Source organism: Plutella xylostella, chromosome 2 (assembly GCF_932276165.1).
Source record: "Plutella xylostella chromosome 2, ilPluXylo3.1, whole genome shotgun sequence".
Lineage (NCBI taxonomy): Eukaryota > Metazoa > Arthropoda > Insecta > Lepidoptera > Plutellidae > Plutella > Plutella xylostella.
Window position 1 is genome coordinate 506,045 of NC_063982.1, and position 124,708 is coordinate 630,752.

The window sequence follows — 124,708 nt, forward strand, 5'->3', positions numbered from 1 at the left end:
TAAAATATAAAAACTTTCAAGGTAAGATTATTCTAATTGGACAGTAAATCAAGACAAGCGCTTCCGTTATTCATATTCTGCAAAAAAATACCTTTTCAACGACGTATCACTCATTTCTATTGGTGCTGGTCCCAGCTTCCATATATTGGTGCCCATCATCATTTGTAATTTAGCAAGCTTGTTCTAGCGAATTTCTATTTTTTTTACAATATCTAAATGAGCATATTAGAGACATTTTAGTCTTTACATTTTCAGTTATACTAGTAGAATCATTAAAGAAAATAATAATATGCCTGGAAGAGATCGCTTTTAGCACGCAGGCTGCTTGTTTCTACCATGATAAAATATTTAATTTTCCCATCTGATTTGAGAGTGTGAATATCAGTACGCTGGCGTAGGACTTAATCTCATGTTAGGTAGATTTACTCCAGTGAGAAAATGGAATTTAGTGTGCTTACATCACAAAGTATATTTTATTTTATAGTGCTAAATATTATACATAATGATTGTACGAATATTATCAAAATCCACCATTAAAAAAGTTTAATGATTCTTCTATTACTAACACTCCTAGCTGCTTGCACTCAATTTTAATACGATTAATATCTTGGACCCAATTAATATTTAAGAAATAAAAATCATAAATAAAATTACACAACCAAATTTTACATGCATAAAAACCGAAAAAAAATAATTATAATGGGGCAGGCATTTTACTTTGGAAACCTTCATGATTATGTTTTTTGTTATTTTAATGGTTTTAATTATCCCTCTAAATTTAAGTATTTCAAGATGACACTTTATTTTTTTAAATTGGAGTGAAATACTATAAATTTATACGCAAGAATTTACGCTAAAAGGAGTGCTGTGTTAATGGTTACAATTTAGTTATTTTTTATGAGTTAGTTTCGCAACAACAAAGAAATATGCAATTTTTACTTAGGCGCGTGACAAATAGCAAGCAAACTGCCAGAGTCTCTGTACCATCAAGTTATGTTAATCAAATTTTAGCCCCGACGAAAAAGAGGGATGTTATGAGTTTAACGTTTCAGTTTATCTGTGTGTGTGGACTCCCTGGGCCTAAAAAGGTCATTCACCATAGAATGAATAGTGCTTTTACAAAAAGTAATAATAGTAATTAATATATCTGACATCATACGTGTCATACATAGTCCAAACACAACCAATAAAAAGTTTCAAAGTATAAAAATTATAGTAAATTTAAGTTATTTCAAAATGTAAATAAAACATAATGTATTATAAATGACTTCATTATATAAATTTGTTAACCTATTCTTTCTACATGTCTATGTATCTACATTTTGTTCGAGCCTTTAAAATATAATTGAGTGATTTAATAAACTATTAATAAAATTCATTAACGTATAATATTTTTCAAATTTCTATGAAAATTATATAAAAGTATAATAAAATAAATGTATTTTTGCTATTGCGTAATCGCTGGGCCAAATCGTCAGGCACTTTTTTATATAAAAATATTATCGTTATAAAAAACAGCTTTAAAAGCTTTTAACGCCAAAAAGAAAATACTTTTTTATTCAAAGCTTTTACCCAGGACTCTCGGGACGACATCTGGAAGTAACGTAAAGCAAAATAAACAACACAATAAAAAAAATGCAAAAAATATGTTCTTTTATAAAAAAGCGTTAGTGTAAAAAGCTTATTAGTTGTTTTTTTAACGGCAAGCACACAAGCAAGCTGATATTTTTATCGCTTTTAGATAATTCACAATTAATTAAATTAAGCTTATTTCGCGGAAATTTATTTCATTTCTCAAGGTAATAAAAGTGAATTTAATTTAAAGCGATAAAAAAACCCAAAAAAAAAACGAAAACACTAATGTGATTAAATGCACATGTTTCTAAGCCTTAACATAACAATTTAATAATAAATCTGTACATTACAAGGCATGTTAAATCAAACTAAATTTCAAATAAAAATATTATAACAATTTTTAAAACAAATACTTAAAATTTCGGAGCATGAAATAGAGATATGTTTACGTATTAAGACTTAAATATAAATATTATTTGAAACAAAACACGTCCAACAATTCATTTTATACCTAACTACTGCTAATATCTTATTATTACCGCTTTGCACTATATTAAGGCAATAATTATATTATAATTATTTAGTTACAATTACAAGCCAACGTTTACTGGTAACTATTGTATGAAGGTACAAACCAGGACAAATAAACCTGCCCCCCTACTCTTGAAAGGCAATGTATTGCGTCTGTCTTCCGTTCTCAACATTAAAAAAATCATAACTTCTCTTCAAAATCGATTTTACAAAAAGTAAAAATACGTAAATGTTCATCAAGATACGGCCTTTTCTTAGAACCTAGCAGTAAGAACCAAATACCTACAATGTACAATTTATTTTAGATTTAGTAAAAGTAATTTTTGACCTTTTTGCAAGTTAACTTCTAAATTGTAGGCATTATATTATTGATTCTAGGTTCTCCAAACAGGCATTACCCAGCTGATCATATTCGTATTTTTACTTTTTGGAGAAACGCTTCGAGAAGTTATGATTTTTTATATGTTGGGAACGCAAGATAGACGCAATATTTATCTTTTATAATTAATTACTATATTTTTATAATTATCACTCTGAAAGGGGTCAAGATTTTTTGCCCCATGCTGTACTATAATTAATGCATTCAAAATATACGTGTGTCAATACACAAATTTCTATTCATAACGATCTTGAGGTGTTCTGGTGGATTAATTGATATTCTACTAACCTTGCGACTGATATAAAATAACTTATTTGCGGAAAGCAATAGATAAATAGGTACATGCTATTTGCATTAAACTTAGTGTATACGAGATTCATCATTAATAACAGTATTTTTATAACTTGGAACGCATTCGTCAAAAAATTATCCTTCCTTCAGGGATTCTACACCGGAATTTCATTAAAAAATTTAAATTTTCGGACGGGTACATTTTCAAAAGTCAAAACTCAATTGAAATGATAGGCTTAAGATAATAATTATAAATAAATAATAATATCATTTTTAAAAGTGATTAATATCAGTGATGTCATGGCTTGTTTACCTAGTCTAAAGGGCTACTGTTAGCTAGCCTGTTTTTAAGCCCACTGCAATGTACCTATTTTGACATGAGCACCCCAGGGTTAAGTCAAGATTAGTGTAACTTTGGCGTAACCCTGGCTTAGAATAAATATGGGTTTAAGGCGTTTTGTTAGTACAGCTACCATACCACCACCGACACATTAGCAATTAACCATCCATAAACAGCGTCGCTGGCCTGTCAAACATCTGTCAGGAGATTTGCCAGGCGAGCGGCGATGCTTAAGGATTGTTAATTGCGAATGTTCGGTGGTGGTAACCCCACAGTGCGGCGTTATAGGATCGCTAGACTTTTTCCGAATTTAGTTAACTTTTTCGGCTGCACTTTCGGCCGTAGTCTTTCTCGTCTTACCTGGGTCAGACGCATTCTCTCACATCTGAAACAAATACATATTTTTCAGTAAATATATAAGGGTTGAGGCGTAGCACGGAGGTGGGTTGACATAAGCTGATGATGATGATGATGATAAGGGTTTCGTTGCCTTTCTTTTAGAAAATAAAGGAACACAGCGTTATACACCCCGCACTGTTACCTCAATACAAGTTAGCGTATATGCTATTTGTATGAAAACTAACGCCATCTGTTACCAATGTCAAAGCTAATGATGTTGATAATGGCGCCAATATAGCAATTAGCTTTAAAATTGCTCGACAGACAACCGGCGCTTGGTGTCCGGGGTGACGCGGTGTGACGTCACGGAGGCGAGCGGGCGCGGGGAAGAACTCCGCCATCTTATGTTTCCAAAAATCGAACTAAATCACCATCACACGGCTCTATCTAGCATCCATTAAACACATCAGTAATCCTTCAAGGTATCCTAGGTATCTACTACTTACAGCGCCATCTTGTGTCACGAAAACCGAACTAACTCACCACCCAACAGCACACACATGGAACGGTGAGTATCTCGAGAGCGACAAAATGTTCTCTGCATGATTCCCATTGAGGAATTCTTACTATAGTACGAATAGCTCTCTTCTGGCAAACAAAAGCCTTATGCGAATTATAGTCGTAACTATTACCCCATAACTTTACCACACAGCGCCATCTAGTATTCGCCACACTCACCAGTAATATAAACGTTCTATATCTATATTTCTCTCTCACCTGTCCACATGCTGAGTCCGCAGCATGGCGTCGGTGATCCGGCGCATAGCCTCGGGAGTGACGCGGTGTGACGTCACGGCGGCGTGCGCGACGCAGGGGGCGCGGCGCGGGGCGCGGGGGGAGAAGCCCGCCGTCTTATGTTTCCTAAACTAAATCACCATCACACGGCTCTATCTAGCATCTATTAAACACATATCCTCTAAAGTATCCTAAGTATCTATACTACCTACAGCGGCGTCTCAAAAGCTATTCATATTATACTATCGAACTCAACGAACATCAAATAGCGCCATCTCGTGTCACGAAAACCGAACTAACTCACCACCCAACAGCACACACAGCGCCATCTAGTATTCGCCACACTCACCAGTAATATAAACGTCCTCTATCTACAGTCTGTTGCAAAAAGGGCAATGCTATTTCGTGAATTTCCAAAAATCGTAGAACAAAAGGTGTTCAGAATGACCCCCTTTCGGCTTAATATACCCTTTTTGCAACACCCTGTATATTTTTCTTTCTCTCTCACCTGTCCACATGTTGTGTCCGCAGCATGGCCTCGGTGATCCGGCGCATAGCCTCGGGAGTGACGCGGTGTGACGTCACGGCGGCGTGCGCGACGCAGGGGGCGCGGCGCGGGGCGCGGGGGGAGAACCCCGCCGCCCCGGACGGCGCGATGGGGGGGGAGGAGCGGAGCGCGCACATACCTGCGGGGAGATATATATAATATAAATATAATATAAACACTCACACCTTGTACTAATGTACTCCCTTGCGTGGTAGGCAGAGGTGCATTGCTGCACCCACTTTTCGCCAGTGTTATGTTAGTCCCAATGTAATAGGGGGCGGGCCTATTGCCATTTTACGGGCACATCCAAGACCCGAGAACAAATATTATGGCTTTAAACAAATATCTACCTGCGGGGAGAATGGGGGGATAAGTCGTTATTATTATTATTATACCTGCGGGGAGAATGGCAGAAAAGGATCGTATGATAAGTCTTTATTATCATTATTTAATTACTAGCTGAACCCGCAAGATCCGCTTCGCCTTTAAAAAAAATCCGTGGGAATTCCGCGATAAAAAGTAGCCTATCCAGGGTGTCAACTAAAAAAAAAAACTACTACTAACTCCATACCAAATTTCGTTAAAATCAGTTCAGCCGTTTTGACGTGAAGAGACAACAAACATACACGTACAAGTACTCACCACCTTTTTAATATTAGTAGGAAGTAGGATTAAATTATTTCTTGTTATCTGCACAAGTATATTGGTGCAAAGGCGAACTTAATTCTAGTACTTCTCTACCAGTTTACCTTTGATGATGTTGAAAAAGTAAATGGTGGTGCGAGAGGCATTATGCACTTACAAATGTCCTCTACATGGAAGTAGGATTAATTATTGTGTGACCTAGGTTGCCTAGAATTGTATCGAATTTACCGGTTAGCGCCATCTAGCGTCACCAAACTGAACTAACACACCATCACCCAGCGCCATCCAGTATCCACCACACTTACCAGTAATATAAACGTCCTTCAAGTGTCATAGGTGTCTAATCTACTTACAGCGTCCCCAAATAGTATCCTAGGTCTCTAATCTACTTACAGGGTAAAACAAAAGTAACTTTAAAAACCATCAAATAGCGCCATCTAACGTTACTAAACCGAACTAACTCAAACAGCGCCACCTACCACACTCACCGGTGACACAGACGTCCTCCAGATGCTCTTGGGCGTGTGGAGCGCGGCGCGGTACAGCGCGTGCGCGGCGGCGGCGCTCAGCGCGTAGGCCGTGCCGGAGAGGGAGCGCGGGCACACGCGCCCCGAGCACGTGCAGCGGGGGGGGACTGGGCACAGGCTTTGTACAGAGAGGAAGGTGAAAACTTAAAAGCGCTTACTTTTTTTTTACTTTGCTGAACCAGCGCTCTGATAAGCGCGGGAATAATATATGTAGTAAAAGTAAGCGCTCATTAGTTTCTTTCTGTAGTATGCAGGCTACAATTCTAGCCACCTAGTGTCACCAAAACCGAACTAACTTACACATCGCTATCTAGCTGCCATCGCACTCACCAATATAAACGTCCTCCTCTAAAACGTCGTCGTCCTAGTCTAATTCCGTCTCTAATCTACTTAACTATAGCGTCAGAAAAGCTTCAATATTCATATACTATTGCTTTCTAGTACGGATAAAACAGAACTAATAAGTTAATTCTGTTTTATCATTAACAGCGCCATCTAGCGTCACAAAAATTAACTAACTCGCCATTAAACAGCGCCACCTCCCCACTCACCGGTGACATAGACGTCCTCCCTCCTCTCTTGGGCGTGTGGAGCGCGGCGCGGTACAGCGCGTGCGCGGCGGCGGCGCTCAGCGCGTAGGCCGCGCCGGAGAGGGAGCGCGGGCACACGCGCCCCGAGCACGTGCAGCGGGGGGGGACTGGGCACAGGCTTTGTACAGAGAGGAAGGTGCAAACTTAAAAGCGCTTACTAGTGTAAATACACTAGGTTTCCTATGGCTTTATACAGTGAAAAAAAGCAGATTTTTTCATACTTAGCCGAACCAGCGCTTTTAAACGCGGGAAACGTATCTATAGTAAAGTAAGCGCTTATAAGTTACTAGCTTTTTTTCTATAGTATGCAGTATATAACTAATCAGCGACTATCAAATTCCCCGGTAAGCGCCATCTAGTGTCTGAATGAACTAGGTTTCCTATGGCTTTATATAGAAAGGAGAAAGAAGCTTTTTTTATTCTTCGCCAATCCAGCGCTCTTATAAGCGCGGGAATAATATATGTAGTAAAGTAAGCGCTTATCAGTAGGTATCCAGCTTTCTTTCTGTAGTATGTAGCCTATAGCTCAAATCTGCGACTAACTTACAAACTCACCGGGAAGCGCTATGTAGTGTCACTAAAACCGAACTAACGCACACAGCGCCGTCTAGTGTCCGCCACACTCATCAGTAATATACCTAAACGTCCTCCAAATGCCCTAGGTTTCTGATGTACTTACAGCGCCCATAAAACTATCCATATTTTATCAGTATCATATACATATAACGCCTTCTAACACGGATAAAACAGGAGGAAAACAAACGAACATCAAATAGCGCCATCTAGTGTCTAGAACCCGGAACTAACCCAAACAGCGCCATCTATCACACTCACCAGTGATATAAACGTCCTCCAGATGAAAATATAGCTCGACAATGTAGGAAACGACGAACAGCGCCATCTAGCGTCATTAAAAGGAACTAACTCACCATCAAATAGCGCCATCTAGCCACTCACCAGTGATATAGACGTCCTCCAGATGGAAGTATGGCGTGTGGAGCGCGGCGCGGTACAGCGCGTGCGCGGCGGCGGCGCTCAGCGCGTAGGCCGTGCCGGAGAGGTAACGCGGGTACACGCGCCCGGAATACATGTAGCGGGGACTGAACCTGGGGGAAAAGAAAGAAATTCAGTGATAGCATTGACTTATACAGGGTTATTGGTAAGTAGACCTGATCCTTTCAGGAGGGGATAGAGGAAGGCATTTCCATTTCCAGTCGATTGAACCCAATAATGCATTATCCGAAACTTAACCTTGCCAAAAATTGCCAAAATTTTATGCTTAAAACCGTAAATAAAAAAACAAGCCATATTTCAATAATTTTTCTGGTTATTTGCATAAGTAACACTAGTCAAGCAAATCCCTTTATTTTAGGATCACACACACACGTTTTTAATGGAATAGGAAATATAGGAAGTCTTATATGGTGGTCAGGAAACACAACCATACCGCGATGTAGAAATATTACATCAGCGCCATCTAGTGAAAATCACGGTAAACAAATTCTTTAAACATTTCGCCCCCCAAGGACTATTAATGTCCTTAATAAAAAGAAAGATAATCTGGAAAATATCATCATCAATAAAGGGAACAATACAATCTTTTATGGTTAATATTTAGTGTTTACAATTAACTTGATATACAGGGTGTCCCAAAAGTCAACGTCATCCCTTAAAGAGCTGATAGGTCAACTCATGAGAGGCCAGAATATCACAATATGACCTTAGTAAAAACTCGATAATTTTCGAGATATTGACACTTTTATAAATTTGCTGAAAATCGACATCTTGGATCAGTTTTTTGCGTGCCGCCGGTACAAAAATCCATATTGTTAGAATTTGTTTGGTGTTGCATCACCCTGTATAGCCATGCTATTGATCGCAGTCAAAAAAAATATCGAGTAAAGCTGTATGTTTAAAAAAAACACGGTTTTCAAAGTCATAAAAGGTAATCGTATTTTTTTATAAACAACTTTGACTCTACATACTGAAAAAAAAATATACGACGCAAACCTGGCACCTTATTTGAAAAGATTGCTCATTTAATGCAGTTTTCAAAATGGTATGAAACGTTGCTATTGTTTCAATTAAAAAAAAAGTTATTGCTATTTTAGTACAAAACGATCTTGATGTAAAATTGTTTGAAGGAAATTTATCTGACTGAATTTATTAAGGGTAAGTCATGTTGGAATGAGTAAAAGTAAAATAGGTGGTGTGGCCGGCAGTGGGAAAAGAGACAACGTTGTCACAGTTAATAAAAAAACGCATTTTGAGTATCTTTCTCGAAAAAAGTGGACTATAGCAACTCCACATTCCCCATAAATGTAGCGCATGGTAACGTACATTCCTGAGTAGTACAAATGTGTGATATTGTACAAGTAAAACTGCTTACACATGTACATTGTACACCCACAGTATCCAAAAAAGGGACAGATCAGTTTGTCATTAACATTACCTCTAATTACATGTTATTATTTTAAAGTTATTGTTAAACAAAACCAAACTCTCAAAATTATGATTATGACCATTAATGAGTATTATTTTTTGCTGATTATGTACTTAATATAATAATGTGGTGTTATAATTTTGAGAAATAAAAATAAAAGTCAATAAAGGTATTTTTTTTCAAATAAGGTGTAAAAAACGCAAAATATGTTTTATAAGAGTTTGGTAAGTTTTTTCTTAGCTATTTTTGCGTCATCTATGTTGCCACGGCTGACCCCGCAACCTATTTTACTTTTACTCATTCCAACATGACTTACCCTTAATAAATTCAGTCAGATAAATTTCCTTCAAACAATTTTACATCGAGGTCGTTTTGTACTAAAATAGCAATAACTTTTTTTTTAATTGAAACAATAGCAACGTTTCATACCATTTTGAAAACTGCATTAAATGAGCAATCTTTTCAAATAAGGTGCCAGGTTTGCGTGGTATATTTTTTTTACAGTATGTAGAGTCAAAGTTGTTTATAAAAAAATACGATTACCTTTTATGTCTTTGAAAACCGTGTTTTTTTTTAAACATACAGCATTACTCGATATTTTTTTGACTGCGATCAATAGCAGGGCTATACAGGATGATGCAACACCAAACAAATTCTAACAATATGGATTTTTGTACCGGTGGCACGCAAAAAACTGATCCAAGGTGTCGATTTTCAGCAAATTTATAAAAGTGTCAATATCTCGAAAATTATCGAGTTTTTACTAAAGTCATATTGTGATATTCTGGCCTCTTATGAGCTGACCTATCAGCCCTTTAAGGGATGACGTTGACTTTTGGGACACCCTGTAGGTAGTCAGGCATTGAATTTTAGTAAAACAGGTGGTTAACAATTTCAGTTTGTAAAAAATGTGACGTATGTAACGTATGGAGGACAATAATTATCATTAATTTTACAGTTTATACAATAAGACTAAATTTAAGAGGTAAGTAACTAGTTACATTCTATGTTGTTTACATACGTAAATGTATATAAAATCAAATCAAATAACCCAAAGAATTTAGCAATAGCATCAAGTATAATGAGTTCGATTACAATAGTTTCCTTAGTGTCCATAACAATTTTCATTTCGAATTTATCACTTTGTGGTCACCATTGAACACTACTTTAATATTCAATTAACTTTGAAAATTCAACACTTTGAGGAATTTCACTCATCAGTTCATCACTAACTCACTATGAGAACCATTTGTGTAAGGCTTGCCTAAGCCTCCACGTGAGAGACGCTGTATCATTCGTTTTCGCAGCATTACTGAATGTTTCTCAGTGGATGCTCTCATCAACAATTCATCTCTGTTCATTGGTGTCCTCAAAGTAGGTTCTTTTTCAGTAAATTCTTCGCGTTAACAATGTGCAATTTGGTGTAAGGTATGTCTCCGTGTAAGTAAATATCATGTATCTTGTTGTGAAGGTGGATAAATAAGAAGCTCTTCATTAATGCTGTTTGCTTTCACAGGTTTAGCGATTCCACCAACGATATCTTGAAGTTTTGTTTTTATTACTGCATGTTCAGGTAAGTAGTAGGGTTTTCTATCATCTAATCTTTCTTTTTCTGTTTCAGGTACTTTCTCCGTGTGTAACAGATTACTGCTCTTTGTATTTATTCATGAATTTATCTTTAATTTCAGGTATTTTTTCCAGTTGCAGTAATCGTGTTAGATCAGCGTTTCGAGTGTGAGTTTTCTTGTGTTGCTCTTCACACTGAATCTTTTTGTTAGACATCGACTTCTTTTCAGGTAAGTACTCTTTTTTGTCTTGGAACTGATCTACTTTAAACCTTATATGTGCCACAACAATATTGTGTGGTTGTGCGTCAGTTGGCGTAACTCTTCCAGATATGATCCAGCCCAGTCGGGAATTGAGAGCAATCAAGGAGTTGTGTCTTTTTATTCCATCTAGAATTATTTGTGCATGTACTTCTGCACCAAGCAATACGTCTATTGATCCTGGCTTGTAATATTGTGGATCGGCAAGTTTCATACATTCATGAGTAGGCCAGGTATCTTCAGAAAACTCTTGTGATGGTAACAAGGAGGAGGGTTTTTTAAATACGTATGCGTTGGTTGTGTTTTGTTTATCTTCGTTTTCTTGTGTTGAGCAGAGTGTCAATTTCACCATAGACTTTGTGGATACCACTGATGTGTCTGATATACCTGTGATTTTGCCATCTACGTAAGTTCGATCAAGACCGAGGAGTTGTGCAGCTGCTTCAGTGATAAAAGACGCCTGTGATGCTTGATCAATAAGCCCTCTTAGTGTGTGTGTTTTTCCATACTTTGAAGTAACTGAGATCAAGGCAGTCGCTAAAAGAACTTGTTCGCTGTCAGATGTGTTTGTGATGGTCTGAGTCTTCATTGTCACCGCTTCATCTTTCTCAGGCTCTTTTTCAGCTGTTCTGAAGTTATCGTACGTAACGTGTAGTAAGGTATGGTGACGTCGACCACATTTTCTACAGCTTGTGATTGAGCGACAGTCTTTCAGTCTGTGTCCCTTGACTAGGCATTTGAAGCAGATCTCGTTTTCCTTTATGAATTCTTGTCTATGTGGTATATCTAGTGCGGCAAAGTCTTTACAGTGGCAAACATAATGATTCTTGTGACAAAAAGTGCATTCTATTGTGTGTACTTCAGTGACAAATGATTATAACGGATGTAGCCTTTTGTGTTTGTGGTGGTGGTCTTATGTATTCTGGTTTGTATGCAATTTGTGATTTTGACATTATTTCCATTGATCTGAATCTAGTTTCTAAGTACGCAGATAGTTGTGTGAATGTGGCTATATCAGTAGAAGATCCAAGTGACTGTTTTTTTTTTTTTTTTTTTTTAAAGATTTTATTATCACTCCACAGACTTTATGTCCGTGCCTTTTTGAGAGATCAATATATTGTGAGAGTTTGGTTGTTTTTTGTCTTCATCTTTTAACTACTCACTACTCAATGTGGAAGCTTATAATATATATATTTTATCTTTTATATATATATACCTATATATCATTAATAATTTTTTTTTTTTTTTGCACTCCTGGAGGAAAATCTACACAGACACCTGGGAAGGGGACCCAGGTAGTGTCGGCCTTTAACCGACTAAAAACCCCCAGTTGTGCATTTCTTGTTTTTTTTTTTTTTTTTTTTTCTTTGTTTCACACAGTCACACTTACAATTATAATGGCAACAAACATTTGAAGGGTAGGGCCAGTGTCAGCTGTCTTCAGAGAACTTAACAGACGCCTGTCAGTGGCCACACACTCCTTTTGTCATCGCTGTTGTTTTGCCTGGTGTTAATGTGTGACAGTGTTCTTAAAACTATCTTAATTTTATTGGTTAGTTCTTATACAGATAATATTAATTCATGATATACTATACAATACCTACATATCAAAACTATACAATACATGCTATATACTATACATAACAAAACTATAAAATACATGCAATACGGTTTGGCCGTCAATATAAAATTAAAATCAAAATTCTCCTATTCCGCTCCATTTTGCGTTGCCAAAAGCCTTGATTGCTGGGCAACGACCTCTTTGTCCCGATTTTTTATTGCCATCTTTAGGTTGTACTCGAGGATCCGTTTCTTCGGTGCTGTTATTGCCGTTTTAGCGAGGTTGCCGATAGCGTCCTCGGTGTCATCCGCATAGTAGGTGCAGGCGGAGGTGTGCCTCGACAGCGCCACTACTGCGTGAGGTATGCTATCGTGCAACTTTATTTTATCTTTTGTTTTTATGATAATGACGGATTCGTACGTCAATCCCTGTGCTTCGTGTATGGTTAAGACGCGTGATCCCGTTCCTTCTCCAAACCCTTGGCTGGTCAGGGTCTCTTTTTCTTCCTGTGTATGCGTCAGGAATAGAGTGTTGGTTTGGGATTTTGGAATTGCTGCGTCTGTAAACCTTTTCAGCTGCAGGGATTGGATACGCGTTGTGGCTGCGTATATGCCTGAGTATACTTCTCTTAGGGCGTATGCAACATCCATGGGGTTTCTGTATGAGCACAACAGCTCCTGGGTGATGTTTGCTACCAGTGTTGGGCGACTGTACCTTAGTTCGAATAGGTTCTCTCTGTCTATGTACGGTAGCTGGTTGATGTCTCCGATTAGAGCAATATCACTGGCACGGGACAGGCGGGCGGCAATTACGATTGCCCCGAAATGGTTCATCAGGGCCTCGTCAATTATCAGGCGTTGGCATCCGACATGTTCTCTAAAGCCGTTTACTAGGACTGATGCCATCGTACGTACCCTAGTTCTAACCATGTCCCCGATCCTATGCGCTAGCCTGTTTCGTATATCGACGGCCGCCTCAGTTGTCGTGGTGATAATGGTGTCTTTGCTCACATCGAAGTTATTTACCACCCAGGTTGTCTTCCCACATCCAGGTACCCCGTTCACCCAAGCGATGGTGGGCATCGTCCAGCTATTCCAGGTAGCGTTAATGGTTTCCACTTTTGCTAGGATTTTGTCCTCTAGCATAATCCTGGTACACTGAGCTACGACCACCATTTGGTTGTTGTGTGGGAGAGTGAGTTTCGGGATGTTGCGTTCCCAGGGCACGAATCCGCATTCCTCGCTATAAGCCGCCATATACGCTCCAGTCATTTTGCCTCTGAGGACTTGGCAACTACTGTTATCGTATATGCAGGCTTCGGCCTCCTCGAGTAAAACTTTTAGCCGGCTTTCGTTCTCTTGCCTGTAGGTCTGCATGATCGTTTTGCAGGACAAGAGATTTACCTGCTTTGTGGCGGTTGTAATTGCCATAAATTCGATGGCGGCATTCTCTAGATGGTCGTTTGAGGTGGTAGCTGTTTTCAGCTTCGGTGGGACCACCTGGCCCATATCCGCTCGAGTAATTTTCCTCTGGGCAAGCCTTTTTCCAGTTTTAGGTTCTCTGGAGATTTGGCGCCTCTCGGGTGTCCTCTGTGGTTTTCCTATAAGGCTTGAGGCAGCTGCTTTAAAAGCCTGGAGGAACCCTTGGACACGCCCTTGCGATGTTAAATTGTGCATCCTCCTTTCCATGTTCCGTTGTTCTGAAGCGGCGACAGCCCCAGCGGTCATCCTCTCCTGTAGGCGTTCAGATCCGGTGACCAAGTATTCGGCTTGTTGGTGGCAGTTGTCAATGCCCCTCGCAAGTATATGACCTTTGAGAAAGCTTAGATCTTCGCCTCTGTCCTCGTACACCACTATTTCATGATGTTTTGAGGCTTTTAGGCAACCCAGCTGGTCAACAATTTCGCCTTTCCTATACTCGATCACCATTGCGTCTACGCTTATTATCCTGGGGACGTTACTGTCTAGCGCTATCTCTCCAAGCTTACTGAGCCATGAGCATGCCTGAACGAACGGGGTGTCGTCGGCCCACTCGAATAGTGCGATGGTCTTGTTACGCCATCGCACTAGTCTGCAGGGCTGATTTCCCACTAGGGTTACTGGCAATGCGTCGTAGGCTTTACGCTTCATGGTAGCCTTCGATGTGCTCCCATTTAGGAGAGAGGCTAGGCCGGGTGATATGGCCACGCTCTTTCGCGCCCCTGAGATACAGAAGCTGATGCCGAGTCTTTCACTGCTTCCGTCCATGAACAGAGCCACGCTTCGGAGTCTTAGTCTAGCTTCTCCTTTTTCTCCACAATCCAACAGCTGATGTGTTGCTGTTTCTTTAGGAGTTGCTTGTGGTGGTGCTGTGATGGTTGTGACTGAGGCTTGATATACTGGTATTGATTGCGGGTCGGGGCGGGGTATGGTGCTGTTTCTCCTGGCTGCTACTCTGAAGACACGATCTGAATAAGATAGAAAATGAGGTCTATGCTTGGTGTCTGCCAGAATATCTTTTAATTCTGACTCCACCAAATTCCTGTCTATCAATGTCTCCAGATCTTGTCTTGCAGCAAGGAAACGGGGGCAGTCGAGAATTATATGCCAGACCGATTCAATGATGTTGGGGTCGCATTCACATTCTGGGCTTTCTTTGAGTTTAAATCTGTACAAATACTCTCCCATCCCCCCATGTCCAGTCAGCATTTGTACGTGAGCAGGGGTCAGTTTGGCACTTCGCGTAATCCGGTAAGCTTGGTTGACATCCGGTAAGAATTTACGCGTGACTGCTCCTGTACTGGATGTCGCATATCGGTCTTGCCATTTCCGGACCGATTCCTCTCTGATCTTTTTCCTGACATAGGACAGGGGGACTTTGTCATAGTCGTGGGAGGTGCTTTGTAGAGCTGCCGTTTTGGCGAGCTCATCGGCTCTTTCGTTCCCGGCAGTTCCAATGTGTGCCCTCAGCCAGAACATTTTTATCTCCCTGCCCTCGCACACGACCCTCGCAATGTTTTCCTTTATGCTTCTTGCCAGGGGGTGGCTCAGTTTCGGATTTCGGAGCAGATCGAGTGATGATCTCGAGTCGCTCAAGATGTTCACTTTGTTATCCGTACTAGAGCTCACCAGTCTTGTTGCCCTGTGAAGGGCATAAAGTTCCGATTGGAAGACCGTGCACGACGGGTGGAGACCAAAAGTCTCGGACAGTTTTTCTTTTCCATCCTCCCACCAACTTAGGGCGGCGCCGACTTTTCCCTCTATCTTGCTTCCATCCGTGAAGATTTGGGAACCGGTATGCAACGGGTTGGTGTTTTCAAAGAACTCGTAGTTGGTAGAGGTAAGTGTGGACGGATGTGGTAAGTCCAGGTACCCTACTTTCCGTTCGAGCTCTTTGCCTGGCGGGAGGTAGTCGGTTGACAAAAGTTTTTTGGATTTGTACAGATTTGCTGCCTCCTGTATTCTGAGATCGAGAGGCAGCAATCCCGATAGTGCCAGTGCAGATGTGAGCGACACTGTTCGGTAGGCTTTGCATATTTTCTGCGCGAAACCTCTTTGCAGCGAGAACAGTTGTTTTTTGTTCATTTCCAGTTCAACGGCTTCCGACCAGACGCTTGCGGCGTATGTCATGATGGGCTCCACTACTGCGATGTATATTGTCCTCACAATTTCACCGTTAAGTCCCCAGGTTACTTTCGCCGCTCGCGCTAGCTGTTTGTAAATATCCGCTGCCTTTTTACACTGAGCGGTAATATGAGCTTTAAAAGTTAACCTGCGGTCTATGATGAGGCCCAGCAGTTTTATTTCCTCTACGAGATTAATTTTTGTGCCAGCCATGGATAGTTGGGGTAGATCGTACTTCATCTTCTTTGTTAGTAGCATCGCGTTGGTCTTATGCGGTGCGAAGTTGAGTTTGTTCCGAGTTCCCCATTCCACTATTCCATTTAGTACTTTGTTCGCTGACTCCTCTAGGGTGTTTACTGCTTGACCTGTGAAGACAAGGGCCACATCATCTGCGAAAGCTTGGCAATACACTCCCTCAGCCTCTAGTTTGTGTAGCAGTGAGTCGAGTATGATGTTCCAGAACGTCGGTCCTCCTATGGAGCCTTGGACACATCCTTTAGTGGTTCCCTTCTCACATGCTGCACGAGCGTAATTGACCTTGATTTTTCGGTCACTGAGATAAGAGCATACCATCTCGTACAGATTTCGTGGGCACCTTTTCTTTGTCAGTTGATGTTTTAAAGCGGGCCACCATGCGTTGTCGAAAGCACCCTCTATGTCCAGGGAGATGAGAATGACGATGTTTTTACTGTTTATTCCCTCTCTTAGGTGTTCTACGAGGTCATAGAGGGCGTCTTCGGTTCCTCTCTGAGGCATGAAGCCGTACTGTTTTATGTTAAGCGTCGGTAAGATATGCCACTGGAGGCGACTGACCATTAGTTTTTCAACAATTTTTCCGAGAACTGAGAGTAACCCTATTGGTCTGTAGGATTTTGGGTGTGTATAGTCCTCTTTGCCAGCTTTCCGCAAGATAACCACGTGGGCCGTTTTCCATTGGGATGGGAAATGTTTAAACGATAAGCACTTATTGGCTATCGCCATGAACACCTCCCTATCGCACTGAATGGCTGCGCCACAGATATCGGCAGTGAAGCCATCGGATCCGGGGGCTTTTTTTGCGTTCATTGCTTGTAGCACGAGGTCTATTTCTGCGGCAGTAAATGGTGGATCGTCATCTTTAAGATCCTGAGGTATGTTCTTTGTTTTTTCTCTCAGTTCCGCATGGAATAGTTGGTCGGTGCTTACGGAGTCATCTGGGTAGAATGTCTTGGCTAGGAGTTCCGCCGACTCTTGGGGGGATAACGTGTTGCCCGCAGGGTCTCTTAGAAGCATGTCTTCCTGCTTGCCGGAGGTTTTCTTTATGACCCTGTAGATTTTGTCCCACATGCTTTCTTTTTCCTGAGTCGTACAGAACTCCTTCCAACTTTGTGTTTGGGCTTTCTCGGCTTGCTCGGAGTACTCTACTTTGGCTTTTTGATACTCTTCTATGACGTGAGGCATTCTGGAAGCAGCAGCATTCCTTATTCTCCTTTTTTTCCTCAGAACATCTTTTTTTAGATCTTCAAGCGACTTTGACCACCATGGGGGCTTGAGTTCCCCGTTCCATTTTCCTGCGGTTGGGATGGTTTTTTCGCAGGCTGCATGGATGGCTTCAGTATACGCTGAGATCATCTTTTCAAGATCTTCTGGGTTATCACACTCTTTAACAGAGGAAATTGTAATGTTTTTCTCAACTAGGAGCTGTTTCAGTTTTGACGCAAATTTCGACCAGTTCGCCTTTCTGGTGTTATAGATACGCGTTGTGATTGGCTTGAGATGTTCTAGTGCCTTTCCCGTGCGCATTGCGAAAGTGATAGCATTGTGGTCTGAAGTTATGAGATTTGCGTCGACTTTCCACTCCTCGATCTTACCCAGAAGGGACGTACTGCAGGCGGTAACATCTACCCTGCTTTTGCAGATTTTTCCATTTCTGTAGGTTTCGAAGGTTGGTGTGTCTCCTGTGTTGAGAATATGGAGGTCCATTTCTGTTAGGAATGAGCTGTATGCCGCTCCTCTGTCATTTTCCGAGACGCTACCCCACCAGTGACTCCATGCATTAACGTCGCCTGCTACAATAAGGTTCCGCGTGTTCAATTTGCCACAGAATGTCTTTGTCCTCTGAATATACGGATCTATTTCCTGATCCCCCTCAAAGTAGACTGATACCAGGCCCAGTTTTGTCCCCCCCCCGATCACCATGGCTGCTGCCTCGGTTTCCGTGACCAACTGTGGGTCGTGGATTACCTCCAGCTGGTCACCGAAGACGATGATGGCTGCCTTTACTGGTTTTTGTCGGTTAAGGGTACACTGGATAAGGCGTGTTCCTGGTTGTTGACTGTTCCCAAAGCTTGTGTGACTCCATATCGAGCTTTGCAACAACAATGTGTACTATAATGGCATCCCAGCTACAGGTATCAATCTGAAGGTTTTGTAATGAATTTAGGCATTCCTTTGTGGTGTCGAGTAAATCTTTTGTACTTCGAACACATTCATTCGATATCTTCTTCTGATTTAGTAGGCGATTCAGTATTGTGTTTACAATAATTCGTTTGTTATTGTAACGATCTTCTAACGTTTTCCATGCTGCGTCATAGTTTGCATCTGTCAGTGAGAAGTGCTTGAGTAATGGTTGAGCTTCTACTGTTAGGCTAGATTTCAGGTAATGGTGTTTCTCTATCTTTGATAATTCAGTGTCATTGTGTATTAGTGCTATGAATAAATCTCTGTAACTCATCCAATCATTGTAATTTCCAGTAATTTCATTGTAATGTAAGTGGGTATCGGTATAGGAGGTAACTTTGTGCGTTTGATAGAAGTTGTGTAATTTTTTGCAGTGTTTCTGTCAATCAAACAATCTTTGAGTAAAGTTTTAAGTTCTAAGTATGCCTCTTCCGCTGTATCGAAATTCTCGTGTATGTCAAGTCTTATTTCTGCTAGGACCTCATCTGTAGGCGACCGAATGGCGTAGTGGTTAGTGACCCTGACTACTGAGCCGAAGGTCCCGGGTTCGATTCCTGGCTGGGGTAGATATTTGTTTAAAACACAGATATTTGTTCTCGGGTCTTGGATGTGCCCGTAAAATGGCAATAGGCCCGCCCCTTATTACATTGGGACTAACATAACACTCTGGCGAAAAGTGGCTGCAGCAATGCACCTCTACCTACCCCGCAAGGGAGTACATTAGTACAAGGCGTGAGTGTGTGTGTGTGTGTGCGACCTCATCTGTGACTGTTTTATTGATTTCGTTGTATTGTGTGTTAAACAATGTCCAATAGCCTTCTAGTGTTTCCATGCGTGTTTCGATGTAACCCACTGTGTATCTAGTCTGAGGCGTCTTCTTAGTGTTACTTAATAGCTTAGCTATTCTTTCTGATAAGAGACGTTGTGATTGACAGAGTTTCGCCATAGTTGCAATTCAGTCCGAAATCAATAATAAAACTTGAAATTTTCGAAGTTAAAAATTCGTTGAAATTTTGTCAGAGTCCAAAATTGCAGAAATTTTTCTAAGTGGTTGAAAAAAGCACTGGGATCAAAGGTAAACTTCAAAACAAGTGACGATTGCTCTGGTACTCTTTTTACTTACCCAGAGATCACGACTTAACCACTTTTTCACTTTGGCACATTTCACATTTGTCACATTTTATATTGCACTTTTTACATTTATTTCCGAAGGACCAAATAGTCAAGTAAAACTCTTTAAAGTAAAGTTGTGTACATCAGCTTAAAAACATGGTCAACTAATAAGCTTTCAAACAAAGTAATTCAATATCAAATCCATTTGGGTATCACCAAGATATGGCCAAAACAACCAGAGAAATCGGAGAAAACTCAACAGGGGTTACCATACTAAAGTCAACAGGACTGAAAACGATCACACTTTTTACCTTTAAATTGGGCTAATTTTGTTAGTTTTCCTGTTGAATTTTGACCGTCTGGGCTGGTTGTTTTGGCCATATCTTGGTGATACCTTAATCGATTTGATATTGAATTATCTTGTTTGAAAGCTTATTAGTTGACCGTGTTTTTAAGTTGAAGTGCACAAAAAAATTCATATGTAATTCTTTTTTAATTTAATTTATTTGTTTTTGCGTTTTGAATATTTTTTTAAAATGTTTAACTATTATGAGTTTTTTTTTCTAATTTAAGTCGAATAATGCACATTTGATAATTTTAATTAGTTTATTAAGGTGTTAATTATGCAAACCAACAAAAAAGTTATTGAAATAGGGATAGTTTTTTTTATTTTCGTTTTTAAACATGAAATTTTGGCAAAAAAATTAAAAAACCTTAAATATTAAATATCTTAGAAATGGTTAAGTTTCGGATAATGCATTATTGGGTTCAATCGACTGGAAATGCCTTCCTCTATCACCTCCTGAAAGGATCAGGTCTACTTACCAATAACCCTGTATATAACTAGCGGTTCATGCGAGCTTCGCTTCGCCTTAAAAAGTTTTCCCGTTGGAATTCCGCGATAAAAAGTAGCCTATGTGTTAATCGAGGGTTCCAGCTAACTCCATATCAAATTTCATTTCAATCGGTTCAGACGTTTTGACGTGAAGACAAACTCACAAACTTTCGGCTTTATAATATTAGTAATGATAAGAAGTTGGACTAGCGTAAGGACAGAGCCAACCGCTCAAGAAAATGGCACCCTCGCGCTGGCCCCAAAATCGGGTTCCGCTCATCTCGCATAATCTTTATTGACCAAAACTCATTTCGCATAACTCGTATGGTCTAAACTTTTTTTGCCGAACCATCACTTTGCCAAGACTTATGTGGCATAAGGCTCGTTTCGTCTAAAACTCTTTAGGCACAATCTTTAAACACCTAAGTTTCGTTTGCTCAAATTTATGTTCGTCTATACCTATGTATAATCTTGTTTCTCGTAATGTTATCTTAATAAATAATATATTAAGTATGTAGTAAATGTACAAATTGTGGTATTTTTCTCCTACATCCCGAAAATCACGATATTGTATGATCAAAAAATCGAAAGTTAACGACCAATATAATTATTACAAACCCCATGAGATCGAAACCTAAAGATAGGTGCGACGACGAGCAAAGCGAGGAGGAGCGTGTTAGGTGCACATGTTCATCAAAACCAAAGCGGAGCGTTTTCCAAACAGCGGAAACAATACAAGGCACCAGTTTGCGCTATGTAGGGAGACTAGGGAGACGCTCCGTCAAAGTTAAAGCCAAACGAATATTATTACTTTGTATAAACCTAATAAACCTATACCATAGCATTATTAGGCTATTCAAGATTTGGCCATACCATTATTAGGCTAAACAATGTTATGCGAAATAACTTTTTACTAAACGAGATTTATGCCATACGATTTTCGGCGTAACGAGACTTTGACCAAACGTTACTATGCAATACGAGATTAGGCAAATAAATCTTATGCCAAAAAAGGTAGAACCCCCAAAATCTCATATCATCAGCACGACCCATAACGTCCCGTTAAAAAAGAAACCTAACTTCCTTTTGAAAACCTTTTTTCCATAAACGTTACACGCCCTCTTTATGATGATACAAATTTTTAGGACCTATCTCCCAATCCCAATATCCAGTACCTAGAATAAAACTGTAAACTGCAGTTTCTGGCGGAAACGTCTTCAGTTTCCACATTCTAGGTACCGGGTATTGGGAGGTAGGTTCTCAAAATTGGAATTATCATGAAGCGGGTGTGAAACGTGGCAGTTAGGAAAGTTACGATTGAATGAGTGCGTGCGGGACACTAATTTCGCAAGAAATTCTCAACTAAACTTGAAATTTAAAAGGTTGGACCTTAGTTTTTATAGACCTTCATCATCATCATCAGGTCCTGGGATCCCTAATCAGGGACACACACCGTTTATAGACCTAAATCTTAATAAATAATATTAAACTTACCATTTATTACTAGCATCGAGCACCGGCTTCGCTCCACTGATTAGATCACCCATCAGGAGGTACTCCGGCTTCCTCAGCCCATTTTGGACCTTCTTCTCATACTCTTTAGATCTATTCTTGAGCGTCGCCATGAGATTCGGCATATTTATGTACATATCATCATCTGATTTTAATATGTAGCGAACTGGGGAAAGAAAATGGTTACATTAGATTATATGATTCACAAAATTTTACTTTAGAACTTACATATTTTTATAACATGGCAAACGATGTAATGCGACTGAAGTTAAAATCTATTGTTCTTAGGGTAGTGAGACAAATACGTCAAATCGTGAATCACCTTTTTTATTTAACACGTCCCGTAGGACCCACTAAGACGCTAACAGTGGTGACCCCGACATGATTAAATCATACAAATATATGAAAATACTCACGACTATCATTGCAGTGGTGCGTCACCCACTTCAACATCATAATCGACTTCAACGTGAGATTATTATACGAGTCTATAAAGTTCTCTTGAATAATATCACCATATTTAGCCACCTCCTCCTCAATTTTCAATTGTAAATTAGAATTATTACTTTTAGGGTCATTGGGTAATCCTAGTAAAAAAGCCACTTTGAATTCTACATCTAAATGTCCGTCTTTTGAAGACTCGACATTCTCTTCCTTAACCTCACTAACTTTAACTTTGAAATTAGATTTCTTCAGCATACTAATAACTTTATCTAAGTCTGGATTGTCTTCATCACCGTTGGGCGGTATTCGCATAACGTTACTCTCTTCATAATCATAATTATCTATTTCATTATTATCTACTTGTTTCTCTAACTCTTTGTTCATATCAAAGTCTGTTATACCGTTATTATCATCGTCAAACCTCTTTTCTTCAGTCACCTCTTCCGTTTTAACTTGTTCTAGATTCTTCTTCAATGCCTCAGCTATTTTTGGCAGCAACAAACCAAAACCTACATCTCTTTTTGTTCTGTTAAGTTCTTGAGTAGCATTCACACTCAAAACCGTCGGTTCTGGATATAAATCGTATGTGAAGTTGTAGTTTTTATACTTTTCTTTAATTTTCGTGTAAATTTTGGATATTTCTAGATACTTCTGATAGTTGCCCCAGGTTTCTCTGATGGCTATTCTTCTTTCGAAGTTATTTGTGGATGAACAGACTATGATGAGTAAAAAGAGTTTGTTTTTCTTGTTGTGTGATGAGCAAACGCCTGTCGGCTCAAACAGGGTAGTTACGTTGTCGGGTTGTACATATATTTTTGTATCACGGTTTGTGTGGACGGTCCAGCCAGCTACTATATCTGTAATTGGAGATTATTTCACTATTAATAATTAGTCATTAAGGATTGTAGTAATGAGACATTTTCACAGAGCAATTTGACCTCAATCTAGACATAGACTGTGGGGGGTAAGTAATACGAGGTATAAAAACGAATGGTATAACATCCACAAGATATACGCCCATATGATATAAATTTATTAAGTATAACGATCACTGTGCATAACAAACGAAAGGCATAATTACTAAATACATAATTTCGTAAAGAATAACGTTCAAAAAGTATCATTTCAATTGATATAACGATAAAAATGCATAATATTCATAATATATAACGTTTATAACATATATTCTACAACGGATATAATTATCATAATGTATAATGCTCAAAAAGTATAATAGATTGTCGTATAGTTTTTTTAATTATTATTGACGTTATGTGGGGGGAACGCTCCGCTCCGCTTCGCTGCGCTCCGCTTTGGTTTCGACGAACATGTGCACCTAACACGCTCCTCCTCGCTTTGCTCGTCGTCGCACCTATCTTTAGGTTTTGGTACTAGGGGCTTTCACAGCATTATTATTATTGGGGCTAAGAGGAGAGACGCTCCGCTCCGCTTCGCTGCGCTCCGCTTTGGTTTCGACGACCATGTGCACCTAACACGCTCCTCCTCGCTTTGCTCGTCGTCGCACCTATCTTTAGGTTTTGGTACTAGGGGCTTTCACAGCATTATTATTATTGGGGCTAAGAGGAGAGACGCTCCGCTCCGCTTCGCTGCGCTCCGCTTTGGTTTCGACGACCATGTGCACCTAACACGCTCCTCCTCGCTTTGCTCGTCGTCGCACCTATCTTTAGGTTTTGGTGCTAGGGGGTTTGACGGTGTTGGGTTAACACAGATTATGGGTTAATACAGGTTAAACACAGATTATGTTATATGTTAGTATGTTTTATGAACTTTATACTAAATGATAGTATATATTTTAAACGATATACGTAATGTATGTTATACGAATTGATATTAGTCCTCGTAAGTATTATATATTTTGATATTATATCAAATGTACGTTATACCAATTGAATTTTATACCTTATGAAAATATAGATTTTGTTGTTATACGTAACGTTCATTATATGTTGTGAACGTTATTAATGTGAAATTATACATTTCGTTTTTATACGTCGCAATACGCACCCGACTGTGGGTCTCAGACAGCTGATGTAGCTAGTTAAAATTGTGTACCTCTATCCAGACACAAGGCAATCAATTAGTACCCATCGACTTATACTTTGTGGGATTCGAACCCTGAATAGTCTCACACACTCAGATTCATAGCCATCTTGCGGGGCAGTTGCTAAGGGAAAATGACACAGTATTCCAGTATTGAGGGTTGCTTGTAAACAAAGTCTTCTTCTTCTCCCTAGCCTTTTCCTTATCATGGTCGGCTTTGTTCGTCATGTTACGCCATTTTACCATATCCTCTGTCATATCCTCATTCACTCCACACTCTCTCATAATTTCTTTCACGCAATCACCCTTAACCCGGCCTGTCAACTTGATTTATTACATTGGTTTTCGTCTTTAATCCATGGGTTAAAGTTAAAAATGATGTAGGTTCCAGATAGCCTGATTAAGAGTTAAACAAGTATTTTACTACTATTTTATAGGATTCAGCCAACTCACCTTTAGGCATATGGTCGATGACCCGGCTATACATGGGTATGTACATGAGCACACAGAACATGATCATGGCGGCGCAGAACAGCGACATCTTCACGAGCAGACCGGGCGCGGGTCGCCGCCGCTCGCGCTCGCAGTGGGACGGGTAGCGGCGGCACTTCTCGTTACTGCGGGCGAAAAAACATACATACGGATTGAGAACCTCCCCCTTTTTTCAAAGTCGGTAGAAAAATGGGTCTTTAGGGGTCAGGAAAGCTAAAGATCGCATCCAGTGGCGTGCTTTGGGAGAGGCCTACGTCCAGTAGTGGACTGCCATAGGCTGATGATGGATGATGGATGATGGATAGGGGTCAGGAGGTGGTGATATTAAGACATGCAGGCGAAGTGGGGTGTCGTCAGTGTAGCGTTATGGGAAGTTAATAATGAGACAGTATGGGAATAAGGATAAAATTAAGACACAAGAAAATAACTCTAGCACCCTCTTAATTTATAATATAGTGTGTCTTCTTGTATTGAGAATTAAATTTCGTCTTACAATTTTAAGTTTCAGGAGCAGAAAAACCTGTAATATTGTCATCCAGTGTTGATAGTAAATAAGTGTGTATTATATATGGTATCTTTAATAATAATATTTTCAAATGACAAATAACAGAAATATAAATAGTATCTAATGAATTTTACTTACAAATAGTAAACGTACATGCACTGAGTTGCGATAGCCATGGCATGAGAAATACTTCTGAAAGAATTCAACAACTAAGGTAATGGAAAAACTAAACAGAACATTTCATTATTAACCTACTGAGAATATATTAATATTATTATCAGAAGGCTTTTGTGGATATACCGAGGCTATTGTTTCTTTAATTAGCTTCGAAGGCTGATATTTGATTAATTAGCACATAATATATTACTCGTATATTCTGGCATTTCATTGACGTCGACCGAAATCCACATTTCAAAGATTTCATCATTCAATATAATATACACTTACGAGCAATGAAAAAGTTCTAGTGAATTAGCACTCCTATAAACGTTAAGGATAGCTTATGCCCTATGCAACATTGAAGTACATTTAAGGGCCCGTACAGGGTGACGTGCCGCGCCAATTTTGGGTTTTCAATGCTCTTCACACAGCACACGCAGTGACACGCACACATGTAAGTTTGCACAGTGGGTCGATAAACTTTTACTCGCCAACTTTATTGACAATTATGTTCAAGTACATTTTGGGTGATTTTAGGGTAAGTAAATATAATTCTTACTTACACTGGTAGGCACCAGGAAAGAGTAGAAATTAATAGGGGTGCCACTTTACTCTATACTCGGAACCCGATTAGCTTTCTCAAACAAATGTGGTATTTACTTGTAGAAAGGTAACTACAAGTATTAAAGTGTAGATAATAAGTTTCGGGCATTCTCCAGCCAACTGAACCCCGACGACAAAGCAAAGTAAATACATAGTGTCGCAAAAGGGCTATACTAAGCCAAAAGGGGATGACTCAAGGGGTCATTCTGAACAACTTTTGTTCTACGAGATTTGCAAATTCGCGAAAAAAAATATTCGTTTTCCATGGTAAAAAGTCACATGTCCAACAAAGTTAATTTCCAAAACTCGCAGAGCAAAAGTTCAGAATGACCCCCTGTCAGAATGACTCCTTTTTACCGGACTGCCGAAAGAGGAGGGTAATGTTTTCTCCTGTAGCCTAAACGGCTTGATAGATTTTGATGTATGAGGTATTGTTAGAAGCGTATTGATGGCGCGATGGTTATAGGCTATGTGACGTTCCATTAAAATGAACATAGCGCCCTCTAGAGAAAATAACGTGATGATCGAAAAAATAATAATTCAACTTTGCCGTGTAAGGTATCAAATGAAAGGGCTTGATTTTCACATTATAAAAATATGCATATTGAAGGTATTTAAATAACAACACCAAAATTATTGAAATAAAAAATGATCATGAACTACTGACGTAAAATTTCATAAAATAAAAACAACTAAAAAGTTACAAATAAAAAAATATTATAAACAAACGAAAAACCCGACTGTACGCTAAAAACATGAAAACAAGTCCCAATGTTAATGGAAAGTATCGCAGGCGGGGACCAACTTGACCGCCACTCAAGGCCGTTTTCTAAGTAACATTCAGCTAAATGGTGAACCCTCTGCTGGTCCCCGCCTACGATACTTTCCATTAACATTGGGACTTGTTTTCATATTTTTAGCGTGCAGTCGGGTTTTTTGTTTGTTTATAATTTGTTTAGTACTATATACCGCTTTTTCAATTCTGTAAGTACATTTTTTGGTAGCAGCATAATATTTTTACTTAATTTTAGGGTTTCGAACGTCAAAAGAAAAAAAGCAACCGTTATAGGATCTCTTTGTTGTCCGTCTGTCTGACTGACTGTCTGTCACCGCCCTTTTTCTCAGAAACGGGTAAAGATATCAAGCTGATATTTCGCATAGATGGGGAGTAACCCAAAAAAAATATTATGGTACTCCCTGTCCCACACAAGTAAATTGGGGCTTATATTTTTTCCAGTTATTTTGATGTGTATCCTTTTTTTTCTTTGATGTTTTGTATAAGTATGTGTTTGTTTACTTTAAATCTGTATTTTTTTTGTTGTTGCTGTCTATGTGTCGAATAAATGTATCTTTATCTTCAAATCACGCCATCTATCGTTTGTTTTTTTTGTGGCTACTGTCTATAGAAGAAATTCCGTCATTGACAATTTTACGTTACGAATTTATTTTTATTTATTTTATTTTTACATTTTCGTGGAGAACCAACAGCATTTTGTTAAAAAATAATTATTACTTATGAACACATAACAACTTGATGCCATTAACAGAATGAACTTAGTAAACCCAGTAAACCTAACACATCCAGAGGAAAAATAAAATCTCTTTCTCTCTCTCTGAAAAACATACTTAATAGCCCAAACTCGATGCTTTTAGCTATTAACATCTTTGAAATAAAATTGAGCCACCACCGTGTTACTGCCCTCATCAGATCCTCACGAGACCATACCTCAACCAGCACCAAGAGACTGTATTTTTGATCCCTAACCTAATGTTCGTGCGTATTGTCATCACTTAGATCCATTCGCTATATTCCTGCTCCTCATCAGACCTTTACGAGACTGTAATGTCACGAGAATATTGCACACTATCTAATTTAATTTAATGTATTGAATATACTGGAAGAATTATGCTTCCTCAATTTCAAATCAAATTATGTTGGTGTCATAAAAGTTGAAAAAGTGCAATGACAACCAATGTGCAGTGATTTTGTATCTGTACACGATAAGATCGCGAGCTGTCAGTGCTGCCTAAACCGACGTGACCCTTCTTTGGAGGCCAGCGGCCAACTGAGTCAAACGTCACTTGTGTTTATGATTTTATAACACAGAAAACCGCCATAGATATTTGTATGAAGTTTTGAGGGAAAAAATTGCTCAAGTTTGGGATTAATTTACACAAAATTAGTGTGTGTTTATTAAAAAACAAGGTATTTAGCGCCTAGTCCAAGCCTTTAACTTTATAATATGATAAAAATCATATGAAAATTCTCGATGATTACGACACAGTTGTTACAATACAGGAGTGTCATTTACTGGTTTTTCGTCATATTCTGAATTTAATTTACAGTTATCCATAAGCTTTTACTTAAATTCAAATGATTCAGCACCTAGCTAGACTCTTCGACTACCGGTGTGATTTTTTTCAAGGCTGTAGAGCATCGTTTACTACATAATTCTATGACAATGCCAACCCTCGATTGCCTATTGCTGACCCTTAACAGTGCATCAGAATATTACTAACTCTCTCTCTCTCTCTCTCTCTCAGCCCTCCATAGTCCACTGTTGGACATAGGCCTCTCCTAACGATCGCCACCCCAAACGGTCACCCGCCATCTGCATCCAGCGGCTTCCCGCTACCTTCCGCAGATCATCAGACCAACGGGTTGGGGGGCGACCGACACGCCGTTTGCCGACACGGAGTCTCCACTCCAGAACCTTTCTACTCCAGCGGGCTACGTGGCCAGCCCATTGCCAATTCAGCGTGCTAATCCTTTTGGCTATGTCGGTAACTTTAGTTCTATATTCCATCCTAAATAATTATAATGTTGTGCATGCATGTTTTGAGTATCAATGTAGAACAGATGTTTAGTTGTATTTTTCAAATTTTGTAACCATTGTTATCTGTTTTGTGTGCCTCAATAAATAAATAAATATACTAACTAGAACATAAATAATGTGTTCATATAAAATGTTTTAAAAATTAGGTCCATTTGGTGTCGCCCTTTTATGGGTGGAACTTTTTCATTGCTCGCGTGTGTAGTAGTCGACAAACGTGCAAATGGCTTACTTTTTTGGTCACATTTACTTTACTATTTGAGTCTAGTAATAGCTATCAATCAACGCTATAACAGTCACTATGAGTGCGACTCGACATACCAACATTACAAACCATTAATTTTATGGTGGAAAATAGTTCATTTGTTTAACGTTTTCTATCAATTAGATAGGTAGGTATGGTTTAAAACTACACACATGAATATAAAATACTACAGTTATAATAAGCAGTGGTTAGTATACGGACAAAATCAGTTTTGAGCATTATTATGAGTCCGGGGTTCGAACCCTGGCCGAGACAGATATTGATTTAATAAGAAACGGTGTGAAGTAATACTATAACAGCAACTGTAACAAACATACACAGACTTTCCTATTAAGTACATATAGTTACGGCTGCCCTGCAAAATGAACTAATCAACGTTAAAAACCCTAGACATTCATCACTAAAAGTCACATAACTTTTGAACGGCTAAGCCGATTTTGATAAATAGGGCTAAGAACCCTCGGGGTAACATTACCCATGACTCGAAAAAATCGATAATCGGTTCAGCCGTTTGGGAGCTACACGCCACAGACAGATACACATACACAGACACAACGACACGTCAATCTTACAACACTCCTCTCTTTTTCGGGGGTAAATAAATAGACGTATTCACTCACGATAACTACCAAGAAACTAAACAGAATATGGATTCCTATATAATCCGTTATATACTGTTATGAATTCACGAATGTTTTGGTAATACGCCGCGATAAACATAAACCAAGAAGAAAGGTGTGAATTTCCAGCCGTATTGACTTTTTAAACCAATAACCTTGAACATTGGTGCCTGTGACATGACAATTATACAGGGTGAGTCAAACCAATGACCCCGGGTTTATAGCATCCTAACTAATATTATAAACTAGCTGTTCCCGCGCGCTTCGCTTCGCCTTAAAAAGTTTTCCCGTGGGAATTCCGGGATAAAAAGTAGCCTATGTTCTTTCCCAGGGTCTAGACCGTATGTATACCAAATTTCATTCAAATCCGTTCAGTAGTTTTGGCGTGAAAGAGTAACAGACAGACAGACAGACAGACAGACAGACAGACAGACAGACAGACAGACACAGTTACTTTCGCATTTATAATATTAGTTAGGATTAGGATTAGTTAGGATAGTTAGGATGCGAAAGTGACTGTGTTTGTCTGTCTGTCTGTTACTCTTTCACGCCAAAACTACTGAACGGATTTCAATGAAATTTGGTATGTACACATGGTCTAGACTCTGAGAAAGAACATAGGCTACTTTTTATCCCGGTATTCCCACGGGAAAACTTTTTAAGGCCAAGCGAAGCTCGCGGGAACAGATAGTAAGAAATATTGATGAAGTTTTAAAGCTCTGCTACTAGGCTAGGCTAAACACAATTCTATGCCGTTGTATTAAACGTGTCGATCGCAACACAAATATCTTTCTTTTGTCTAGCTAGCGTACCTAACCCTCGTATTTCGCACTCGAGTAAATCAAACATGAGCTTAACTCCTGCTTAGTCATAATTCAGTTTTAATTTTATTTTCATTCTTCCATATACATATAACTAGCTGTTCCCGCGAGACTCGCTTCGCCTTAAAAAGATTTTCCCGTGGGAATTTTGGGATAAAAAGTATGTTCTTTCTCAAGATCTAGGCTATGTGTAATTGTGTATACCAAATTTCAATCAAAGCCGTTTAGTAGTTTTTTTGCGTGAAAGAGTAACAGACAGACAGACACAGTTACTTTCGCATTTATAATATTAGTTAGGATACATAATACTTTCCCTCAGGGGCACATTATTAGCCTGACTCACCCTACTGTAATTATCGTATAATTGCTGTGTACAGTAAACGCCAGAATAAATGTATCAAAAATACTTTCAAATCAACTCTTATGCCCAGGGAATAAGATTTTTTACTGAAAATCTATTATTCTAACGCGTTTCTGTCTCTTAATGTACAACAAATAATGATAGGGTAGGTGTATGTTTAGAAATGATTATGCCATTATCTTTGATCTATTTCAGGGAGCTTAAACGAAAAAATCTTTTTGTATTCAATCGATATTGAACTATAGATCTTCCACTATAATATTGTATTTTTTCGTTCCCTTATGTCTGGTAAGAAAAGTTGGTTTTCCTTTGCCGTCATCAAATATTTTCGAATGTCAAAAAACCAATAATAACATGGACACAGTATAAGTTATTACACAAAGCCCAACATCATCACCTTGTAGTCGTTCACAGCTGGACATAGGCCTCTCTCAAGCGCCACAACGCTCTGTCCTCGACCTTCCTCATCCAGCCACTACCGGCTACCTGTCTAAGGTCGTCGTTTCAACGGGCAGGAGGGCATCCCACGCTACGCTTGCCAGTTCGTGGTCTCCACTCGAGAACCGGTCATATGTAGGTTTTTCGGCATATATGGCCAGCCCACTGCCACTTCAGTGTACAGATATTAAGAGATATGTAAAGAAATAATATTGTCATATAACGCAACAACTCACTTGTAATGCAGGAGCGGTCCGTCGTCGCTGTGCGTGTCGTCCTCATCGTCGTCATCGTCATCATCATCAGCCGTCCCCGAGCGGATGCGCGCACCCTCGTCCCAGCCGCTGTACGTGTAGCCTTGATCCATGTGGCGCTGGGGATAGAGGTCAGAATGGTTTAGTTTTAGAGGGGAATTGTAATTATCATCAGAAGAAAGAAGAAAGAAAGAAAAAGATTTTATTTGGTGCTGCACAAATACTCCGAACGAATACAAAAAACAATACAATTTAGTTTAAATTCCTAAAAAAATAAAAATAATTAAAATATTGGCCAGCCTGTGTAGGCCCCGTAAAAAGGCCCCGAGCTCAGCAATTGCTGCAAGTACATAATGTACCTGCAGCGCTGATTTTCAGCAGGGCCCTTTATGTGACTCAGCCCTTACGTTTGGACCCATTAAGTACCTGTTTCACTAAGTATGGATAATGGATACCTGTGGGATAAAAGACATGCTGTCACTGTCTGTAATTATGTTTAAGACAGTGATGTGCTTTATCCAACAGGTAGCCATCAGACAGATATTGTGAAACAGGCCCTAAGAATACCCACCCTTGATAGATAGGTTACTTGTTACTTCTATTTTTTGAAATAGGAATAGGTGTTCTTAAGATATATTTCTACTAAGCTGATCGGTCAGTCAAAAGGTTTGTACAGTGCTCCAAAATTGATAATGCACATAGAAATATTTGACAGATCGGTTGTTTTCGATTATGTGACACATGATATTGACTCCTATTTCTTTCGAACAAGGTGCAAAATGCAAGTGTTTTTTTAAGGCTCTTACGATCTAATGGTTTGGGTGTGAAGATCTGCATGTGCATTATTAATTTTGGACAAGTGTAGATTATTTTCAATTTTGGTTAGATAATAAGATTGTGTACAGTAAAGATTTTATGTAACAACTTGACCACAAACTCAACTCAAGTATGTGTCGGTATGTAAGTACATCAAGCATAACATAATTATGTATGGTCTTAGGTAATTTGTGAGAGTGTGAAATTGAAGAGATCATGACATCATCAGCCTATAGCAGTCCACGGCTGGACTTAGGCCTCTCCCAAAGCACGCCACTGGATGCAATCTTTAGTTTTCCGCATCCAATCATATCCAGCCACCTTTCGCCACGTAGTCGTCATCGCATCTAGCCGGAGGGAGTCCCACACTATGTTTGCCTAGTCGGGGCCACCACTCCAGAACTCCAAACTAACACATAGCATTCAGTATTGTTTATATATATAATATATAGAAATTCACACAAGTACGTCCACCATTGGCATTGCCAACTCCATTTTTATGAAAATCTATTTGGTCTGATACTACAATAAATTGAAAAGATCATATCTCTTTTTAGTTTGTACCTTAAATTTTCAGTTTATTATAAAACTAGCTATTCCCGCGAGCTTCGCTTCGCCTTAAAAAAAACCGCCGGAATTGCGCGATAAAAGTAGCCTATGTTCTTTCTCAGGGTCTAGCTAGACTATATGTATACCAAATTTCATTAAAATCCATTCAGTAATTTTGGTGTGAAAGAGTGACAGGCAGACACAGTTACTTTCGCATTTATAATATTAGTTAGGATTAAGTCAATATAAAAATCGTATCATTACCTCTCCTTAGGGGAGCAGTTACTGACACACACCACCAAAGAAGTTATAAAACTGATAAAGACTGGAATAAAATCATAACAATGATGGTTTTTTTTGTACTCCATTAACACTAATGCGTGTTTGATGGTAGAACATTCCAAATAACATGCATTTATGACAAAGGAATGTGTTATTACCACTCTTTGATATTGTGTTTACATTAACCCCTTATGAAAAAAAAAATGTTATGTGTTTACTATGAATGTGTCTCTGTCTATGGCCACATATGTAGCTGTATAGTGAAAAAACATACAGTGCCACAAACTTATCTGTTCCGGTGAGAGCTCACAGTAAATGAAATCTAATATTTCTTCATTCTTTAAGATGTTAAGTTTTCCCGTAATGGTAATTTACCCTTGCGGTTTCAATAAATCCATATAATCTATATAATTCATTAGTAAGTAATGAGATATGGATCAATTTAGTTCACTCTCACTAGAACAGATAAGTTTGTCGCACTATATATGTTTAGATTGTATAATTGCCAGATGTCAATTCAGTTAACTATTGGTTATCAATTTACCATTGACAAGTATATTTAGCTTCCCCTCAGCTATATTGATAAAATATTATGAGCCACTGTAGTTTGATGAGTAATAATTGGCTATTTATTGACTCTAATCATGAATTGCTTCCAATCGGTGGTTATAGAGGAACTTTATATTATGAATAGACTAGCTGTTCCTGCGAGCTTTGCTTTGCCTCAAAAAGTTTTCCCAAATAATTCTGGGATAAAAAGTAGCCTATATTCTTTCTCAAGGTCTAGTCCATATGTATATCAAATTTCATTCAAATCCATTCAGTAGTTTTGGCGTGAAAGAGTAACAGACAGGCAGACAGACAGACTTTCGCATTTATAATATTAAGTTAGGATAGTTGAGTGGTTAGTCTAATAGATGTTTCTGTGATGTGATGGAACTATCTGTAACATGCAAATACCCTCGTTACACCTAGCGAGTAGAGTAGCTAGCAAGTGGATGAGTGTTCTGCCGTGGATACTGTCTTGGCCTCTCTACCCGGTAGTTGTAATCAGGCTACATTATAATATCCATTTATATGGTGTTTTATAAATAAATATGACATAAAATATTTTTTTTTAAAATGAAATGTAATAAATCAAAACATAGAAAAAACTTGCCCTTACAGGAAATGCAAGATATGTTTACCACTTTCAGATGAGTAAACAAACAATGTTGTCCTAAACATTCTTTTAACATTAACAGGTCTAGCAAAACATTAGTGTTTACAAATTATATAGGTATTTTTTCAAAGTAAAAAAATGAACAAAAAACACTCACAATAAGGGCCATGTTACAGCAATTGTTGTAAAATTCTCCTCACACTACAATTACTGGCAACTGTTACCGACACTTGATTTCGACATAGGTCCAAACATTTCCACACTAAAATAACTTCTTGTAACAATCCATAACAGTGAAGATCCACTTTTGGTTATGAAATAATCGGGTTTTGTGGCAAAGCGCTTTTCTAATAGCGCAATAGGAAAAACATAATACAATCACGTGAACTTGAAAATGTTATAATGACCAACATAAACACTTTAAGAACGAATGGATGAGATCAATTAGACTTAAAGAAGAAACTGGTTTTGAAGATTTCGTACGTGAATATACACACTTACTGTTGATGTGGACTGGTACAAAAAATACTCGCTTACAATAAAAAACACTTTTGCATTACTTTCTAATTGTTTAAACCATTAAATCACTTAAAATTATAATAGAAGGAATAACATAATAACCGCTCAATAGCGTTTTCCTTGACTTCTTCTCTTTATTTGCGTTTACGAAGTAAGGTGCTGTCAACACTGTGTTTGAGAAGAACTGGTACGTAAAACATTTAAGCACTATGTTATGATATCGGAAAGCACATTATACAAATAAATAATTAATTTGTATAGTTAAATCAATAATAAATCTGGATCATTATGATGATTTTGTTAATTTTTTTAAGTTCGGCTTAAAGTAAAATAATTGTAATGAACCCTACACATACAATCAATAATTATCTGTCAAAATGGCAGATGTCAAATTTGACATTATGAGTATTGCCATACTTACAGTTTTCACCCACATTATGATGTAAATAACTTGAAATAAAATGTATTATTAAACTTTTATGTAATAATACCCATATTTAAGTTAAATAAATGCTTACATACTGAAGAGGTTGGTTGTACAAAGTGAGTAGGTATAATATAGTCTCTAGTCTTTTTTTAGTTTAATTATTGTTAGCTTCTACAAGTTTCTTGTTGGTAACAAACACTTGTGAAAGGATTAGCGGCCTTTATCGACATAACAGCACCTTACTCTTAGTACTCAAAAAATACCTATTTAAAGGTAAGTAGGTTTACCTAATCTAGGTACTATAAATCTAAGCCTTATTCTCATAAAATAAACTATGATTCTTGCGATTTAAACAGATTTATTATTCAAAAATCTTCCACACGCTTTTACAAATCCACCATAGTTCACACTGTCAATCAATGTTGCCACTTTAAAAATGTATTTTGTGATACCATTTCAAGAAAATAACTTACCCCGATACAATACTCATAATAATAACTGTTATAATACCACTATAAGCTTACAGCTCGGCCATCCTTTAAAAGTGTGTGTCCACACACACCCTTAAAATTTAACATTATTGTAAAGGTAAGTAAACATAACACATATTAACATTACTTCATTTTAGTAAATAAAAGTTAGATAAGTAATTAAAAATAAGATTATCTAAATACGATATACATTATTTCTCGTATTCTACTATGTTTTCTTAAATCGTACATATTATACTGCTCTTTTCATCCTTGATGTGATAATTTAGAAAGGGTTTAACAAATATTATTATTAGATTATCTTTAGTTGATGAATAATCACATAAACTTAGAAAACAGAACATAACATTAATCCTTTTAAATAACCTATCAGTAACTTCTATTTATATTCTTGCTTATTGTTATTAAATTAACTTTTAATATGAAACAACTAAATAAACTTCGAAACATAACATAAAAGTAATGTTGAATAAACTATCAGTAATTCAAATTCAATTCATATTCTTGCAATATTCATTACAATCTACTGTCATCTGTGCAGTTCTGACTTATCAGAACCGTTCATAGTCTGCACTGACAGCTCGTAACAAATTTTGCTCACCATCACATCATTCATGGTCTGCTATGATCTGTAATCATCTGTGCGATATCTGACGTCGTCTGATACCCTTCTCTTTCTGCACTGACTACTCATAACCCATGAACATTCATGGTCGGCTATGATCTGTAGTCATCTGTGCGATATCTGACGTTGTCTGATACCCTTCGCTTTCTGCACTGACTACTCATAGCCCATGTGTAATGTCAGTTCGCTATCCCGATGTTCGATCTCCATTTCATTTATCCATTAATAATAATACGTATCAAATCACTATTATAATGATATCATCATATACATACTATGCATTTCATAACTAAACTCATTTTATTATGTCATCTTATTTCAATCGATATTACATTTACGTATATTAAAATTTGATAATCATACTCTGTTTCACTCTCACTATCATCACTAGTTGGTTCATTGAAGCTTAGCCATGGATGTATTTTATCCAGAGCTACAATGTTTTCGTATTTCTTATTCCCTTTTTTTGTCAAAGGTGTATCTTCCACCAAAAACCTATCGTTTGGCAGTAACTTTATAATACGATAAGGTCCATTCAATTTGGGCAATAACTTTTTTTCGATTTCCCTAAATGATCTGTGTCTACTACAGTTCATTCTACTCTAACTAAGTCACCTACTTTGTAGATAGTTGATATTTTCCTGTGCCTGTCGTATGTCTCTTTTGCTGTTTCTTGTTGCTTACATATCCTATCACTCGCGTCTGATCGTAACTTCTGTAGCCTCTCATCATCAAAGCACATCCTCTTATCTCCAGTTTTTTTTAATTAACAAGAATTCCCTATTGGACTTGCGTAAAGTGACTGTGATTCGCAAATTATGTCTGCATCGAGCATTTCCTGTACCATTGATCGCACCAACTCGCGTTTGGGGTAGGACAACCTATACGGTATATGCCTATACGCTTCTCATCCGTAAGTTCGATTTTAATTTCCAAAACATTAGTCAATCCAAGATCTTCTAGACTACTTGAAAAATATAAACTGTTCTATGCTTAACTAACAAATCTTTTAATCTCTCCCTTTCATTTTTACTTATCTGTGTACCCACATTCAAGTCTTGAATAGATCCATTTTCGTCGTAAAAAAAAACAAAAAAACTAAAACACTGTTTAACAAGTGTTTAAGACGATATTTGACAGATTTTGTAGGCGTTTGACAGCTATAAACACCTTTCAAACACAGTCTAAGTTTTTGTGGTAAGGCCCTTAAAATACCCCTTTTCTAATATTATTTCTTTATCTGTAAGATTCATAATTAATAGTCTAGAATAACCGTTGTCAATTTTATACTTTAAACAAGCTCAGACAGCACTACTTAAATTTATCTTATCCTGATTAGAATGCACCAGCAATTATTTATTTATTTTTATTAATATTTATGTATTATTATAGGATATATAGGTATATATTTATTAACTATGTAGGTTTTATGTATTATTTTATGTAGGTATTTACATATCGTTTATACTTTATATTAATGTAGGTGCTTTATAAATATCTCTTATTTTCACACGATACCCTGTTTCATTCTTTCTATTTCCTTTCAATTTGGTTGTCTGGAAAAGATTACTTTTAGTAATAAGGCCGCCGATTGTGCTATTTATTTTCTTTTTATGTTTGTAATACTGTTTCTGTTTGTGTGCAATAAAAAGTATTTTATCTTTATCTTTTATCTTTACTCTCCAGGCATCAAATAATATTCATTTTCAGGTTTACCTCTTACGGAACCACTCACACAGATAACACCTGAATAAGTAGAATCGGAAAAAAAAACAAGAACCAAAGTATTTTTTTTTTGTGCGGGAAGTATAATTCTTTCTGTTGTATTCAGCAGTGTTTTTTTATTTTTGGTAGGTACTTCACGTTCGAAAAATATTGCGTCTGTAGTTTTTGTTATTTTAATTCCTGGTTTTTCTGTAAAACTATGACCGACTAAGATTGAATACTTCATGACATCGTTGTCAACTATGTAGGTACACACTAACCACTTCACTGATTCCTTGAATGTTAATTTGCAACATGCGCAGATCCTATTGGCATTACAAGGTTGTTATCAATACCACGCATTACTGGTAAATCGTTGGACACAAAACTTATACCTAGCTGACGAGCGACACTATATTTTATTAAGGTAGACTGCCAAAGTCAATGTAACTATCAATTGTAACCCCATTCATTGTCACAGAAATAAAATAGGTATTTATTTTCATTTTAAGTTTCAATATCAACCTGCATAACAGACTTTTCAGTACTCTTGTGAACGTTAGTGGTCGAGCCACCCGGAAGTTTCGGACAATTCGTAGTTAAATGCCCTAATCTGTTACATACAGTACACTTCAACAGTCGCTTTGTACATTTAAAACTATAATGCCCTGGCTCATTACAATTATAGCATGTTGGTATGTGTATTGATTGTGTTTTATTTGTTCTAAAATCCCCGGTTTCAGTTTGTTTAGAACCACTGTATTGAGTATCCTGCACATAAGCTTTCTTTTCTTGGCCAAATTTTTGCCTATCATTATCTCGAGGTTGCTGCTTAATGGATTGAAAATATTGCAAAACTTGCTCAGGCTCTTGACATTTAACTGCCTTTGCACCTAATCTTAATGAACGATCTTCGATTCCGTATAGGAGACAGTCGACAGCACGCTTACCTACTATATTGCACCGGTTTAATAAATTTAGCTTTTCATAAAAATACAACTCTAAAGATTCATTATATTTCACTCGTTTGGAGAGCATTTCTGTCAACAACTCTGCATAATCATCACTACTAGGGAAAGAATCGACCAGCTTTAACTTCCACTCCGACCAAGTGAATGACATGGTTGGCAAAGCCTGGTACCACGTCTTGGCTACACCTACCAGTTTGGGTAACGCGTAATGTATGATTTGATCGTCACCCCAGCGATATAGTCTAGCGCATTCATCTACTTTGTTCAGCCACATGTGTATTGTTTGTCCTTTGACCATGGGATCGAACTCCGGGATAACATTACCTAACATAGGGAATTTATTACCTTCATGCCTATTTCCATCTAATGATTTAACTAATTCTTTTAAAAACTGTTGTGTACTTAAATTAGACCCATGGCTGCAGTCGTCACGATGTTGTGGCGAAGTTCTCTGTGGTCCGGGGTTGCTGCGCAGCACGCTGTGGCTACGTCGGGTCCGCTGCTGCCCACCGTAACTGCCTTTGTGTCCACTGTGACTGCACCTGCTCCGCTGTTGCCAGCTACGACTGCGCCGGCTCCCACTGCGACTACGCCTGCTCCGCCGCTGCTCGTTCGTGCTTCGTTCGTGGCTTCGACTCGGCCGGTGTTCATGCATCCTCCTACGACCATGCCTTCTGGTCCTCCTTCGCGAATAGTCCCGTTCATGACTTCGACTACGCCTTTCGCCTCTTGGACGCCTTACAAGCAGCTTCCGACTGTCGCTTGAGCGTAATCGTCGCCGCTGGCTCAGCCGTGATTCACCTGATGAACTCCTAGTTCGTTTTCGGCTACGTCGATTTTCCGGATTGGGGAGGTAATAGGTATCCGCCGGTAAATCTGGCGTGTAAGCGCTTCGTTCATCTCGGTCCGTGTCCGGTATCTTCTTATTTCGTGAGCTCATATTGGTTAAAGTTTAACAATTATGATTTTCTCATTGTCTTCCGCCAGTTGTTCAGAACAGCAGTATGAGCGTAAATAGTGAGCTTAAATTGTCTATCCCACTTCTGAGATATAAATCTAAGCCTTATTCTCATAAAATAAACTATGATTCTTGCGATTTAAACAGATTTATTATTCAAAAATCTTCCACACGCTTTTACAAATCCACCATAGTTCACACTGTCAATCAATGTTGCCACTTTAAAAATGTATTTTGTGATACCATTTCAAGAAAATAACTTACCCCGATACAATACTCATAATAATAACTGTTATAATACCACTATAAGCTTACAGTACCTACTAGTTAAAAAATTAAACACTAAAAACTTGCTGCGACAAATGCGTTTATTTTTTACAGGTAGGTACGAAAATTCAATAATTTTTCCAAGGTATTAGGTAGGTATATTAAAATAAATAACTTTGTAGTAAAGCGATTTAAGTCATTTTATTAGTAAATTTTACAACCAAAGTCACAAATGAGAGATTGCACGAACAGACTCATGATTTCTTGTCCTCGGTACGCAAAGGTTTCTGTCTCGTATATAATGAGTTCAGAAAGTTCCCGCGTCAAGAAGTTTTGCGTTGGTTTATCTGAAAAATATAACAAAATGAGTGAATAAAATTAACTACTTCATTTAAGTAGGTATGTATTTGAATAAGATATAACTACATATTTACCTTTAGGATCAATATGGAAGACGGGCAAGATGGGAACTTCTGTGTAAGTGAATTCTTTGCAGAAGTCGATATCGTTAGCATTATCGATCGTAGTCGTCAGGCGTAGGATGGCTGAAATAAAAAACAAAAACACTTTACTACAACTAGGTACTGACTATGTACTTTAGTACTAAAAGAGTCTTAATTATGAGAGTATAAATAATCATTTTAAGATTCATCAATTATTTACAATGTACTAATGGTAGACGTGATCGAACCCTACCCAGCAAGACGTTGGTTTGTCATTATATTTAACTAGCGGTCCCCGCGCGCTTCGCTTCGCCTTAACCCTCTACTGCATGAATTATGAAGGGATTAAGATAAAAAATATTTTTTACTTGAATATCGTTTAATAAGGGATAATAACAACATTTTTAAGTAAAAAAAAAATTTAGCTACTTTATTTTAGAAAAAAAAATTAGGAGCCAGAAATGGCTTCGTATGCACTGGTACTTGGTATATCTATGCCATTTATGGCTTCCCATGCACTACATAGACAGATATCAGTTTTTGTGAAAATATTTCATATAATTAATTTTCTGATTAGACATACCAAAACTATAAACTTTTCATAATTGGATTGAAAAATGGTTAATTCTGTTTGTTTCTATCAAATTCAAACACAGCTAAAGCAGGTCCTCATCTCTACAGGTACAGTTTAACGTTTTTTTGGGATGGTCCAGGAGATTCGTGTCTACCTGTAAGATTGTCTGTTCTGCTAGCATTTGATAACATCCAGGAGTCTCCCTTGCCATCTATCCTGGCATATGGTAGCTGGACTACTGCAGGAGGCAAATAAATACTATCACAATTCCTGAATTGCTTTATTACAGCTCTTTTTTCGGATCAGCAATTTATCAGTGACAAATTATTATTAAATCAGAACATATATGTGTCGGAAACGGACGTCAACTGTCGCGCCACCTAGCGGAGTCTCTGCAAAACAAGTGACAATGGGAACGCCAGCGCCTCTAGTGGCGCTCGACGGAGTCTAGATAGTGGGGGACGACGTAGAGTCGAGTCAGTCTGTACTTGACCGTCGTTCTGCGCACACGTCTAGAAACTGTCCCGCGTTTCTCTTACTTAGTGACATTACGTTACCCTTTCTGTGTTTTGGCTTGCTGTGTGATTGCTAAGTGTTATTGTGTTGTGTAACTGTGCGATAATTAAACGAAGTGATTATTTAAAGTGTCTTTTCTTATAATCGCCATTCCTACGCCTACGAAACATGATGTCGGACAATCCTGACACCCAGCCACCCCAGGAACGTGCCGAACCTGCTCCACCCCCGCTTCCGACATCAGAAGTGAGATCAGAAGACGCCACCCCACGTGCTTCACACCACGACACGAACGACGAAAAATGGCAGAAGCTTCTAGAACAACAGAATCGGAATTTCCTGACGCTTGTTCGAGCTATGAAGACACCGTCGTCGTCGACCGAGCTGAGGTTACCCGATTTCAATCCCAGTAAATCCGATGTCGACGCACGTTCTTGGATGTCGACTGCGGACCTGTGCGTTAACGACGAGAATCTGCAAGGCGCACGGCTTATGGTTGCCTTGAGTTGTGCTCTGAAAGGTACGAGTGCCCAGAGATACAGCTTTCGTTCCTAATTAATTTGAGTGACAGTAAACCTAAAGAAAACTTGCTACTTAGGCTGCCTCGCTGATGACTGCAATAATGTCACGCTGGAAGAATATGAATACCGAACAGCTTGCTTTGGCTACAGTGTTGGCACATGTTTCCCGATTTGACCGACGTGTCCAACGACTGGCTTTCACTACAGAAGTGACTACGCGCAACCAGCTTCAGCAAAAACTCAAGGCTGTTTCGTTTCTAAGACGGAAAGTAGCTAATAGCGAGGACTACCCCGATAGCAAGAAAATGCGCAGCTATAGTGCCTCCGTTTCCATAAAGTGCAACTACTGTGAGAAATTATGGCACAAGTCCACGTTATACCTACAAAGAAGACGTAGTTGGAGGAGACCAGAAGAGCGTTCCCCTTCCCAACCAAGCGACAATTTCAAGACGATGCCGCCTCCATCTACAGCGAAGCCTGCGGTCACTTGCTTCCACCGCCAGGGCCAGGGACACTACGCATCCAGCTGCCCAAAGTGTCGCAGACAGGACCAGGATGCTGCCAGTGGAGGAGCGAGTGGATCCGGTGCAGCCAAGGAGAAGAGGGTCGATCTATGCGTAGTGAGCGCGCCTGCTGGGATGTTGCATTAATCTGGTGAGCTGTTTTCGTTTAAACTATGACTGTAGTTTCAAAGTTTAGAGGCTATATGTTTCATTACGTGAATGACGTTAGTGTGACCGGTACTGTGGAATTATTTTCGAGGTTCGAGTCCTGGAACTGTTAATCTGTCGGGTTGCCAGACCTGTTGACTTTAAAAAAAAAAAAGGTTATGACATGGAGGTTGATCAAAATCCTGAGCTTAAGTTAAGTAGGGTTATGAACATGCGTCCATGACCTCATTAGGTAAATCTCCGAAAGTTGATTCCCTATTTTTAATCATGATCTTTTTTATGCTAAGTAATGATGAAGCAATCGATTGAATTGTGTGTTTCTGTGGTGTGTCTTGCTCAATTGTTTAATGCCAGTGGATGGAAGTGGTAGTAGCAGACTAACACTGGATGGAAGTGTTAGTGAGTGCCGGATGGAGGCACTGGAATGACACCGGATGGAGGTGTGCATTCGTGATGAGTACTTGGGTAACCGGATGAAGGTTGCCGGACAAGTGAGCAAGGACCATTGGTAATCAGATCCTGATCCGTGTTTTTCTTTAGTACAGAGTTAAAGATAGTGGATTAGCTTTCGAGTATTGATTTGTTTTGTCTGATACTGTTCAAGTTAAAAAATTCATAGTTCATCAGTGTGATGAATGCAGAGTTCATCAGCCCACTGCTTTCTTCCCTGACTAGGTCAGGACTGGCCGAGTAAAATTCAGTTACTGCGGTTGTTTTTCTTTCTTTCCAGATAACTCACACGAGGACGTGTGAGATGGCATGATGGCCGTGTCGCAGCGTTGGCAGACAAACGCCGCATCGATTTTGATTGCAGTAGCGACCAGTGGCAACAAATCATGGCAAGATGCTCTAGCTAGGTGAAGTACAACTTGCAATTAATTGTACCTTGAACCGCGTTACAAAGGCTTCACCACTGGAGTTACTTATCGGTAAGTCGCAAGACCGTTGTCGTTGATGTGTAGTGAGGTTGATAACGAAGTCAATATTGAAAGCGTTCGCGAAACTGCGTCAGAGAATATTCAGAGGAGTGCTGACTATGATAAGACTCATTTTGATAGAACTAAGGCCAAAGTAGTGAATTTTGAGATTGGTGATTTTGTTTTGCTAGAAAATGAAGAGCGAAATCAAACTAAACTAGATGCAAAATTTAAGGGTCCTTTTAATGTAATCGAGGTCTTAGATAGTGATCGTTATCGACTAAAGGCTTTAAATTCAAAACGAACTTACAAATATGCTCACGATAGGTTAAGAAAGATGCCAGCGAGCGATGTACCAATCAGTATTGACGATGATGTAGACTATGTAGAGAATTATGAAGATTGAGTTTGGGTGGATTCGAGTGGTTACTATCGACCGTATTAATTCGACTTAACCAGTAGCTGAACCGAGGTAAGAGAGAGAGTGGATGTAGAGCTCGTGCTCGTGTAAGGCTCTGGTTGTAGTCGTGGTCTTGTGTGACCGTAGCGTGTGATACACGCGTGCAATCCACATGAGGTGGAGGTGCGTCTTTCAGTTCGGTTTGGATTAACCGTGGTCTTGTGTGACCGTAGCGTGTGATACACGCGTGCAATCCACATGAGGTGGAGGTGCGTCTTTCAGTTCGGTTTGGATTAACCGTGGTCTTGTGTGACCGTAGCGTGTGATACACGCGTGCAATCCACATGAGGTGGAGGTGCGTCTTTGAGTTCGGTTTGGATTAACCGTGGTGATAGGTGATTACTCGAATGGTGTATCAGAATAACTCATTTTGATGATATTTTTGTTTGTGATTGGTACATGGCAAACTGATGAAAGTTACCTAGGTACATAAGATTTGACGTGTACTAGTTGTGTCTGTGTGTAAATTTGTGTTAGTGCTGATACTGCTGATTGAATTAAGTTTGATTCTGACTTATGAGTTTTCATGAAAGATGAGAGATGACAGAGACAGAGAGAGACTTTTAGTTTGTTTTTTTTTTAAATGTCAGGAAGATTGGCCGAGCGGGTTACTCTCAGAAAATGTTTCTTTCACAGAATGACACACGAGGGCGTGTGCCAGCAGGATGGCCGTGTCGGAAACGGACGTCAACTGTCGCGCCACCTAGCGGAGTCTCTGCAAAACAAGTGACAATGGGAACGCCAGCGCCTCTAGTGGCGCTCGACGGAGTCTAGATAGTGGGGGACGACGTAGAGTCGAGTCAGTCTGTACTTGACCGTCGTTCTGCGCACACGTCTAGAAACTGTCCCGCGTTTCTCTTACTTAGTGACATTACGTTACCCTTTCTGTGTTTTGGCTTGCTGTGTGATTGCTAAGTGTTATTGTGTTGTGTAACTGTGCGATAACTAAACGAAGTGATTATTTAAAGTGTCTTTTCTTATAATCGCCATTCCTACGCCTACGAAACATGATGTCGGACAATCCTGACACCCAGCCACCCCAGGAACGTGCACCTGCTCCACCCCCGCTTCCGACATATGTATATTTAAATAATACAAGTAAATTTAGTTAATTAGTAAATTTTAAAATTTGTAAAATAAGTCATTAGTGAAATTACGTAAGGAGTCAACATCAGGTATTGTATTTTTTCAGGTATAAATAAGCGAAGAATTTGTTCTGAAAAGATAGGTTAAAAATCTAGTTAGTATGTACGAGTGCATAGGAAGCCATTTCTGGCATACATATTATAGCCTCAACGCATAGGAAGCCAGAAATGGCTTTCTCAGATAATTGAGAAAATAAGATATATAAAACTAATAATAATTAATTAATTGACAAGTTCCAGAAAATATAAGGTATGCACAAAAGGAAAACATTTTTTTTACTACCAACAACGTACTTTTTATATTTTTTGCAGAATTTCAAAGTTTCAGAAAAATCACATTCACAGAAAGCAATCATTGCACCTGGGATAAGTTGCGATTATATTCGCTGATGACACATACCATGGACAAAAAAAATATGTTTATATAAACAAAGAAGTGACTAAAAGTATAGCGATATCATTTTTTAAATATTTTTTTTTGTTTGGGTAGAATAAAATATTAAATTCCAAGAGCCATTTATGGCTTCGTATGAAGTAAAGGGTTAAAAAGTTTTCTCGTGGGAATTCCGGGATAAAAAGTAGCCTATGTTCTTTCCCAGGGTCTAGACCGTATGTATACCAAATTTCATTCAAATCTGTTCAGTAGTTTTGGCGTGAAAGAGTAACAGACAGACAGACAGACACAGTTACTTTCGCATTTATAATATTAGTTAGGATTAAAACCGTTAATTGTAATTAAACTCACGGTAAGTTCCATTGATGTGGTAGTTGTAGACCCGGTCTTCCTTGTAAGACTCGTGCTGCAGCAGCGTACGGTCGGACTCGAAGTTCATGTCTACACAGTCCACGGCGATCACAGCCTTATCCGTTGCCGTATTGAAACTGAAACAAACCGTCGCAAATAATTTTAGGGTAATCTAGGTGCTGTTGTGTTGGCAACACTTTTTTATTCATCGAAAATGCAAAGGAATGTCGAGTGATAGAGGCTAATCCTCGGAACAATAACTATGATTATTTCAAGTCCAAGCAAGGAATAGAGAGCGCTGCAAAGAGCTGACTGCCAACCTCCAATGATGGAGAGGCACTATAAGAAGAAGCAAGGAACACTTCTTAAACGAGAAGTTAGTCAAGTTAGTCTGAGCGGGCGAGCAACATCGTTTCACCTCTTTACATAGGTGAGGCTGCTTGCTTGCTTACTAGCTGGAGTGTAGCCAGCGGTTATAAGCTTGCGAATAAAATTGGAGACTAACTAGAATGAATAAGACCCATGCCTTTAAGCTTTATGTTGAAACGCGAAACTTAAACTTCACAACTGGCAGGTGGATCGATCCTATCGATTCGATAGTAAGTATCTAACTTACCTAACTGCCAACAATAAGCATTTAAACTGAGTCAAATCTCTTGTTTCTTTAACACAAAAGAATGTCATTGACCACTACGCTATCCGGTCAGTGGCCTGATTAGATTTAGAATATAGACAGACAATGGCATATACCTACTTACCCTGTAGAATATAATATATCTATCGTGGCCAACTGACTTTCCAGATTTAGTCTCTATTTTTATTGTACCTAGTTAGGTAGGTAGATGTGGATCATGGAAGAAAAGCAGACTTATCTTGAGGGTCTTGGATAGGTATATGGAGATGCAGGAGGGTGGTGGTGCATCCCCATGGCAAAGGGAGGATCCTCCGACCAGGCCGGGTGGTGTGACCTGGCGGGCAGCTTCCCAACGGTGAGCGTTGGGGCTTGGTATTTATTACAGTGTAGGTGAGAAACTTCGTATGAGCGATGTAGGATTTCTTAGAGATTTGCTTCGCTTCCATACTAATATATACTAACTATCTACCTTCACACGCTAGGACACTAAAATGTGTAAGTACTACCGTATAACAATAAAATACTTACAAGAAATCAATAAGCTCGCAGCGATTATGATTCCTGATAATGAGATTCTTCTCCACATACGAAGACTTGAAGTAGGGGGTTTCGAATCTGTAATACGGCACGTTGTATGCCGAGGGTATGGACCCCCGGACGTTGGCGTTGCATCTGGAGTTGGCTTTGAGGTTGTCTCTGACGCACGCGAGGTCGCCGGGGTAGCAGGGACGCTGGATTGCAGATTTCGGCGGGGCTGGAAGTAGTGACGTATTGCACCTATAGTAACTATACTTATGTGTAAGTAGCAGCTGCTGATAAGCCATCATCACGACCCATCACGTCCCCACTGTTGGGGCACGGGTCTCCTTCCAATGAAGGAAGGGTTTTTAGGCCTAGTCCACCACGCTGGCCTAGTGCGGGTTGGAGGACGCTTATAAGTACCTAAGTAGATTTATTTATTATTGTGGTTAAGTTAACTATGTCTCCAAATGTCCTATTTATGGAGGAACTACACTTTGTACTTGAGTGGATAGACTAATCTCCTGAAGGTTTAATCTCTGTTGCAGTCCAAATGATGATGATGATGATGATGTCGACCGTATTGATGGATTCTTTTATTATTATAGTAAAGGCAGATATGGAGAGATACAATAAGTAGCAGGTTACCTAAATTAGCTAGATTGTTAAGCTAGAGTCTAGCTAGACACTAAGTGCCAATTTCGCCATGGTGGGTTAGAGCGTAACCAGGGATTATTGCTTGACTTTTGATACATCTGTCATGAATTTTATATGGAGATGACGTTTAATTTATAAATCAATCCCTGTCGGTCTATGGAGAAATTGGCACTGAACGTAATAATTTTTTTTGACCAATCAGCGATCCACGCTAATTTGACTATGTATCTACGTATCTACCTACTCAATCAAAAAGGTTGTGGTATAGTTAAGGAAAAAATAATAAATAAACTTACAGGCCAGACCCACCGTGGCTATTAAAGCCAACAGATAAAAATAGATCATTTTCGCTGGTTCCAAAATCGCAAAACGACTTCTCACTGTAACTTCACAAAAACAACTACTCAGCCAAGGTTGGCGATCATGTTTTCAAAATGTGCCGTATTCCATAACTTTAATACGTGTGAAGAATACTTTATTTGCACAGATGCTGTAGTGAAACACAAAGGTAAATTCTGACGCTGGTACTTAAGTAATTTATGTGTTTGCTCTAACTTTGTAATTAATAGGGGCTGTATAATTGTTATTCATTATGTGTTATAATGTATTTGCGTTAAACCAATATGACGCATTGATTGGATAAAATAGCAATAAGTACGGATAATAGATATTGTGCCCACAAAATACATTGTTTTATGTTGTATTTACCTACCTACATTAACTTAAGAGGTAGAAGTTACCTATGTACTTTCTGTCCTAGCTACTTAGACATAATATTATGCAGAAATACTTAACCTAATTAAGTTAAGATTTCGAGAACCGTAAGTACCCTCATCTTGTATCTGTGCAAATATGTGCACAAATGTCTTTCTTACATGCACTTGTACGTGTAAAAATATTTATTACTCATACGCATAAGAATTCGTAGGTACCATTCTATTCTATTCTATTCTATTCTCTGTGGGGGTGTAAGTACCTGCACCTGGCTCTCTCAAATGGAACCTTTGTGCATATCCCCAAGGTCTAAACTGCCTTCCTAAGCTTGGACCATTTCCACACCACGCTGGTCCACTGCGGGTTGGTGGGTTCACATATCTAGATGTGCTAGATCTAGATATGCAGGTTTCCTCACGATGTTTTCCTTCACCGTAAGAGCGATGGTATACATTGTACTTAAGTTAAAAGAACTCATTGGTACATGTCAGCGCCGGGATCGAACCCGCATCTCTGGCGTGAGAAGCGGGCGCTTACCCGACTGAGCTACCACCGCTCCATAGGTACCATTCATTACGATACCAAAAAGATGTAACAGAAATGATAACATAACTGAAATTAAAAGGTAGGTTCCATCATGTAGGTCTGCTTTCACATATTGCACTGTAATGTGAAACAATACAATTATTATTCGCAAAGGACTCTATCGAACGAATAGATTTACCCCCTTATTCATAGAAAAGTTAAAATACGTTTTAACTAATAAACTGTTTTGTCCCTCTCCGACAAAGAACAATTTGCTTTTTGACAGAGAGGGACAAAACAGTTTATTAGTTAAAACGTTCTGTAACTTCTCTATGAATAAGGGGGTTAAAATATAACAGGTACCTAATTATAAAAATATAGTTTTTTTAATGAGCCATCTCACTTTGTCAATATCGGAAATGTGAGAGAGCTATACTCAAAACTCCTTTATTTAAAAATAGACTATATTACATTTACATCTAATAAAAAAACAAATAAGTGTAAAGGCTTAAAAATCATTTTTATTCATAACTATCGTACATTAATTAATTTAATCATATTAATCATTAATTTAATACAATAAACGTTACGGGTACATTTGACACGATAGCACTCGCACTCAATCAAAAGCTTTTTTAAATAATATAAATGCAGTTTTTTTAAACATTTTAAATTAAAAATCAAAATGGCTACCAAAAACCTCAATTTTGCTTGATGTTCTTAGACAAAGTAATTTTTAATCATACATCATACTTTAAGTATTAAAAATCCTTCACTCCAAGATTTTATTCAATAAAAAAATTAAGAGTTTTTACATAAAACTTTAGTAACCAAAAAAACAAATTTCGAAAAGGAATGTTAGCGAATATTTCCGATTTACACATGACAAATACTTAAAATATGATTTCTCAGACAGACAATGTACCTATAGACAGAAAATTGACTCTAGAACTAAAAGTTAACAAGATTTGGTGTACAGAAAAAGAAAAAAATTACCACCCATATTCATGTAAAAACAAAAATATTTTTCCCTATCAATGGCCATTATCTGACTATTTTTTAAGCATTTTTTATTGTTATAATATAATAATGAGAAGCAAGATAAATAAGATGGTGTCATTTTTGTGTTATAAAAACGAGATTCAAGGTTACATTATTGTGAAAAGATATACATAAGCTTTGCAGTAATCTCCTATTTATGTACATTCTCACATTTTCCGCTCTCTTATGTTGGAAATATAATGTAGGTACAGATTTATAACTATATTTCTGCATTTGTGTGTAAAAAATAACATGAGGGTACATACATTTTTTTTATAAATGATGTTATGACAATGACACAAACAGTACACAAATTTTGTTCCACTACATTGTCTAAAGCAGGTTACTGTTAAAATAATATAAAGATATTTTCTGAATGCTACTTTATATTATGTTGATACTATTGTATTTTTCTACAAAATTGGAAGCTGTAAATTAAGAATTAGTCAAATTTAGATGAAATAAACAGACATGCTAGCTACAGCGTTAACTATGAAACAATTGTCCGGTTTCGAAGCCATCAAAAGTCAACAACAAAGCAATATAAACTTTTTTAATTATAGAGTATTTTTTTAATGTACAAAAGTTTTCACAAATTCACAATCGAATTGGGTAAAACGTAACGATTACAATCAAATATAACCTCCACAACTTTTTGACAGTTGTCTTAAAATCAACTGTGAATTTTTGACAGCTGTCAACTTCAATTCCCGAATTCATAGAATGAACTGTCAGTTTGGTGATATTCCAAGTCTAGTCAACTCTTTAGTGTTGGTCAGACAGTCCAAATTCGATTATCACGTGACGCTTACAAGCCCTTGTTAATCTGACAGTTCATAGTATGAAAGGGTAAGACTTCTCGCTAATGTTAAACGGAGTTTTTGGCATAAAGGCACAACACAACGCCATCTATCTACACAAATACACAACAAACGCCTAACAATCACTCAGAAATCATAAATATTGTACATTTTTTACTATTTAAGCATAAAAAAGTCGAAAGCATGATTAGAAACTAAAACTATAAATACATAAAGAATAATATCGCACCAATTTATAAATGGTAGAAAATAGCTATGCACTAACCGACTAAATTTCAATTAATACATCATTTAAAAAGGAAATTCAGATGAAAAAAACTCTAGATTTCTGGACCCAAGCAACCTAATACTAACATGAAAGTCTATGAAAAATATTAAAATTCGGAGCTACTACTAGCCAGAAGGTAGTAGTAGCTAGTAGCTGAGTGATGAAAAGGCCAAGAGTAAATAGATTCCAAAGAAATAATCCTTCATCTTTTACCCGTTGTAAAGTTAACCCAGTAAACCCAGGATAAGTCCCAATTTCTCCATAGTCGGTTAGAGCATAACCAGGTATTAGTGGTTGACTTTTAACACATCTGTCAAGAATTTTATATGGAGATGACGTATAATTGATTAACCAACCCTGGTCGGTTAGATAACCGACTATGGAGATATTGGCATTAAGACTGCATATCATATAAACTGGTCACACTGAAAATCACAAAGAGTAATGACGTTGTATCAAAGATATTTTAAAATACGACCAGTTTATCTTTTACACACTTATTTTGGCTTAATTTTAGGCTCTTCAGAAATCTGATCATGATTGGCTGATTTATAAAACTTTACGTAAAAGTAAATAAGTGTTACAATAAATTTTAAAAAAATCTGCCTTCCATAATCTAAAAAAACAGAAAGATTATAGAACCCATAATTTTCAAGACGAGAAACAATAAATAGAACTAATGAAATCAGAAAGACTAGCTTAAAGCGACGGTAGCGCCATTAAAGCGAATGGTGTGAGAAATTAGAACTAAAATAGTATGTTTTAAAAACATAATAGTATGTACCTAGAAGTAGAAGCAGAACCTTCGGCATCTTATTATATAATCACGAATTGTACATAATGGAATTATGTATTATTATGACAAGTGAACTCATGAAAAATTATAAATATTATTTATCGAGACAAAATGGTAAAGTCGAACATTGTAACGAGGTCACCTTGTAAGGGCCAGCTGAAAATCAGCCTGTGGCCTTATTGTCTACAGCATATGCTGAGCTGGTGCCTTTTTGACGCTCTGGACAGCAACCTATTGTGTTATTCTTTGTTTTGTATAGTATTATCGTATTTTCTGATTTTTTGTTGTTGTATGTTTGTTTATCTTTATCATTAATGATATTTTTGGGTAAATATGAGGAATCAATAGTTAATTACATTACATTAATGGTTAATTTACAAGAAACATTGTGTAAGCTTTGTGTAGGCACTGAAATACCCCGAATAATAAATACAATATACAATAGAATAGATATTTATACTTTTATAACATTAAAGTAAAAATAATGTATTTTAACTATTGTAAAAAAGCATCATCCTTTGTGAGAATAGAACCATAAATTCTAGTGCAAACAGATGTTGCAGTCGAAGAGAAAAACCGTACATTCCAAAACATGGCTAGGTCTGTATGAAACGACAACACTACCGCTAGGTTTTATACAAAAACGCCCTATTACAAAGAGATTTTGAGAAAAATCGCGACTTTACAAGCTTCCTTCATTGTGCCCGAGCGAGATAGATAGCCACGAATTTCACAGACAATAGGGAAAGCTACGACAGCCGATGTACAAGACTAATACTTTAACATTTACACACCATCTTTGACTGAAATCGCGATTAACATCTTAATTTTTTACAGCCTAAAAGCTTATAATTAGACAATCAAACAGAATTTCACATCAAAAATACTTATTCTTATCCAACCTTTCTTTTTATCGACGCGCGCTTAACCTTTTCCCAAGAGATCTTTTCAGTGCCTTGTGTCAAAAAAATATATAACATTATGTCTTTTCAAAGGATTATTTACATGAAGTAAACAAATGTCGCTGACATGCCGACGACCCGGTCATTTCCGTAAATGTCTGGGTTCAGCTCTTGCATGTAGCATGGTCACTATAAATAACAAATACACGGTAATAATTTATTCTTTACATAATTTTGTTAACATAATTATATTTGTAAACCTATTATAACATTTTTAACACCCATGTAAAGAATAAAATATATATCACATGTTACATAAAAGCAAAAGCATTAAGTTTTCCATCACATCATTATAAAAGTGTGGATTGTTAAACACAATTAGATCTTAATTCAAAAGAACTAAAGTCCGAAATACAATAAGGCCCACAGCTGTTGGATGGATGCAAAATTTTACAAAATATCAAATCCTCTATAAACTGACAGTAAATCAATTATACAAATGTTTTTTAGCCAATTTGCTTTCAGTACCATTCACCACCTAGGCTTGTATGAGACACAAACGAAGTCTACATACAATTCCTATTCTGTTTAGTATAATTATCGATATAATAGCAAAATTTTGCATCCACATTGCATTACTGACTCATAATTTCCTTAATTCACCATTCACCAAATTTCGATGATGGTGATGAAATCAATTAACACCCCTGACTAAACCCATCATCACCAGTTACTCAATAAACCTTCCTATTACCAGCAGTTGACATTCATGAATCAATAAAATCAGTATAAAAAGATCTATGACCTACTAACAGAAAGAGCCCCTTATCCGAACGGAGGGTAGTTTGTAAAAATTTACGTTCATCAGAAAATTTTATATTTATACGATGAATAAAAACATTTGAGTTTGAGTTTAACAATACAATTTTGGATAACATTCATCACCTAAGATGATTATAATGATGAAGAAGAATCTACAAAATATAATATGAGTCAGTAACATTAATACACAAAAATCGACAGATAACTAATCCCCACACTGCCTTGTTTAATTTGAACACAAGTGATGATGATGAACAAACATACATTATGAGTCACAAAGATCAACAGCACTCTCTTCCAGCTCTATTTCAGGTAACATTCATCACCAGTGATGATGATGATGATTCAATACAAACTATGAGTCAGTAACACAAGTATCAGCTGACTAACCCTCTCACGTCCAGCACTACTCCAGGTAACATTCATCACCTCATTACCAGTGACTACAATGATGATGAAGAACCAAAACAAACTATAAGTCAGTAAAGGATTAACAACCCACTACATCTGGTACTTCAGGCTACATTCATCACCACTGAGGATGATGAGAACCAACAAGATAGTATACCGGTGATAATAAGGATTCACAACAAACTATGAGCCAGTAACAAAAATATTAACAACTGACTCTCACATCTCTCCAGCACTATACATCCGGTACTCCAGGTAACCCTCATCACCTCATCACCAGTGACGATGATGATGATTCACTAAAATACATAATAATGATGAACCAACAGAAACTATGAGCCAGTAACACAAATACACAAATATCAACAGCTCTGACTTAAGCTCTCACATCTCTTGACTAATCCTGTCACATCCAGCACTACTCCGGGTAACACTCAACCGCTCATCACCCCACCTCTGCTGACGATGATGAAGCTGCTGCTCAGTCGGTCTGCGTGGCGCGGGTGGCGGTGCGCGCGCGTCGGCGGCGCCGCTACGACCCTCCCGGGGATTTGGAGGCTTCGCTGCGGTTCTTGCTTATGTATACCTGTTGGGAGGAGGTAGATTGTAAAGTCATGCTTACTGTTTTTGAGAATGGGACTATTGTTTACCCTATGCAGGGTATAGAATCAGTTCACGCTCACTATTTTATGCAAAATAGTGTTGTATGTATGCCGAAAATTATGGCATGAAAGCGAGGAACATCTCGGTACCAAAAAATTACAGCTGCTATTCTTTGTAAAATACAGCAAGAGAGACAGATACTTATGCCTGGCAAATAAAGCAAACTAACCAATGACAAATAAAATGGATTTTATAGCTGTGTCATAGGTCTTATGCTATATTTAACCGACTTCGAAGAAAGGAGGAGGTTCTCGAATTGTCTGTATGTTTTTTTATGTTGCTCACCGATATCTTCGGCATTTATAGACCGATTTTGATAATTCTTTCTTTAAAAGTAACTTTAAAATTACCTGCAACAGTCGGTACTTGCTGACAGACAGCAGCGCCAGATGGGGCTTCATGCGAGTCTCTCCCAGCGCACATGTGAACGCCACCATGCAGAAGACGGCCGCCTTGCGCACCGCCGAGTTCTGGTGGTCCGCCAGCTGTGGGGAGAAATTTAGGGGTTGAGTGCAATGTTTAATAAGTGGATTTGAAAAGGGCAGTAATTAAAACTTCCATATTATACTTGTCGATAGTGTTCAAAGCAAAAAGTAAGATTAAGATGTTCTGGTGGTCCGCCAGCTGTGGGCCCAGAGAGGGGTGAGTGCGCTGTTTGGTGAAATGGATTTGAAGGGAAAACTTATAGGGATTTTATAACATTTCGGTTGAGTATTGACTGAGTTATTGTGTAACTACACATGTTCAATGTTGATAAAAGTTATGAAGGTCAAAGGTGAAAAAATGAACGAATTATCCCACGATACACATTACTGTGGTACACTTCCGAGCTTCGGCATCACTGACACAAACTTTATTACATATAAAACTGTAATTTTCGTATAAAATACACATGGGTGCATTTAGCGTTGGCGCCCAGGATACTACCTGAATGTATGTATCCTGCTACGCTACTTGTTAAATCACAAGTCGAGTAGTCAGTACGTCTATCTATCTGTAGTCTATCTGTCAGTGGCCACCTCGGGGCCAGCTTGTCTCGCGTGTGTCTGTCTGTCTGTCAGTGCATCAGTGTACCTACCTGCGCCACGCCCTGCATCAGCGAGCCGTGAGTGTAGTATAGTGGTTTGTGACCCTGACCGCTCATTGTGACTCATATTTATTTGCACTAGGGTCTTCTAGGGTTCTTGGGTGTTCATATTTATATTTATTTGTGTACACGTATCAGCTTGTTAACACCCATATTACAGGCTCTGCCTAGTTTGGGGTCGAATGGCCGTGTGTGAGATGTCCCCACATATTATTTATCTACCTGTGCCACGCCCTGCATCAGTGAGCCGACAGTCTCGTCTGTGAGCTCGTGCGGCCTCGCCTTGGCCACCTCGGCGGCCAGCTTGTCTCGCGTGTGTCTGTCTGTCTGTCTGTCAGTGGATCAGTGTACTCATCAGCTATACTATATCCCATTCAACAGCTTCGCTGAATGACGTTCAGTCAAGACGTCGAACGTTACAATCAACGACTTGACGAGTTGTCTTTTAGTCATACAATTGAATAGCGCCATCCAATCAATTCATTTCATTTCAAAATAAACGATTTCATTTCATCATTTCAGTGACTAGCTCATTACGGCGTCTCGTGTTTATTTGGTGAATATTGGCTTTAGTGTTGAATAGGTGTAGGTTGCGCCTGGCGTGTTTCTTTCTTTCTTTCTTTCTCACCTGTGCCACGCCCTGCATCAGCGAGCCGACAGTCTCGTCGGTCAGCTCGTGCGGCCGCGCCTTGGCCACCTCGGCGGCGAGCTTCAGCGCGCAGAGGGATATCGGGTAGCCTCGGGTCCGGATCACGGGCTTTAGGAGGGTCAGCACCTGTGGGAGGTAAAGGAATGAGGTGTGAGGTTACTGTGTTACTTCAAAATTATATTAAAGCAAGTGTAGCGGGTGTTGAAAGTGGTGATTGACACGTTTATAATATTAAAATTCATTTGGCAGCCTTGGTAGGGTAAAAGGTGCTAGAGGAGTTTCTTGCAATTTCTATTTCGTATCGGATCGGAAGGCTTTGTTTGCCTTTCCAAAAGTTCAAGTTGCAATGGCTAATCTTATACGACACATTTCACACGTGTTTCAAATCATGTGACAAACATTACACTCGGTATACTTAACAGCTACATGCTACATTGTTATAATAACAAAAATAAGAGCATAATGTCAATCCTACTGAAACAAATAAAATTCACACTTTCACAGCCCTCAAATCTTTCACCACACATTTCACACCATCCTCAAATCTTTCACCACACATTTCACACCTCCAAATCCACATCACCACTTAACACACCTGCTCCGCCGAGTGTTTATCCGCCACATGCGGCAGCCCCGCGTCCACAGCCCGCATCACCTCCTTGCTGAGTGCGCTGTATGCGTTCATGAGTTTCAGCAGGATCAGGTCGAAGTACTCGAGCCATTGAGTTCGGGTCTCGGGGCGGCGGCACAGCCAGATTAGCACGCGGACTGCTTCGGCGGCCGCGCGCTCGCTCGCCGTGTTCCAACCTGGGTGTGAAAGTTGTTGTTATGAATACAAAATCAATGATAAAATTTGTCTGTGCGTGCTGGTGTCCAACATTAGAGCTATAGGACTAGGTTTGCCAAGATCATTTCAATCATTCAATACAATCGGTTGGGGTGTACGTAACAACCAACAACAACAACAAGCTGAAGAATAATTAGTATTTTTTACCGGTAACAGATTACGTCCTTACGTAATCTGTTTGACTTGTATGTATGTATTTATGTTTGTGCGCTATTATCTAAGGTTTAGTTGAACTGTTCGGTGCATTTGCAACCTAACAGCTTGTGTGCGCCCGCTACGCCGCCGCCGCTTGGCAACACTTTACCTAAAGACAACAGTTCACCTTCGGATCGGAAAATCGATGTTTTCATACTTATATTTCTTTGTTATTCATCCAAATTAATTTTATCACCTTCAAAGTATGCTCCTTCAGAAAGCATACTAATGGTATGAGATTTTGTTGATCTTTTCCTGGTACTTTTTACACATAATTTATTAGTGATTATGTACATACCTGAGGACTGGTTGGCATTGGAGCCGGTCTCCGAGTTCTCCTTGTCCGCGGAGCACTCCTCGTTGCTGAGAGCTGCTAGAGCCACGCGCACTATGTTCCTGAAACAACGATGTTGTTGGTTAAACACAAGAAAAAAACATTAGAAAACATAAGCAAAAAATTGTAACTAGGTATCTGTAAATCCTGGAAGAGATCGCTTATAGCGATAAGGCCGTCTATTGTGCTTACTTTTCTTTGTAACGTAATATAATTTATGTTGTGTGTTTTTCAATTAAGTTATATAATGTATTGTAAATTTAAAACGATAGATTTTACACTCGTTATACTCAAAATAGTTGTGATGGTTCTCAGCAGTCCAGTGGCTAGATCACTGATAAAAACCCTTTATATATGAATTTAGACTTAGATATCGAAACATTATACTATCCTATAGTCACGTAACGCAAAAACCCGTAAGTCCCGTAACTAACAGAGAATACACACCGACATATTTCACACTCGTCACCCCACACTCACTTGAAGTACTCCTGTGACAGCCTGCAGTCCCCATACTTCTATTTTAGATCATTGATAAAAATCTACCTTTTATGAAAACTAATTCAATCATCTAGCCTCAGAAAGCGAGAATCTGCATCTATCCGAAAATCCATACCGACACATTTTACAGTCATAACTCACTTGAAGTACTCCTGCGGCAGGCGGCAGTCCCCGTACTTGAGTACCTCGTGCGTGGCGAGTAAGAGTCGCTCCCACTGCTCCGGAGGTTCTTGGTTCACGTCCAACTTGCATAGCGCTTCTAGAACTTCTGGCTCGCGGAGGCCGCCTGTGGATGAGTCAGTGAATTAATAAATGTAATCGGTTAGTTTAGCTTATTGGTGACGTATAGCTAAACTAGCTGTTCCCGCGAGCTTCACTTCGGCTTAATAAGTTTTCCCGTGGGAATTCCGGGATAAAAAGTAGCCTATTTGTTAATCCAGGGTGTCAGCTAACTCTGTACCAAATTATATTAAAATCGGTTCAGCCGTTTTGACGTGAAGAAGTAACAAACATACACACATACTCACAAACTTTCACTACATTAGTACGATTTGTTTCTTGTTATTGCGATCTATGTTTTATTATTGTGCTGCGATAGGTACTTACACTTAGTAATAATATATCCGTTTTCGTCAGTCTCGTACGGCCGAAGTTTATCCCGACCCACGTTTGAGTTGAATTCACTGGAATAAACAAAATAAAAATAAATATTACAACTTTATCATTGAATTTATGTTGTACATAGCGGTCAGTGAGATATAAGGTGACAGCACACTCGAACGTAATGTAAACGGATCGCCTTTTGCCTCGGGACAAGCTCGCGAACGCCTTGTTGATGTCGAGGTCAAAGGCGATTCGTTACGTTTATGTGTGCTGTGAGCTTAACAGTAGTTTTGTTGCCAGCCACGTGACGTGTTTTACGATTTTATTCATTGGTCATTTTAGGTTGAACTTGAACTGTAAACGTTGTTTGTGGTTTGACAAAAAACAAAATGTGGACAGTATTTAGGTTTGTTTGTGAGTGTAACACAACATCTTGTTTGAATTGTTTATCAAAGGCCGTTCATCCGTCATGTAAGCTGATGATGATGATGGTACTCACTGGTGCGCGTAGTCGTGGCGCTGGTGCGTGGGCGAGGACTCCTTGGTGCTCGCGCCCTCCGAGCTGTCGGCGGACGCGGCGCGCGCCACCGGCTCGCTGCAAGGAATCACCATTTATTTACTATATATAAGTTGTAGGAAATAGAATCTGCTTCGATTTTATAGAAGGTTTCGTCTCGCTAGGACGCTGGGTTACTGAGATATATGCAAAGTTCAAAAAATGGGACGTTCGAACCGCCCCCTCTCCCCTAGGTCAAAGGCTAAGGGTGAGGTCTTTTGATATGTTTATCTTCTAACTAGTGCAATAAAAGTTAGTAAATCAAAAATCTATTTTTTTCTTTTCCTAGCCTATACACACTTTTCATGATTAATATTAGTGCGATATGGTTCATTACAAGTAAGTTGTGAAAAGAGAGATCATAATAATTGTGATTTGTTGTATTTCTGAATGAAGGCCTGAAGAAAACGTATAACTTACGCATGATAATGTCCGTTGGGCACTCCGTTGAATCCTCTATTCGAGAGCGTGACGTCTGACATCTGACTGATGCCCGAGTCTTTGCTCGACATGTGGTTGTTGCCGCACTCTGGGAGAGAGAAACAGTAGGTATTATATGCCACAGACGTATATGACACTAGATTCCCCAAGTGTAAGAATTGCGCGTGTCAAAAGGTTGATCATATGATCAACTTTCAACTTTTGGTTCATACATTTAGGGATTTTATACATAAAAATTAAAAAGTAAATATTGGACAAGGCCTACCAAGAGGGCCCTTATACAAGGTATTGCAAAAGGGGCATACTAAGCCGAAACCCAACCCCTTTGTTGGTCACGTGACTTTTTTACTATGGAGAATGTCTTTTTTTCCGCCAATTTTGACATTCTGTTTTTTTCCGGGCTTAGATATAACATGCTGCACATATAGGATTCGGCTTAGTAAACTCTTTATGCAACATTCTGTATAGCAATGACTATAAGTGCTTACGGCACCGCTGAAGGGATTGAAGCATCGCCCAGAGCTCAATAGAATCAAAGGCTTTCTCATAGTCCACAAACGCTAGACACAAAGGTAGATTATACTCCTCGGTCTTCTGTATAACCTGCCGAAGCGTGTGTATATGATCTATGGTACTATAGCCTTTTCGGAACCCGGCTTGTTCGGGTGGCTGGAAGTCGTCGAGTCTTTGCTCGAGACGATTCGTAATAACTCTCGAAAACAGCTTGTACACATGGCTCAGAAGTGCAATGGGTCTATAATTCTTCAATAGGGCTTTGTTGCCTTTCTTGAAGAACAAAGTCACTACACTTCTGCTCCATGCCTCCGGGCTTGTGCCTTCGAGTATGACGGAATTAAACAGCCTCCGAAGTGCTATTAAAATCGGTCTACCGCCGGCTTTCAGAAGTTCTGTCGTTATTCCATCATCTCCCGGAGCTTTGTTGTTTTTTAGCTGTTTGAGAGCTATACTAATCTCGTCTAGACTGACGTCCGGAATATCTTCGGTATAGTGTCGGGTGAGTGGCGCTCGGCTGTCGTGAGCACCGCTGGTAATAGGGTTTTGTGTTGTGGTGTATAACTGTCCGTAGAATCTCTCAATTTCTCCCAGAATTTCGGGCACTGATGAAACGGTGTTGCCAGTGTCGGTCTTCAGTTGGGTCAACAGAGTCTGCCGAACAGGTCGATCTCTAGCAAAGACTTTGGAGCCCTTGTTTTGCTCTATTGCGTCTTGAATGCGCTTGCAATTGTAGCGTCTCATATCGCAACGTCTTGCTTTGGCGATCTGTCTGTTTAGACGTCTGTATTCGACCATATCAACTGAAGACTGCAACCTCATTTCTCTCCGTTCTCTTATGAGACTCAGAGTCCCATCTGAGAGTTTTTGAGGTCCTCGGTTGGTTCGGGACGAAAAATATTTCGATCCTACCTCTCGGACAGTTTCCACAAACCTATTATTTAAATCGTCAACTGTAACGCAATTCTCTAAACATATCAGGCGGTCGCAAAGCTCAGACTGAAAGCTTTCGGGATCCTGGATTTGAGCAGGAGTAGGGCGGAGCGTGGACTTCATTAGACGGGAGCGTTCTATTTTGCAGTTTATATTCAAAGTGCCTCTTACGAGTCGGTGATCGCTGCCGGTCTTAACCCTACTGATCACTGAGACATCATTGAATATGTGCTTCTTATCCGTCAATATGAAGTCGATCTCGTTTTTAGTCTTCCCATCGGGGCTAATCCACGTCCACTTCCTTTGTGGCTTCTTCTTGTAGAAGGAGTTCATCATATAGAGGCCCTCCTTCTCCAAGAAGTCAGCCAGCATTTGCCCACGATGGTTCCGGACTCCAAATCCATGTGACCCCACTTTCGTCTCGCCGCCTTCTTGTTTTCCGAGTTTCGCGTTAAAGTCTCCCATCACCACCGTGAAATGAGTAGTGAGCTTACGCAGGGCAGACGATACGTCTTCATACGCAAGTTCGACCTCATCATCGGTGTGCTTAGATGTGGGTGCGTAAACCTGTATGACCTTCATTGAGTATCGTTTAGATATTCTCAGGATGAGGTACGCAACCCGTGCCGACACACTTCCGATTTCAACGATGTTGTTGACGAGGGACTTGTTGACGATGAACCCGACACCCCCTTGGGACAGTTGGTCGCCCTCCCGGTGGTACAGCAAGTTTCCGGACTGGAGAATTTCCGTATCCTCTCCCTCTCGTCGGACTTCGGATAACCCTATAATGTCCCATTTTAGCTTGCTGATTTCCTCTTCCAGCTCCTCTATCTTCACGTCTTCCCTCAGTGTCCGTGCGTTATATGTTGCCAGGTGCAAGGGTCGGTTGGGCTGGTAGCCGACTCTCTGCCGGAGATTCTTCGCACCCCCTGCCCCGCCGTTACCGTGACCGCTACCGGAGTCCGGGATAGCGGGGCTGCCGGGGACTGGGGGCCGGGGCTTTGTTTTTTCCATCAGGAGGTTTATTTGCCATAATCACCGCGCTTGGCAGGCGTGTTGGTGATTCTCCTTTTTTACGGCGGGAGATCGCCGCCTCTGCTAGGAGAGGAGGTCGGGTCGATTTACCGCCGCCCGACATTCGGCGTTGTCACTCGTTAGCACCACCCAGGGGACACGTGTAGGGTAACTAGGGTTTGTACCTACGGACGTGAGCGACAAGCCCCCTATCGCTGTATCGAGGTGTTGAGATGTATGTACAATGCTGCCACAATGTCAGTTCGATTACACGAACATAGCACAAAACCGATCCAGTTGCAAAGGGGCGTGAGACAGGGAGATGTTATTTCTCCGAAACTGTTCACCTGTGCACTGGAAGATGTTTTTAAGCTTGTAGAGTGGAAAAGACTGGGCATTAACGTCAATGGCGAATATATCTCTCATCTACGATTTGCTGATGACATAGTTATTATGGCGGGAACGCTGGAGGAGTTAGGCGAAATGCTCACAGACCTCAATGATGCCTCTAAACAAGTTGGGCTGAAAATGAACATGGACAAGACAAAGGTCATGTCGAACGAACATGTTTCATCATCGCCCGTAACTGTAGGAGGTGTCACCATCGAAGTTGTCGATCAGTATCCCTACCTAGGACAAGTGATCCGATTAGGTAAATCCAACTTCGATAAAGAGGTAGCTCGTAGAATCCAACTCGGATGGGCAGCGTTCGGGAAATTACGACACATCTTCACTGAAAACATACCTCAGTGTCTGAAAACAAACGTTTTCAATCAGTGCGTGTTGCCAGTGATGACTTACGGAGCCGAGACGTGGTGCTTCACCAAAGGGCTTATCCACAAGCTCAGAGTTGCTCAACGTGCTATGGAAAGGGCTATGTAAGGCGTGTCCCTGCGAGATAGGATTCGTAATGAAGAAATCCGCAGGAGAACTAAAGTTACCGACATAGCCAAAAGGATTAGCACGCTGAAGTGGCAATGGGCTGGCCACGTAGCCCGCAGAGCCGACGACCGCTGGAGTAGAAAGGTTCTGGAGTGGAGACCCCGTGTCGGCAAACGGCGTGTCGGTCGCCCCCCAACCCGTTGGTCTGATGATCTGCGGAAGGTAGCGGGAAGCCGCTGGATGCAGATGGCGGGTGACCGTTTGGGGTGGCGATCGTTAGGAGAGGCCTATGTCCAACAGTGGACTACAGAAGGCTGAGAGAGAGAGAGAGAGAGATAAGTGCTTACCGTTAGCATGTTGGGCGGTGTAGGTGTGTATCTCGGTGGTGGTCCTCCTGCGTATTCTGGAGTGCACGTCTTCGGGACAGACTGAGTTGACATGTTGCTTACCGTTAGCATGTTGCGCGGTGTAGATGTGTATCGTTGAAGTGGTCCTACGTATCTCTCAGCACATCAAAATCATATCGTATACAGTGTATTGTCTTTGAGACAGACTTTCTCTACTTACCGTTAGCATGTTGCTTTGTGTATGTATTAATCTCTGTAGCGGTCCGCCATAACTTCAATCGCTACCTATCGTGGGTGTATTATTTTGTGCTGTATAAAACACATATATTTTCTTTATATCTTCCCTCTCTACTTACCGTTGGCATGTTGCGCGGTGTACGTGTGTATCTCGGTGGTGGTCCTGCGTATTCTGGAGTGCACGTCTTCAGGGCACGCCGAGTTGGACGCCGCCGGCGCGTGGCGGATTGGGCTGTCGCTGCCTGTAGGGTGCGAGGGTTGTTATTAGTAATGGATAGATATTAGCAGCGAAATTCATAGATCGTATGGTAAGTTTAGAGGAGGTTTACAAATGACTTAGAAACAACTCTTAAACTGTTCCAGAACTTTTAAAGTGACAAATAACTCAATGAATTCGGGGGTCAGTGTATTCGGGTTTGTTAGTACACTAATAAAAAAATATTAGTCATAGAAGAGTTGCAAATATACGGGCTGTGTGTAGGTGTTTTTAAGGTTTCCTCTTTAAACAAGTCATTTGACTTAAATCTAACCCTTCCTGTATTGTGATGGCATTGGGTATATCCATAGAGCTACCATCTTCATGGGCCTCTGCGTCTTATGACGACTATTTATTCGTAGTCTGAGATCACTTATTTTGGTGACTCTTTGAAGCCTGTATATAATATAGCCGAACGTCCACTGCCGGCTAAACTAAGTTATTTCGCATAGTCGAGCCAGTTTTTCATACATGTGTGTCCACCGCAAACTATGCGCTATGTTTGTTCGGCTGGACCCTTCCTATAAACCTCCATCTCAGTTCAAATCACTACTCACTGCTGGAGGTCCTGCGTACGTGTTGCTGCACGATGCTGTTGACCACGGCTTGAGTGTCCGCCGGCAGCTCGTTCATCAGCGCCGTGAACTGTGAGGAAGAAATATTATGTTAGAAGTGCATTTTAGTAGCTACGCAAAATTCTAAGAGCCTACAGCTACCTTTAGTAGCCATATAGTCGATATACTAACGCCGTCACTTACCCTCTCTGCATTCTTGAAGCCCTGACGTTAAGGCCTGTCCATCAGAGCGGAGCGGGCTAGCGGAGCGGTGTGCATGATAAAAATCGACCAATGAAATAGCATGAACGGTGTTTTGATGTAATTTAATTGGTCGTTTTTACCTCGCTAGCTTTCTCCGCTCTGGTGGTGGGACAGCCTGGCTATTGATACAGCGAGCCAGAAGTCCCACTATACTTACAGGCGGCGGATTGCAGTCATATAACGCAGCAAGGGCGCGTCGGGCGGTGGGACGCACGTCGCCGCCTCGTGGGTCGCTGGCGAGGTGGACTACCCGAACTATGGCTCGTCCAGCCACGCCGGTGGCGCCGCCTGGGGGATAGAAGGTGAGCTATTTATAACGACCACTGACATAATATATTATCAACTTTAGGTTCATACATTTAGTTCCGCTCATCTGTCATTGCTCAGTGTCAAAAATAATAATTCCTATACAAATTTCGGCACGCTCGGTTCTCATTTATAACATCTAGTGAATCTAGTCATATATGTCTGCAATCAGTCGTTCGCTCGGTGCGAAACAGAGTGGACGAGCACACGCACGAATTATTCTAACGTAAATTACAACTACCCGCTTTTCTACGATGGCAAAATGTGCCAAGTGTAATAAACTGGTGACCAAAAAAAGCCCTGGATTGCAGTGTAGTAAATGCTCCAAATGGATCCATGCACAGTGTGCATCCATCACTGCCGATCAGCTGAGTGCACTAAACTCAACTGACTCCGTGGACTGGAAGTGCCGTCCCTGCAACGGAAGCGCCCGCCCCAAGCGGTTGTCATGCATCATGCCGGACGCGGACGATGAAGAGGCCACCGACTCGGAGCAACAACAACCAACCAACAGTGACATCACCCAACATATGCTATCACAGATAAGGAGAGAGGTACGCGAAGCCATACGTATGGAAATGCAACAAGCATTATCTTTTTTCTCAGACAAAATAGACGAGTATGAGGAGAAGATAAACATATATGAACAGGAGCGCAAAAATATGGAAAAACAACAACAGGAACTCAAAAACAACTTGAACACTATTACCCTGCGAAATAATATGATGGAGCAGCGGATTAATATGTTGGAACAATCACAGATTAACAACAATATTGAAATATGCGGAATTAAAGAAGAAAAAGATGAGAACCTAACAAATATATTAAATACTATATGTTCCAAGTTGCAACAAAAACCAGCTGATATACAAAAAGTATTCAGGAAGAAATCACGCCAAACAAACAACAATAGACGCGAGCACTCCGCCGTCACAGTCATCCTGCGTGATGGCTGCCGCAACCAGTGGGTCAACAGCGCGAGGGACACCCCCATACACAGCAGGGACCTAGGCATAGACGGGGACAACAGAATCTACATACGAGAGGAACTCACACCTTCAACTGCATTCTTACTCTGGAAAACCAAGATGGAATTGAAGGAAAAACACCGCTTCAAGTTCGTATGGATAAAGCACGGGAATATAATGGCGCGTAAGAACGAAAATGAAAAATACTTCGTTATTAGGTCCCAAAGCGACATCGAGAGAGCAGTCACCGAAACACAGGACCGGTCTTAAACAAGGTACTTACATCGCTCTTTAATGCTTGTGTAGGTATGTAATATTGTATAACTGCTAACCTCTATAATTATAAATGGATAATGAGTCTTTTATAATAGAAAAAAACTTTGATACTTGGAATGAATTTGTAGCATCACAATCAATTAATAAGCATTGTTTACTAACGCTGCATGTAAATATAAGATCCATGTTAAAGAACTTTGACCACCTAGAATACACCATACTTAACTGTAAAAAAACAGTCCATTTAATTGTGATTACGGAAGCGAATATAAATGATAATTGTAAACAACTATATCAGTTAGAAAATTACAATATGTATACAGAACTTAGGAATCATCGAAAAGGCGGTGGTATTATTCTATACATACATAATAGTCTAGAATTTAACAGGTCTAACTCATGTACATATAACTTTGAGTGTATAACAGGCGAAATAAAAACACTTTATAACTACAAACTCGGAATCTGTGCCGTGTATAGACCACCGGAGAAAAGTATACCGCGTTTTATTGATGAACTAACTATTTTGAATAGAAAATATGCGCATAATAATAATTTGATGATTATAGGAGACATGAACATCGATTTAAAAAAAATTAATATACTACGAAATCAGTATTTAAACAAGTTAAGTGAATTAGGTATGGAATGCGGTATCACTCAATACACACGGATAGAAAAAAAGGGTGATATTATAACGAAATCTTGTATTGACCATATTTTTATGCGTAGCGTAGGTAACTGCGACGTGCACACAGCCGTTATCAACATCGCCCCAGCTGATCATTGTATAACCGGTTGCCTGATAAAAGACAATACGCTTTTTACCCCGTCACCTACAGTGAATAAGACGGTAACTAAACTTAATCATCAAAAACTTAAACTTGAACTTAAAAATATCGATTGGAGTTCAACTCTGGAAATGAAAAACCCCAACGACATACTTAACTTTATTATTGATAAATTTACTTTAGCTTATGAGAAATGTAAGTACAGTGTCAAGCTTAATTATGATAGTAAACGAAAAAAATGTATGTGGATCGATAAAAAACTAATATATATGTGTAAAAAAAGAGATGAACTTTATAAAATATGGAAAAAGGATCAAAGCGACGCAAAAAATAGATTAATATATAATAATTACAGGAATAAAACCATAGCATACACTAATTTAATTAAAAATAACTTTACACGACAGGAAATAAGCAATAACTTTAAAAATACCAAACAAATCTGGCAAATAATAAACAGATTATGTGGTAAAATTTCTTATTCAGTTGATGACATAATATGTAAGGCATTCCAAACGAATGTCACTAACTTAACTAATATGTTTGCTAAGGAATTCAGTAATAATGTTAAAAAAATCTGCCTAAACTGTAAAATACCACTGTTAGATAACAACAATCACACAAATATCACAGATAGATGCATAAAAATATACAATGCTAGTAATGAGATCACGGAAAGAATAATTAAACACTTAAATACAAAAAAAAGTCCCGGCATAGATGGTATCAGAGTATGCGATATACAAAGCATATCTAATGAGCTGGTTCCCACTATTACTCACCTGATTAACCAGTGTATAGAAACATCTATATACCCGGACAAAATAAAAATCGGCATCATAAGACCAATATTCAAAAACGGAATAAAAACCGACACTAATAATTATAGACCTATCACTATCTTGTCCAGTATAGATAAGATTATTGAAAAATACTTTGGTACACAAATAAATAACTATATTAGAAAAAACAATATAATAAATAATAACCAACACGGCTTTCAAAAAAATAAAAGTACAACTCAATTATTAGCAAAATTTACCAACGAAGTTAACGAACACTTAAATAACAAAAAACATGTTTTAACCACTTTTATCGATTTTAGTAAGGCCTTCGATACCATAGAATACGAAACCTTATACAATAAATTAGAACAAAACGGTATACAGGGGCCATTTCTAAAATGGATAAAAAATTATCACTGCGGTCGCTTCACGACGGTAAAAATATCAGAGCAGCTCAGTAATATGATACCTACCACTGTAGGAACTGCGCAGGGATCCATATTAGCTCCATTAGAATATTTATTTTATGTCAATGACATGTGTAACATAATTACCGAAGGCTCTGTCTACCAATTTGCGGACGATACATGCTTGGTCATCGCCCACAAAGACCTAAAAATAGCGGAGCGGTCCATGCAAAAAAACTATGACCTATTATGCAAATGGGCTCACGACGCGGGGCTTGTTATCAATGCAAGCAAAACAAAGGTGGTACATATACGTTCATCGCACAACACCTATGACATACAACCTAGTATCATAGCACACGAGCACCAATGCTTCCACACAAAAAATACTAATTGTAATTGCATTTCATTAGAGGTGGTACAACAACATAAGTACCTAGGATTGATAATAGACCAGCGTTTTAACTGGGAGCCGCAGGTAAACCACGTCTGTACCAAGCTCAGAGCACTGTTAGGTAAAATGGCTATTCTCAAATATAAAGTTCCATTTAACATATTGAGACTTATCTATATGGCGATGGCTGATTCAATAATAGGGTATGGTTTAAGTAGCTACGGAAAAACATACAAAACACACTTAGAAAAGATTTATAAGCTCCAAAAAAGTATATTAAAAGTAATTGTTCCTAATAAAATCATGTTAGAATATAAGAAAAACAAAATTAACCTATTCCATTATTGTAAAGTCTTAGATATATACGACAAACTTAAATTACAAACGCTTATCGAGGAAGACTGTAATAAAACATTCCTGAAAAAAAAGGAACGTCCTACTAGACTACGTAAGCTAAGTTATATGCCCATGTATACATTGCCTAGATATAATAACACTTATGGAACTAGGATATGGATGTATTTTTTGCCGGATATTGTAAACGAACTTCCTAACGACCTTCAGAATCTATATATAAATAGCAATATTCATAAGTATAAAGGTAAGATAAAAGATTTTCTTGTTAAAAATAAGACATCTAGGAACTGTAATATATAAATTAATTGTTAGATACTTAAGTAGGTACAGTGCTCCAAAATTGATAATGCGCATAGAAATCTTTGACACTTCGGTTGTTTTCGATTATGTGACACATGATATTGACTCCTATTTCTTTCGAACAAGGTGCAAAATGCAAGTGTTTTTTTAAGGCTCTTACGATTTAATGATTCGGGTGTGAAGATCTGCATGTGCATTATTAATTTTGGACAAGTGTAATGTAACTCTGTTTCGTTTAAATTAGTTAAGTAATTAGTAACTTTCTGCCAGTAACACTCGCTGCTACAGATAAACCTAGTGGTTTCCGATAGTGGCTAGATAGAATTAAGTAAAAATATGTAATTGGGATAAATAAATGATTTATAAAAAAAAAATCACCACTATAGAGCTGTTGACGCCTCTGAGACGACAAATATCTCTATCATATTCTGTAGCCCTTATTAACTACTACTTTTACCGCCTGCTCGACAGATAAACAATGCTGCTTTAGGATTGTTGTTTGCTTTGAATATACGGTGGTGGTAAGGCAACACATCATAATTCAATAACATACCATGTAAAGCTGTCGCCAGACTATTGGGAGCGCAGTAGTCGTGCGCCAAGTCTGCCAGAAACCTTAACGCAGCCACCTTCGTCTTAGCAGTGGGGGCGGTCGCGCCGTCAGCTAGGAACCTGTGGGTTAGAGGGTAGAATGTACTTTAGAACTGCTATAATTCAAGAAACAAACGAGAAGTAAACACATGGACAGGACAGTGATAGCTATGAACATGAATGTACACTTCTTTTGTGCCCGTATAACTATCAGTTGCCGCTACATGGGATAAATCAGACGTAGATCAACGTCAATATATCGAGATTTGCCATAAATACACCAATGTGTAAACGAAGTTCGGCTACTTTATACGATATAAAGATTTCGAATTTCGGTTTCTATTTAGGAACCTATATTCTACACTGAAAACATTTACTGTGCTTTTTAATGTCTAACTCTGTAATATTTACCTATGTATGTAATGTGTGCAATAAAGCGATAAATAAATAAATCGCAAGAAAACCGTGCCGATGAAGAAACCCGACCGTGAGAAACAAAGTATGTGAACTTGTTCGGTAGGTACTGGGGTAATTGGATTGGGATTTGGATACGGGATGATGGTTGTAGTTAGCCACGCACCTGAATATATTGTGCAGCTGTAGCTCAGCGGGGAAGCACTCGTGTATGACGTCTAAAGTCTTCATGATCTTGCTCTGAACTGAGCCCAGGATGTCGGTGCCTAGCTTCATCAGCAACCTGAGGATAAACATAGCATCTGTTAGTATTCGATGACCACCTTTCACCCGCGAAGTGCGAAATAAAAATAAATTCTTCCCGTGGGAATATCGGGATCAAAAGTAGTCTATATGTTAGTAGACGGTGTCAGCTTCCTGCATTATTGAAATTCATAAAAATCCTTTCAATACATCTATACTAAACTTGTAAACTTTACAGTTTATAATATTCGTACAATATTTTATACCACGAGCTTTGCTTCGATTTATTTATGTAGACCTTGTTTCTTGTGGGATCCCCTGAGTTTTGTTTAGTAAAAACCTTGTTCTAGCAATAACCAAAACAAAAAAAAATGGAATCAGCCCAGCTGTCCAGAATTCAGGGCTAAGTATTATACATATCACATATCACCAGTCAATAGACCACAAAATCGAACTGTCTTCTCCTGGGGTGGCTACCACATATCTCTTGCTGTCCATACCTTGGGAAATTTATCTCTTTTGCCGACCGTACCTGAACATGAGCTGGTAGAGCCAGTCCTTCAATTGCTGCCAGTGCACCAGCAGCAGCTCGCAGACCGCGTCCAGGAGCAGGGAGAACACCTGGAGAGAGAGAGAGAGAAAATTAGAACATAGGAAACTCTTTCTTACACACTGCTACGACCGTTAGGTCAAAAAGAATTCACATGTAAACAAAATTAAAAAAAGGATTTCTGGCATACTTTAAAAAACAATCTAAGAGGCGGATTTTTTAAGATGAAACTTATTGAATAGCTTTATAAAATGTATGGAATAGTACAAACTGTCATTATATCAATATTGACAAATTCAGAACGTTTCATCATTCATCAACAGTCGATTGTCCTGCGATTAAGTGACGTTTCGTTCTATTGGCGGGACAATCGACTGTTGATGAACCGTTCAGAATCTGTCAATTTAGTTTCTGAGATTAAAAACAGACTATAGGTATTTATAATTAGGTACCTTAGTATGCGCGTCCACAAACATCTTATTCAACAGCTCCGTCAGACGCCTCAGCTGATCCTCCGTTAATAGACGACCGCTGTTCAGGTAGTTGGCCTAAGGAATAAGGAATGGTTAGTTAATAACATACTTTTGGTGAAATGTAATACAGCACAACATTTTGCTGATCTAAGTTCGGACCCATTGTAAATAATTTTCTAAAATGTTTTTACAATATTCGTTAATATGACACAAGTTATGCCAGTCAAGAAAAGAGAAAAAGAACAATATATATATAAAAGAAAGAATATATAAACTAAAGACAAAATAAATATATATAAAAGATAATATATATAAACTAAACTTCCTTACCGAGTAGAAAGTAGATAAAAGAATTAAAAACTATCTCATAAAAATTACCACTCCTCAAAAGGCACGGACATAAAGTCTGTGGAGTGATAATCATTTATTAAAAAAAAAAAAAAAAAAAAAAAAGTTGGATGACATTAGCTTGACGTGAACAAGGACCAATCAACTTCAACTTCAACTTTATTTTATGGCAATAACCAATCACGAACTTCCGTCATTGACAAGGACACATAAAAGTGACAGACATTTGAGTGATGTTTGTCATTGTCATTGTCAAAGTGACATAACATGTTTTTTTGTTGTTCATGTTTTAGAAGTAAAAGCGCGTTTAATTATTATGCCACATCGTGATGTCACGAATGATAATTTAGATTTTTATGTTTTTCTCTGAAATAAATCAATAGAAAAATCGGAAACATTTTTTTTTGTGAATATTAGAGCCATATCTCTAAATGGTTTTCGAATTTCAACTGTATAAAATTTTGAAATGTTGTCAATTGTTTGACAGCTGAAGTACCTTGTGTTTGGATGTCAATCAACATGGCGACCGGTCGCAATGTTGTAATTTTAGGCAAAGACAAAACTACTATTGTCCTTTTTTACGTAGGATAACACCAATAAGTTAAAAAGAGACGACGATATATTTTTAAGTACCGATTTTTATGCCAGGTCCTCTCTTTATTCCTTTGTCAATGAAATCTATACACCGCCATTTTGTTGTTGACAGGTTGACAGCACTTTCGAATAGACTATCGAATAGAATGTGCTGCGTTTTTTCCGGATCGCTCTACTGTATTTGAATAGACAACGCTTTTCTCATTCCTTGTATAGAAACCAAGCGTGCCATTATTTTTATACCTACTGTCACGTCAGTCACGTCACTTGAACGATTTAGTTTAGGAACGTCCCTAATGACACTGCGCTAAAGGAAGATAATTTCACTCCCTTTTTACACGCGAAGTACATACATGCACTTGCGTTGTCTACTCAAATACAGGTCTGTGGCGATAAGCCTTCCAGTCAACTCACCAGGTAGTGAGTTGACTGGAAGACTTAACAGACAACGTTGGTGGGTATATATATGTCGCAGTAAGATAGTAATAGCCGGGATATAATTATATCCCTAGGGATATGATTATATACCGGAACATAGTTATAAGAAAGCCATTCATTACTATCTTACTAGGGATATAGTTATAAAACGGACCAAGTTCAGTGATATAGTTATATCACTAGATTCAGTTTAGTGAAATAGACATTTGAGTGTGCGGAGTGTGTGTAGGTATTACTAGATTAAGTTCAGTGTTATAAATATACCTATTAAGAACTTGATTAAACTTAGTGATATTTCACTAATCTTAATCAAGTACTTAATAGGAAATCTGCCATATAGAATTAAATAAAACGATAGTATATTGGTTTTATCTTTATTAAAAAATCAACTTTGTTTTTCCTGTAGTTAATTACTCTTTGGCATTAACACGTATTAAAATAATTTAAATTATAATTAAAACAATCATATATTCTGGAATTTAAGGATCAACAATAAAATTAAAACAAAAAAAATATTAAAATTCTTTTAAAGCTAATCAACAGTTTTGACATAATATCTTTATCTCTTATCAATTATCAACTAAGTTGAGACCTTGGTTTTATTAGAAGTACTTATTTTTTAATTCTTGTTCGGACAAGTAGACGAATAGTTACATCTAGAATTACATAAAACAGCATGCTTCTTACAGGCACATCTGTTGGTAGAACACTGTATATTCGTTTTTTTACAGGAACATTTTAAATAACCTTGGCCACCAAAGCGCGACAATTTTGACGGACTGCCTGCGGAGCGCGTAAACACAACGAACCCCTCCCTCGCCTGCGCCGCACACTCAAATGTCTATTTCACTAAACTGAATCTAGTGATATAAGTATATCACTAAACTTGGTCCGTTTTATAACTATATCCCTAGTAAGATAGTAATGAATGGCTTTCTTATAACTATGTTCCGGTATATAATCATATCCCTAGGGATATAATTATATCCCGGCTATTACTATCTTACTGCGACATATATATATATATAGCCGGTTCTATGTTCTTTTAATACCGCGATGTAGGATCTCATACTAACTGACCACATCCCATACAAATTCCGCGCATTACAGTACACCGCCATCTATCGGCTGCCCTCTGTACTTAGTAACTATGATAGTCATATAAGATGCTAAGTTTCCCAGTCAACTCCTAGTCTCTCTCATAGCCTTCTGTGCTTAGCTACTACATGTGCTACGTCTCCCAGTCAACTCACCAGGTGCGTAAGTCCGTCCTTGCGCTCGGTCCAGTGCGTGCAGGCGCACAGCGCAATGATGTCGTCCGGCGGCGGCGCCTCCCAGCCGAGGCGGGACATGGAGCCCGACCAGGACACGCTCTGGAAGGGTAGGCGGGGGTTTAGTGGTGACGGGGTATTGTTTAATAATTTTACAGGATTTTGGAAGAGTAGTAATGTCTATGATAATATTAAATAAGCGTACTTTATACTTTCTAAAATAGTCAAAATTTAACATTACAAACATCACAGTCACATAATCATTATTACAAACATCACACACACGCGCGACGCCTCTTAATCATATTCACGGATGCGACAACTTTCCAATAGCCATTCTCTACAAAATCTATAGTAACAAACATTACACTCACATCGTGCCGTCTATACGAGTCTATGCTTCGTTCTACTCGACACTTCTGAGTCATCGTCACGGATACAGACACTAACCAATAGACAGTGCAGTGGTGTTAATTAACAAAATCTATAATAACAAACATGACACTCACATCGTGCCGTCTATACGAGTCGATGCTGCGTTCGGAGCACACGCTCGACACTTCTGAGTCATCGTCCCTGATTCCACAACTTTCCAATAAACAGTAACAGACTCTTAACAAAATCTATAATTACAAACATAACACTGACATCGTGCCGTCTATACGAGTCGATGCTTCACACACAGACGCTCAAAGCTTCCCAATCATTGTCCCGAACGCGGTTACAATCCAGCAGTCTTCTTAGCAAAATCTAATATTACAAACATGACACTCACATCGTGTCGTCTATACGAGTTGATGCAGCGTCCTGAACACACGCTCGACAATTCTGAGTCATCATCACGGATACAGCCACTAACCAATAGACAGTGCAGTGGTGTTAATTAACAAAATCTATAATTACAAACAACACACTTACATCGTGCCGTCTATAAGAATCTATGCTTCGTTCTGAACAAACGCTCGAAGCTTCAGAGTCGTCGTCCCGGATGCGGGAGCTGTCCAGCAGAGAGTGGTCTTCGGGGCTCTGAAATATAATTACAAAAGTTAATACTAAATCCGTTTCAAACATAGGACATTATAATAGACTCGCTAGCAATGAAATGGTTCCACCTGCCATTGCCGTTCCATATGTCACTGTAACTTTTTAATTGTTCGTGCGTATATTCTATTCTTTGTGGGGGTGTTCGTGCCTGCAACTGGCTCTCTCGAATGGAACCATTGTGCTTATCTCGCACCACCAACCCTCAATGGACCACCATTGAAGGTTGGTGGGTTCACACATATATATGTGCTAAAGAATGTAAAACAATTCGGAAAGACTTGGCGGAAAAATAAATTTCAAGGCCATCTTTTCCGACCTCAGCTAGAATCTAATTTCATAATCTAAAAGGAAACATAATGCTGGTTTTACAATCACGCTGATCCGACAATAGCAATAACAATTTACCCCTTTTCGGGAAGCTGATTCTCTGAACATAAAAACGGCATAAATCAACATCTACACACCCTCAAACTGCCCTCAGCGTCCCTGCTCTGCTGCAGCAGCCGTATCGACGAGGTGGGGGCCCGTGTCGACCGCTCCACGGACTCGCGGCGCCGCAGTGTTGAACCCACTACGCTGTTTGAGCGGCTCGTTCTGTTGACAATAATTATAATTAATTAATAATCTAAAAATATTTTTATACTAAAGATCAATACCAAGATGACTTGCAGTTGATTCTGGCTGTTTTAGCAATAGTTGCGCCGATGTTGCGACCCATTGGCGACGTTGCGACCTATAGGCGATCTTTAGGCTTCTTAGTCACAATCCAAGGGCAGTCATGAGGTATTATGGCGAGGCTCTCGCGACCTATAGCGTATTTTGCAACCCATAGGTCATTTAGCGTCCCTTAGGCGATCTTAAGGCTTTCTACTCACATCCCAACGGCAGTCGTGATGTATTATGGAGTGTTACCTGTTGGGGCTGGTCTCCCGGGAGCCGGCGAGCGAGCGCGGGATGCCGGAGGGGCGGCGGCGCGGCGCCAGCTGTGGGGTCAGAGTGTGTGAGATGTCCCCACGTGGTTACCTGTTGGGGCTGGTCTCGCGGGAGCCGGCGAGCGAGCGCGGGATGCCGGAGGGGCGGCGGCGCGGCGCCAGCGACAGCGCGCCGCTGTTGCGACCCATGGGGGACGAGGAGCGGGATGTCGCTGTGGGACAAAAAAGGTATTTATACTGTGTCTGGAGTTACAACAAAATTTTATAAAAGGCCTTTTTTAAGCCTACTTGTTTTTCAAATGCTGGGCAAAGGCCTCCCCTTTTGTCTTCCACACTCGTCGTACCTAGTGAAGTCAATACTTTTCAACCAATCCTCCATTCCTCCGAATATTGTGATGATGTGTTCATTTCATATTTACATGTATAAATATCAGATAAATGTTTTCTCACGGTAGAGGAAACCATCGTGAGATAACCTATATGTATGTATGTGTACAAATAGATTTTAGACATCTAGATGTGTGAAGGTTATTCATATTTATAACACTTACGTTGCGAGTGAGACACCCTCGGTCTAGACCTAGATCTAGCGCTATTATGTTCTGGGCTGGGGGGCACTCCGCCGCCGGCCACCGGTGACCGCTTGGCTCGAGCTATGGGGAAAGATTGAATAGTTTGATTAGTTTGTTGTAGTTATTGTGATATGGTGTTAGGAGCTCTACATGTTATGGTGAAATTAGGGTTTTAGAAAGGTGAAAAGGGGTGCTAAGGTGATCAGACTAAACTATTTAAAAAAGATCCTCGACAAAAACATTGGTAAGATGAGATTTTTTTCTTTCTTTTTTGCGACTTAATAGTGATTGTAAAAATAATATGTAAGTAAAAGAAGACAAAGAAAGGTACAACGAACACACAAAATTAAATGGACCACTAATGTTACAACATAAATGGATGTGAATAATTACAAATAACTTAATGGTAGTGCTGCTATGATAAAAGTGTAATCGGACAATACAACATCTATTTATTCTGTCATCTTCTAGATACCTTCTTGGCTGCCTTCGCCCTCTTCAATGTAGCATTCAACACAGATTATAATGTTAGTTATATTTACAACAGTTCTACAAAATCAATAATTTATTACAATTTCCCAATGGGTATTCTTATTTTAGTTTTAGCAGTGCTAACGTGAGATTTTGTGACTTTATTGTGCCATCAGAATCGCCTAAATTGTAAGAACTTACTATAAACACATTTGCATCTTTCCCACCCCGCCTGTGCCACAGGCATTTCAGCAGATATGACTATTATCTATGCTACAGTAACTACTCACGTAAGCTGGCAGTGTTGGAGTGCAGCTTGGCGCGGCCCATGTGCGAGTACATGGCGCGGGCGCGCGCGCGCTGCGCCGCCGCCGCGTCCAGGGCCGAGACTGAGCGGCCGGCTGAATCATCCACTACTGGACATAGGCCTCTCCCACGGAGCGCCTCAACACTCAGTCCTCATCCATCAACTACCGGCGACCCGCCTAACGTCGTCAGTACAGCGGGCTAAAGGGCGTCCCACGCTGGTCTCCACTCGAGATCTCGTCTACCGCAACGGTTATCGGTTCTTCGGCATATATGGCTATTATCTATGCCACAGTAAATACGGTTACACGGGAAGAGCTCACGACCGCTATGACGACGTATTGAAACATTTTGAAGCGGGAAGATGCCTGTGCCGCGCCTTCGTCTTATGCCTTATGTGTTTCGCGTCTAAGAAGAAGAAGAAGAAGCAGTAACTACTCACGTAAGCTGGCAGTGTTGGAGTGCAGCTTGGCGCGGCCCATGTGCGAGTACATGGCGCGGGCGCGCGCGCGCTGCGCCGCCGCCGCGTCCAGGGCCGACACTGAGCGGCCGGCCGTGGGGGCTGGGGATCGGTCTGTGGAATGAAATAAATATAAATAAATATGTGGGCATATCTCACATAGGGCCTTCCGACCCCAAGCTAGGTAGAGCATGTGATATGGGTGCCGGACAGCTGATATGTCTACAAATAAATACATATTAAATAGACAAACGACAACCAGACATAAAGCAAACATAAGTGCTCATCACACAAATGTTTGCCCTTGGCGTTTATCTATTCGATTATATATCTATTCTCTCTAAATAATCTTTATTATATTGATTCTGTCATCATGACTAGCTTAATAAGGCACTGCTAGAATAGGCCTTTCCTAAGGATTGCCACATCACATCACTCTGTCTTGGGCCCGCCAACCACTACCGGCTACCTCTTGTACCAGTTTTACCTCAGCCCGTAATCATCCACTGCTGGACATAGGCCTCTCCCAAGCATCGCCACAACACTCTGTCCTCGGCCTTCGTTATCCAGCCGCCCGCTACCAGCCACTTGTCTAGAGTCGATAGTCCAGCTAACGTCTTAATTCCAACAGAAAGTACTCCAATAAAGTGACGACGAGATGGTGTAGTGGTTAGTGACCCTGACTGCTATTCCGAATTACAATATTTGTTTAAATTCCGTTTGTTTACATTACATTTTAGTTCAGACAAATTTTTGCGTGTCTTTCTTTCCAATGAATCCTAACAGCTCTGATAACCCTCCAAAACGGCTGATAACCTCCCGAAATGCCAGCTGTATCCTATCCTCGGCATCACCTCTCATAGCGACGGTTATGTGCGAGGCGGGCGGGCGCTCTTGCGACCAATAAGAACTGAGGAATCGGGCCTACTCGACAGTGGCGACATCTAGAATTATCTTTGCTCCCCATTGTAGACTATGTTTCGGCCGCATTACCTCTCATAGAGACAGGTATATGCGAGATTGGCGGCCGCTCCTGGGACGGTCTTTCGCCGGCGAAGGGAGTGCGTTCGACTCACGCCCGACACCAGGCTCTCCGTTGACGCTTTTATTGTTATACAGAGAAGACTCATGTTTACAAGCGTATCTAAATAAATGTATCTTTCTTTCTTTTCTTGCTTTTCTATCCAATTAAATTGTGTTGTTACGTTTTTGTTTATAGATGTTTTTTGTTATTTGTCAAATAAATTCGTTTTCTTGCTTTCAATTATTTCTAACAGCTCTGAAGCTATCAAAACGTTGGCCACAACTTACAGCAGATGCTGAGATTGTTCCATTTTGCCATTTTTTTGTTCAAATACTCATTTAATTTTATTGCATGTTTTTTATTGGAAAATAAATGAATTTTCTTTCTTTTTTTCTTTCAAAACCTCACAAAATGGGGAAGAAAACCAAGTGAAACTTTGGCAGCACTATCGAGTGTGCCAGGTGACCAGAAAAAATGGCGACTGAACCAACCAATTAGAACTGGGGAATCGGGCCTACTCGACAGTGGCGACATCTTTGTCAATTAGCTTTGCTCCCCAATATAGACTATGTTTTCCCCCACATTACCTCTCATAGAGACAGGTATATGCGAGATTGGCGGCCGCTCCTGGGACGCTCTTCGCCGGCGAAGGGAGTGCGTTCGACTCACGCCCGACACCAGGCTCTCCGTGGACGCTTTTGTTGTTATATTGTTGTGATAGGATAGGGGAGTGAATTTATTGTTGGTGTGTTATACGACATAATTGACGAAATTTATTTTAAGTGAATTATACGACATTAATTGAATACAGGTATGTGTTTTATACGACATAAGGGTTGATTGTAGATGTGTATGATATAAGGGTGTAAATTGATTATAGTTGTAACAAACCGTATCCAATGGGCAGCGTGAAAGAGAGAAGAGGAGTTAGGTTTTGTTGTTTTGTTATGTTAAGGTATTCGAATTGGGTCTAGACTAAGTTTTAGATTTAGATTCTTATGTGCGTAGTTCGGACGAATGGTCAAAACATAAATAAACGTATTGTGATTAATTTGAAACATAATACTGTTGAGATTGCTCATGCTTATTTCTGCATGTTGTTTTTGCTTAAGTTAAAACATGCGTGTTATTACATTTTATATTATATTTGTACAGTGCTTGTTTTATACATTTTATATATTTATGACATAATATGCTATTGTGTAAATAATATTTTATATAAATATGTATGTCAAAAAATTTATACATCTTCGCAAGATATTTAAATTTATTTATTAGATAAAAATAGAAAATTGTATTCAAACTAAGCAAACTTGTCATGCAATTTCAAAATTAATTCACTAGCCAAAATCTTATGCAAATATAGGAAGGCAGACACATAAAATGCGGTGGATATTGAAAGCAAACATCAGTCAAACTTATTTCTTTAATGCATCTATGATTTTTATGGCAAAATCTGCGCTTTCAAAATCCAACCTCAACAGATATGCAATAAAAACAGGAGTCAGTGTGTACAGTAATATACAGATAATGTAATTTAATGTGTACATTATATACTAATATAAAACCTTAGTCATAATGTGAACGTACCGGATACACTGACGGAGGGACTGCGCGGGCTTGTCAATATTCTTCTATCTGTAAGAGAAAATAACACACAATATTTTAATATCTTATCGGGATGAAACGGGTATTGGGGAGTAAAGAGAGTAGAATGGTGGGGAAAGGGAGGGAATAGAGGGGGTTATTTCAGTTTACTATACACGGGACCGTTATCCACGTAGAAAACGCCTCTGTATCGCGAAAAATACAGCGCAGTTATTGGTGGAACGCCCATATACGAGTTTAACTAGAATAGATACCACTTTATTATGAAGTATAATTATTATACGTAGCCTAGTTAGGGCAGCTTGAAAACATCCGACACTGTGGTTGTCCACTTACCCGAAAAATCTCTCAGCACAAGCTTGCTTGTGTTGGGGTCTACCAACCCGCACTAGGCCAGCGTGGTGGACTAGGCCTAAACCCTTCCTTCATTGGAAGGAGACCCGTGCCCCAGCAGTGGGGACGTGGTGGGTCGTGATGATGAAGATGATGATACGTACCATTAGCGACAGTATGCAGGCAGTCCGCACTGGCCATGTGCCGCTCCCGGTCTATCTGTTTCTGTGCGGCCGAGTCCAGCCTCAGGAATAGGGCCTCCGCGTCTTCGGGGAACATGCGGATGTACGCGAAGTACGCTCTGTGGGTAGAGAGAAAATGGCTTAGAATACTGTGTATGAACACTTTTAACCGAATTGGAAAAAAGGAGGAGGTTCTCAATTTGTCTGTATGTATTTTTTATTGATTTTTTGTACAATTATTTGTCGAAAATCACAATATTCTACCACAGGTTCAGTCGTTGACGAGAAGAAATGGCGAAATATTCCGCGCATCTTTTGAAACGAAAATTGAACTATCTCCAGCGCGCCTGCAACGCTTGAATATCGTGGCAATATAACCTCCTATTTTAGAGGAGATTCGATGATCGACAGGTATTTACGCGTATTTGTAATCAACAGCGAGGTTTTAAGGGTTTTGTGGCAATAGTTTATACGCGCTTACACAAATCGACACTTTTCAGCGATTTTCTAAACGTGTTGAAGGGGATATTTTTTTCGAAGTTACCTAATCTACTTTTGAGTTTTCGCGAATTGACACTTTTGCAGCGACCTTGCAAACCGTGTTTACGCGTATCAACGCCCTAGTAACGTGTTTCTAAACGTGTTGTGAAAGGCTTTGTCAAATAGGGCGCGTTACTAGCAAGTACTGCTAGCGCTGGCGCTCTGTTTGGTGGTATTTTACCATAGTAAATAATAGTAGTAGCGCCCGTAAACGACCGAATGGCGTAGTGGTTAGTGACCCTGACTACTGAGCCGATGGTCCCGGGTTCGATTCCCGGCTGGGGCAGATATTTGTTTAAACACAGATATTTGTTCTCAGGTCTTGGATGTGCCCGTAAAATGGCAATAGGCCCGCCCCCTATTACATTGGGACTAACATAACACTCTGGCGAAAAGTGGGTGCAGCAATGCACCTCTGCCTACCCCGCAAGGGAGTAGATTAGTACAAGGCGTGAGTGCGTGTGTGTGTGTAGCGCCCGTAACGCGCACTGTTTGAGGAAGCCTTAAATAAAAATAGCTTACTTTCTCGCGTGCGTCCGGCAATTACAATCAGCGTCGACGGCGGCGCGGCGGATGGCGTCGCGGACCACTTGTTGTTGTTTCTCCACTATGCTCGGAGACCATTTCTCCAGGATCAGGACTAGCACCTCACTGGGAAGGGGGAAAAAATAATATTACATTAGTCTCATTCTTCTCCTTAGGGCATCGGGGACCAACACTAATGTCGACCATGATTGGTCACCAAAACAACAGTATCCTCTAGTAGTAGTACGGGTGTTGCAATTTACGAAAACGCTAGAAGTTTAGGTTTTCTTCTGTCACATTATCTGTCCAAAGTTTCATGATAGTTTCCGCAAGACGCGCTAATTTATCTGCGAGAAAATGAAAACTTTTATAGTTTTCGACAAATTATCAAACCCGTACTAGACACTAGATATCAGACGACATACACTTCGTCTCATGAGCCACCATTGACAGTTATATCTAGTCTCAATTTTGGTCATCTTTTGTCAATCGTCTGACGTGAATCCTTGTATACTTGAGAATTTTTGGCCATCATCCGTGAACCGGACCGCTAGGTCATGTCGCGTGCACCGGCGTGTACCTGAGTGTGGACCGTATCTCCTTGCTCTTGTGCGAGGTGAGGTTCGCGGCGACGGCGGGCAGCAGGCGAGCGCAGTGCACGTGAGACACGATGAAGCGGACGCAGACCGTGCCCGCTGATGATACCACCTGGGGGACGAAAAAACATAATAAATCATTTATTTAATAACACTTTATTGCTCACTTAAAACACAGTTTACAAAAAATAGGACATAAAAATAGTGTACACAAAAGCGGGCTTATTGCCAAGAAGCAATTTCTTCCAAACAAACTTTAAAACACGTCAGTATAGATGCACAGCGAAAAGGGGTAGTAAGCGGGTGGCTCACTCACTACCCTTTCGAGGATTACATTCACACATTATAGCATTACATTTATCTGACAAATAAAATTGTTGCTGTCACTGTCTAATACAAACATTGTGACACGGCAGGATCAGAATGATTCCTAAGATATTAATTATCAGCTCTTAAATCAATTAAATATTTTAACTTTCCTTTATATTTAAAGGGTATTATCAGCTCTCTTACCTTAGCAGCATTCTGTATCAAGTTGATAAGCTCCTGCAGGATATACAGGACGAACTGTTCCAGTTTGTTCTTCAACACTTTGGCCATGTGCGCTATCGTGATACACGCTTCTCGGACCACCTGAAAAATATGACATGTTATATTAGACACAGTAGAAGTAACATACATTGATGTCGATTCTGAAGGGAGAAATTCAACGCTCCACTGCGCGTGCACAGTCAGGGGGTCACCCTATACTGACGAGCAACGAACCAACGAGAGCTGTGGTGCAATCCGGCACATTTAATGCAACGAGACATGTAGAGTCGTAGGTGCGCTCAGAAACTTAGTTTTTCATCATATAGGTAGGTAAGCGAAAAGGGATACAGGACCGAAGGGCCAAAAAATGGTCAGTGTAACTTCTTGAGTCATACTCTTTCAGCTATACACGATTTAATTCTTTCGGCTTACTGAACCCTTTTCGATCTGTACCCCCTGTATGTAAACCCAACACACCTGACTCCTCAAATCCTTGATGACGACCAGAAACGGCACCGACAGCTCTTTCAGGTGCGCGTAAAACTCCGTGGGGAACTGTGTGTGCGCGTTGGCTGTTAGTAGCGAACGGATCTTCTTTAACTGTGGGGGAAAAGGGTATTATTATTATTAGTTTATTTATTTATGGACACTTTATTGTTTACATAACACAGTAAACAAGTACTTTTCAAATGAAAACACAGTAAAAGCATACAATACGGACTTATTGCCAAAAAGAAATTCCTTCCAGGCAACATTTGTCGGTGGAATATACATAATTACATTCTACAGTATACAGAAAATATATGAGTTTAAAACATAAGAGAGTGAGGTAGATCCTCCTTACCACATTCACGTCTATCATCGTTGTATACGTCTCAGCGTTCTTTCCGATAGAATCGGCGCCTAAATCGGACGTCCGATTGGATTGGGAGTCGATTAGTCCGATTGGGATCTAATTGAGACAAACGTGGCACCTCAATCGGACGTCCAATTAGTCTCAAACCATATAGGACGTCCGATTAGTCCGATTAGGACGTCCGATTGGACCTCAATTAGTCCGATTGGCATGGGGATTAAAACACATGTGGCGTCTCAATCGAACGTCCGATTGGTCCGATCAGAACGTCCGATTGGTCGGTTTAAACCACTCACCGCGTCGACCCTCTTCTCCCACTCGGCGGTCTTGTCCCCCAGCAGCGCGGCGGCGTGGCGGCACAGGTCGTCGAGCCCGCGCGCCCCGTACACGGCCGCCGGGGCTGTGCACGCGAAGGCTGCTTCGAAGGCTTCCCAGGAGACCGCGCCTGCCTCGCCGGCGGATAGGGGTGCGCTTGATACTGGAGGAAGAGAGAATAGTTGTGATATGAGTGATGAAAGAGAGAGGAATGTTGGTCGCCGATGGCTGACCATCCGCACTGTTAATCACTACTGAATGTTTTAGAAAATTGCTCTTTTGTGAGAAAACTGTAAATAACACACTGTAAATACCGCATACCTACCTTCCTATACCTTCTTATACTATCGGTGCGGGATAATTAAACAGATTTAACCAACAAGAAATATTAATTTTAATAATTAATTACAGATAATTCGATATGAAACGACGACATTGACGACCGAATGGCGTAGTGGTTAGTGACCCTGACTACTGAGCCGAAGGTCCCGGGTTCGATTCCCGGCTGGGGCAGATATTTGCTTAAAGACAGATATTTGTACTTGGGTCTTGGGTGTTGATATTAATATTTAGTATCTATCTATCTATGTATTTGTGTAGATATATCAGCTGTCCGACACCCATAACACAGGTTCTGCCTAGCTTGGGGTCGGATGGCCGTGTGTTAGATGTCCCCACATATTTATTATTTATTATTAAACGTGAAAAATGTTGTCATACTTATAATTTTTTTGAGAAAGTTACGTTTTCACGTATGCATTTCAAGAACTTTACGGCTAATGCAGATGTATTGTCGTATGAACTTTCAAGTTACTCTAATCATTGTAAAAAAAATATAGGTTTACCTGCACTGGATAGTTTGGTGGGCGGCGGAGGTTTCCTATTCCCAGATGGCAGACTGTACAGGCCTGGGACTGTCCTTTTGGGGGGTTCACCGGCTATTTGTGGCAAAATACCCAAAGATTGTAACATTGGGGGTAATTTAAGAGGGGATAAGAGGAAAATTTTACGTAAATATGATAATGGGAAGAGAATTATTGTTATTAATGTGATTTAGGTGAGTCAAATTTTAAACGTGAATGTTTAATTAATTAGAAATAGTGAAGAGAGATAAATCATTCAATATTGTTTGTAGTTTGTAAGTAAATAAATTCGGAAGATAGAGGTGGGAGAGATTAAAAGGTTAAAAGGACAGTTTGTAGGCCAAGGTCCGTCCATTTGGTGATGGTGATCATTCCATAGGTGAAGGTGATCAGTCCATTGGTGATGATGAAGACGTCCACGACGAAGACAGCAGACATGTTAGGAAAGAATTAGTTTTGCGTTAGTAAATTTTTCAACTGATGTTTAATGCTGAAAATTTATAAAATTATGATAATGATACGTATCATTTGTGATAGGGGGTCAGTCATGCTTAAATTATTGGTTTATAATTAGAGTTACGTTATCTGAGGAATAAATTTGTTGCTGTCACTGTCAAATACAAATATTCAGACGCGACAGCATCACTGTTATTCCTCAGATAACCCTTATCTGACCATTGAAAAAATTATGGTAAGAAAAGCATAAGTAAGTCAACATGTTAAATAGTTGCCCATCAGTGGACCTATGTAGTCTGATGATGATGAACAAGACCGACAAAGATAAAGAAATATTTGAATAGTTGCTATCCAGAGAGTCAAAAAGGTAACAGGTCAGCATGTGCTACGACCACAGTGCAGGTTTTCTGCTGGCCATTTTAACTATCCTCAGACGCCCTCCGTTTCGGTAAACTTCTGGAAGTCTTTTTTGATGATGATGATGATGATGATGGCACTGACCTGGCGTGGAGGCGCCGCTGTCGGGTCGGTATCGTCATCTGTCGCTTCACGGTGCGGGATACGAAGTCTGTCTCGTCGTTGTTTGTTATAGACTGATGATGATGATGATGATGGCACTGACCTGGCGTGGAGGCGCCGCTGTCGGCGTCGCGGCGCGGCGCGGTCGGTATCGTCATCTGTCGCTTCACGGTGCGGGATACGAAGTCTGTCTCGTCGTTGTTTGATACCGCTGTGAAAGAAACAGGTCATAATTATGATACAGTGTGATTCACCTTAACTTCTCAAGGTTAACCCCCGAATTTATACTGCTTTTTGACAATTTTTAAAATAGGTTTAAAATTGAAGTTGTGTTGTGTGTAAAGTTATACGAATTTCAACTTTTTTACTGACGTAAAGAGTCGAAACTAGTCAGTTTCAAACAAAATTTAAACCTTTTACACAAAGCTAGTACGCAGAAATCATGTATACTCTCAAGTAAAAAAAATAGTTTTCGGTCCAGAAACTATAATCGTTTGCAATAGAATCCAACAATCATGTAAACAAACCAAATTGTCACGATTACTCCGTAATCACATACATTTGACGAGCAATTATGATCATAGTCTGATTTCAACGAACGCACCATTGTTTTTACATTATCTTCAACACGGTTTAACTTGTATTTATAAGTTAAATTTGTTAAAACATTTGCAACGTAAAAATTTCGAATGACTGTCATGGAAATTTATAAGAAATATAATGGTTGGTACAAAATTTTTACTGATGGGTCCAAACAAGATTGTGGGACCGGTGCTGCATACTATGATCACAATTTAGATATTGGCTACAAACACAAAATAGTATCGAATGTATCCATAATGACAGCAGAGTTGGTGGCGATCTCAACAGCACTCTCTTATGCCTTGAATTTGCCAGCAGAGAAAATAGTTATCTTCTCTGACAGTAAAAGCGCTATTCAACATATAGCTCGTTGCGCCTCTGGATGCAGAGGTGTATCTGTAGCATATGAAATTTTAAATAAGTTAAATAGTATTAATGTGTCTAACAGAAAAGTGAACATACAATGGGTCCCTTCCCATGTGGGAGTAAGAGGTAACGAGAGAGCTGATGAGTTAGCCGGACTAGCCGCTGTCGATGGTGTAATATATAGTATCAAACCAAGCTACTTTGAGGCACTACCTACAATAAGGATGAAATGTTGGAATTTATGGAAAGAATATTTTGATGTTAAATCTAAAGACAAAGGCATTTGGTACAAAACTATACAAAGTGAACCCCTCAAAGTACCTTGGTTTGCAAGTATAAATATTAGTAGAGAAAATGTTATTGTTGCTCACAGACTGCGTTCCGGACACTTGCCATTAAATAAATTTGGTTTTTTGATGAAGAAGACAGAATCCCCCAATTGTGATCGGTGTGGTGTGATTGAAGATGCCCAACATCTAGTAATGGAGTGTGTCCGGAACCAGGCCGACAGAGATTTATTATTTAAGTTACTTAATATTAATGTTTTAGATTTAGGAGCCATGCAATATATTCTAGCAAGCCCACAGTCTGAAAATTGCAAGCTACTATTTAGTTTTGTTAGATTTAGTTTAAAGTTAAGAAATAGCTGATTGTTATCTTGTATTAGGGTATGATGGGACTGACATGTTTCTACAGAAACCAAAGTCCCCAAATAAAAATAGATTTAAAAAAAAAAAAAAAAAAAATTTCGAAGTATTTGACAAGCTGTCATCTTAGTTTTTTACTCATCGAACTCTATAAGTCATTGAAAAGTTAGTGTTGTTCGTAATCTGAATTTATCTTTTATTTTTAATTCAATAAATTATTTTAATTTAATATTATTTGAATACAATAAAATAATTTTTCAAGAGCTTTAATATAATTAACCAAAACGAAAAAAGGAAGAGGAAGAAATGAAAAAGCTCGACGGCATTTTAGACACGGCAAGCGATGACACAGTGGTTCCATTTATAATTACGGTCACCGGCGACACTTCTGATAGTGATGATGACGAAGACGAAGATTTAAATTTGTTTTAATAAACACTTTTTATATATAATCAGTTTTATTTTATAGTCTATGGCTTATATATTTAATCTAATTAGAACACTATGACATCACTATGGCCATAAACAATACGCTGTCAATGTCAGCCCGCCATATTTGTTTACATGATTGTTGGATTCTATTGCAAACGATTATATATACAGTGCTACACCATGGGTACGTTCAGGCCTTTGTAGGTTGTATACTTTCAAAAGACGCACAGTCGTCATCGTATAACACTTGTATATTCACCTGTGGGTAACAGCAGGCCAGCTTCCCGCGCCTCGTCGAACCGCTGCTCGAGAAGCGCCATCTTCTGGGCTGGGACTAGCTCTTTCTTCTTCAGGTCTTGCCGGAGTCTTTCACCTGAGGAGATAGGAGGAGGAGGGTTAGTTATTTCACATAATTTATGAAGAGGATCTATGAACAGTGGAATCAGGAATGAAGGAATGGTATAGCTTCGTTAACTATTCTGGACTATATTGGCAACTCTTATTCTGTCAATAACATCGCTGTGTAACGCAGATCGTGATATAGTGACAGTTCTATCGGTTAAATTTGATCTTACCTCATGCGCTTCAAAACTACCTGAAGCATGCTCGAAGGAAACTCTTTTTAAATGGAGATGAGCCACAAGAATTTGCTTATTTATTTTGGTGACCCCGACGTGATACGACCACATCGATTTCACAGCCAATTAATGCTGATTTTTTTTAAGCGCGGGCGCCGCTATTCGTACGCGCTATGCAGATTAGCCGCTATTCTTGTATCTATCGCGGTATTCTTTCGTGAATCTAACTGTACGTGATCCAACGCCCACCAACAGTGGTAATGCAGCGACTCTCGACTATCGCAGTCTCCCTTTTAAATGGCAAATCCTTTTCGTATTTTCATTGTGGTGACTCCGACGTGATAAGAATACAACAACTCACCGACGTGTCTATAAACGTCCACCAACAGCTGCACGGGTCGCTCAGCAGCGCCGCTATGTTGTTACTAGTCACTAGCGTTAGTTACTCACCGACGTGTCTATAAACGTCCACCAACAGTTGCAACGCGACGACCCTGACGGTCGCACTGTGATCGGTCAGCAGACCCTCAAACTCTCACTTTTAAATGGCATATCCTCTATGTTTTTACATAGTGGTGACCCCGACGTGATTGTCATGTTATATTCTACTCACCGACGTGTCTGTAAACGTCCACCAACAGCTGCAGCGCGGCGTCCCGCACGGCCGCGCCCGGGTCGCTCAGCAGCGCCGCTATGTTGGGCACCGCCGCGCGGAGTTGCAACTCTTGGGCGCCGTGCCTGTTTGGAAAAATAATATTTTAAGTTATGCTCGAAAGTAAGGCACTCTATTGGTGATAAAAGTTGAAAAAAATACGGTCTCTTCCCTGGCGTGTAGAGCCTTGTGAGCTAGAGCCAGGGTGAGCCTCGCTCATAGACTCTTAGGAGATTAAACTAATCTATACTTCCTGATATTGTTTGACACAATCTGTCCATTGAACAGACTCTTGGGAGTACCATTTAGTCATTTACTCAGCTTCAATGTTTTATTTTGCATCGTCTATGTAATTATAAGTATACTCACGCCTCCAATAAATCACTGATAGCGTGCAAGGTCTCTTCCCTGGCGTGTAGAGCCTTGTGAGCTAGAGCCGGCGTGAGCCTCGCTAAGAGACTCTTGGGAGGCGCGCAGCGATTGGCTGCGAGTGTGGACACGCACACGCGGGCCATGTGGCGCACGCCCTCTTTAGTGTCTGCTAGTCTGTTGAGGAGAAAAGCATCGGGTTTTATTTACGTTGTTTCAATGTAAAAAGTTTGGGCTTTCGCCGCCAACATAATGTTGTATCGCACCCTGTCATAGTACTATGAACAATAAGCTTCATACGTACCTACCTAGCTAAACACTTATTTATCTTGACAAAGTAACAAAACGCCTTTTATTATTTCGGACGTAGACGGTCCGTTAGTTAAACTAGGTACAAAACTTTAAAGCTACTCATAAAACCGACCGCTATTGACAGACAGGGATGGAGAACTGGGGTCTAATTCTCGACCGTACGCCTTTCGATTCGTCATTAGTCCAGTTTCATTTCAAAATGGCCACTATTTTTATTATTTGAAGATAATATATACCCAGGTACCCTGTACTTTGTACCATAACTGGCGGATCACAGAACATGATAAGTCCAATAATTAAAACAATTACCTGTCAATAATATGCGGCATGACACTGGGCACGTAGACGGAGAAGTCGGCGCCGAGCCGCTCCGCAAGCGCCGCCACCACCTCCAGCCCATTCTGCGCCACCTGGTGATAGAAGTTACATAGTTACAGAGTTACAGAAGGAATCAAGGCATGTGACGATTTTTACCATCACCGATTTGCTCCGGTCCGCCCCGCTGTGAGCCGTTCACTGGTCGAGGATCGACCGAGGATGTCTCGCCATTCTACTCGGTAGGTGTAATATGGTGATATTATTACTTTGTGTATTCCGGACTCGTTGTAAAGTCCACCAAAGGTTAATCATCAGTGGGACGATTAGGGGTTGATCTTCTTAGCGTATCAGTGATAAACACTACAGCTAAACCAGTATACGAGTTAGCAATCAATATTTTTTCGTTAGGCTGTTATCACACTGCCACGCATCACCCTGCATGTTGCGTGAATGCGTGTTCGAGCGCTGCTTCACGCACGTTCATTGAGATCACGCACATACAAGCGGAGAAACATTGATATCCGCACGTATGTACAGCTGCTGTGCGTGTTTTTGGAAGGGCATGAAGTGTGTGCTTGAAAATGGATCTGGTAATGAGTCAGGGCCGTAGTGAATACACACCTACGCGCGTGAGTGCATAAAAAGTAAGTGCGTTGACATGCAGTGTGAGAATCGCTGAAGTAAAATATTTTGGGGAAATGAACATACCTACAAGTCACACAAATGTTCATGAAATAAATCGAATAGACATAGACATAATTCGTATTGATGCGTTTTATCTATGCAATTATATTTAGATTAGGTCACAGCAACACCGGAAGTACTTAAACCATATAAGCTCACCACACCTTCAAGCGGGGTCGCCGTACATTCAGGAGCTCAGTGAATAATACTGATAACTAATCCTTCGATATATCTTATTACTACTAACACCGACGTCCTCCATTTTATCTATTAACTGCCTCTGTGGTCTAGTGGTAGAAGCTTCGCTTCATGACCCAGAGGTCCCAGGTTCGATTCCCGGGTGGGACCATCAATTTGTGTTTCTAAATTATGGTTCTATGTTTGGTTAGGACATAGAAGGCTGATCACCTGATGTCCGAAACAGTGAAACGATCCATGCTGTCGGATGGGCATGTAAAGCAGTCGGTCCTGCGCCTAGCTCTCTCCAGTCGTGTCGGTCAATCCGTCCCATTGGGCTATGAGAGTGATGGAACAGAGAGTGCTCCTGTGTACTGCGCACACTTGGGCACTATAATCTACTCCTGCGTAGATGGCTGATCTCAATTGAGATTGGCCGCCGTGGTCGAAATTCGACTAGGAGGACATTATTATTATTATTATTATTATTACTCCATTTTATCGTTTACCTTCACAATAACTATAGCAATGGAAAAAAATGTGCGTTAAAAAATATACTAATCTTTAAAACTCACCTCTAGAAATTGTAAAACGCAAGTTTTATCCAGAACACTCCAATCTGTCTTGGCTTCACAACACAACTTAGATCTACGCAAGTTATGATCTACTGGTTATTGAAATGATATGCGTGCGTATTTCCTGTGGCAGATATAATATTCCTGCTATACTTAGCCATTACAAAACGTGAACCATCATAACAGGCCTTTGAACAACAAGACCCGAGAACAAAATCTGTCTTTAAACAAATATCTGCCTCAGCCGGGATCGAATCCGGGATTCTCGGCACAGCACAGCAGTCAGAGTCACTTACCATTGCGCCATCCCGTCATCCAGATGCCATGCGAAACTCAAGTAGTATTATGACATTTTCTATTCTATTCTGAGAGAAGGAGAAGTTCCTGTAGGTGGCTCTCTCGAGTGGAACCTTTGTACATATCCCCTCAATTTCAGCTCAGCCAGCCTAGCTCCCGAGTATTATGGCATATTTATCACTACGCTTAAGCCTTTACAACCTCGCTTGTCTTAACCCAATGGTCTATGACCAACCAGCGGACCGTGGCCAGAGCATACGGAATCAAACTACATATCATTACGCGATACAATAATAGCCTTTATAAAGATTTGAGATTAATAGCAAGGAGTTATGGGGTATTTCAATTGAAATAAGTACCTAAATAGGTCAGACGGAATGTCTGGATGGATATTTTAAGGACATTCGATGTTAAAGTCCATTACAATAATATAAAATTAAGCCGGTTATGCCATTACATACAGAGTGCAATTTCATTGGTGATCAAGACAAATTGTCTTATATATTCTGCCACTTTTTAACGAGATGATTAATCAGAACTTATAAATATGGAAGGTTAATGGTAACTGAAGGTAGACATTCTTTCTAAACTATTCAGCCAAGCTAAGCTATACAACGAACAAGGATAAATGATAGGATTGCGTGTACAATAAATTGCCCTTAACTCCTTAAAGAAGTAACTTACTTAGGTACGCTATTTTTGGTATGAGCTAGATATTTGATCATTTATGTACTCATATTCGTCTTGAAAGGTATTTTTCCGTGTCCCCTAAGGCGGTTCTCTCACTGATACGTATCATGAATGTATCCGAACTTTGCTTGTAATAATATCCATGTGTATAAGAAACACGTACCTTCAGTCCAACGCACAGAAAACTCATCTTTGTATGTATGAGAACTCATCAAAGACAACTATTAAGTACTTAACAATTTACTGAAAGGCAGCCTATTACCTAGACTTTATCGCCATTATTTAATCCCCTAAAGCAACATACTTCACTTCTTTTTGTTTATTTCCTACTTCAAAACCTTCACCGACTATCACTTTCAGACATAGGCCAGCCAGTCCTCCCAAGGGGCGACAACGACATACAGCAAGACAAAAATAACCAACAAAGTAATCACACTCTTACATCCATCTAAACCGCGCGGTAAACACAGGAAGTGTGTAGGTGTGCGTCGGTCTATCTGTCTGTGTCCATTGTGTGTACATTCTGAACCCTGGATCAGGAGTGTAGGTCACGAATGTCGGTGATGTCATGGTTAGAGATTGAAATCTTTTAAGTTCTTTTGCGATGTTATGAGATTATTTTATTTATACTGTTGGGCCATAGGTCTTAGTTTTAGTATCTAACTGTCCATCCTGCTATCGCTTGAAATGTGACAGGACCTATGTAATTTCTACTCAAACCACAAACAAGACAGTTGCTGTAAGGCAGTTAAATGGTTTGGATACGAGACAAGCCACCGCTGAACGTGTCCCTAATAGTTCTACATCGACCTACTGACTGACCATTTCACCTGGCATATCTTTAAATATGACAGCTGTCGCTACACGGGTTTGTTGTCGACGTAGATAAACGTCACTATATCGCTATTCACCATAAACACGGCGCTGTCGATCGAGTTTATCGACGTCGATAACAAACCAGTGTATAGCGGCCGTTGGTGCTGTGTCATTTCTACCCAATCCACAAATTTAAGACAGTTGCTGTAACGCAATTTGATGGTTTCACTCCTTCCTAATTCATCTAGTTAAGACCCTCACCTTAAAGTTCCCTCCCTGCAGCCACGCCGTCAGGGCATCCAACAATTGGGCCGCTACATCCTGGCTGATCTCGGGCTCGCGCCGCACCAGCTCCACCAGCTGGTCTCCGAGCTGCTGGCGCAGGCGCAGGTCTGGCCTGGTGAGGAGGGGTAACGCCGCCTCGAGGGAGGCTGGTTGGGGGAAGTGCGCCATCTGTGGGGAGATACAGTGATAAAATTGAGCATCTGTCTCTGAATAAATGGTATGAATTTGAATTTGAAAAAAAGGGCTTATATACACAAAACTGAGCTGCGACGTCACATGACAAAAACCTAGCATTTGCCCTGAAAAACTGTCAAATCAGTCGCAGATTTTGTGTACAAGCTTAGGGCTTGGAAGATGAGAATCTGTATATCGGAAGACAGTTCTCTTTCAGATTATGGACTAAACTAGAGAAGAGGTTTATGTTTTATTACAATAAGCCTTCACTACACTACTTGCGATGTTCACAAGATTTGGCGAATATCAGAGTGTCTGATATAGCTTTGGCGGAGGCTAAGCGTCAATTCACACGTACCACAACCACACCACGTCGCAGCGACAAAATGTGGTCAAGCTGTGGTTACGTGTGAATTGTGAGACAGCGGCTTTTTGCAGTTGCGTTGTGGCAGCGACAAAATGTCGATGTGGTTGCGTTGTCGCTGTCATTGCGATGTGGTAACCACGTCGTCGTGTGCAGTTAATACGGAAAACAGGTTGCCGCGGTGCCGCCGCCGCGTGGCGGCGTTGCCGTTGCGATGTGGTTGCGTTGTGGTTGCGATGTGGTCGTATTACACAGGTGGTCGATGACAACGGCAAAATGTGGCACGTGTGAATTGGATTATTCATTGTCAATACAAAATATACGCCCGACCACACCGCGTGGTTGTGGTGTGGTTGTGGCTGTGGTGTGGTTGTGGTACGTCTGAATTGACCCTAATACAGAATATAGTGTAATATTAATCAAAAATCTGGCAAGAAGATTTTTTTTTATTGATGGTGCATATTTGCTGCTAACAGACTTAAAATTACGTGCTTATTTAGTAAAATACAAGAGATAATACTCACAATTACCACAGGAACAGTTTATCCACGGATAAATCCAGAAAGTCTATCATACAAAAAACATTAAACACTGATGTTCCTAACATGGCATTAGCACTGCTATCCTCAAAGCGTTAGAGTCCACTTTGCTTTACACAACACTGTCACTTTGGAAGAATATCACATTGTCTGCGGCATCCTGAAAATAAAAAGAATGAAATCATTTATTTCACATTATAAATTTACAGTGACAAAGTGAGGACACCCTGTAGCAATAAGTGAAAAGGGGTTGGGAAAGACTGGTTGCAAATCCTGAATTAATAGCACGGGGCGCAAGACGCGCACGACGTGACAAAAGTTCTGCTGCACGATCACTCACATCGCGCGGCTTCGAGAGTGAGTGCGACGGAAAACGTTTAACACATCTCGACATAAGCGTCTCGCGCGTCGTGCTAGGCCTTCTGGTTACAAGCAGGTGCTTTTAGCGAATCTTATGTCCAACAGTTGACTACTGGTTGGCTCACCATTCAAATATTATAATATCGATAAAAAGCACTAAATTTACCAATCAATGTCCAAACTCACAATTTGCTTGACCAATAGTACTCATTCATCATCCTGATACCACAAAATGGCTATGCGATGAGTAATGGGATCGCCTACCAAGCCTTTAAGAAGTGGCTACTAAAATAAACTATCCATAAACCATCAGCATAGATCAAAGGACCTATTTATAAACTAACAACTCAAAGGCAGTCAAAATATCTGAACATATTTATCATTCAACAAACATAGGACCACACAAGCTCAAACCAATAATTTGACATAGATTTTATGAGATACTAGATGTTCCCATGAGCTCTGCTTCACTTAACTTCAAAAGTTTTCCGTGGGAATTCCACTCTTAAAAGTAGCCAGGGTGTCAGCTAACTGCAAACCAAATTTCATTAAAATCGGTTTAGTAGTTTTGAAATGAAGAAGTACCTAACAAACATACATACACACACACCCACACACACTTTCGTCTTTATAATATTAGTGGGATTGCGGAATTTAGACAACAGAGTTGGTGTTCCTTGGTACTTGGAAGATACCCTTATAATTATTATTATTTATTTATTATCAGACAAGAAGTCCATAGTAGTTAGTAATACAATGTTCTTACATCTAGTGTTAGTAGGCATATATATATGTCGCAGGCAACTGGTTTAATCTCCTGTTTGATTGAACCACTAGCCCGTTCTTTGGATGGCGCTATTCAGTTGTATGACTAAAGGACAACTCGTCAAGTCGTTGATTGTAACGTTCGACGTCTTGACTGAACGTCATTCAGCGAAGTCGTTGAATGGGATATAGTATAGCAACTTTGTAATGTCTGGTTAGGGTGAACATCACCAGACAAGAGTCAACAAAAAGACTATGTTACAAAGCTCTTATCTCACAAATTAACTAAACAATAACAATAACCGTACCTTCATATTGTTGTTCCTAATTATACAGTTTCGCCACTTTTTTTCTTTGAAACTATCCGCCCGCAGCGTAATAATAGGTAAATCCATGTTGTCACACTATTTTAACATAAATAACACACTTTAAAGCTAATTAATTTGCAAAAAAACTAACAATATAGTTGCTTTTTGTGTCAGCTGTTAGCTGTTAGACGCCATATTTGTTTTATTCACCACCTCACTGATTTTAAGTCAGCTAACTAGTTGGACGTTTTGTGACGCTTGTACAATCAACGTTCGGCCTAGTCATACAACTGAACAGCGCCATCCAATGAACGGGCTAGTGGTTCAATCAAACAGGAGATTAAACCAGTTGCCTGCGACATATACAACAAGAATATATTAATTGGTGTGTAACCGCATCCATCTCTGAGTCAATGGAGAGTCCCATCGATCAGCAAAGATAATGCAGTAGAGCTCTCATCATCATTATGACTAGTAGCCAATAATTATCCACTTGGAGTGCATGAAAGGAGCCAACCAATTGACATCCTAACTAATATTATAAATGCAAAAGTAACTGTGACTGTCTGTCTGTCTGTTACTCTTTCACGCCAAAACTACTGAACGGATTTAAATGAAATTTGGTATACATATGGTCTAAACCCTGAGAAAGAACATGGCTACTTTTTATCCCGGAATTCCCATGGGAAAACTTTTTAAGGCAAAGCGAAGCTCGCGGGTACAGCTAGTAGAATATAAATCAGGTTATAATTCTAGTAAGTATGTAACAAATCTTCAGAAAATAAATTTTATTCTGCTTGAAAGTGCTTGTTTTATTATGATAATTTGTTCTCCTTCACACAAATGACATCATTTTGATAAATAAAATCGATTTTCTTATTTACAGGGCCATTAAGATAAATAGAATGACTTCTTTGGCAAATTGTACATAAATTGTGTAGGGTCAGGCTTAGGTTACAGCTGTGTACTCACTTTTATTTATAAAATAATAATCCTAACTAATATTATAAATGCGAAAGTAACAGTGTCTGTCTGTCTGTTTCACTTTCACGCCAAAACTACTGAACGGATCAGAATGAAATTTGGTATACAGAAGGTCTAGACTCTGGGATTAAGAACATAGGCTAACTTTTTAAGGTGAAGCGAAGCTCGCGGGAACAGCTAGTAAATTATATTGCTATGTAATTTACAAACTAACCAACAATAAAAACCTCTGATATTCAACACTAAAAGTCGCATAACTTTTGAATGGCTCAGCCAATTTTGATAAAATATGGCCAAGAACACTGGGGGTAACATTATCTATGATGAAAAAAAACAAAACGAAAATCAGTTCAGCTGTTTCGGAGCTATCCTACCATAGACAGATACACAGTCGGACAGATAACGGAAAAAGAGGTGCATTTTTTACCGTCAGGGGTTAAAACAATTAAATATACCTATTTGAATATGTATTTGATGTTTCAATAATTTTGAGCTGTATAAAATTTCATACATTAACAAGATACATAATTAGGTCAAATGACAAATGATGTATTAATTCCTTCAGTTCTGGGGTCAGGAGCCAAGATCTCCACATTTGGCAGGCAGGTAAGACTTACTTCTCTCTTTCTCTTCTTTTTAATTTAAAGTGAGACATAAGAAACTTTCACATTTTGCCGAGTAACAATTTATGTATTTAAGGTGGGAATAGCATTGTGTTTATCATTGTAATCTTGTGTGGGAACTTGAGAAGAGTGTAATAATAACACTAAGCTTTTACCATATTGAATATAAGACTCTATTGCCACAGGATGTCACACCGGACTGGTGATCTTAACCCTCAATTGGCCTAGGATTTAATGGGTCCTTGTTTTGAACTCTAACCCTTCGATTTCACCATTAAATAATTTGAATAGTATGGCCATAGTAAAGCTATAGCACTGTGGGTCTTCAATAAAGCAAGAAGGACAGAAATTCCACTGCCATATACATGTAACTACAAACCATAGCATTTGTGGCATGATATTATACTTAGAAAGGGAAGAATAAAACCAAGACTGGAGGCAATAATAATTAAATTAATGCAAAGAGGGACTTAGTAACCACTAAAATATGTCGTGTACAAATAATGGTTTCGACATACAGAGCGAAGTGATGCATATATGTATTGTTTATGAATTGCACCCACAGTAGCTATACATGTCTCTGTATTTATCATCTAAATTAACAGCAATCATGATGTCATCAATAACCTCGCACAATTGAGACTTATTGCCGAATTAATACGTGAAGTGTAACCTTACTATTCGCGAACATGTTAGCCGTGACTAGATCGTCTTTTTCATATACGAAAAAGAGAAATTTTAAGAAATGTTACATACTCAAATGAATCATTCTGATGTATCGAAAGTTACGATGCTTATTAAATGCCAATGTAAGCTTGAAATAGAGGTAAAAGATGGTCGGAAATGTTTTCAAAACAGCAGAGAAGGCGTTCGTGACGAATTTTGTGCAAAATATGCGAAGATGTCCCTGACAAAGGCTAATTTTCTCGCCAAAGATTACGCATCACCGTCGCAGCAACAGTTACTTAGCCGATTGCAGTGAATAAATAGTGCAAATACGGTTTTAGATACGATACTGAGGTGTCACTGCATAGCGGCCGACGGTGAACAATGCACCAGCCCAGGAAAACGAAGAACAAAAACCATTTGCTTCTTTGGAGACAGACATTCCCATTTTGAGATGTGACCTTTGCGACACACAAACACTTCCCGTTTTAAGATAATTTACGGTTAGCACTCACACTTTATCACGCTCACAGGTGAACTAAACTTATAGATGACCAAATTAAAAGAAAAGAAAGTTATTTTTTTACCAAATAATCTCACCGTTTCAAAAATCACTTGGAAAATCTGCGATCGTTGCGCATGCCCGACAAAAATTTACATCACGTGACCTGTCATGGCGTCACCCAAATGTGTACTTTTAAATATGGCGATGAGGCTATGTAACATACATCTATACAGCCAAGGTATATTTTCAATATTGTGCAGGGATTTCAAATAGGTATTTCTAGCCTTGATATACGGAGAGGATTTAACTTAATATTGGAGAAAAGTGCATTGATCATTAATAATTATTAGAAAATGGAAAATAAGGACATCTTATAGACGAGACAGCGTCCTCTTACTTAATTTTGTAGTCTGCGTAGAAAGGAAAGACGTGCATGTTCTTATTCCGAGATTTTTCTCCCTTTTTTTATTAAAAAGGGAACTACGATACAGGGCCGGACTGGGAGTTACATTTTATTATTATATTATTTTTATACAATCCTTTTTTTACATAATTTGGTTGGTTGTTATTAATGACCGCATTATGAGGATAGGCATTTAAATATTTACTTAACTAAGTAGGTAACAATAAATGTATTTTTCTGTGCTTCGTACTCTAGGTAGAGTTACTAAATTTGTATAAATTAATGACACAAACATTATCACTTCATATATATATATATATATATAGCGATTGCGTTACCAGTGTTACCACTAAGATCATTGTCACTGCAAGAATTGTGAAATAAAAACAATAAAAAGCCATTTATAAAACACCTTACACCTAAACAGTTTATTAATAAATAATTTTGTTTACTCCTGCTGGCTATCATCCACCGACGTTCCCCCAGTTTCCTCCACCGAATTCAAATGAATTTTGTTAAATCTTTTGCGTTTGTCCGTTTTATCAGCTTTATGATGTTTTTTGGCCATCTTTATGATCTTCACATGTTTTTGCTTGTGCTTTTTGCGTTGATTATCAGTTTCATCTGAAGTATCGACTATTAACTTCCGTACGATGCTTCTACGGCGAGTCCCCTCAGTCGGTACTGGTGCCATGTAAACTGGTTCTGCCGGTTCCTGGTAAAAGAGTAGGTACAATATTAACAACACAATGACATTAGGTACAATATCTTATAGGTAATAGTAATAAGCTCCATTCGAGGGGTTTAAAGTCTCTTATTCGAATTTTTAAGTATGGGGAGTGCGAGTTTTTGCTCCGTTCGTCGTTCCGTCGAGTAAACCTGAAATCACTGTAATTTGACACTTACAAATAATGGAGGATCCGTGCTGAAGTCTGTTGCTATGGGGAGGTACTTGGTCCTCCGATCCTTGGACAACCTGGAATAGAACATTATCTTTAGAAAATAATTATTTATTTCTTTATTGCAAAATTTATATAAGTACCTAGATGTAGCTACAATCAGGTGGACTTAATACAAGGGTGATACCATAAATCATCATCCAATATGGACTGAAAGAAGTAGGTACTTATCTTAGTAGGTAAGTAGGTAAATTAGTTATGTATAAGTATGGTTAAGTATAATAATATGTATATTGACTGGGCTGTTGTTGAATGAGGAAGGCCAATATGTTGTGGAGCTCCTTGGAAAATCCTACACCCAGCAGGCAATGAAATATATTTGCACAAACTTACTTCAATTCCGATGTGGCCAAAGTCTCCTTTTTCTTCTGCACTTTATTGCTCATCTTCTGGACCACGCTTTCAATGCCCCGCATTCTCGACCCAATGGCGTCTACTAGGGTCTGCAAGTTTGGGGATGTCCCCACCACGCTGTTCTGTTGATCCTCCTCTTCTTGTGGGGTATGGTCCTCATTACGGTTCATCTACAAATTGAAGCGCAGTGTTGTTTATTATGGAAGCTTTTCAAATCTGACATAGGTAGGTAACTTGTATGGATATGACAGATGATTGTTAATTGCTAATGTGTCGGTCGTGGTACGATAGCTGGAAGTTTCTACTACTTACTAAAAAAATAAGTATATAATAGGTATTTATACCGTTTAAACTCTAGGTTAAACACTTAGGGCCACTTGCAGAAACATATTATTAAATCTTGATTTATTGTTAAATCTCGATTTTGTGTCAAATTTTATATGGAGTGACGTTGCTTAAATCGAGATTTGACAATAAATCTAGATTTAATATGTTCCTGCAAGTGGCCCTTAAACGTAAAACGTTATTTACAAATAATAATTTATTAATATATGTAATTACTTGCCTTAAAATCATCGTTTGCTCCGCCAGTATCGTCTTGTGATTTTCTTGTTCCTTCTTCATCAAGCTGCCAGAATGGTTCCTGCTGGAAAAGTTATGATTTTAATAATTCGTGCACTCAAAAACAACATGGCGTTGTGGTCTTAGAATATCCGCTTGCGACACACTAACTGTCTTCTATTGGACAAAGTTCTCTCCTAAGGCATTATAACTCATAGTATCCCTGGCCTTCCACATCAAACTAGTATCAATGTAGGTACATTCAGACCTAGTTTAACGAAAGAGGGTTAGTCTTTTGCAAAGCTCTATCTTAATATTATCTAATAACTTCAAAATTATTCCTAAAACCCGGATTCCACTTTCAGATCCTCCCAAGGGGTGCATTCATTTAGGGCGCTAAATATTATGTCCTGAATTCGTCCCATTCAGTATACTCATAGTAAGTAGTCGTATGGTCGTATTTCCCAGTTCATTAAAAAACTTTTAATACTGGCTCCTAGAGTTTTTTATAATTATTAAGCGATTAATAGGTAAGTAGTTACCTACACATACCTTTTCTTGTTTCTCAGCTAGGGCGTCATCGTCTACCGCTATTTCGTCATCGGCTGGAGGATGCTCATATTTTCTGCGGCTGTAAGTATAGAAAAATACTCAAAATAATAACTAGGTAGGTACTTACCTACTTTAGGCTTTTAGCTTTCAGTAAGATTTAAGTGGTAATTTCTCCATAGTCGGTTATCTAACCGACCAGTGTTGGTTCATCAATTAGGTACAGTGCCACAAACTTATCTGTTCCGGTGAGAGCGAACTAAATCGATCCATATCTCATTATTTACTAATGAATTATATATTCATATAGATTAGATAGGTTTATTAAAATCACAAGAGCGAATTACCACTACTGGCAAACTTAAAATATTATAGAATGAAGAAATATTACACATTTACGTGAGCTGTCACCGGAACAGATAAGTTTGTGGCACTGTACCTATTTGGTACCTATACACCATCTCCATATAAAATTCTTGACTGATGTGTCAAAAGTCAACCAAACTGGCATCTGGCACTAAGCCATAGAGAAATAATACTATTCTTGAAAAAGGGATGTTCGCGATTAATCCCGATGATCCGGGATTTTGGTAGGTAGGTAGGTAAATATCTAGTGAATAACTAATAATTTATTCGTATTCATATGAACTTACGATTTATTTGGTTTTTCAAAAGAGTTATTGTACATTGTGTTCTGAAATAAAAATAATTATATGTTAGTAAGTAGTTAAGTACCTTTTTACAAGTATTAAAATATGGGGCAAAATTCGTGACTTCATAAATTTGCATCTAATATTAGTTGTGTTTTAAAGTAATTATATTCTTCGGCACATAATAATGCTGATATATATGCAGATAGGGATGTACCTAGTCTATTATTTTTTCAATGACCTACCATCATAAGATCCTGCATCAAGTTTTCAGATTCCTTTATCTGAGGTTTTCCCGTATAGTCACTCGGATTACTTTTCCTCAATGATTTACTCCTGAAAGTACCCTTTTCACTTTCTGAGAGCTCAAACACAGGGCCTATGTCGGCTTTTCTGAAATATAATGGATTTTTTCTATTATTTCATGCAGGCACCAAATCGATTTTATGGTAAAACTGGTAGAGAAATAGGTATCAAATCCTTTATGTATATGTTTTTTTTAAATAAATCTCTACTTATGTATATTTTTTGATATTTATTAGACATAAGTCACAAGACTAATAAAAATCTCCCTTACGTCACCCGTAAAATATAACTAAGTGCATACACAAAAAAAGATACACTCGTCAAACTAACACCTCTTTTTTCGGTCCAGGGTTACCAAAAAACCTTCGAAAGTAAGAAGTTTGGTGGTTCCATACTTCAAGTCCACGGGCTGCTCGTCTTGCGGAGGGGGTTTCTTCATTTTGTACATGTGGCTCCAGGGGGCTGACGGCAGCTTCTCCCACGGCTGACCAAGCACTCGCGTCCAGACCTCCCCTCGGACCACCACCAGGCATCTGGAGACAGGGCATAATGCTGTTCAGGTATTAAAGTATCTCCCGTTAACTAACTAAGTGATATTCCTTGAAATCTGACAGAAGTGTGATTTTTGCCCTGACACCGATTCTAAAACGGTAGTACTTACCTATCCAAATTGATTTCTTATTTGTAACTAATTAACTGTAATTGTTATTTGTATTATAAAGTTTCACTTGGTACTTACCTCAGTCGTGTGCAGCAGTATGGAAACTGCATGTTGGTATCCTCAACTACCTCTTCGCATTCTATCGCTGATTCTGGAGGTTCTACGCGTTTGCATCTGGATAAAACATCAAAAATTTTTCATATCTGCTGAAAAACCAGTAAAATTCTCTCTCAAATCTTATTATTATCGTATTGGTGACAAACGCAAGAGCGCCATGGTTTGACACAAATAATTTCCACTCCGATTCCGAGACAGTAATTCGCTGACCGCCCAGGTTGCGCTGGATGTAAGTATATGTATAAAGAACCAGTGATAGGTCACTCAAGGAGGCTCCTTTTATGCACCTAAAAGTGAATCTCTAATATAGGTCTTCAACTCTTCACTTCCTACCTGTCACCGGTTTTTTGGCATATTCAAAATTTCCACACAACCCTATGACTTTAGTGTTAAACTAGTGTTAAACTAGTGTTACCCCACGGTGTAGATGGCGAGGTTGCGCCCCCCCGGCTGGCAGCGGTGTCGAGAGCAGGAGTACGCGTCCGCCCACTCCGAGTACGCCTCGTGCCTCATGTTCGTGCGAGGGTCCGTGCAATCTGGATGCAGAAGTACAGAACCATAGTCATAGAAGGGATACTTAGTTAGCACTGTAGAAGCCTGTTTTTTTTCTAATGGCGTAGAACAAGTGTCGTTGATAATATGCCACCCTGAATCTCTCCCTTTTTACACTTTCGAACACAATTTTTATAAGAATAAATAGGTGCTCAGTTATGATGCCATGATTTTTGCAATTGCTATAAAGCCTTTAAGTACTTTACCGAATACAATATGGATACCCTCAGACATACCTAGGTACTTCAAAAATGTACTTACATTGTCCTTTAAATGCATCTTTGGAAAGTTTACCATGAACAATCGTACCAAAAAACGAAAACAAAATAATTTTGAAGAACATTCTTTCATAACATGAATAAATTAATCAAAATTTTGTTATTCATTCAACTTCTGGCGTAAAACTGATTTAGCTTTTCCTGATTCATTAAGTTCTTTTTGCAGTAAGTATAGAGGTGATTATAAAGAGAGAAATTTTTATTCCTTTTCCTTGCATTGTTGAAAGTTTATTTGGTTTGATAAAAAGAACATTATAGTCACTAATTCCAAAACGATACAGCCCGCGACACCTTCAGAAAAAGTGGGTGACCTGCTGGCGCGTCACTTCCGTCTACCACTTCGAGCTTTACAGTCGAGAGCCTACTATTATGTAGGTACCTACTAGAGATGCCACGAATATTCGGCAAGTATTCGGTATTCGGCATATTCGGCCAGTTTTTTCAGTATTCGGTATTCGGCCGAATAGTAAGTAGTATTCGGCCGAATACCGAATACTTAAAAAAGTAGCAAATATAAGATATTTGCTACTTTTTTAAAAGAGAATAAAAAATCAATTTAATCGAAACAATTAACTGTCAAACAATCATTAATTGCGAAAACCTGAATACATCATCAGTATTATTTAAAATTAATTAAAGGCAAATCGTGATGAATAAAGACAAGTATTACGGCATTTGTTCGAAAAAGACGATTGCTGCTACTGAGACACAGGTATTTAAAAAAAAATATTATGAGGTTTGCTACTGGTTCGAGTTGGTTGACCACCTTTTGTACGGATCTGCCGTAAGATTAAGAAAACACTCTTTAAATATAACTTCAACTTATTGAATTACACTGGATCACCTGCCGAATATTCGGTAGCCGAATATTCGGTATTCGGCTGCGAGCGCCGGCCGAATATTCGGTATTCGGTATTCGGCCAAATCACTATTCGTGGCATCACTAGTACCTACGTAATTAAATGAAATAAGAACCTAAAAATCTAAGTATACGATAACATGGCTTAACTACATGTACTTAAGTAAAATACATTGGTGGTATCTCAGTCGAATAAGCGCCCGTTTCTCCCGCCGATACGGGTTCGAATCCCGGCGCTGACGTGTAACAATGAGTTCTTGGAATTTAAGTGCGATGTAGGTATACCATAAACATCCAAAACAACGTGAGGAAACTTTCGTATTTAGATTTACCACATGTTGCTGGCTTAACGTCGGGCCGCCGCTACGCCGCTCCGAGCCTACGCTTTCAACCTACTTGCGTTACGCCGCTCCTCGCTTATGAAGTACTTTCGTTATGCCGCGCGTAACATTTTCAAGTTAAGGGGATGCCCTCCTATAAACATTTATTTTTTTACTAATATTAGATACATAGATACATAGAATATTCTTCGTTTGTACACACACATATGAAACATAACTTAACATATGTACAAAACTGGCAGTCTTATCGCTTAAAGCGATTTTTCAAGAAAACCATAGGGATGAAAGATATTTATGATCAAAGAAGTGTACAAAATAATCAATAAATAAATGATGCAGGTATACATGACATAATAATATATACTGATATGATTTAGTATAGCTACAATTTTGAAATGTACTTCAATATTGTAACTTTTTCATTACTTGTATGTATTTAAAAAAATCACGTATATACTATGCATATAATGCACAAGTTCATAGATATTTACAGGTAGATTTAAATTTCCAATTGTCTATCAGTATTTTTCACAAAAATATACCTCTGCCCTCATACAAAAACTTCCCTAAAACAACTCCCCAAAACACCTTACGATTGCTGAGTGAGATATTTACAGATTTAAATTTACAAATTAATTTTCTACCAGTATATTTCACAAAAATATACCTCTGACCTCATACAAAAACATACCAAAAACAACTCCCCCTAAACAACTCCCCAAAACACCTTACGATTGCCGAGATATTTACAGATTTAAATTTCCAAATTAAAATGTCTACCAGTATTTTTCACAAAAATATACCTCTGACCTCATACAAAAACATATCTAAAACAACTCCCCCCCTAAACAACTCCCCAAAGCACCTTACGATTTACGATTGCCGAGATATTTACAGATTTAAATTTCCAAATCTTAAATTGTCTACCAGTATTTTTCACAAAAATATCCTCTGCTCTCATACAAAAATATACCTACCTAAAACAACTCCCCAAAACACCTTACACTTTTTTTTATATATAAAGATTTTTCCCAAAATAGTTGTCTATAAAAAAATGCAGTAGATAGAGCAATACAACATAGGTATATGAAATGTACTTACATATACCTAACCTATATACTATATAAATCATATTATACTATATGTATGTATCTAATACAATACATATATTAAACATACTACGTATATAATATAATACAATATTTACCTACTAATACATAGTAAGTTAAAGTCAAAACATACAGTTTAAACCTTTAATACAATGTTAGGAATTAAATATTTCGACATAGCATGCCCTTAAGTAAATAAAATTGCGGAGCGGCGTAGTGAAAGTCCTCTGTAGGCGGGAGCGGCGTGCCGAAAGTAGCTTGTAGGCGTGGAGCGGCGTAGCGACGGCCCGACGTTAAGCCACTAAGCCATCTAGATAATGTGAACACACCAACCCGCAGTGGACCAGCGTGGTAGAAAATGGTCCAAGCTAAGAAATGCAGTTAAGACCTAGGGGATATTGTACAAGGGTTCCATTCGAGAGAGCCAGGTGCAGGAACTTATATACTCACACAGAGAGTAGAATAGAATAGAGTAGACATTAGCTGTTATACCTAACCTTTTCATAATTTCTCAAACACTTTACATTAGAATAGTACCTATCAACTACAAAATCGATAAGAATAATCTTTATTTACAAATAAACGTCTGTAGCTTGTGGAAGTATGTATCCAGTTCATTCATGCAAGAAAAAAAAACTTAACAATGGTCTCTTGATATTTATCGTAGTAGGTAATATGACTTTGTGTGGAAAATCACGAATTTTCATCTCAACACGTGTATCAACCTAAAAAATATGCAAATATAGTCCATCTTTGGCTCATTCTTTTGTAATACGTGTTAGTAACACGTTACAAAAGTGGCATTTTAGTACAACTTGGGTTTATGATATTATTATAAAAGAAATCGGATAATCCCGATATTTCGGGATTGTCTATTCCCGCAACTAAAACCATCTTTCGACTTCTTGGCTTCTTGCTCCACGTTCGAAGATTAGCAAAATCGATTATCAATTTAGACGACCGAATGGCGTAGTGGTTAGTGACCCTGACTACTGAGCCGATGGTCCCGGGTTCGATTCCCGGCTGGGGCAGATATTTGTTTAAACACAGATATTTGTTCTCGGGTCTTGGATGTGCCTGTAAAATGGCAATAGGCCCGCCCCCTATTACATTGGGACTAACATAACACTCTGGCGAAAAGTGGGTGCAGCAATGCACCTCTGCCTACCCCGCAAGGGAGTACATTAGTACAAGGCGTGAGTGCGTGTTTTTTTTTTTTAATTTTTTTTATTATCAATAGAGGCATCTGTCAAGTGAACTGTCACTGTCAAATGTAAGATGAAATGAACTGTCAGCTGTCATTGTTGTTTGTTTTTCGGTTTCTAGGCCGTCATTTTACTGGATTTTACTGAAAATTGCAAAAGAACCATGGCTACAAGAACTCAAATTCTCAAGCTCTACAAAGAGATGCTAAGAGAGTCACAGAAATTCAGCAATTACAATTACAGGTAATTTACTATTATTACAATAACTTCAGTTGCCATTACATAACCTAAAACTTTAATAATTTAAACTCGCTAATGAAGAAACCGGAAGCTACAGCTGTAATAACATGTAAATTTGCATCAATATGTGCTATGTAGACAACTAAGCTAACTACTTATATGAACATCTACTTCCGTTTAACATTATTCAGTTGAATATAAGTAGTTTATTCTTTGTAACAAATCATTTCAGATGCTACGCTTTTAGGAGAATCCAGGATGCTTTCAAAGATAGCAAAGGCTTGACCGACCAGAAGATAATAAGGAAGGAGATGGAGTATGCTATTGAGAACCTGGCCGTTATTCGCAGACAGGTATTGTTATGAACAACTTCAATGTTTCATTATTATTTCTCACGAATGGACGACCGAATGGCGTAGTGGTTAGTGACCCTGACTACTGAGCCGATGGTCCCGGGTTCGATTCCCGGCTGGGGCAGATATTTGTTTAAACACAGATATTTGTTCTCGGGTCTTGGATGTGCCCGTAAAATGACTACATAACACTCTGGCGAAAAGTGGGTGCAGCAATGCACCTCTGCCTACCCCGCAAGGGAGTACATTAGTACAAGGCGTGAGTGCGTGTTTTTTTATTTTTTTTTTATTTCTCACCTGACTAAAGCTGCCTGTTCATCTTCAGTTGATACCTATTTGCAGATGGACAGTTGCCTTTGTCAAATTAATGACATCCACCGTCCATAGTCTTTTCCATTACTGGTATACCCCTTACTTTTGTGCCCTATGTCTTAGCTATGTAAATCTATAAACTAATTCTGCAATTATTATCTTATATACTAAAAAATATGAAAATATAATAATATAACATAACATATTTAAAATTGTATTTAAATCTAATTTTAAATACATTTTGTAATGACAAACGTTTGACAGGCCACTAAATACGATTAGTTTTTGGTGAAATTCCACCTGAATGTGTGCTTAATAAGTACAGTTAAGTTTTGTATATTTGCAAGTACTAATTGATTTATTTACTCATTTTCAGATCGTCATTGGCAGCATATACAGCAGTGAAAAACTTGTTATTGAAAATCAGCGATAATATTTTTTTGTTCAGTACAACTTAGTGACTTTTATAAAGTTACGGGGCTGTCAAATTTAAGGCTAGATAAACATCAGGCAAGATATTTATAGTATTTCAAATAACGCCTTTTCTAAAGAGAACCATAACACAGTCCTCTCTCTATCACCCAACCACTGCTGTTACTCCTTTTAAGCACTTGTATCTAAACTACAAAATAATAACTTACTTGTTTATTAGGCGTCGGCAATATTGCATGAGGTATAGTGGAAGAACATTTATTTTTGCGTAAGATTATCACTTTATAATATCCCACTTATTACGGGAAAAATAAAAAATCCGATCAATGCCAATGAAATATAAATTTTAACTACTTGTCAGTAAACCTATAATTATGTCTTTAAAGGAACAGTAGGCAAAAGTGGGATATTATATTATGTTAAAACGTCAAACATACAGAAATACCACTTCATATAATGCAAAAACGACTCCAAAGTAATTTAGCTGTACCAACCTGTATGTATATTATAGTGTAAATAAGTATGAAAAGTTATCCCTAACTTTGATATTGTTTTACGACTTGTGCGTTTCTTTAGATATTACGTACCTATTGTTTCAAAGTAATTTTTCTCGCTGCCAATCGTATACGATAATTGCATTTTTTATAATTATTTTAATTTCTAAGACATTGCTACACGGGCGGGTTTGAGTATCATTCAACGTTTTTCAATTATATGCCCTGTTTTAAAGTGGTGACATATTACATATGCACTCACGACTGTAATCTCCGAAGGGGTAGTCAGAGGTGGCTCACAAGCGAGCCACGCACTTTTCGCAGCACAGTTGTAGGTACTCACGTGATAGGTTGCGAACCATATCGCCGTTTTGGAATAAGTAAAGTGGTGATCATATTCTATTTGTATTCTTTGGCTACCAGTCTACATAATTGGTAGGATCATTGTTTTAAGGTGTAGATACCTTCTATTACTTGTAAATACTTATTCATTATAAATAAATGCATTAATTACGAATGTTTTCTTTTATTATTTTTATTTAACTCTTTATTGTACAAATATTATAAATTAAAGTACCTACAAAGGGCGGACTTAATGCTAAAAGCATTAGCATTTATGTTGCTTCTTAAAAAACCGTGTTGTATTGTAATATTAGGTATCAGTAATACGAGTATCAAGTATTAGGTATCATAAGTACCGTCTGGTCGAATGGCGTAGTGGTTAGTGGCCCTGACTGCTATGCCGAAGGTCCCAGGTTCGAATCCCGGCTGGGGCAGATATTTGTTTAAAGACAGATATTTGTACTCGGGTCTTGGGTGTGGATATTTATATTTAAAATGTACCTACCTATATTTGTGTAGATATATCAGCTGTCCGATACCCAACACAGGCTCTGCCTAGCTTGGGGTCGGATGGCCGTGTGTGAGATGTCCCCATATTATTATTATAATTATGTTGTTGTTTTTCCATCTCGGGACCATGGGGTCCCGGACATTTGGAAGGCGTGCATGGGGCCGAAGCCAACATGTAGAGGCCCTTTTGACAAATGAATTGTGACATTAACCGACGATTTTCCCTGTGAAAAAACTAGGTATAGAAGTAAACCAAAGGAAAATCTCCGGTTAGTGCAGGACTATTGTAGGATATGGAGAAAACTAATAGAGGGTTATGGAGTGGAGTGCTAAATGGACTGGGTAACTGGGACTATGGAAGGACTAAGGCCCCTGCCTGACCTATGTTTCACACACGGATAAAAAGGCAGGGGGTGACTCGCACACACATTAAATGGGCCCCCCAAAACAGTCGCTAGCACATAACAGTGTCGTAGCAACAAGGGGGCAACATGGCATGAGGTGCTGAGGATAGAGAGGTATACCAAAGGCGCTCAGAGCAATCGCGGATGCCGGTCAAGACCCCTACAAGCACTTACTGGATATACTTCCTTCCTCCGAGCATTTCTGCTCTAGCGGTACACCACTCAAGCCAGCCAATGAAGGCAAGCAAGAGGTGGGAGATCCTCTGTTCCTCGTCAGTGTTCACTCTGTGTGATGTATCTGTCGTATTACTATATCAATGTGTGGGTAGGTTGCGCCAGTCGTGAATAAATGTGCAAACGATCAACTGTGTTTTACTTCGCGAGACTTTAATAGAACATTAGAACCACTAATATATACTATTTGGCGACGATTGGAAAAAAATTGGAGTGCGTGACTGTTTTTGTCAACATGTCGATTGGGAAAATCGGGGAATTTGACGTGGAAAACGGGAATTGGTCTCTGTACTGCGAGCGGCTCCACATGTACTTTGAAGCCAACGCAATCAAAGAGGACTTGCAATTGCCGACGTTAAGGGTGCTTTTCCACCAGAGATGTGCTATGCAGCTATGCTGCGAAGATGTGATATCTACGCTACGAAAATATGTGACCGTTTCCACCAATACTACGCTAGGTAGCTGTGCGAGAAAGATGCGCTACGAAGATGCGCCGCCGCAAAGTAGCTGTGCGAGAAAGATGCGCATTTGCTTCCACGATGGCATGTCTACTTTCAATGAAAATCGCGGGCATACTGTAGGTCTGCTCTGCACATACATAGCTACACCACTCGCGATGGTCCATAGCACATATCCATAGCACGCATCCATAGCACACATCCATAGCACGCATCATTCCATACAAAAAACATATCTTAGTTTAATCCGTTTCCACCAGTGCTAAGCTATGTGCACCAATAAATATGATTGGTGGATATCAAACGCATCCATAGCATCGTAGCATAGCACATCTCTGGTGGAAAAGCACCCTAAGGGCCCGTACAGGGTGACGTGCCGCGCCAATTTTGGGTTTTCAATGCTCTTCACACAGCACACGCAGTGACACGCACACATGTAAGTTTGCACAGTGGGTCGATAAACTTTTACTCGCCAACTTTATTGACAATTATGTTCAAGTACATTTTGGGTGATTTTAGGGTAAGTAAGTATAATTCTTACTTACACTGGTAGGCACCAGGAACAGGCGCGGATCCACCCATATGGGCAAGATGGGCATGCCCATCACCTAAATTCCTTGCCATATCCCACCACAGGATTTCAATATAATAATTTCGTTATTATATCATTTTCGTATGATTGTTTTTTATAATGATGCTGATGGTGATGATTTCTGATTATGATAAAAGTTTTTTTTCCACCTCGGAAGCCCTCTGGATAGTTGTGAAGAATTCAAAAACCATAAAATTTTCGATCATGCCAAGAGTGAGTTTTGGCTAACAGCAAATGTCACTACTTACGTATAAGTACAAAGTGACTAGTTTGACCCCAATAAGCCATATAGTTTTTATAATAAACTGTATTATTATAAGAAAATTTTAAGATTTTGATCAAATTCGAAATGTTTTATTAAAAATTGGTGTCGACATTTTGTAAGTGTAACTTTTTTATTGCTCATAAGTAGACTTTTAATGAAAAAGCTGTGTAACATAAAACTATTAGGCCTATAAAGATAAAATTAGCCACACAGGGAATATGCATGTGATTCAAATAAAGTTCAAATATTATTTTTAATAAACTTTGTTATTAAAAAATTATGCCTCCATCAATATTTTTGATTATAATTTATTTTTGAGCACGTAAATAATTGTTGAAAAGTAGAAAAAAACTGCAATAAATTCAAACTTTAGAAACGACACGAATTTTCTTAGGGCGGATGTGACGTAAAAGGTTTTCATAAGTTCTCAGAATAATCTATGCTCATAGAACTGATTTTATTCATAGAATTTTTTTATAACAAATGATCATCATTCATAATAATATTATATTTGTTTATTAATTCAGTAAATAAAACCAGTTGAAAGTAATTTCTCTCATTTTAATATTACGTGTTTACGTGTATTACGCCCTAACTGTCATCGAGAGAGTGCAATGTCGCTGAAAAAGACTTGCTTCTGACGAATATATTTCAAAATTAATAAATTATACGGATTTTTCGTCATAATATTTTTTGCGCACTTGAAAAGAGCTCGGCTGTCCCATTTTAAAACACAGTAACAGCCATGAGACAAAATGTTCAGGAGAGCCAAAAAACGTTTTTGTACCTTCATTTCAATGCCCTGGTAAAACTATGATAGATATCTGAACAAATGTAAGCTTAAAAGAAGCGGCAGAACCTAGGCTTTATATACAATACTATTTCATTTAATATGACTAAAATTGTTGCTGTAATGCACAAAAGAAAACACTTACTAGGTTTTATATGGTTTTCTCACCCTAAAACCGCCCTCACTGACCATTTTATAACCTAGTAAGGGCCATTATTGTGTCATTTAAGACAAGTTAAGTATATTGAAATTGCAATAATTGCGTAATAATTTCATTTTTTATATGTTTGGGATCCTTCACATATTATAAATCCAATTTTGCAGCACTTTTACACGACGGCACTATAAGTAATAGCTGAAATACGGGCATATTTTATGTTTGTTTTTTTGTTTTATGTAAATGAATTAAATAGCCATATTCAGAAGGCTCTAACATGAAAATTATTTATGGCTGCCTTCAATTAGACAATATTTCCTAAATTTCTATCTAAAAATCAGTTTTATAACTTGTTTTTTTTTTGTTTATGCAAAATAGGGCTAGTAGAAAGGTTCTAACGAGAAAGGTCTCTATAGCTTTTATAAAGAAGACAAAATTTACTTATGTTCTACTTTTAATTCAACTCTCTAGGTTTCATTGGTGCAAAGATACAGGTTCTGAAATGTCTGATATTTTGTTCGAAAAAAGTGTTAGTAATAATGTATGCCATTTGTGACTTACTAAAATTAACGGACGAAAATTGTCCTTTGCTGACCATTTCAAAACCTAGTAAGCGCCATTGACCATTTTAAAACCTAGTAAGTCATTTTCACTTACTGTGTTTTAAAATGGTTGGTGGCTCTTACTATGTTTTGAAATGGTTTTCGTGGCATTTTTGATTTCGCAGGGTGGAGTTACTATACTAGGTTTTTAGAAATTTTATTTTCGTTTCTAAGCGGTTTTTTGATATTCTGACAATGCAGTTTTGTGCGGAATCGCCTAAAATAATGTATAAATCAAAGACCCGTTTTTTTTTAAAGTTGGCGGTTACTGTGTTTTGAAATGGGACAGCCGAGCTATCCAACGATGTATGACTGGACATTATATGTCCCAAAACGCCCATCCTCTTTTTAACTTTATTTAAAATACCTTAAATTACTATTTTTGGCGTTGAATTTTTTGAACTATAATAAAGTGATGTAAAATTTTCGAATAAAAAGACAAACACGTGCATATTCCCTATTAAATGAGAATTTAGTCTAGCTAGTTGTATACCTGTATACTTAGTAATTTTGGCTGTTAGCACAAACTTTTTTCGGTTAAAATTTTCATAACCTGTTTTTTTCAGAATTGAAATGTAAAATTTACTGTTATGTCTGTTAACTGCTGGTGTTCCTTGTTTAATAAATAAATAACTATTTATTGATCCAGAGGGCTATTGAAAAGGAAAAATTGCGTTATGATCAATACCAACATACACAAAAATCTGCTACTATCAATCCTATCAATACCTCAAGGCGACGCAAAACCCACTTTTTTTAGGATTCCGTACCTCAAAAGGAAACCTTATAGGATCACTTTGTTGTCCGTCTGTCTGTCTGTCACTACCACCGTTTTTCTCAGACACGGATAAATATATCAAGCTGATATTCCGCATAAATACCTATACAAACTTACGGCCCCGACAAAGTAAGCTCAAACCATTTTTTGATTCAGTGATTGGTTTACGAAATATTAAGCTTTGAATTGCTAATTTTTGTTAGACCTAAATGGTCCCCCCATCCCCCCTGTTGGCTAAATGGTTAGTCCGAAAAATATGAAAAAATTCACGGATGTAGTAGTAGTAGATGCGATCCTGATGATGAAGGGACCAGCTACATCCGGGGACGTGTTGTGTGTGATGTGTGTAGCAGTGGTGGTTCAATGTGGATGTGCGTGAGCAGCATGTGAGCTTGAGATCGCTATTTTAAAAACTCCGCCTGTATACTTTTAGGCACAGGCCACCGTACATAAATGATGAAATTAAAAGAAAATTATTGGTCGGGTTTTTGACTTGCCCATCACCTATTTTGAGGTCTGGATCCGCGCCTGACCAGGAAAGAGTAGAAATTAATAGGGGTGCCACTTTACTCTATACTCGGAACCCGATTAGCTTTCTCAAACAAATGTGGTATTTACTTGTAGAAAGGTAACTAAAAGTATTAAAGTGTAGATAATAAGTTTCGGGCATCCTCCAGCCAACACCCCGACGACAAAGCAAAGTAAATACATAGTGTCGCAAAAGGGCTATACTAAGCCAAAAGGGGATGACTCAAGGGGTCATTCTGAACAACTTTTGTTCTACGAGATTTGCAAATTCGCGAAAAAAAATATTCGTTTTCCATGGTAAAAAGTCACATGTCCAACAAAGTTTCTATGAAAAAGGTTTTTTTTTGTTAATTTCCAAAACTCGTAGAGCAAAAGTTCAGAATGACCCCCTGTCTTACTCCTTTTTACCCGACTGCCGAAGGAGGAGGGTAATGTTTTTTGATTGTATGTATGTATACAGGGTTATTGGTAAGTAGACCTGATCCTTTTAGGAGGTGGTAGAGGAAGGCATTTCCAGTCGATTGAACCCTATAATGCATTATCCGAAACTTAACCATTTCTAAGATATTTAATATTTAAGTTTTTTATTTTTTTTTGCCAAAATTTTATGTTTAAAACCAAAAATAAAAAAATCTAGCCATATTTCAATAACTTTTTTGGTTGTTTTACACAAGTAACACCTTAATAAACTAATTAAAATAATCAAATGTGCATTATTTCACCTAAATTAGACAAAATACTTAAACAATAGGACCCAACATGTCAAAATAGGTTCCCATCTGAGTAGCGAACAACCAGCTGGTCAAGGATACGGAGTCCCTCAAGGCAGCATATTGGGTCCTACTCTGTTTCTTATTTATATCAACGACCTCTGTGCCTTGACAACTCTGCGTGGCACCATAGTCTCATATGCTGACGACACAGCTCTATTGTTTTCAGCTGATAACTGGGATGAATAAAGTTATCAGCTGATCAAAATAATTAGCATAATTTGTAATTTAAATACATCTATCACATCCAAAGTGAAGTTTATTGTATAAATCCGAACTACAAATGTTATCTCAACTAAATAGTTCCGGAAAGTGATATTAAATTAGTGTAAATATCCAACAGTGTTTTTACGGAATTACCCAAGATTCCGACTCTAAACAAGTGAGAAAATATTGTGAAAACTCAGTGAATTTTGTGTTTGTACATGAACAAGTGATTTTGATAGTGATAATTGACAAAAATAATATTTTTAATGATAAATACGGTCACCGTTAAACTAATTATATAACGCAGCGACATCTGTCTAATTCGTTGACAACAAACTCCTACGACTGTCAACATCGATCAATTATCGATATAGATCATAGGAAACTACTTCACAACCAAGTTCTCAACATAAACACAAGAGGGCGTCACTTTTTGCTCACTGCCAAGCTAACAAGTGAATTAAATACTACGAGGAACCACCAATAGATGGCGCTTGAATAGAAAATACAAAATACTGTTGAAACTAATTTGCAATTAAACAATAAAATATCGAATTATTATGGAGCAGAACATTACTTTTCGTACAAAGAGTCGTAATAACAATTCGACATTAAATGAATCAATACCAGATATGGCAAATAACACTTTCACATCAATTTCATCCAGTAGTTCAACACTAGCTAAAAGTCTCCCGGACTTATCAACGTATGACACTGGGCTTATTAGTGATTTAAGATCCAAAATCAAAGAGCTAGAACTACAACTTGCTAGCGCTCACAATGAGATTGAACAGTTGCTTCTCCAAAAATCAATTTTGGATCAAAAAGTTGCAAACTTAGAAAAGCGAATAAATCAATTGACTGTTATATGTACTTCAACTTCAAAGAAAAGAATCAAAACCAATGTCCAGAGGCCAAACAGCTTAAGAACACTTCAATTTGAAAATTCTATGAATTCAACTACTCTAAACATGGAAGATGAAGTAGAGCTTTCCAGAAAATGCAAGCAATTTGAAGAGAAGGAAATACATGACTCTACATTGCAAACAAATAATAATTATAAACCGAGTGAAAATTCCTACAAAATAGTGAACGGTAACTCAAAAAATACCTGCTGGATCCTAGGAGGTCAACAATGCGTTGGCTTGGCCTCCCAACTTATCTATTCCAGGAAAAATACCAAATATGAACAATACTCCGTCACTTCCTCTACCAAACCAAATGCATCAACGGAACAGATACTTAAGGAATCCGAAAATCTCAAAGCAGGAAATAGAGACAAGATTGTGGTGTGCATTGGGGAAAATGACACCAACCCCATCATTGTTACCAATGAACTCTACAATTTACTGAAAAAGTTTAAATCAGTAAGAGTTCTAGTTTTAAGTGTAATAAAGAGTACTTTTCTAAATGAGAATATGCTTAATAAACAGATAAAACTTATATGTAACCAGTTTCCAAATAGCACATATGTAGACCTAAGTAAAAGCATAAATATATACCAAATCTGTGACCGTGTGAATTATGAGATTGACTGTATAGATTATAAGCATAAATATTTGAGCTACGGGAAAATTTCAGAAAGAGCAAATCAACTAAAAAAAGGTACTATTCCTTTTTATTTCAAACAAATAAACACAAAAGTTGATTACTCTAAAAAAAAGGATAGCACTAAAAATGTAAAGCAGTCACCAAGTCTATGCAATACTAGTGAAAATATGCCAAAGGTGGGCACTATACCCTTTTATTTTCAAAAAAAGACAGGTACAAAAAATGTAAACCAGTTATTTCGTAAATGATTTAGATGAAAACTATGTAACTTTATTCCATCAAAATATTGCAGGTATTCTGAGTAAGAGGGAACTTCTTGAACTTTGCTTAGAAGAGCTATATGGTGAAGGTATTATGGTAGAAGTAATCTGTCTGACTGAAACTTTCTTAAAATTAGGTTCGGAGGCAAACTGTAACTTGAATGGATTTAAACTGGTAGCTTCCTATTCACGCTCCCATCAAAAACGAGGTGGTAGCTGTATATTTGTCCCCGTACAATGGGCTACAAAAGAACTAGATTTTATAATGAATTACTCTCAAGATTACAACTTCGAGGTATGTGCTGTTGATATCATAACATATAAGTTGACAATTTTATGTATATACCGCACACCTAGTTCTGACGTTAATGTGTTTCTTAATAAGTTAGATATATTATTAAATAAATTATTATCGACCCGACGAAAACATATAATTATTGCGGGAGACCTAAACATTGATGTTCTCAAACAGAACAACACTTCAAAACAGCTTTCTATGATTCTTGAGAGTTACAAAATACACTTACATATAAATGAACCCACACGCCGCAGAACATGCATTGACAATATAGCTAGTAATAAATCGGGTGTCCTAGCGTCTGTTCATCAAACCGGATTATCAGATCATAATACCTGCCAAATTATAAAAATACCTATCGAAGAGAAAATTATTCCATTAAAACAATATTATATAACCAAACGAGACTATTCTCAAGAAAATATTTCAAAATTCCAACAATGCATGGAAGCTCTTTCGTGGTCTGAAATATATGAACATAACGGTTCTGATGTAAACAGAGCTTTTGACATATTCATAGAATATTTCGAGTTATTCTATAAACTCTGCTTCCCGCTTATTCGCATAAAAATTAACTGTAAAGTAAAAGGGATTAAGTGGGCCTCAAACGGAATTCGTCAATCATGTAAACGAAAAAGGCACTTAAGATTCAAATATTATCAAACAAATAATTTTGATGATAAAATGTATTACCTATCTTACTCAAAAATACTAAAACGGTGTATTACACAAGCACAGAAGAACTTTGATAAAAAGGTTATGTCAAATGCCAAAAACAAGTGTAAAGCGGCTTGGTCTATTATAAAAAAAAACGACATGTGCAATAATGATAACTTTGTTGAAGAAATTATTGATGAAAACGTAACGATAAGGGAACCGGCTAAGATGGCCGAACTTTTTAACATAAATTTTATCGATACCGACAAAAAAACAAGGCAAGATCTTCCAAAAAAACCCCTCATTGCACTAGGTAATACAAATACAAGTACAATATTCATACAACCATGTAGCAACGATGAAATTGGAAACATAATTAGGTCATTAAAAAATACAAATGCAGTCGGATACGATGAATTCAACACCAAAGTTATAAAATCATGCACGCATATTCTAGCACCTATAATTTGTCATCTAGTTAACATGTCATTCGAACAAGGAAAATTTCCTGATAAGCTAAAAATATCCAATATCAAACCAAAATATAAAAAAGAATGTCGTAAAAATGTTAATAATTATAGACCAGTGGCACTACTGTCGATTTTCTCAAAAATATTTGAAAGAGCAATGTATAATCGTATATACAAATTTATTATGAATAAAGATATTATTGCTAAAGAACAAAATGGGTTCCAAAAAGGTAAATCAACGAGTCTAGCTGGTTTTCAGCTGGTAAAAAATGTTATTGAATCCATTGACAAAGGGAATCAAGCTTGTGTAGTATATTTTGATATGACAAAGGCCTTCGACTATGTGGATCATGATTTACTACTTCAGAAATGCGAAAGTTACGGGCTACGTGGTCTATGTAATGACTGGATTAAAAGTTATCTGAGCAATAGATCTCAGTATGTTCAATTGAGTAACTTGAACGATGATTCTGAATTAATATCGCATAAATCAACACTAAGACATAATAAATTTGGAGTACCACAAGGGAGCATTATGGGTCCACTTTTGTTTATTATTTATATTAATGACTTGCCACGTATTATAAATTATAAAAGCATACTTTTTGCTGATGACATATCTATTATAATTCCTAAATCTAATAAATATACAGACATTGACCACTTCCAAAATGAAATAAATAATACTATTAATCAAATTTATCAATGGCTTAAAAATAATAATTTATGTGTGAATGAAAAGAAAACCAAATATATGATCTTCCGAAATCGGAAAATGCAGCCCTTAGATCTCAAAGTTGAATGCAATAGCATTGAAATTGAAAGAGTTTCGAACACTAAGTTCCTAGGAATTGTACTGGACGAACATTGTAGTTGGGTATCACATAATGACTATGTATGTGCGAAACTGAACAGATTCATATATGCGTTATATAAGCTGCAAAGGGAATCTGATGTAAACACAGCCCTTATGGCATATCATGGTTACATTACATCAATATTACGATACTGTCTTATACTATGGGGAAACGGTACCAATATAAATAGAACATTCATACTCCAAAAGCGATGTATAAGAGCAATTGCAAATGCAAAACCGACCGACTCATGTAAACCCTTATTTATAAAATATGGCCTACTATCACTTCCTAGCTTATACATATATGAAGGTGTTTGCTTTGTTTTAAAACATAAAGACTTATTTACAAAAAAAGGTCAATTTCTGAGTTTCAACACTAGGTACCCAAATAACCTGGTGCTGCCGGCCGGTAAGACTGCATTGCATGGTAAAAATTGCCACTATATGCTAACTTGCATGTTCAATAAGTTACCTGCTAGATTTAAGACAATGAGATGGAACATGTTTGTCAGGGAAGTAAAAAAATGGCTATGTAGTAAATGTTTCTACACCGTCCAAGAATTTATAAATGGAAAACATGACTCATCATAATTATAAGTATAGTACTGTGTGTTTCTTGTAAACATGAATAATTATAACTGTGTAATGAATGTAATTTAACTAATATTTTAATTTGTAATGTTGCATGTCTAAATTTGACAGAATGTGCTGTACTTTCACTATGATTATTATGTCTCAATGATTTTCACTGATTATTGTAAACCAGCTTATTGTGACCACATTCTTTGCAATAAATGATTTTGATTGATTGATTGATTGATTGAAGTATTTAGAACTGCTCAGGAAGGTCTTAATTTGGTTACAAATTGGTTGCAGGAAAACTACCTAACATTAAATGCAGAAAAAACTAAATTTCTAACGTTCTCCATTAACATCTTTGAAATAAAATTGAGCCACCACCGTGTTACTGCCCTCATCAGATCCTCACGAGACCATACCTCAACCAGCACCAAGAGACTGTATTTTTGATCCCTAACCTAATGTTCGTGCGTATTGTCATCCCTTAGATCCATTCGCTATATTCCTGCTCCTCATCAGACCTTTACGAGACTGTAATGTCACGAGAATATTGCACACTATCTAATTTAATTTAATGTATTGAATATACTGGAAGAATTATGCTTCCTCAATTTCAAATCAAATTATGTTGGTGTCATAAAAGTTGAAAAAGTGCAATGACAACCAATGTGCAGTGATTTTGTATCTGTACACGATAAGATCGCGAGCTGTCAGTGCTGCCTAAACCGACGTGACCCTTCTTTGGAGGCCAGCGGCCAACTGAGTCAAACGTCACTTGTGTTTATGATTTTATAACACAGAAAGCCGCCATAGATATTTGTATGAAGATTTGAGGGAAAAAAATTGCTCAAGTTTGGGATTAATTTACGCAAAATAAGTGTGTGTTTATTAAAAAACAAGGTATTTAGCGCCTAGTCCAAGCCTTTCACTTTATAATATGATAAAAATCATATGAAAATTCTTAATAATTACGACACAGTTGTTACAATACGGGAGTGTGATTGACTGGTTTTTCTTGATATTCTGAAATTAATTTACAGTTATCCATAATCATTTACTTAAATTCGAATGATTCAGCACCTAGCTAGACTCTTCAACTACCTGTGTGATTTTTTTCAAGGCTGTAGAGCATCATTTACTACATAATTCTATGACAATGCCAACCCTCGATTCCCTATTGCAGACCCTTAATCGCTGTGGTGGGTGAGGCTACGTACGAGCTCATGGTCAATCTAGTGAGTCCTAAATCTCCTAGTCAACTGAAACTCGAAGAGCTGGTGAAGGTTGTTCAAGATCACCTGCAACCTACGCCTTCCATACTGGCGGAACGGTATCGATTTCGGCAAAGACGGCAAGAAAGTGGTGAGTCAGTCATACAATACGTGGCGGTGCTAAAGAAACTGTCTAGATTCTGTGACTTTGGTAGTGCGCTGGACGATAATTTAAGAGACCAGTTTGTGTGTGGTCTATCTATGGACGTAATTCGTCAAAGGCTGTTCGCGGAGGAGAAAATACAATTTTCTAAGGCAATATCATTAGCCTGTTCATTAGAGGCAGCAGAACGTGATGCGGCAGCTGTGGAGGTCGGGTCCAGGACGCCAGGGGGCGCCGCAGCGGAGGCCGCGGTGCACAAGATGGCGGCGTCGCGCAGCGCGGGTGCCGGCTCGGGCTCGGGCCGGAGAGCGGGCGGCGGCGGGGGCGGAGACTCACAGCGGGAACGAACGTCACAGGGCACGGTTGTGTGCGCGTGTTGCGGAGGCAATAATCACGACAGTAAAGTTTGTCGCTATAAACGACTCAAGTGTGGAAGGTGCAACGTGCCACTTACGAAAAATGTGCCCTGGAAACCAGCAAGGGGGTGGGGCATGGCGTGGTGGCGGGCCACGTGGAGAGCGCGCGGGCCATGGCAACAATGGCGAAAGGCGGGCTACATCGAGTTACGCAAATTTCGTGGCGCAAACCGATAGCGACCACTCGGAGGAAGAAGAACCGATGTTTCAAATGGCTCTGAGATCATATAAACCGGTAAGCATGCCTGTTACGGTTGATGGTAAAGAATTAATCATGGAGATCGATACGGGGTCATCTAGTTCATGCATAAGTAAACAAACTTTTGAAACAATGTTTAGTCATTTAGTGTTACAACCGAGTGATATCGTGTTTAAATTCTACGATGGAAGTCGCTTACGACCTTTAGGTATTATAAAACCCGAGGTTGAATATAATGGTTGTAAAAAGCAATTAGACTTGTTTGTTATTGAAAAGGGTGTAACGTCGTTAAAAGGTAGGTCGTGGTTAACTGAACTGTCTGTAACTATACCTACTTTCGGTAATTGTAATGATCAGGTACATTTTACTAGCGAGTGTAAACAATTGAATGATATTCTCCTCAGACATAAAAACGTACTGGATGGCGGACTGGGCCGCTACACGGGCGGCACGGCGCGGCTGCGCCT

General features: G+C 38.8%; 5 protein-coding genes across 8 annotated transcripts; 1 reads left to right on the forward strand and 4 right to left on the reverse strand.

Annotated features, from left to right (window-relative positions):
• Positions 1 to 1,073: 1,073 nt before the first annotated feature.
• Positions 1,074 to 35,763, reverse strand: LOC105394574 (beta-1,3-galactosyltransferase 2). 3 transcript variants are annotated; one of them, XM_048623250.1, is made up of 9 exons: positions 35,058 to 35,763; positions 31,730 to 31,866; positions 24,849 to 25,012; positions 22,307 to 23,191; positions 21,873 to 22,056; positions 7,517 to 7,665; positions 4,759 to 4,936; positions 3,351 to 3,501; positions 1,074 to 3,278 (listed from the first exon to the last, which is right to left on the reverse strand). In XM_048623250.1, exons 2-8 carry the CDS (start codon positions 31,858 to 31,860, stop codon positions 3,399 to 3,401), a joined length of 1,794 nt encoding a protein of 597 aa, XP_048479207.1. In that variant the 5' UTR covers positions 31,861 to 31,866; positions 35,058 to 35,763; the 3' UTR covers positions 1,074 to 3,278; positions 3,351 to 3,398. The 3 variants fall into 3 exon arrangements, with proteins under 3 accessions (XP_048479207.1, XP_048479178.1, XP_048479143.1); XM_048623221.1 differs by lacking the exon at positions 35,058 to 35,763 and adding an exon at positions 34,714 to 35,051 and having other exon boundaries at positions 1,074 to 1,593; positions 3,477 to 3,501; XM_048623186.1 differs by lacking the exon at positions 35,058 to 35,763 and adding an exon at positions 34,714 to 35,051.
• A 4,937-nt stretch (positions 35,764 to 40,700) lies between these two features.
• On the reverse strand, positions 40,701 to 48,774 carry LOC105382270 (fibrohexamerin). Its single transcript, XM_011552125.3, has 5 exons — positions 48,617 to 48,774; positions 47,673 to 47,898; positions 46,511 to 46,647; positions 40,953 to 41,063; positions 40,701 to 40,865 (listed from the first exon to the last, which is right to left on the reverse strand). Exons 1-5 carry the CDS (start codon positions 48,663 to 48,665, stop codon positions 40,723 to 40,725), a joined length of 666 nt encoding a protein of 221 aa, XP_011550427.3. The 5' UTR covers positions 48,666 to 48,774; the 3' UTR covers positions 40,701 to 40,722.
• Positions 48,775 to 50,060: 1,286 nt separating this feature from the next.
• On the reverse strand, positions 50,061 to 100,420 carry LOC105383039 (CLIP-associating protein). Its single transcript, XM_048624016.1, has 39 exons — positions 100,302 to 100,420; positions 95,981 to 96,155; positions 94,895 to 95,086; positions 91,386 to 91,486; positions 90,765 to 90,941; positions 90,357 to 90,481; positions 89,425 to 89,538; positions 87,242 to 87,349; positions 86,146 to 86,238; positions 85,282 to 85,463; positions 84,607 to 84,729; positions 84,112 to 84,231; positions 83,583 to 83,710; positions 83,000 to 83,128; positions 81,920 to 82,056; positions 81,405 to 81,452; positions 78,773 to 78,904; positions 77,533 to 77,634; positions 77,073 to 77,193; positions 76,514 to 76,643; positions 75,924 to 76,031; positions 74,988 to 75,107; positions 72,334 to 72,429; positions 71,864 to 71,952; positions 71,255 to 71,371; positions 70,637 to 70,755; positions 65,657 to 65,787; positions 65,239 to 65,326; positions 64,545 to 64,667; positions 60,476 to 60,584; positions 59,999 to 60,094; positions 59,503 to 59,579; positions 59,038 to 59,182; positions 58,360 to 58,457; positions 57,615 to 57,826; positions 56,999 to 57,145; positions 55,634 to 55,768; positions 55,075 to 55,206; positions 50,061 to 54,889 (listed from the first exon to the last, which is right to left on the reverse strand). The coding sequence occupies exons 3-38, from the start codon at positions 95,084 to 95,086 to the stop codon at positions 55,153 to 55,155; spliced, it is 4,326 nt and encodes a 1,441-aa protein (XP_048479973.1). The 5' UTR covers positions 95,981 to 96,155; positions 100,302 to 100,420; the 3' UTR covers positions 50,061 to 54,889; positions 55,075 to 55,152.
• A 593-nt stretch (positions 100,421 to 101,013) lies between these two features.
• On the reverse strand, positions 101,014 to 105,878 carry LOC105382256. Of its 2 annotated transcripts, none has more exons than XM_048623352.1 (10): positions 105,182 to 105,878; positions 104,728 to 104,823; positions 104,384 to 104,521; positions 103,928 to 104,075; positions 103,686 to 103,726; positions 103,036 to 103,114; positions 102,488 to 102,565; positions 101,902 to 102,092; positions 101,516 to 101,585; positions 101,014 to 101,324 (listed from the first exon to the last, which is right to left on the reverse strand). In XM_048623352.1, the coding sequence occupies exons 1-10, from the start codon at positions 105,277 to 105,279 to the stop codon at positions 101,058 to 101,060; spliced, it is 1,206 nt and encodes a 401-aa protein (XP_048479309.1). In that variant the 5' UTR covers positions 105,280 to 105,878; the 3' UTR covers positions 101,014 to 101,057. The 2 variants fall into 2 exon arrangements, with proteins under 2 accessions (XP_048479309.1, XP_048479254.1); XM_048623297.1 differs by having other exon boundaries at positions 102,488 to 102,568.
• Positions 105,879 to 109,192: 3,314 nt separating this feature from the next.
• On the forward strand, positions 109,193 to 111,458 carry LOC105382246 (LYR motif-containing protein 4). The gene is made up of 3 exons (XM_038110447.2): positions 109,193 to 109,353; positions 109,583 to 109,703; positions 110,392 to 111,458. Exons 1-3 carry the CDS (start codon positions 109,274 to 109,276, stop codon positions 110,446 to 110,448), a joined length of 258 nt encoding a protein of 85 aa, XP_037966375.1. The 5' UTR covers positions 109,193 to 109,273; the 3' UTR covers positions 110,449 to 111,458.
• The last annotated feature ends 13,250 nt before the right edge of the window (positions 111,459 to 124,708 follow it).

Coding starts and splice junctions, on each gene's coding strand:
- LOC105394574 (XM_048623186.1), bottom strand. Junction 22,057..22,306: donor GCACCACTGCAATGATAGTC/GTGAGTATTTTC, acceptor TTCTTTCCCCAG/TTCGCTACATATTAAAATCA. Junction 7,666..21,872: donor CTCGATGCTAGTAATAAATG/GTAAGTTTAATA, acceptor CTTTTCCCCCAG/GTTCAGTCCCCGCTACATGT.
- LOC105382270 (XM_011552125.3), bottom strand. CDS start 48,665: ATGATCTATTTTTATCTGTTGGCTTTAATAGCCACGGTGGGTCTGGCC. Junction 47,899..48,616: donor AGCCACGGTGGGTCTGGCCT/GTAAGTTTATTT, acceptor CACTACTTCCAG/CCCCGCCGAAATCTGCAATC. Junction 41,064..46,510: donor CCACATCAATGGAACTTACC/GTGAGTTTAATT, acceptor TTTTTATTTCAG/CCATCCTACGCCTGACGACT.
- LOC105383039 (XM_048624016.1), bottom strand. CDS start 95,086: ATGGCGCACTTCCCCCAACCAGCCTCCCTCGAGGCGGCGTTACCCCTC. Junction 60,585..64,544: donor CACCGCGCAACATGCCAACG/GTAAGTAGAGAG, acceptor TCTCTCTCCCAG/AGTGCGGCAACAACCACATG. Junction 59,580..59,998: donor CGCCACGACTACGCGCACCA/GTGAGTACCATC, acceptor TGTTTATTCCAG/TGAATTCAACTCAAACGTGG.
- LOC105382256 (XM_048623297.1), bottom strand. CDS start 105,279: ATGAGGCACGAGGCGTACTCGGAGTGGGCGGACGCGTACTCCTGCTCT. Junction 104,076..104,383: donor GAGCAGCCCGTGGACTTGAA/GTATGGAACCAC, acceptor ATTATATTTCAG/AAAAGCCGACATAGGCCCTG. Junction 101,586..101,901: donor TTGGCCACATCGGAATTGAA/GTAAGTTTGTGC, acceptor GTTCTATTCCAG/GTTGTCCAAGGATCGGAGGA.
- LOC105382246 (XM_038110447.2), top strand. CDS start 109,274: ATGGCTACAAGAACTCAAATTCTCAAGCTCTACAAAGAGATGCTAAGA. Junction 109,354..109,582: donor TTCAGCAATTACAATTACAG/GTAATTTACTAT, acceptor AAATCATTTCAG/ATGCTACGCTTTTAGGAGAA. Junction 109,704..110,391: donor TGGCCGTTATTCGCAGACAG/GTATTGTTATGA, acceptor ACTCATTTTCAG/ATCGTCATTGGCAGCATATA.